Raw genomic sequence first — 143,677 nt, 5'->3', positions numbered from 1 at the left:
GAACGGGTATTTCAACTCGTTGTGGACTATTCTGAGTAGTGGTGGACACTTGATCCATAGGAAATTCAGCTGGAGAAATAGAAATTGCTTGTTACGTGCATTCGGGTAAGACCATTCCATTTGTTTGCTTATTTGTGGATTCTTGTTCCTAACTTTGTGTACTTGAGAAGTTGAATGTTTTATGTGATCGTAGTGGAGGAAGCTAGGAACTGCTCTTCTTCTGTCCACAACTTATACAAATGTGTGTAGGAAGGATAAACGATTGCTAATTTCTGAGAGAAATGGAAGAAATTCTCATCAAATACTACATGCCGACTAATGTAGACATGACTAGTAGTAGGGACAAGACATCGATATCCCTTATAGTGATCCTTTGTATCCTAGAAAGACACGAGGTTAGTGACTGTGGATCAAGCTTGTCTTTGTGCATATGGTCGAAGACGGGGATAGCAAGCACGGCCAAAGGTTACGAGATGGTCATATCTTGGCTTATCTTTGATATAATTTCTTGAAGGGAGATTGCATCTGTAATTTTTGAGTAGGAAGAATGTTAACAATGTAGTTGGCTGTTACAAATGCATCTACCCAAAACTTTAATGGAATTTTTGCATGGTATAGCATAGCCAAACCAAGTTCGACTATATGTCGATGTTTCCTTTCGGTATTCCATTCTCGCAGTCAGTGTATATGGACGGGAGATATCTTTGTTGAATGCCACGAGTTACGTAAGTGAGTTCTGAATTTTGACTAATAAACTCTCCTCCACCATCACACTTTGGAAAGTCTTGATTTTACAGCTATGCTGATTTTCTACTAATTTTGAAACATGAGAAAATACTATAGAAATCGACTTCGGCTTTAATGGATATATCCAACTGAACCGAGAGAAATTGTCAACAAAAATGACTACTTGAAACTCTGAAAAGATTTAACTGGAGAAGGTCCCCAAATATCACAGTGAATTTGTTCTAGAGGTTTTGTAGCTGTAGAATTTGATAATGGAAAAGGTAGAGCAAGTACTCTTAGCTATTTGGCAGCTTCTACATACGGTGTGGTTCTTTGTTGTCTTGAATCAGATTTTAATTCCTCAAATGCTTCAAGATATTCTTTTGTATGAGCCAATCGTTGATGCCGGATACTTTCTGCAACAATTCTTTGTCTTTGAGTGAAGTAGACTTACGTAGCATGAGAGTCTACTCGTACAGCCCTCTAACCTTCCTTCCTAGCCTCATGGTTGTGTTGGTGGTGCTGTCCTTGATATACACACCAATTTTGTTAAAGATAAAGGAACATGGGTAGTCATCAATTAACTTTGACACTGATAGAAGATTTTTCTTAATCTCAGGGACAATCAGCACATCATTTAGAGGCAAGGCATCAATTGTAGTATTAAGTATTGCATTACCAATGTATTTGATAGGTAAACACATACCATTGCCTATCATGACTGTATCAGCATTGTTATTTTTAGAAAGACTATGAAGTATACCAGCATTAGAGGTAATATGGGCTGTTGCTCCAATGTCTGGAAACCATTCTTGATCATTTGCCTCCTCAATATGTAGTGTTGCTAGTGTTGTTGGTATCTCCTCAGCTTGATAGGAGTTATCAAACCGATACCAACAATGTAAGGCATCATGACCCGGCCTCTTCTGATTTGACACTCAAGTCGAGTGTGTTATGCTTGCTTTCTCCATCTGCACCTTTTTGTGAAGAGTTGAATTTGATGCGGGATATGACCTGGTATCGAATACCTTTGTGCTAATACATTGTATGGTCTAAATCCTTGAACGGGACCCAAGCCGAGGAGGTATTGAGTTGTTTGAACTGCTGATTTTCTTGTTCATAGTTTGAGTTATTATTTCTATAACTCATGTTTCTTCCAGATAACCAAAGTTCCTGTATGCGGCATTATATGTTCTTCCTCTTCCATAATCTCTTCCTCCACGATTATTTGTTCTTGATCCTCTAAGAATAGTATTATGTTGTATATATTTCTGTCAGCCTCTTCTTTATGTATAGCTTGAGTTTTCCTTTGGCCATAGTAAGCTAGGTTAGGACTAAGGCGATTTAAAGAATAATTCTCAGTAACCCGGCTTTGAATCTTTCTAAGTGTGAGATTACTTCATTATATTCTGGTTGGGGCTTTAAGCAATAGATTGTAGTTTTAAAACTTTCATACTCAAATCCCAGGCCTTCCAGAATTCCAAATAGTTTTGTGATTTCATCAACTGGTTTTCCTATGGCATTCAATTGATCACATATTGACTTGTACTCCTTGAGGTATGCTGATAATGTTCGTTCACGTTTCGGCAAACTGCGGTTTTCCTCTTAACTCGAACTCCTTAGCTATTGACTTTTGTGTGAACCGATTTAGCGAGTTTGCCAAACTTCGTAGCAGTATTTAAGCCAATTATCAAGCTGAGTATATTTTCTGATACAGCACCACTAATCCAAGAAGATACAAGTTGATCTGTTTTTATCCAGTCATTATAATCAGGATTAGGAACCTCAGAAGTTTGACCTCATTCTTCAACCTGCAATGTCTTTGCAGGTGGTGAAATTTCCCCATTCACAAAACCAAACAAATCTTGGCTCCTTAAGAATTTATAGAATTGAGCTTGCCACAGAAGGAAATTATCCTCAGCTAATTTGATGGTAACAAAATTCGAGATATTAACATGAATAGGAAATGGATATCTCAAACTTCTTGCTGCCATTCTATTCTTCCTGATCTTTGATCAAGTCTAGTTGCAGACACAAATTCTACTGGTTTGCAATACGCTGCAACAAGTATATTGCTGATGAAGATTTAGATGTGGATGAAAAGTACCAACTCACAGATCTTGTTGGAAGATACAGATATCTTCAGAGATCAATGAAGCTTCAAATCTAACTTCGATCTAATGTAGATTTAACTATTTTGTGCAGCATCAAGATGATTTCTTTAGGATGTAGCAGCTCGATACCATGAAGAAGTTTATGCGCACGAAGAAATAGGAAATCTTGGGATGAAGGAACAGTAGAGAGATATTAAGATGGAAAACTTCTTTCTATTATTTTCTTGTATCTCTTTCAATCACGAGAGTTAGCCTTTTATATACAATGGCTATCTCTGGAAACTGATTTACAGGTATTGAACAGTTGAAGAAAGGATAAATAACTAACAAAAGCAAAAAACTAACTAACTTCCAAAACTAAAGTACACCAAACTAACTGACGAGACTTGCCAAGACTTGCAGCATTATACAGAGTGTTCGAAACAAGTTTTCTTCTCATTCTTCTCAGCGGCATTTATATTCTCTATTTCCTCTTCTTCATATGTTTTCTCTCCGTTGCTCTTGTATATATTACTCCCCCTGTTCTTACTGCCCCTGTTCTTACTGATATCAGTAATAGCATCAGTAGAGCTTTTGTTCTTGCTTGTTCTTAACATCTACCAAAGCACTTGATTCCAGTCCATAAGCAAGGGTGAGTTGGTTCTCCTTCATGGGCTTGGTCACTCGACTCGCCGCACCAACAAGGATTGTTTGCTAGCCAAGAAGACTCGAGCCGCCTGAAAGAGCTAATTTTGGGCGTAACCGTCGTAGTCTTCGACGACCATGGTCATTTTGTTGGAGAAGTGAGACAGGAAGCTGCGGATCTCGGAGAAGAGAAAATCTTGGAATTCGTAGGCACAAGCGATCGAACCACCGACTGCACCGCCATCACGGTGGCCGTCATGGAGGCTGTGGTAGACAGCACAGCCTTCACCACCGCGACGGTGTTCTTGAAGTCGTTCTGAGTTGGGGTCTCCATTCTCTTCAGGTCAATCTATGGGGGACAGGTGGTATTTGAGCTGGTTCCTGGACTGTTCCTAGTCCAAGTCTTTGTAGACTTTTGCTTCTTGCCCCGACGACACCCCGTCCTTTCCCCTTTTCTTTTGAGGGCAGTGGCAAATATTAAAAATCAGTTTGACCAACCCCCGCAATCGTTTTACTCGACGATCGCATCTCGGTGTAAATTAGTCCCATTTCAGAATGCGTACACTCTCTCCTTGATTCCCGCCGCACGATGCGAGATGCGACCGCGCTCGGGAACCTTTTCTAAGCTTGTTTTGCTTTTGCAGAGCTTGCCGAGCTCCTAGGAAAACGAACATCAACCTCATTTCTCCTTTTCCGTTGATCAATATGATTCGAATCGCCGTAAGTGCGCATTTTCTTTGGCCATCCTAGGAGCACGAACCCATGCGACTATAGTGATTAATCGGTTTGCGTGGGTGCAATGGAGGAGGACTTTAAGAATCCAAGCCCGGACAAATATTGTTTTCAGCCAACCCAAGCAAACACGAGACTCTGTGGAAGGTGCAAACCATGAGAAAACATTAGTGTCAGATTATGTGTCCTTGACGTGATATAACTACATAAAGCAAATTATGTTGCCGGGCATGGTATGAATATTGATCACGAGAAAAAGTGGCATGGTCGATAGCCCATGTAAATCAAGTTCATCTAGACCGTTGATCATTTGATTTTACCATTTGACCCACATAGTTAATGATTTAGATGATCATGCAGTAACTTCATACAATCACTTCATCCTCAATAATCACTATCTTTATGATAATCTAAATTAAAATCAATTGGAAAATACCATCACAGTTGATATTTATGGGTTATTCTTCAATTATTTCGCACTTTCTGCTTTCCTCTTCAGTCCCTCCATTTTCTTCAACCAAATGGCACCGGCAAACTTTCTCCTTTATGACTTCTTCATTTTCTTTCCTCTTGTGATTAACAAGGAAGGAAACCATGTCCCAGAGAGTGACCTCAACTGCTCCACTACTTTTGTCACTCCCCGATCCTTGGGCATGCACCCATCCCTCATCTTGGTCGATTAATAGCGACATCCTAGGACACATCGCCGACCCTTTCTTTTTAATAAGCATGCGGAAACATATAAATGATCCCCAAACAATAAAACAATGGGATAAGAAAGTATGACTAAATTCCGAACTTTCAAAAACAACCACACTTGTATACATTGCAAACCAGTGCACATGTATATATGGCGTACTACTACGCCGGATTCAACTTAAACAAGTTTAGAATCAAGGTCTACAAGCAGGGGTGGGGGTTTCACAAACTACGGGTACTCGTCCTCCTCTTCATTATCCTCCACACTCTAACTGGAGCCTTCAGCAGACTACACCAGAGTTTCGAGATCTTCAAAATCCAGGTCTGTTGCATCTAGGGACCTTAAATGTTGTCCCACAACTAGGATGAGACTACTACTAATATTGTCTTGAATTCCACAAAATTCAATCAGGAAATCTAGGAAGACTTGAAGATTGCAAGCTATTTGTTTCCTAATATCTTTCCTAGATTTGGGTTTTAAATTTGATAATATCTTTATGGTAGAATTCCTTTCCTACTAGGTTTAGGAAAGTGGGGAGATATATTTATTTTCAGCATTATACCTTGTACTCTTGTGATACGCTCAAATAAGAAATCGTCTCTCTCTCTCCCGTGGATGTAGGCGGATCTTTCGCCGAACCACGTAAATCTCCGTGTTCTTAATTATTCTTGTTTACTTTTCTTCTAGTTAGGGTGTTCTTCTGCACAACAATTGGTATCAGAGCAATCCAAGTTCTTTGTTCTTGTATTGCGACTTCTAACTAGATGGCTGGAAAAGGTTCAACCATTCGATTTGATATTTGAACGATTCACTGGGAAGAATAGTTTTACACTATGCCGGAGAAGGATGAAGGATCTGTTGATTCAACAAGGTTTATCAAAGGTTCTTCTAGGAAGATCAAACAAGCCAAACACCATCGCTGATGATGATTAGGCTGACATGGAGGAGAGGGTGTGTAGCGCAATCCGATTGAACCTATCGGATGAGGCCCTTCAATATGTAGTGGAAATCGAATCTGCTCCGGAGGTATGGCTCAAACTCGAAAACATTTATATGACAAAATCTCTTACGAACAAGTTGTTCTTGAAGAAGAGATTGTATTCACTTCAGATGAGTGAAGGAGGAGATCTGTTGGAACACCTTAACGTGTTCAATAAGATGATTAGTGAACTTACAAGCTTGGAGGTAAAGTTTGAGGATGAAGACATAGCGCTTCTACTACTGGCATCATTGTTGGATTCGTTTGACCACTTGGTGACTACGCTCCTTTATGGCAAGGAAACCCTGGAGATCGGAGAGGTGACTGCTGCCCTAATTTCAAACGACACTCGGAAAAGGGCAAGAAGTTCAAAATCTTCGGGAGATGGACTCTTTGCAAAGGAGAAAAACAATCAAGGAAGAGGAAGATCAACGGATCGAGGATCGAGCGGTAGGGGTTGATCAAAATCCAAGGGAAGGTTCAAAGGAAGATGCTATGGGTGTAATCAGGAAGGGCATACCAAGAGATTCTGTCCAAATAAGAACGAGAAAAAGAAGAAGAGCTCGGATGAGGCAAGTATAGCCGACATCATTGAGACCAATGATGGGGACGTCTTGTCCATATCGTCGGGGAAGGACACCTTTGAAGATTCGTGGATCATGGACTCTAGATGCACTTTTCACATGTGTCCTCATCGAGAAGCCTTCGATGAGTACAAGGTATATGATGGTGGTTTAGTTCTCATGGGTAATGATACTTCGTGCAAGACTGTGGGTGTTGGAACCGTGAAAATCAAGATGTTTGATGGCATGATTAGAACCTTGGCAGATGTACGTCATGTTCTGGGTCTAAGGAAGAATTTGATCTCATTGGGAGCACTTGAATCCAATGGATGCAAGTACACGGCTCAAGGTGGAGTCTTGAAGGTGATTAAGGGAGTTCTAGTTGTTCTTAAGGGACAGAGGCATGGGAACCTATATCGACTTATAGGAACCACAGTGCAAGGTGGAGCATCTATGTCCACGGATGCTAGCATGGAGATAGATAACACCTATCTATGGCATATGCATCTCGGGCATATGGGAGAAAGAGGATTGATGGAGCTTCACAAGAGGAATGCACTCAAAGGTATAAAAACATGCAAATTAGATTTCTGCAAATTTTGTGTGTTTGGAAAACAATGCAGAGTACGGTTCAATGCTGCAACTCATACAAGCAAGGGCATGCTCGAGTATGTACACATGGATGTATGGGGTGCTTCACCGGTAAAGTCAAAAGGAGGGAAGGAATATTTCGTGACATTCATTGACGATTTCTCTCACAAAGTTTGGGTCTACTTCATGCGACACAAAAGTGAAGTCTTTGAAAAGTTCAAAGAATGGAAAGCTGAAGTTGAGACTTCAATGGGGAAGAAGGTTAAGTGCTTGAGATCAGACAATGGAGGAGAGTACAAATTGACACCATTCATGGAGCTTTGCAAGAATGAAGGGATTAAACGTCACTTCACAGTTCCAGATACGCCCCAACAGAATGGCGTAGCAGAAAGGATGAACCGGACCTTATTAGAGAGAGCTCGAAGCATGAGGCTACATGCAGGACTGAGCAAGGAGTTTTGGGCATAAGCTATCTACATGGCATGTTATCTTGTGAATCAGTCTCCATCAACTGCAATTAAATGCAAAATTCCTAAAGAGGTATGGACTAGTAAAATTGTCGATTATTCTAATTTAAGAATATTCGGTTGTCCTGCTTTTGTACATGTGCAGAGCTTGAAGCGCTCGAAATTGGATCCAAAATCAAAACAATGCATATTTCTCGGTTACGAGAAAGGAGTGAAAGGCTACAAATTATGGGATCCAAGTTAGAAGAAAGTTCTGACGAGCAAGGATGTTATATTCGATGAATCTGCAATGTTGAAGTCAAGCTTCGTGCCACACGCAGCTGCTGAAGAGGAGTGATAAATCTATCGTTAAGGTGGAGCTTGAAACCAAAGAATCTGCAGAGAATGGCGAGTCATCCGATGAAGCTCTAGAAGTCAAAGAAACGATAGAAGTTCCTCGTACCATTGCAACGGGTCGAGGAAGGCGCACTCCCAAAGCACCGGAGAGGTATGATTTTGAGGATATGGTTGCTTATGCTCTTACCGTAGGCTCTGGCGATCCAGGCTTCTACCATGAAGCTTTGAAAAGTGATCACAAAGAAAAGTGGATGACCGCAATGATGGAGGAGATGGAATCGTTACAAAAGAAAGAGACATGGGAACTTGTAAAGAAGCCCAATGATCGGAATGTCATTGGTTGCAAATGAGTTCTTTGAAGAAAGGAAGCAGCAACGGAGAAAGAGCAAGAGAGATACAAGGTCCGACTTGTTGCTAAGGGTTATGCACATAAGGAGGGGATTGATTACGACGAGATATTTTCCCATTTTTTAAAATACACATCAATTCGTGTTTTACTAGCTATGGTAGCCATGTATGACTTGGAGCTTGAGCAGTTAGATGTGAAGACAGCATTCCTTCATGGTGACTTGGAGGAGAAAATCTATATGGAGCAGCCCGAAGGCTTCAAGGTGGAAGGAAAAGAGGATCATGTTTATTTGCTCAAGAGATCACTTTATGGTTTGAAGCAATCTCCAAGGCAATGGAATAAAAGGTTTGATTCTTTTATGCTTCGTATTGGCTACATGAGGAGTGTGCATGATTCTTGTATTGACTACAAAGTTTTGGATGATAAGTCGCTTATTCTGTTGATGCTCTATGTTGATGACATGTTGATTGCTACAAGAAAAATGAGAGACATTATTTCCCTAAAGTCTCGGTTAAGTAGTGAGTTTGATATGAAGGATCTTGGTGCTGCAAAGAGGATCCTTGGCATGGAAATCTTTTGAGATAGACATGCAAGTAAGTTTTGGGTAAATCAAAAAAAGTATGTTGAGAAGGTCTTGGAGCGGTTCAACATGGGTAAAGCTAAACCGATTAGTACACCCTTAGCAAATCACTTCAAATTATCTGAGAAACAATGCCCTGTTTCACATGAGGAAGTTGTAAAGATGTCTCGAGTACCCTATGCCAGCGCAGTAGGGAGCATCATGTATGCTATGGTTTGTAGCAGACCGGATTTGGCTCATGCGGTGAGTCTCGTCAGCCGATACATGAGCAATCCGAGTAAGGAGCATTAGGAAGCTGTTAAGTGGATCTTTTGTTACTTGGTTAGAACTGTTGGAATGGGTTTAATATGCAGTTCCAAGGGAGGATCGATCAATTTAGCAGGTTATGTTGATTCAGACTTCGCTGGTGGTTTGGACAAGCGAAGGTCCATCACAGGATATGTCTTTACTCTTGGTGGTGGAGCTATTTCATGGAAGGCAATGCTTCAACCTGTTGTAGCATTGTCTACAACTAAAGCTGAGTATATGGCAGTAGTTGAGGGTGCGAAGGAGGGAATATGGCTGACTGGTTTGGTCACAGAGTTGGGTATAAAGCAAGAAAGTACTACATTATATTGCGATAGCCAAAGTGCAATGTGTCTCACGAATAATCAAGTGTTCCATTCTAGAACGAAACACATCGAAGTTCGGTACCATAAAATTCGAGAATTTGTGGAGAATGGTAGCATTGCTTTAAAGAAAATCCATACTAAAGATAATCTCGCAGATATGCTCACGAAGACGGTTATTATAGAGAAGTTCAAGTCCTGCAGGGACTTGATTTCTCTCACTCATCATTGAAGTTGATGGAGATCGCACCGATCCAGGTGCGGGCATACCTTTGTGAAGGTACGGTGGAGGGAGAGATATATTCGTTGTCTTGGTTCAAGTGGAAGCTTGTGGTTTATTCAAGCCAAAGGTGGAGATTTGCTGATATTGTCTTGAATTCCACAAAATTCAATAAGGAAATCTAGGAAGACTTGAAGATTGCAAGCTATTTGTTTCCTAATATATTTCCTAGATTTGGGTTTTAAATTTGTTAATATCTTTGTGGTGGAATTCTTTTCCTACTAGGTTTAGGAAAGTAGGGAGATCTATTTATTTTCAGCATTATACCTTGTACTCTTGTGATACGCTCAAATAAGAAATCGTCTCTCTCTCTCTCCCGTGGACGTAGGCGGATCTTTCGCCGAACCACATAAATCTCCGTGTTCTTAATTATTCTTGTTTACTTTTCTCATCTAGTTAGGGTGTTCTTCCGCACAACAACTACGTCTCAGCAAGTTTTACCTCAAGACCCAATTAGGATGCCAATACACTTTAGAAGATGCCTAAGCACAACACGAGTCAGAGGACTTATCTTGGCCTCAGTTCCATCCTGCAAATTAACGTTATTTACATATGCCTTATATCACATCACTCAATCAATTCATAACATCAGATCAAATTATTGATCAATCAACCTAATCGATTATATGTCATCTCGACCTCTTTCTTGGTTGGTTCATCTCATACTATCTATAAGTCCGTTCATATCAGGACTGCAAAATGATAAATAGATAGTATAGCTCGCTTTTGAGATAATTGGGTATACTACTCTCTGCTAAATTGCCATATCGCCCTTAGGTTGATATAGTATACCAACGTGCGCAATCTAAGCTGATAAAGTATACTGCTCTCTATTAAGCTGTCATATCACCTGTAGGCTGATATAGTATATCGACATTGCTCTCTGCTAAACTGACAAGGTATACTGCTCTCTGCTAAGCTATCATATCAGAGCTCGTAGGTTGATATAATCATACAATTGATTCCTTCTTTTTATCATTCCCAATAAAAATAGTCGTGTGTTGGTACACGGTCGGCCTTAACCAAAATATCATAATTTCACCTTTTTAAACATTCCACCAGTTTCAACAGCCCATTACATATTTTTGGTGCTGTAAACCGACACCTAGTAATTTTTCCATTAATTACCAAAATTAATTAATTTATGAATAAAATCCTAAAATCATAATTAATTCAATTCAGCACAAATCAACGCTCAAATAAATAAATAGATTACACCACAACAATCGGCATAAAATTCCGGTTCGATCGTCCCGGCCTAATTTCTGGAAAATAATTAAATAATTAAATAATTACGAAAATTATTAAATAATTGCAATAAATCCAATTTAGGTTCAAAATAGCCTAATTGGAAGTAGGGATAAGCCCAAAAAATTACCGATACTCTTTCAATAAATAATATAATGTGTCTACTTGATAAATACACTAACCATTTGCCTAACATGCATTGATAAGTCTCTAATTTAATTACTCTAATCTAATCTATCCACCTAATTGCACTTGATTAAATCTTGTTGACACTTAAATTTTGGCTACCCATTTAATCATTTATTGCATTAAAAAATTAGGGGTTAATTTTATCCCTGAAAAAATAGTTAATTGTATAGCATATAGTTTTAGGTGCATTTATTTTTAATTTGCATTTACATTGGGCTGGTGACGGATGGGTTTGAATTAATGCTTCAGAAAATTTAATTTGATAAGTCGGGCTAAGCCCTCGAAGAGAACAAATTGGCCCAAGCCCGTATCATTGGGGAGATTTTACGGATTTATCTTTATGAGATTTCAATTCAAAAGCAAATATTGCGTTTGGAAAGGCAAATATTGCATTTGGAAAAGAAATTTTTGTGGATATGATTTTGGAAAAAAAAAAAAAAAACCCTAATCCGTGGCCTATAAATAGATTAATACTCGTAGGGTTTTCAAGGGGGCCAAACATTGACACATACGGCCATTGAGAGTAAAACGTGAGTGGGGCTTCACAATTGAGAGACGTGAGAGAGGAGGGAGTGAGTTTTCTTGGCCAATTCTTGACCAAGACCCATGTCGATGCTTTTGCCGCGGTGCTTTCGTCGTCCCCGATACATTGTCAACGAGCTGCCATCCTGTTGAGTTATTACTCGATCGCCGACGATGCCACCGCAGCCCCTTCATTGATGACGCCACTGAAGCTCGGCCCTCGTAGTTGCTGTTCCGACTATTACCCGATCGCCGCCATCGCTGCTGCCGCGAGACCACGCGTTGATCTGTTGTCCAGCCGTTGCCTTGTTGACGCCATCCCTGTCTTGCTGATCTGTTCCGAACCAAGAAGGCCCTGCACCGTTTACTAGCCCCGACCTTCCATGACAGAGCATCACCGTTCGATCCACTGTCCTTCAATCACGAGGAGCCACCGCCATGATCTCATGAATTGCTTCGGATTCATACCTCTAATTTGAGTTTTTATTTTATTTATTTATTTTCTCTTGACTACCCACTAACCAGGAAGAAAACTTCTAGGGGAGAAGCCGAAAACACACTGGGTACATTACGCTCGCAAATTCTTCAACAACTTTAGCATCTTCACGGAGATCCTCAACGCGAGTTCCAGTCTTGGTTTCCGGGTGAGTTTTAAGCAATAACTCTGCAGTTTTATTTGTCTCTGCTACAACGACACGTCAGCCTTCGACGACCTTTGCAGCCTCCAAGCAAGACGCCGTAGCAATTTCAACGATCTTTCAGTCCAGCGGTCATCGACGCTTCAAGAAATTCTGGGCTGAGTTCAAGACCACCTTCGTTTAACAAAGCGGCGGGGTCAAGTTCAGGGAGTCATGGCAAAATTCCAGTTAATGCATGGTCACACAAGAGAAGGGCACACGTCCTTTCAGCAAAGGAGGACGTGTACATTGAAAGGATGGACGATTTCGCACACTTATTTTATTGAAATTTGGAGCATCTCCCCATTGTGGTTCTCTAGATCTCTCGGCAAGCTTTGCTACTGCTGTGACAACAAAAGTTATCGTTTTGCAGATTGCTTCTCGAGGTTCACGCGCATATCGTTGAATCGAGCAATCATCAAGGAGCCGCACGCAAAGCCCCCTGGCGAGTAGTCATCCCGTGAACCCCGCTAAGAACCACCACATCGGGTCACGAGTAGCCGTTTGAGGATTGGAATTCGGAAGCCAATATTCGAATTAGGTAAAAATCTTATCTATTTTGATTTTCGAAAATTCCATTTCCTTATTTGATATATTCGTTGATGCCCATGATGGAAATTTCCGATATGCTAAGATATGTGAAATCTCGATTAGCCTTCTAAATTAGGAAATCTTCCTAATTTCACAATGTGCACATGATTGACGGTCCAATTTCATGCTCAAAATACGACTCGCAATCGCACGGAAAAATCACCAATCCGATCTTACGCTCGAGATACGATTCGTGATTTTGTCTAAAATTGGCCAATCCGATCTCATGTGCGAGATACGATTCGTCAATTTATTTCCAAAATTAAATGAACATGGATGATAATTTGCTGGATTTGTTGCCGTGTTGTCCTTTATTTGTTTGCTCCCATAAAAGGAAAAAAAAAAAACATTTGAGTTAGATTAGATGCATCTTAGGATATTACTTGTTTTAGGGTTATTTTGCATGTCTAGAATAGGAAATTTATTTATTTCGAATTTCTTAAATAAAAATACCAAAAACATAAATTTAGGATGTTAGATTTTCATTTCACTGATTTAAATTGTATGTTAATTATTTGCCAATCTTAATTTCGAATTTTGATCAAAAAAGAAAAAATGATCATGCATATGTCATGTAGAATTAATGCATTCTTTGCACGTCATTGCATATTAGAATAAAATTTCATGTTTCATTTTAAGTTTAGATATTAGATAGATTGCATTTTAGGATTATTTGGGTTAAGATAATATTTTAGTTTAAATTAGGATTTGGCTTAACCTAATTTCTAATGCAAATTAAATAGAATCTTAATCTAGTTAGATAATTTTCACATTTTTCCTAATTCCGAATTTCATGAAAAATACAAAAAATGTCTTAGAATAAATTAGTTCCATTCTTTAGGATAAATTGCATTTTTTAGGAAAAATGAAAAATGTCATGTAAATGTCATATAGGATTAGATTCATGAAATGCACGTCATTTAGAGATTGTTATTAGGTCCATTTAATTAGAAATTGCTTGATAATTAGATTATTTAGTTATATTGCATTGCATATTGCATGATTTTCATTAAATAAGTGAAAACAAAACAAAAAAAGAAAATTGTCTGTTAATGAGAAATCATACCTAGGACCGTTGATATGAATTCTGATCAAACAACGCAGATGCTTGCGTTGCTTGGAGGTAAGTTTTTTTGCAATTTATTTGTTATTTATTTGGGTGTTAAATTGGTGGATTGTGCACCCGCATGATCACCTCATATGTTAAGGAAATAAATTTAAAATTAATCCAAACTGCTTGCCAAACATTTTTCAAAATAAAAAGAAAGGTACCGAAAAGGCGTTAGAGAAATCTAGCGTAATCAAGTCCCCGTACCCTTGGTCTCTGGTTCATAAGAGTAAAGTAAAACTCCCGTACTTTATTTGGGTTTCTAATCGACCCACCAAAAATAGATTAGTGGCGACTCCTAGATAAAATCTATCTGCATGTTAAAAAACTTGAACCTAAGTCGCGAATTGGTATAGGCTTGGGAGAGCCCGAGTTAAGCCTAAGCTTAACAATCCATTAGCCAAAACCCTAAGTGATTCAAACCCGAAAATTTGGTCGCGACAAATCTAAACAACCTCTAAGAATCATTAGCCTTACTAAGTAAGGATTAGTGAGCAAAACTCACTCGTTTAACAATTAGCACGGATTGAAACGTTGGGAACGTCATGGGGGACGTTTTTCTCCAAAGCGGGCCTAAGGTTCAAGGCCCGAAAACACCTCAAAACAGCCTCCAAAGGCGGCTGGAAACCCACAACTTTTCTTGCTGTTCTTGGCTGGAAATGAGGGAAAATTAGCTTGGTTTAGGCGGGAATTGATCGGGAATGAGGAAATAGGCCAAACCGGGCCTAAATGTTGACTCACGGAGGTCGAACGGGGCCAGGACAGCTTCGGGTGAGCTGCAACAGATCCAAAACAGCAACTGAGAGGCGTGAGGGAGGCGGGCAAGGATGGTCGGGCACATACGGTGGCTCACGCAGGCGGTGGCTCATGGAAACAGTGACGGCGTGCGGTGGCGATGGCGTCCAGGTGTTCGGCGGCTGCTCCTTCCGCTGTCTTTTTGCCGGCTTAAGGGTTTTTGAAAATGGAGAGGAAATGGTGAGGGTTTGGTTGGCCAAGGAGAGAGAGAGTGAGAGGATAAGAGAGAAGGGATAAGGTTGGGGCCACCATGGCCAATTTTTCTACAACTTATCCCCCAAGATTCATCCTACACCACCCACCCTTCCTTGGCTCTCATTTAACCACACACACTCTCCTCACAACCCTTGAGATGGTCCAATTTAGCTAGGGCATGGGGGAGCTACGAATTTTGAAGGAAATGGCTTCAATTGGTCTTGATTTCCTCTTCCATTCAATCCCATATGGCCTTTACAAATTCAATTGGTACCCCAATTATCAAATTGATAATTTTCTTAACCGAAGAATCTATATTGTATCTCAATTTTGTGACCAAAAATAATCTCTAGCCTTAATTGAACAAAAACGATCATATGCCGACTTTTCTCAAAAAGTCTTGGTTGTCAAAAAATCTTGAGGCTGAGTTTACGTTCTTAAAATTTATTGTAACATGATAGGATCTTCCATTTCTGAAATCGGACTTGAATTCGCGGTTAATTTCCATTTGGCGCTTTTTTAGCGTGACCTAGGCTACCAAGTAGTTTTCAGAAATTTTTAGTGCAAATGACCCGTGATCGATTTTTTCTGAGCCACAATGAACCCACTTGAATCAATGGTGACTCTCAGTTATCGTGAAAATCTCGAGGATTCAATTACAGACACGTGGTACCAAAACGACAAAAGAATCAGTCTAGAGCCAGTCGACAAGAATTTTCCAATTTAGTGGTATCACTCACAATTAGCCACATATCTCAGTCGAACATACCTATCTCTTATCTCTAATCGATTTATATCTATGCCGTAATGATCTCGGCAGATAAGCACGGTCAAGTAACCGATCCCTGTTCGAATTCTCAAATCTATTGCATTAAAATTCTTTAATGGTTTCTCCAAATAATCTATTTATCTCAAGAGTGATCAGCTCTGATAATAGTCCTATAGGCGCGTCAATGAAATACCCGATTTATTCAGTTGAAAACAGGACTGAAAATCTGGGATGTCATAACTTTGGCCAGAGTAACTCTCGCCACCATGATTGAACTCTCGATCTAGTTGAAGAGCTCGTGGCGATCGATCCTAAGATAATTCCACACCACATTCCATTTCAGTTTTAATTTAATTAGGTAGTATAAACTTGTTTACCGACTAGCTAGATTATTTAAAGTTGAATTTATATTGACAAGAAAAATTATGAATACATCTTAAATATTTTATTTGACGATTCCTTCTTGACTTAAGCTGCACCGATGTGAATACGAGCAGCATTAGCTACGGACCCTTCCCTCTGCTTTTGCAAGAGCCTGTCGTGTCATAGGCAACCCCTAAATGATTACGTTAGATATAAATCTCATCTTTGATCCAGAGGTATGGAAATTGGAGGCAATTGCAACCGATTATATAAGATTAAAATAAATTTACAAAAGGACTCAAATGCGTTGATTAATTAATAAGGATTCCTTACAAGAGTACAACGTGGATATTTTTGTAGCTCATCATCGACGGTTTAAAACAACACTTTTTAAATTCAAATAAAGAAAACTTTTTAATTATATTAAAGAAGTTACTCTATGCAACGCTTAACTACAGGCAACGCTTATATGCAAGAAACAAAACTCCTAAGTTAGTGGCAATAGATATAATCAGCGAACAGTTATATTCTTATGTTGATTGCTCATTGCTTATGACTTTGTCAATCCATTTCTCAAGTCTTGATGAAAGCTCTAATCGATAACTTTCATGTTGTGTGTGATCAATGACTCCACAAGCAAGTTACCTATTCTTCAAGTTTGTTAAATTTTTTTTTATTAAAGTGTCTCCATCAACCAAGTTTGCCATTTGTCAATAATAACCAAAAGTGTGATCATTTTTTTTATGTCGACATATGCCCTTTTTTAAGAATTGAATAATTCATCGACCATCAGATTTTTTCAATTAAATTTTAAAGGTCACCAATCATTCGGCAAATTTGACTTTTTCCTACTAAATTGAACTCTTGAAAACAACACAATTAACAGTGTTATGGCTCCATAAATGGTGCCACTTGCAATATTTTTGTGTTTACTAAATCTTTATTTGGAATTACACGGTCTTCGGTTAATTTAATTAGGCCATCTTTCAAAAGGAAGTCAATTTATTAATGTTGAACGATTTAACTTGAGTGTGTTTAGCACTAGTCATTATTTTTTCTTTTATTTTGGCAGGGTTTAAAGACAGAGACTTGTCGAAAACCAATTTTGCTATATTTATTTCAATGTTTTTATCTGGGTCATACTCATATTCCAACCCATAATTTACATTAAAATCACGTTTTGTGTAAAGCAATCATATGGCTCTTTTATGTCTTTCTTCTAAAAGTTGCTCGAGTAATTAGTTCAATTCGGAAAGTCGATTTTTGCTGCTTGGTCTTCTATCATTGCGACGAAATGACTCTGCCGAATGAGTATATGGGTTCTTCTCCATTGGAAATATGCATGTCGTCGCCCACATGCTTGATGAGATGTCCATGTGAATTTCCCCTTCTGATTTTCCTATTAGTTGCGTAGGAATCTTCAGCAACCAACGGTGACTAGTATAATAGTTCGGCCAGTTGAATCACAGGTAGTATGTAAAGGGTTTATTCCGATTAGCTTACACTTGTCGTGAGCACGATAAAGATAAAAGTTTAAGCCGATCATCAGCTGTTGAGATATGTAATTCCTTCTTCATGACTTAGTGAAAATCTTTCTGGTCAGCTGCCGGGTGCGGGACTTTAATATGCCCATAAAGACGAGTTGCATTGGAGCAAGACATAAGGGTGTGAACTCATTTTTCAATTTACTTTCTATGGGCCAGGTTGCATACGGGTCATTTAAAATTCTACAAATAAGTGAAAATGAGTTTAGAGACCGATCAATTTATGGATGGCCCAGACTGGACTTTCACCACCACTTTAACGCTTCTGTCTATAACCGAACCCCAGGTTCCCTCACCAACTTGACGAGTCAATCCATGGAGCCGCCTATTCTTCAAAGACCACAAATTTTAAAAGAAAAAATTGCTAAAAGTAGATCTTGAATCATGTCAAACATGGGTTGCCAAATTTGCATTTTAAGGCCCGACTATTTTTTACCCGACCTGACCTATCCCGACCCGTCAGTATGACGGGGCTAGTTGTCATACATCATCATGCTTAATACAAAGAACTCTATAATAATCTAAATAACATCTATGGAAACATACCATTGCAGTCGACATGTATTATTTATTTTTCAATTAGCTTGCCCTTGCTGCTTTCTTCTTCACTCCCTCCAATTTCTACAATCAATTGAGAGCGACAAACGTTCTCCTAGATGACTTCTTCATTTTCTTTCCTCTTGTGATTAGTGAGGAAGGAAACCATGTTCCTGAGGACGATCTCTGATTCATCACACTTCATCAACTCCTCCGCTACTTCAGCCGGAGTGACTCTAGCCATCGTGATCGCGCTCTCAATTTGGTTGAAAAGCTCATGATGATCGATCCCGAGATAATTATAAGCTAGAAGCCTGAACCCACAAGGGGTGCAATAGGACATGGGAATATGCAAATCCATGCACCCTGGGCGCAATATGGCCGGGTCTAGTTTCTCAACATGGTTTGTCGTGAAGACTATGATTCGCTCATTGCCGCAGCTTGACCAAAGCCCATCGGTGAAGTTGAGAAATCCAGACAACGTCACCTATTTCATTAAGAAAAAAAAAATATTGTTGTAGGTACAAACATGAATTAAACAAGGACAAATCATATTCATAGTACGCAACAATTGAACTAGACCTCATATTAAAAAAGAAAGCAAAAAAGAAGAAATTGTACTTGATCTTGTTGTTGATAACACATCAACATCGGATTCATGCCGGCGGCTCGTGTTCCTGGATTCCTATCTTGCAACTGAATGGTGCAATCGATGTCCTCGACCACCAATATGGACTGATTCGTGGTGGCGACGAGCAATCTCCGAGGTTCGCATTGCCCGAAGCCCACTCGTTCTAGGTCGTATACGTCGAAGTTCAAGTAATTGGCCATTGCGGCGACCAAGCTCGATTTTCCTGTTCCGGGGGTCCGTACAATAGGTACCCTCTTTTCCACACCTTGCCGACTCTCCTGTAGTACTCCTTCCTCCTCACGAACCTGTCGAGGTCGTCGAGGATCTTCTTCTTGAGCTCTGGGTCCATGGCCAATGTCTGGAACGTCGCCGGGTGGTCGAGGTTCACCGAGGACCATGGGCCCGATAATGAACCTAAAGAGGAAACAAAGATGGAGATACAAAATTCAATTTTCTGTTGAAGAAATTGAGGGCAGAATCATATATAAGAAGGTGCAGGACTTGTTCTAGTTAATTTTACCTTAATGTTACTTTAGGATTTTACTTATGAACTTTTCTATAGCAAGTAGTTATTTTGGGCTGGACTTCTAACTAGTCTGATTGAGCTGAAAAGTTTTTTATGAATTTAGACTCCGCTTAAAAATATCACATTTTCGAAAAATATTTTTCAATAAGCATTTTACAAGAAAATAACGATATTTTCCGATGTTCAACAGAAATTTAAAAATGAGGTGAAAATTCCGATGTTCAACGAAATCTAAAAATGAAGTGAAAAATATTTTTCATCATTCAATATCGATTTGATTTTCTAGGAGAAATTACCAAAAAAATAAATTTTTATTTTTTAATTGACCAAAACAATTAATTTTCGTTTTTATATATTTTTAAAAATTGAATTTTTATTTATTTTTTATTTTTTAAAATCAAATTTTTTTGTTTTTTTTTCTTTATTTTCTTTTCCTTCCTCCACTGGTGCGTGCCTCAGCAATGGTTGGCTCCCCAACAGATCGACCAAGACGCGAGTCGGCCGAGCCAAAGCTAGGCTGATCCAAGTGCACTCGAGCTTGCCCGAGGCAAGTCGGGCTCAAGGCATCACTGGCCTTAACGGCTTGTGACAAGACTCAAGCTGGCTTGTGGCCAATGACTAATGTGGAGGAAAAAAAATGAAAAAAATGAAAAATATTAAAGATTCAATTTTTAAAAAAAAAAAAAAGAAAGCATAAAAATAAAAGGAAAATGTGTTTGGTGAAAGAAAGTACGGTGAAAAAGTTACAGGAAAGTAGAAAACTTTTTACCCACTTTTGAATTTTTTTTTTTACAATAGCAAAAAACGTTCTCCTTAAAAGTTTATTTTTCACCGAGAGTCGGAAATCACGAAAACATTTTCGTGGAAGTTAGGGAACCTTAATATCACTCCCTTTCCACTTCTAATGGTAGAATTGAACATATTTAAAGATAACCGATGATTCCAACAAAATGTTCTACAAAAATTACCGTTAGAGCTTGCAGTGTAAAGTTTCAACGTCTTCTTCTCCTGCTTTATGGACTTGGCCTGGTTCATGACGAAAGGCAGATAGGATTTGTCCACGATCTCCATATGTTTCTTGTCAAAAGTGAGCTCAAAGTACTGATCTCCGTGTTGAACCGTTGAGTTTGGGCCTTGATGAACTCGGTTGCCAACCGAGCCGACTTGTCTTGACACCAAAACCCACTTCAATTTGACCCCTGAAACGTGTCCACGAGCATTTGATTCTGGTCAATAATAGCCGCAGTGGAGTGGGTCTCCTTCGTGGACTTGGTCACTCGCACGCGCCGTACGGAACCGGATTGCTTGGCGGCCAGGAAAACCCGGGCCGCCCCCAAAGAGCTCGTTTTGGGCGTACCCATCGTGCCGTTCGATGACCATGGTCATCTCGTTGCAGAAGCGAGACGAGAAGCCGCGGATCCTGGAAAAGAGGAAGTCAAAGAGGAAGTCCTGGAATTCGCGGGGGATGAAGGGTCGAACCACCGACCGCACCACCATCACGGTGGCCGTCACGGAGGTCGCAGCAGACAGCACTGCCTTGGCCACCGCAATGGGGTTCCTGAACTCGTTCGGAGCTGGGGTGGTCGCCATTGTTTTCAGTTTACTCTGTTTGGTATTAAGATGGGATGTGAGAATTGGAGAATCGGAGATGATTATGTTACCGTCAACCAGAGTCGGTCCTGGATTTAAAAGGGAGAGCTGGCGACATCCCACCGGAAGTACCAGCTGGAAAGCACGAAGGGACAAAACCACCCCAATGCTTTTTCTGTTACCTTCTCGACTGAGCTGATTCGTGCACTGTTCTTAGTCCAGGTCTTCGTACCCTTTGCTTTTGCCGTTACCGATCAGATCGACCAAATCCCAACCAATTATCTGATTCAATGATTGCGTCTCGAGGTAAGGCAAAACCACGTTCGTTCCCCTTCGATTTAGTTTGATTAGATAGCATAAACTCGTTTATTGATTCGCGTGGACTATTTTAAGATCACATGTTTAATAAACCAGTTATATTTAGAATGATTTATCAGTAGGTACAATAAAAATCTTAAAACTTATCAAAAAATGTAATTAAATTTTAAAACTTTTAAAAAGTGTTATTAAGTCATAAAATTTATCAAATTAATACAATCAAGTTATTATATTAATTATGTTTAACTTGAGCAATGAAAACGATGGCGTGGTTTTTTTTTTGTTATTTTCTTTTTCCTACGTGGTACCATCATGACTAAAACAACTGTCATATTAGTCCAAATTCATTTTTTAATATTAATTTTATTTTAATTATATTAAAAATAAGAAAACTTTGGGGAAAAAACAACGGAGGAAGAGGGGTTTGCAACCCTTTTCGTCGCTGCCACCCTAAATCACCAGGATGGGGAACGGTCGGCAAGGGCACCAGCCCCAAGGGTTGCAAACAATCACCCGCCCTTTCTTCTCTTATTTTTCAAAATTTTCTTAATTTTTAATTTAATTTAAATATAATTTGTATTTAAATCAAATCTGAATCAAAATAACGTCATTTTAACTATGTTATCACCATGTAAGAGGGAAGTCAGCATTTTCCGTAGTGGAATGATTCAATCGCACTAATTCTACAAATTTTATGATTTAATTACATTTTTTAAAAGTTTCAAGATTCAATTATACTTTCGTAATAAGTTTTAAAACTTTTAGTATATTTTTCCCATCTCTCTCCTTAACTTGCCCTGCACTATACCTTTTGTCCCTCGTCTGTTTTTGCTAATCCCCTGCATGGATGATTATCATATCAAACAACAATTAGTCGAATGCTCCAATAATCCAAACCTTCTTTAATATTAACAGAAAAGGAGAAAAAATAAATTTTCTATCTTGCCCATAGGGAAGAAAAAAAAAAGACTGAGATGACCTTGACCCCAATGGTTGGTCTAAAAATCGGATAGGTAATGAATGTTTTCAGCCGACCCAAGCAAATTCAATATTTCATGGAAGGCCCAAAAGATGAGACTGTCATTAATGTCTAACTATGTGTCCTTGCCGCGGTAACTACAAGAAGCAAATTTTACGGTCGGCATGACTTGAATATCAATAATTTAAATATATCACATAGCTCATCGATCATATAAATCGAGTTCATTTAATCTATTTGATCACGTGATTTTATCATTTGACTCAAATTATTAATAATTTGGATAAGGATATAGTAGCTTTCCATCCGTCACTTTTGTGATTAAATCCATAATAATCGAGATTTTTATAATACTCTAAGTTAAAATCGATGGAATGTACCGACATAGTCGGTGTTTAAAGTTTATTCTTTAATTAGTTCGCACTCACCACTTTCTTCTTCACCCCTCCACTCTCTTCAACCAATTGGGACCGAAAAACTTTCTCCTCATTGACCTCTTCATTTTCTTTCTTGTGATTAGCAAGGAAGTATACCATGTTCCCAAGTCGCTCTTCATCAACTGCTCTATTACTTCGGCTGGAGTGACTCTAGCCATTGTGATTGCACTCTTGATCTGGCCAAAGAGCTCGTGGTGATCAATCTCAAAATAATTAGAAGCAAAAATCCTAAACCCACAAGCAGTGCAATAGTACATGGGAACATGCAAATCCATGCACCCTGGGCGCAACGGGGCTGGGTCTAATTTCTCAATATGGCTCGTCATGAAAACTATGATCCACTCATCGCCACAACTCGACTAAAGCCCATCGATGAAGTTGAGGAATCTAGATTATGTCACCTGTTCCATGAGAAAAAAATTAATGTAGTGACAAACATGAGTTAAATGTTGAGGACATATCATATTCATAGTATGCAACAAATGAACTAGACCTTTTACTCAAAAAGAAAGCAAAAAGAAAAAGTAGTACTCGATCTTTTCGCTGATAACCTGTCGATGTCGGATTCTTGCTGGCGGCTCATGTTTCCAACTTCCTATCTCGCAATTGAATGGTGCAATCGATGTCCTCAACCACCAATATGGACTGATTCATGGTGGCAACGAGTAGCCTCCTAAGCTCCGCATTGCTATGGAGCCCTCTCAGTTCTAGGCCGTATATGTCGAAGTTCAAGTAATTAGCCATTGCGGCGCCAGGCTCGGTTTCCCCATTCCAGGGGGTCCATAAAATAAGTACCCTCTTTTCCACGCCTTGCCAACTCTCCTGTAGTACTCCTTCCTCCTTACAAACCTGTCGAGATCGCCGATGATCTTCTTCTTGAGCTCTAGGTCCATGGCCAATGTTTGGAATGTCGCCGGGTGGTCAAGGTTCACCGGGGACCACGTGCCTGGGAAAGGGCCTGTAGAGGAAACAAATTGTGATGGAGACACAAAATTCAGTCTCCTGCTGAAGAAATTGAGCGCATAATCATAGAGAAGAAGGTGCAAGCTGGTTCGAGTGAATTTTGATCTTAATGTTCTTTAGGATTTTACTGATTAACTTTTATGTAGCAAGTACTTATTTTTGGCTGGACTTTATATGATACTTCCGACTTAGTCCGATTGAACGAAGTTTTTGTGAATTTAGCATCACAGCTTTTCACTCCTAAATTCTAATAGTAGAATTGAATATAGTTAAAGATAATTGCCGTTGGAGCCCGGAGTGCATAGCTTCAGCGTCTTCTTCCCCTGCTTTATGGACTTGGCCTTGTCGATGAGCAAAGGCACATAGGATTTGACCACGATCTCCCTCTGTTTCTTGTGAAAACTAGGCTCGAAGTACTAAACTTCGTGCTGAACCGTGGAGCCTTGATGGACTTGGTAGCCCAAGTCGACCTGTCTCGACACGAAAACCCACTTGAGTTTGACCCCGTGAAACGTATCCACCAGCATTTGATTACGGTCCATAGCCAAAGTGAAGTGGTTCTCCTTCGGGGACTTGGTCAGTCGCACGCGCTGCATCAAAAGGGATTGCCTGGGGGCCAGGAGACTCTGGACCGTCCCGAAGAGGTCGTTTTGTCTGTACCCATCGTACTGTTCGATGACCATGGTCATTTCGATGCAGAAGAGAGACAAGAAGCCATGGATCTTGGAGAAGAGGAGCCCTGGAACTCGGGAGAGACGAAGGTCGAACCACCGACTGCACCACCATCACGGAGGCCGCGGCAGACAGCACAGCCTTGGCCACCGCGATGTTGGAGTCGTTTGGAGCAGGGGTCGCCGCTCTTTTCAGTTCAATCTATGGGGGATAGACGGTATATGACCGGAGGAAATCAGGAGATGAAAGTGGCGATGAATAAGAGAATTGGAGATCGACCCGTTATTGTAGAATTTTTTTGGGATGTGAATGGGAGATCAACAATGAACTCTCTACAAATGCATGGATTCCTTGTTGACTGAGCTGGTTCAGAGGCCTGGAGTGTTCCTAGTCCAAGCCTTGGTAGGCTTTCGTTCTTGCCCCGACGGGGCGCCGGTCTTGGCCTTTTCCTTTTGCGGAGTGGCGGCAAATATTCAAATCAGATCGACCGATCCCGTGCATTTATCTTATTCAATGGTCGCATCTCGAAGTAAGTTAGCTCCGTTTTAGGATGATCTACTTAAAGCTCTCTCCTTAAATCCCACTGCACGATGCGAATACGACCGATGCTAGTAGGGAACCTTTCCTAGCTCGTTCTGCTTTTGCGAAACTTGTCATGTTCCTAGGAAAAGAAGCATGTACCCATGAGATGACTCTTGCAACGTATGACTAGGAACCCATCGAGAATTAGGTTGAGTCCAATTGAATTAGAATCCAAGCTCAGACAAATAATGCTTTCAGCCAACCCAAGCATATTCGAGATTCCGTGGAAGGTCCAAACCATGAGAAAACTAGTATGCCACATTATGTGTCCTTGACGTGATATAACTATATAAAGCAAATTATAATATTAGCATGATTTGAATATTCGATCATGAAAAGATCGCATGGTTGACAAGCCATGTAAATCGAGTTCGTCTAAACCATTGACCATCTAATTTTACCATTTGACTCACATAATTAATAATTTGAATGACCATGCAGTGACATCATACAATTACTTTATATTCAATGATCACTTTCTTTATGATGATCTAAATTAAAATCGATCAAAACATACCAACATAGTCGAAATTTATTGGTTATTCTTCAATTATTTTGCACTTATCGCTTTCCTCTTCAGTTCCTCCATTTTCTTCAACCAATTGGCACTGGCAAACTTTCTCCTTTATGACTTCTTCAGTTTCTTTCCTCTTGTGATCAGCGAGGAAGGAAACCAAGTCCTTGAGAGCGAGCTCTGGTTCATCACTCTTCATCAACTACTCTGCTACTTCGGCTGGAGTGACTCTCGCTGCCGTGATCAAACTCTCGATTTGATCGAAGAGCTCGTGGTGATCAATCCCGGTGATCGAACTCTCGATTTGATCGAAGAGCTCGTGGTGATCAATCCCGAGATAATTAGAAGCAAGAAGCCTGAATCCACAGGGGTGCAATAGGACGTGTGAACGTGCACGTCCATGCGCCCTGGGCGCAATAGGGCTGAGTCCAGTTTCTCCTTGTGGTTGGTAGTGAAGATTATGATCCGCTCATCGCCACAGCTCGACCAAAGCCCATCGATGAAGTTGAGGAATCCAGACAACGTCAACTGTTCCATGATACAAAAATTAATATCGAAGTGACAAACAAGATAAATATTAAGAACAAATCATAAGCATAGCATGCAACAAACCGAAGTAAACCTTGTACCAAAAATGAAAGCCAAAAAGAAAAAAATAAAATAAAATTGTACATCTTCTCGTGGATAATCGGTGGACATCATATTCATGCGCGCGGCTCGGGTTTCGGACTTCCTATCTTGCAACTCAATGGTGCAATCGATGTCCTCGACCACCAATATGGAGTGATTCGCGGTGGCAACAAGCAGTTTCCTGAGCTCCGCATTTCTCCGGAGCCCGCTTAGCTCTAGGTCGTATATGTCGAAGTTCAAGTAATTGGCCATCGCCGCAATCAGGCTCGATTTCCCTGTGCCGGGGGTCCGTACAATAAGTACCCTCTCTTCCACGCCTTGCCTACTCTCCTATTGTACTCTTTCCTCCTCACGAACCTCTCGAGATCGTCCATGATTGTCTTCTTGAGCTCTAGGTCCATGGCCAGTGTCCCGAATGTCGCCGGGTGGTCGAGGTTCACGAGAGGCCCACGCATTCGAGAGAGGACCTGTAGAAAAAAAAAATATGTGATGCAGATACAAAATTCAGTTTTCTGATGAAGAAATTGAGAGCAGAATAATAGTAGGTAAGAAGGGGCAAGACTGGTAAGGCTCGGCCTCACCCAACCATGGCAAGGTCGAGCCTCGCTAAATTTGGCGACGGCCGCCTTGCCGGCCACTAGCGAGGTCAACTACCTCACCAAACCTCACCAGCCCTCGCCTCTAGCCGATGTTGACCGGCCAAAGGAAGGAGATGAAGGGGAAAAAAAAAAAAAAAAATTCAAAATTTTAAAAAATATATATCAAAAAATTGCCACATCGGCGTCCATCGGCTGGTATCCACGTCAGTGTCGGTCGGCCAATTTTGGCCAAATGAACTTAATTGGCACAATTGTAAAAAGGTTTAGGACCAAATTGACCCCAAAAAAATTATGACTGAATTGGCATAATTATAATAGATTTATGACTTTTTTTATAATTCTCCCCCGTAACGATAGTGCCATGAAGAAAAGGGTATGAATATCAATAAATACGGGCTAAAACATCAGTTTATCTTACCGTAAGTTTCTCAGTTTTCCCTCGTCTTCACGTTCTTTTAATATTATAATGCAATTAAGTGTTAAAGAGAGGAAAAAAAGAAGAAGTGAAATTTGGCTAAAGAAAATAGATAAAATTGTAGAAAGCAAGAAGTTACCTACCCCACTCTCCACTAAAAAATGCACGACATTCCTTAATTATCTCTACTGTACAACAACCAATTTCATCTTCTTCCTTAAATCTGTGATTTTTTTTTCTTGTGTTATTGAAAGAATTGCAATAGGAACTTTAAGAATATGGCTCAACCTATTATGTACGTCAAGATTCAGCCTGTTGATAAGGGTATGACTGGTTCATTGTCCAGGTGAAATAGTCTCTCCGGAAGAGGTGTCTCCAGGTACAGATGGCTGTGAATCTGTTAGATTCAGTTAATCAAGAATTTGCAGAGGGAGCGGAGATTACATTCTCCACTGATGAATGATGGTTTCTCTCACTCTTCTGGGACTGCTTCTGCCTTCTCCTCTGGACCATAGTGATTGGTTCAGCGCATCCGAGTGCAGCTGATAGTCATCTGTGTCTTTGCCTTCATCCTTCCCCTTCCATAGTCATCTTTTTCTGATTATGTCATACGGTTGCAGTGAACTTTTCGTTCTGTTTGACAATCTAGAGGTGCTACAGGTCCCTCTTTGCCAATATTGATAATGATGGGCGTTCTAATGGGGATGCGCTGTACATACATTTGCACGTGAGATTAGGCATGCGCCAGGAGAATTCATCCACATATAGATGGTAGGCCTAGAATTATCTCTGGATGAACTAATGGATAATGCATGTGAATAGAAGGCATGTGCAAAAGCCGGAGAAATCTTGATGCAAAATTCATTCTGTCATTGGCTTTTCTTGTAGAAAACTATTTACAAAATCACCTCATCGGATATAAATTAGTGGGCATCTTGAATCTTCCATGTATGTTTTTGCTGATTTCTGTGCTGTGGATTAACGATGGCATCAGAATCAAGGCAAGAGTTTTAAGGCACGTTTCTACATGCTACAACAGTACTAATGAACGATAATATACCTTGATCGCCAGAGTGGATTGAGCGCTACGGATTATAACTTAGAAAGCAGTGGAAAGGAGCATATCTTAACTTCAGAAGCTGAGCTTAAAAGATTGAACATGATGTCAAGCATCGCTGCATGTGGTAAGTTCTCTCGATGGCCCTCGCTATCATCGCCGGTTGACTTGCCCCTTGAGCTGGGGAGGCCAGAAAAAGGATTTTCTAGGTACTGATTGAACAGCAGTAGATTCCATCCGAAGAAGAACTGGGAAAGGATTTGAGACTGTGCTGGCGGTGAGGCCAACCACGAGAAGAGATTGCGGTGAGGCCAACCACGAGAAGAGATTAACTCCTGGAACTGCTGCCAACTTCCTGGAGGAGAATGCTACTGTAGACTGGCTGAATGGATCTGAAAATGATTACCTGCATGGAAGGTTCATCCTTTTCGAAGGCGAAACCGTATCATGGGAAGCAGTTCATTCTAGCAGAGGAAATCCTGGGACGAGAAGAAGACATATTCTTCTTGACAATGACAGATTAAGGCATATGAGTTCTGTGCTGTCTCCGTCAGATGCTGCTCTGCTAGGATCCAAGGGGACTGGAAACGGTTGTTGCATAACAGAGGAAGAAAACGAAAGAGGTCCTGTGGGAGATGCAGGGGGAACAAGATACCGCAGTGACAGTGACAGGAAAGTCGACAAAGTGTACGCTGAGGATACAAAACACACTCTCATCCTAGAATACCTCTTAATTTTTTTGAGGAAAGACGAACAATGTAGAATACTTTCTCCCTGACACATTGGTATAAAGGAATCGAATCCTCTTGATTCAATTTCTTATGAAGCTATTGCATCAGAGAGATTCAATAAATTAGGCTAGATGAATTAAGAACTTTCATTTCAATACATTAGCATTCCATGGTTGATACTGAGTAAATTAATTACATTTCCACCAAAAAAAATAATAATTACTTTTTTCGGTGAAATGTCCACGCATCTTATCGTAAATTTTATTTCATGTTAGAATTGAAAAATTACTACATAAAAATCAGCGATTCTCTCAAGTATTGCCTATGTTTAAGATCTATTGGATCTTCAAAACAAGTTGCAATCTCACGGCCGGGGGAACAGCGTTGTCCTCAACCGGGATAACTGGGTCAACCTGTGGTTAAGGACAATGCCCTAAGGCATGTCAACCCAACTGTAGGCATTTAACCTACCCTCCCTCACTCCAGGCATCAGAAGCTACTTTACCTGCCTATCTGGTAGTAGCCAGAACCGAAATCCTGGCATGGTGTCTACTTTCACCAGCATGAGGCTCCATAATTCTCTATCTATTTGTGTCTTCCCGATAGAGAGAAAATAGGAGGACAGCGCGAGGTCTCTCACCCCAGGGCGGTTTTTCCGCTTGTTTCCTCCATGAGCCTTTTAAAGACCTACTTAGGTCCAATTGGCCAAGGTTGATAACAATCAAAGAAAGATATTAAGGCAAGTAAACCAAGTTAAATTGTAATTTCCAATGTTGTCACACATATCATCTTTCTTTATACAAAAAAAAAAAAAAAATCTATAATAATCTAATTAAAATCGATGGACGGCACAATCCTTATCTCTTATCTATTTTTCAGTTAGTTCGTAACCTCTGCTTTCCTTTTCACTCCATCCATTTTTTCGACCAATTGGCACTGACATACTTTCTCCTAAATGACTTCTTAATTATTTTCCCTATTGTGATTAACTAGGAAGGAAACCATGTCCCTGAGAGTGACCTCTTGTTCGTCGCTCTTCAACAACTGCTCCACTACTTCGGCAAGAGCAATTCTAGTTGTCTCGAACAAACTCTCAATATGGTCGAAGAGCTCACAGCTATCGATCCCAAGATAATTAAAAATAAGAAGCTTGAACCCGCACAAGGTGCAATAAGGCATAGGAATGTGCAGGTTCATGCAAACTGGGCGCAACAGGGTTGAGTTCAATTTCTCCATGTGGTTCATCATGAAGACTATGATCCGCTCATTGCCGCAATTTGACCAAAGCCATCGATGAAGTTGAGGAATCTCGACAATGTCACCTCTTCCATGTAAAAAGTTAAAGTTGTAATGACAAACTTAAGTTAAATGTCAAAGACAGATAATATGCACACTACGAAACAATTGAACTAAAGCTTATGCTAAATAAAAAGAAGATCGTACTTGATTTTCTTGCAAAAAAGACGCGTTGACGTAATATCCATGCGTGTCGCTTGGGTTTCTAACATCCTATCTTGCAACATCATGGTGCAACCGATGTCCTTCACCACCACTATGGACTGATTCCAGTGTTGATGCGCAGCCTCCTGAGGTCCGCATTGCTCCGGAGTCCGCTCAGCTCTAATGGTATATGTCGAGTTTCAAGTGATTGGCCATCCTCGCGACCAGGCTTGATTTCCCTGTGCCGAAGTCCGCACAATAAGACCCTCTTTTCCACACCTTGCCGACTCTCTTGTGGTGCTCCTTCCTTGTCATAAACCTCTCGAGATTGTCGATGAGCATCTTCCCCGAGCTCCAGTCCATGGCCGAGTCTCGAATGTCGCCAAGTGGTCGAGATTCACCGGGGCCCACACACCTAAGAAAGGACATGCGGAGGGAAAAATTTGTGATGGAGATTCAACATTCAGTTTTCTGTTGAAGAAAGTGAGAGCAGAATTTTAGGAGATAAGAAGGTCCAAGACCGGTTCTAGTGGATGTTGACCTTGATGTTTTCTGGGATACTGCGTATGAACATTACTGTAGCAAACCACCGGCTGTGGTGGCTCTGCTAGGTAGGCTCCTGCCTTTGAAGGGAAAGGTCAGGTGTTCGAAACCCCTGCAACGCAAGTTGTAGGGAGGCTGGCAGACCATTAGGTGTATTACGTGTGACGTCCTGGTGGTGGGTCATGGGCTAGCGTCACCTGGGGGTTTACGTGGCGGCTGTCGGCCAAAGCGGTTCCTCTGGCACAAAAAAAAAAAAAAACATTACTGTAGCAAGTACCTATTTTTCGACCTGAATAAAGATATCAGAACTGCCAAAACTTTCGTATAGTGTTCAATTAAGTATCAAAAACATTTCACTTACTTAAATGTCACAAATTTGAAAAAATTGATCACTTGAGTACTAATTCCAATTTGCCTCATGGACACCAGCCATCCAACGTGACGATAAAAGTTGTCTAACATGGCTTCACTGGTATGATGTGGACAATTTTTTTATATTTTCAATATTTTTAATTTTTAATTTTTAATTTTTGCTTCCTTTTTTTAGGGCCAATGAGGGTCACCTATGACCCTCACCAACAATGAACCCCTCACCCTCAGCCATGAAGTCCTTGCGCGAGGCCATTGAGGCCTCGCTGGCTACTGGCGAGGCCACAAGGGCCCTTGCTAGCTCTAGGCAGTCGCAAGCAACATCACCTTACCTAGGATCAATGAGATCACGATGTCCTCGCCTAGGGCCCTCACGACCAGATCTTGGAGAGGGCCACTTCACCCTCACCGCAAAGGCCCTAGGCAAGGGTGTCACAAACTCACTGACTATAGGTGACGCCACCCAAAGCTTGCGAGGGCATCGCGACCTTGCCGGCTACGAGTGAGGCCTTGATGACCTTGCCCAGGGCCTTTGCAACCGAGGGTGAGGGTTTTGCAGTTGACGAGAGTTATCGGTGACCCTCACCAACCCTAAAGGAAAAAAGCCAAAAAAAAAACAAAAAGCAAAATCAAAATAAAATCAAAAAAGTCCAAGTAGGATGATTTGTTGGAATTAGCATTTAAGTGTTCAATTTTACTCTGATGTGATACTCAATTGAGCGAAAAAAAAAAAAGTTTTGGTACTAAAGTGAGTATTGTACAAAAGTTCTAGTACTCCTAGTGTTCTTCTGTCTTTTTTGGCCAATCTGACTTAATTGAAAACTTTTGTAAATTTAGTATTTTACTCCTTTCCACACTTCTAATAGTAGAACTGAAAGTAGTTACTGATGGTTTCGTTGATTCCAACTTAATGTTCGACCATAATTACTGCCATAGCCGCGGTCGAAGATCGCAGTGTATAGCTTCAATGCCTTGTTCTCCTGCCTTATGGACTTGGCCTCACTGACGAGGAAAGGCAGGTAGGACTTGCGGACGACCTCCTCATGTTTCTTGTGAAAAGTGAGCTACTGAACTTCCTGCGGCGGCGGCGAGTTCAGGCCTCGGTTGCCCGTCTCAACGCAAAAACCCACTTGAGTTTGATCCCACAAAACGTATCCACCGGCATTTGATTTCGGTCCATAGCCAGAGTTAAGCCGTCCTCCTTCGCGGGCTTGGTCATTGGGACTCACCTCATCGGAAGGAATTGCTTGGCAGGCAAGAACACCCGGGCTGCCTGGAAGAGCTCGTTTGGGTTAATCACATCATACTCGTCGATGACGATCGTCATTTTGTTGGAGAAGCAAGAGAGCAAGCTGCGGATCCCGGAGAAGAGGAAGCCCTGAGTTCGCGGGGGAGGAATGGTTGAACCACCGACTGCACCATCATACATAATATAATTGAATTGTCAAAACAAAAATTTGATTCTTCTTACGAATTTGATATTGTAAATCCGCACCATCGCAGTGGCCGTGACGGACGCCACAGCAGATGGTGCTGCCTTGGCCACCGCAACAGGGCTACTGAAGTAGTCTGGAGCTGGGGTCGCCGTTCTTTTTCCAGTCCAATCTCTCCGGTATAGACGGCACTCGACCGGAGGGAATCGAGAGATGAAATTGGCGATGAATATGAGAACGGGAGATCGATATCTTGCTGTGCAGTTCTAGAGGGTGAAGGGGAGACCAGATGATAAGGCAAAGGCCACTTGTCCACGGCACATTCCGATTCAATTTTAGTTTAATTCGGCAGTATATAAACTTGTTTACTGATTGGCTAGAGCAATTAAAGTTGAGTTTAACTGACAAGAAAAGTTATGGGGTTCCAAACGCGGTATCGATTTTGTCAATCACGTACATCTTGAATATTTTTATTTATCGATTCCCCCATGACTCGCGCTGCACCGATGCGAATAGGACCGGCGTTAGTTGGACACTTTTCTCTGCTTTTGCAAAAGCCAGTTGTGTCATAGGGGCAATCCATAAGACTACGTTTGACAGTCACGATAAAATTTGGAATAGGATATGATTTATCCTGTCCTATATTTGGTGCTCACTCAGAATAGGATAAAGTCGAATATAAGGGGGATATAGGCATGATAAAATTATTTCATGGAAGAGGTGTGATAAATGTGGATATAATTTATAATATCCATAATAGAAAAGAAATTTTCTCGAATAACAAACCTATTAAATTAACAAAATTAAAATTATATTTCAATATAAATAATAATTTGAATTCTAATTTAAGAAATTAAAAATGAAAAAAATAGAAATTTATTTTAAATTAATCTTATTTAAATTTATGTATTCAACTTTAATTCTATCTTATAATAAACATTCAATCTATAAATTAAATATCTAAATTTATTATATATTTTAGGTATTTTTGTATTTTAGGTATGTTAGTATAGTTTACTATTTGATCAAATTTATTAAATAATGATGAAAGGGAAAAAAAGAAATAATAAAGAAAATAAATTAAAAAAGAGGAAAAATAAATTAAAAATAAATTAAAGAATAATGTTACAAGAGATTTTCACCATCTTTGTTTATGAACATTTAGATTCATTTATAATGATATGCCATTTACATAAATAAATAAATAAAATGTACATGATATGATGTGAATATATCCAACTTTAATACTACGATTTACCAAACAATGGACTGGATATAAAAATATCTTAGGATTTCATATCTTATCCAATCCATTCATATCCTAATAGAAATATGACCAACCAAACGCAGCCTAAATGATTACATCAGACATAAATCTCATCCGATTACCCAAGTGATGACCTCATATGTCCTTACCCCTTCTTAATTAGAATCCGGCTCATTGAAAGGTATCACTAAGTGAATCGACAAATATTGTGAAAGGTCTTTAGTTGATTTTGGTTAGAAAAGTAAAATGACAGTATCTAGAGTTATGGAAATTGGTGGCAATTTCTACCGATTATGTAAGATAAAGATTTATTTGCAAAAAAAAAACTTGAGTTCGTTGATTGACGGAGATCCCTTACAAGAGTATAATGTGGGTATTTATAGCTCATTGTTGACAATATAGAACAATACCTTTTCAATTCATAGAAATCCTATTAGCGATTATGAGAATTTACTCCATGCAACACTTATTTATAAGAATTTATTCGGCAATGCTTATATGCAAGAAACAAAAATCCTAAGTTAGTGGCAATAGATATAATTACCCAATAGTTATATTTATGTTGATTGATCATTGCTTATGACTTTGTCCATCCATTTCTCAAGTCTAGATGAGAGCTCCTATCGATAACTTTCATGTTGTGTGTGGTCAAAAAGTTCACTAGCGTGTTTTTTATTCTTCAAGTTTGTCGATCGTTTTGATATAGTGTCTCCATCAACTGAGTTTATCATTTGTCAATAATAATTAAAAGTTTGGTCATTTTTTGATGTCAACATTTATAAAGAATTGAATGATTCATCAACCATTCGATTTTTCAAATTAAATAATCAACGGTCATCAATTATTCATCAAATTTGATTTTTCCCTACTTAATTGAACTATTGAAAATAACAAAATCAATAGTGTTAATCAATAGTGTTATGGTATGGTGTCACTTGCAATATTTTTGTTTTTACTAAATCTTCTTTATTTGGAATTACACGGTTTTCGGTTAATTTCGTTAGGCCATCTTTCAAAAGGTAGTCAAAAATTTCGTTCAATTTATTAATGTTGGACGATTTAACTCAAGTGCGTTAAGCACTAGTCATTATTTTTTCTTTTATTTTGGCAGGGTTTAAAGATCGAGGCTTGTCGAAAACCATTTTTGCCATATTTATTTCAATGTTTCTATTTGGGTCATATTCATACTCCAACTCACAATTTACATTAAAATTATGTTTTGTGTAAAGCATTCATATGGCCCTTCTATGTGTTTCTTCTAAAAGTAGCTCAAGTGGTTAGTTCAATTCGGAAAGTTTATTTTTGCTGCTTGTTCTTCTATCATTGCGACCAAATTACTTTACCGAATGAGCAATGGGTTCTTCCATTGGAAATATGCATGTTGTCGCCCACATGCTCGATGAAATGTCCATCTGAATTCCCCCTTCTGATTTTCCCATTAGTTGTACAGGAATCTTCAGCGATGGTGACTTGAATAATTGGTTCGGCCAGTTAAATCACAGCTAGTTTGTAAAGGGTTTATTCGGTATTAGCTTACACTTGTCGTGAGCGTGAGGAAGAGAAAAGTTATAGCCAATCATCGGCTGTTGTGGCGTGTGCTCACCTATTAACGAAGGGTACAAGGTGAGCAGCCAGTCGATAGGCTTGAGCAGTGCTTTTGAAGCCACCCTACCTCACCTCAGGTTTAAGGAGCTGTTATACTCTCCTACTCAACGGTAGCTTGAACTGAGATATACGAACGTGGTGTCTATCTCCACCACCGATAGGTCCCTTGATTCCCAGTCAGGCTTTTCTTTTAGAATGAGTGAGAGTATGAGAGGTGACATTGTAGAGTCTCCTACTACAAAATGAATTTCCCACTTGTTTCTTTGTCCTTGAGACTTTTAAGGACCTACTCAAGTCCAATAATTCCTTCTTCGTGACTTGGAGAAAATCTTACTAATCAGCTACTGGGTTCAGGAGTTTAATATGCCCATAAAGACGAGTTGCATTAGAGCAAGATATAAGGATGTGAACCCCTTCTTCAATTCACTTTCTATGGGCCTAGTTGCGTATGGTCATTTAAAATTTTACAAATTACTAGAAATGACTTCAAAAGCCAAACCTGTTTCATGATTTATGGATGGCCTAGGCCAGACTTTCACCACCATTTTAACACTATCATCTATAACTGAACTCCGAGCTCCCTCACTAACTTAACGAGTCGGTCCATGAAGACACCTATTCTTTAAAGACCACAATTTAAGGGAAAAAAATTGCTAAAGTAGATCTCGACTCATATTGAACATGGGTTGCCAAATTTGCATTTTAGGGTCCGACTTTTTTCGATCCGATTCGAACCGACCTAACTCGTCAACATGACAAGTCTAGTTGTCATATATCATCATGTTGAAAACAAAGAACTTTTTAATAATCTGAATAAAATCAATGGAAACATATCATTACAGTCAATATGTATTATTTATTTTTCTATCGGCTCGTCCTTGCTGCTTTCTTCTTCGCTCCCTTCAATTTCTACAATCAATTGAGACCGGTGAACTTTCTCCTTGATGACTTCTTCATTTTCTTTCCTCTTGTGATTAGTGAGGAAGGAAATCATGTCCCTGAGAGCAACCTTCAATTTGTGGCATTTCATCAATTGCTTCGCTAGGGGTGATCGGTTCCCGGTTCGGTCCGATTCCACCTTGGAACCGGGAACCGGATTGGGAGCATCGGTTCCCAAAATTGCGAACCGTGGACCAGACCATTTGGTCCTAGGACCGGGAACCGGACTAGACCATCGGTTCCGGTCCGGTCCAACAAAATCGGCTCTATCTTTTGCACTAAAGAGTGACCACGCTCTGGACTGATCAATCCAATTTGGTTCTCGGGCAATTCAACAAAACTAATCACACATGTTCCCACGTGCAAAATATTCAAATGTGATTCACACTTCGTGTGTTTCACACTTAACTTTAACCATGAAAGCCGTGAATAATTTGGCTAAAAGTTATGCATGGCTTAGATTTTATAGACAATCTCTGCTCTTTAAATGTTTAGTCAATGTGGGACTGTTGGAGGCTTGAAGTGCCTTGTGGATCTCTTGGAACCTTAGTCCCACATCAAGTAGAAGATGAAACTGATAGAAAATGAGAAAGAAAATTGACAAAAACTGAGAAGGAATTGGAGGAATTTTCTGTATTGTGTATTGCTGTGTTTGTACATGTATTACACACCTATTAATAATACAAGAAAAGAGTACGATAGGAAAGAATATACAAAATATGTTGTTTCCTATACTACTGTCCTAATATCCAATCTCATGGATTCATAGAATCAATTAACCGTATTTAGATAATTGGAATAAAAAAAACAAATCATATTTCCAACAAAAACTAACAAGGATATTTTTCTATAAATAAAAGAGTAATAAAAATAGTTTTAATGGTCTCTTGGCCACATAAGATGATGCTACCTCAAATTGCAATTTTAGTTGCAATAAGTTATCATGTTTATATATTTTATTAATTCTATGTATATAAATTATATAAAAAAATTTGTTTCGGTCCGGTCGGTCGGTTCGGTCCGGTTCCCACCTTAGAACCGGGAACCGGACCGACCGGCCACCGGTTCCAAGATTAGGAACCGGGAACCGGACCGCCGACCGTGGGAACCGTCCGAAACCGGCCGGTTCGGTCCGTCCCAGCCGGTTCTCGGTTCGGGCAGTTCCGTTGCACACCCCTATGCTTCGCTACTTCAACCAGAGTGACTCTAGCCGTCACGATTGCACTCTTGATCTGGTCAAAGAGCTTGTGATGATCGATCTCGAGATAATTAGAAGCAAGAAGCTTGAACCCGCAAGGAGTGCAATAGGAAATGGGAACATGCAAATCCATGCGCCCCGGGTGCAATAGAGTTGGGTCTAGTTTCTCAATGTGGTTTGTCGTGAAGACTATGATTCGCCTATTGCCATAGCTTGACCAAAGCTCATCGATGAAGTTGAGAAATCCAGACAACATCACATATTCCATCAGTAAAAAAATCTATTGTCGTAGGTACAAACATGAGTTAAACGTCAAGTACAAATCGTATTCATAGTATGCAGCAATTGAACTACACCTCATACTTAAAAAGAAAGCAAAAAAGAAGAAATTGTACTTAATATTTTCGCTGATAACCGATTAACATCGAATTTATGCTGGCGGCGCGTGTTTCTGAATTCCTATCTTGCAACTGAATGGTGCAATCGTTGTCCTCGACCACCAATATGGATTGATTCGCAGTGGCGACGAGCAATCTCCTGAGGTCCGCATTGCCCCAGAGCTCACTCAGTTCTAGGTCGTATATGTCGAAGTTTAAGTAATTGGCCATCGCGGCGACCAAGCTCGATTTCCGCATTCCAGGGGGTCCGTACAATAAGTATCCTCTTTTCTACGCCTTGCCAACTCTCCTGTAGTACTCCTTCCTCCTCACGAACCTATCGAGATCGTCAAGGATCTTCTTCTTGAGCTCTAGGTCCATGGCCAATGTCTGGAATGTTGCTGGGTGGTCGAGGTTCACCGAGGACCACGCGCCCGGGCCCGAACCTTTAGAGGAAACAAATTGTGATGGAGATACAAAATTCGGTCTCCTGCTGAAGAAATTGAGCGCATAATCATAGATAAGAAGGTGCGAGCTGGTTCGAGTGAATTTTGATCTTAATGTGCTTTAGGATTTTACTGATTAACTTTTATGTAGCTAGTACTTATTTTTGGCCGGACTTTATATGATACTTCCGACTTAGTCCGATTGAACGAAGTTTTTGTGAATTTAGCATCACAGCTTTTCACTCCTAAATTCTAATAGTAGAATTGAACATAGTTAAAGATAATTGCCGTCGGAGCCCGGAGTGCATAGCTTCAGCGTCTTCTTCCCCTGCTTTATGGACTTGGCCTTGTCGATGAGGAAAGACACATAGGATTTGACCACGATCTCCCTGTGTTTCTTGTGAAATCTAAGCTCGAAGTACTGAACTTCGTGCTGAACCGTGGAGCCTTGATGGACTTGGTGGCCCAAGTCGACCTGTCTCGACACGAAAATCCACTTGAGTTTGACCCCGTGAAACGTATCCACCAGCATTTGATTCCGGTCCATAGCCAGAGTGAAGTGGTTCTCCTTCGGGGACTTGGTCAGTCGCACGCGCTGCATCGAAAGGGATTGCTTGGTGGCCAGGAGAATCTGGGCCGTCCCGAAGAGGTCGTTTTGTCCGTACCCATCGTACTGTTCGATGACCATGGTCATTTCGTTGCAGAAGCGAGACAAGAAGCCATGGATCTTAGAGAAGAGGAAGCCCTGGAACTCGGGAGGGACGAAGGTCGAACCACCGACTGCACCACCATCACGGAGGCCGCGGCAGACAGCACAGCCTTGGCCACCGCGATGTTGGAGTCGTTCGGAGCAGGGGTCGCCGCTCTTTTCAGTTCAATCTATGGGGGACAGACGGTATATGACCGGAGGAAATCAGGAGATGAAAGTGGCGATGAATAAGAGAATTGGAGATCGACCCGTTATTGTAGAATTTTTTGGGATGTGAATGGGAGATCAACAATGAACTCTCTACAAATGCATGGATTCCTTGTTGACTGAGCTGGTTCAGAGGCCTGGAGTGTTCCTAGTCCAAGCCTTGGTAGGCTTTCGTTCTTGCCCCGACGGGGCGCCGGTCTTGGCCTTTTCCTTTTGCGGAGTGGCGGCAAATATTCAAATCAGATCGACCGATCCCGTGCATTTATCTTATTCAATGGTCGCATCTCGAAGTAAGTTAGCTCCGTTTTAGGATGATCTACTTAAAGCTCTCTCCTTAAATCCCACTGCACGATGCGAATACGACCGATGCTAGTAGGGAACCTTTCCTAGCTCGTTCTGCTTTTGCGAAACTTGTCATGTTCCTAGGAAAAGAAGCATGTACCCATGAGATGACTCTTGCAACGGATGACTAGGAACCCATCGAGAATTAGGTTGAGTCCAATTGCATTAGAATCCAAGCTCAGACAAATAATGCTTTCAGCCAACCCAAGCATATTCGAGATTCCGTGGAAGGTCCAAACCATGAGAAAACTAGTATGCCACATTATGTGTCCTTGACGTGATATAACTATATAAAGCAAATTATAATATTAGCATGATTTGAATATTCGATCATGAAAAGATCGCATGGTTGACAAGCCATGTAAATCGAGTTCGTCTAAACCATTGACCATCTAATTTTACCATTTGACTCACATAATTAATCATTTGGATGACCATGCAGTGACTTCATACAATTACTTTATATTCAATGATCACTTTCTTTATGATAATCTAAATTAAAATCGATCAAAACATATCAACATAGTCGATATGTATTGGTTATTCTTCAATTATTTCGCACTTATCGCTTTCCTCTTCAGTTCCTCCATTTTCTTCAACCAACTGGCACTGGCAAACTTTCTCCTTTATGACTTCTTCAGTTTCTTTCCTCTTGTGATCAGCGAGGAAGGAAACCAAGTCCTTGAGAGCGACCTCTGGTTCATCGCTCTTCATCAACTGCTCTGCTACTTCGGCTGGAGTGACTCTTGCTGCCGTGATCGAACTCTCGATTTGATCAAAGAGCTCGTGGTGATCAATCCCGAGATAATTAGAAGCAAGAAGCTTGAATCCACAGGGGGTGCAATAGGACATGTGAACATGCACATCCATGTGCCCTGGGCGCAATAGGGCTGAGTCTAGTTTCTCCTTGTGGTTGGTAGTGAAGATTATGATCCGCTCATCACCACAGCTCGACCAAAGCCCATCAATGAAGTTGAGGAATCCAGACAGCGTCAGCTGTTCCATGATACAAAAATTAATATCGTAGCAAATCACATGCATAGCATGCAACTGGAGTTAACCTTGTACCAAAAATGAAAGCCAAAAAGAAAAAAAAAAATTGTACATCTTCTCGTGGATAGTCAGTGGACATCATATTCATGCGCGCGGCTCGGGTTTCGGATTTCCTCTCTTGCAACTCAATGGTGCAATCGATGTCCTCGACCACCAATATGGAGTGATTCGCGGTGGCAACAAGCAGTCTCCTGAGCTCCGCATTGCTCCGGAGCCCGCTCAGCTCTAGATCGTATATGTCGAAGTTCAAGTAATTGGCCATCGCCGCAATCAAGCTTGATTTCCCTGTGCCGGGGGGTCCATACAATAAGTACCCTCTCTTCCACGCCTTGCCTACTCTCCTATAGTACTCTTTCCTCCTCACGAACCTCTCGAGATCGTCCATGATTGTCTTCTTGAGCTCTAGGTCCATGGCCAGTGTCCCGAATGTCGCCGGGTGGTCGAGGTTCACCGAGGCCCACGCATCTGAGAGAGGACCTGTAGAGGAAAGAAAATATGTGATGCAGATGCAAAATTCAGTTTTCTGATGAAGAAATTGAGAGCAGAATAATAGTAGGTAAGAAGGGGCAAGACTGGTTCTGGTAAATTTTGACCTTAATGTTCTTTAGGCTGTCGCATATGAACTTTTCTGTAGCAAATGGTTATTTTTGGCAAGGCCATTTAATTGCATAATTACAATGTCTATGGTACTTCTGACTTGTCCATTTGAATAAAAACGTAATGTCAATTTGGTATATTTACTTCTTCCCACTTTTCTAACGGCAGAATTAAACATCTTTACGGATAATTTCGTCAATTCGAACTTTATGTTCAACGATACTTACCGCCGTAGACACGGTCGAAGCTCGGAGTGTGTAGCTTCAGCGTCTTCTTCCCCTGCTTCATGGACTTGGCCTCGCTGACGACGAAAGGCAGGTAGGAATTGAGCACGATCTCCTTGTGTTTCTTCTGAAAAGTGAGCTCGAAGTACTGAACTTCGTACTGAACCGTCGAGTTCCGGCCATGATGAACTCGGTGGCCCGAGTCGAGCTGTCTTGACGCGGACACCCACTTGAGTTCAACCCCTTGAAACGTATCCACCAGCGCTTGATTTCGGTCCATGGCCACGGTGAAGTGGTTCTCCTTGGTAGGCTTGGACACTCGGATGCGTGTCGTCGAAGGGGATTGCTTGGCAGCCAGGAAAACCTGAGCTGAATCAAAGAGCTCATTTTGGACGAACCCGTCGTACTCGTCGACAACCATGGTCATTTCATTGGAGAAACGGGAGAAGAAGCCGCGGATCCTGGAGAAGAGGAGGCCCTGGAGCTCATGGGGGACGATTGTGTGAACCATGGACTGCACCACCATGGCCGTGGCTGTCACGGAGGCCGCAGCAGACAGCACTGCCTTGGCCACCGCGACGGCGTTCTTGAAGTCGGACGGAGCAGGGGTCGTCATCTAAGCAGCTCGGCAGTAGACAGTAATCGGCCGGAGAAACCCGCGAGATGGAATCGCTGATTGTACGAAACCTTTTGGGGTGAATGAGAGAGCAAGGAAGCGAGGGTTGGATCTCTGGAGTTTATAGAGTGAGCTTAGTAACAGTTTTTCTTTTTGTGGAGTAAAAATCTCTATGTTTAAGTTTGACAAAGCGACGCCGAAGTACAAATTACTTGGAAATTGGGGCGTTGCCTTCTTGACCGAGCTGGTTCATGAACCCGTTCAAAGTCAAAGTCTTCGCAAAGACTTTGACTTTGCCCTTTCGAATGCCGTGATATTTCGTCCTTCTTGCACCTTCCTTTACACTTTCCTCGTCTCCTTTTTCTTTTCAGAGTGGTGACAAATGTCAAAGCAACATCAACGGGGCGCATTGAACATAGGTTTATCTCGATTGCATTTGTATAAAGAGCATATGCACCAATACCGTGAAATGTTTAATTTAATGGTTGTGTTTCGATGTAAGGCGAAACCACATGTATATCGCACGTTCTTGTTTTGACATATTTTGAATGTCTCAACGTTGGGGACGTTCATTTGCATATAACTTTTGAGTCGGAATATTTTTTAACTAGTGGGATCCTTATGAGGCATCGATTTCATAAATTTGGTAATATTTAGAATGACCTATCTCTAATGACGGTTTTGCCCTTAATTCTCGCGGTAATCTTTGAATATCCGTGGAGATCTGGGAGTAATCATCACGCTCTGCATTACGTGTAGAAGTTGGAGGAGTGTTTGACTTGTAGACCTTTTTTTTTTTTTTTTGGTCGAAGACTTCTAGATTTTGATCCGAGCTCTATTTATTTTAGAAATGATTCTTTTGTCTAGTTAGGAAGTGGGAACCTTTTCTTTAGTGCGTTTTGCTTTCGCAAAGATTGTTCGTGTTCTTTAAAAGAAACCCTAGAAAAATTTAAGCAAATAATAACCTCATCCGTCCTTATCGCTAGTCAACTGAATTAGGACCACTGTACGCGCTCGCTTTCTCAAGGCCATCCCGGAGCGCCGCATGTCTCGAGTAATTAATCGGTATATGTTTGAGGGGGTGGGACACAGATCATGCAAACCGAGTTCATGGTAGACCTGTTAAATGGGTGGGTCGGGTTAGGTTTGGGTCAAGTTATAAATGGTCTGACCCAAATCGACCAATTTAACCTATTTATGACTCATTTATTATAGTGCAAATTTTTTAACCCATACCTGACCCGAACCATACCCAACTCATATCCGACCCATTTAACAAAACCTAAAAAAACTTATATATATTTTAAAATGGTATTAATAACGTGATTTTATACAATACAAATTTAATGGATAATTTTTATAATTTTAAAATAATTATTTTTATTTTTATTTTTAAAAATTAAATTTTTAATTCTTTTTTTTTTTTATTTTTTATTTTTTTCTTCTTCCTCTTCTTTGGCCGACCGCCCGCCACGATCTTGTGGCGAGCTCGAGCTCGCCCCCGCCCAATGCGGCGAGTTCGCTTCTCGCCCGGATCGGCGAGGCTCGAGCCTCGCCGACACCCGACACCTCACCAATCCGGCGAGCTCGAGCTTGCCCGACGCTAGCGAGCTTGAGGCTTGCTTGGCCGGTCATCGTGCCGGCGACCGGAGGAAGAAGAAAGAAAAAATCAAAAATAATTATAATTTCGGTTTTTATAAATAAAAAAAAATTGTAAAGAGAAGAGAGAGAGATAGTGAGTTTTGAGTGAAAATAAATGGGTTGATAAATGGGTTATAAACGGGTCGGAGAGTTAACCCATTTAAAACCCATATATCTTAGTCTTGATCCATTAAAACCCATTACGGGTACTTTATGAAATAAAGCTTGACCCATTAATAACCCATTTAACCATAAATGGGTCCATAAATGGATTGCACAACCCATTTAACACCTCTAGTTCATGGTTGATCATGTGGAATTTATCACATGACCCATTTAATTAATGATGCGAGTGGCATTTATCGCGTGGTACATAGATTATGCAGGCTTATCATGAGAGACTTATTATATGACCCGCATAATTAATGATTCAAATCATATCATCCCACTTGATTTGTGGATCATATAATAATAATAATAATAATAATAATAATAATAATAATAATAAAAAGATCATATAGTAATTTCTCATCGATCATTTTTATGCTGAAATCCTCAATAATCACTATCTTAATAGTTGGTTCACTTCCCGATGTATCCTCGTCAAGTTGTATAATTACTGTACAAAATGAGATTTCATGTACAAGATAAGTACGAAAGAGATACTGCGGTAATTCCTTGTGTTGTGTCCAAAAACAATGTAATGGAAAAGAAGAGGTGAGGACACCTGGAGTGCCATAACTTGGCACGCCGGGACACTTAAGTGCCATAACTTTAAAATGGTACACTTAAGTGCCATCATCGGAGTAAAATGGGACACTTAAGTGCCACTGCGGCGAAAATCCGGCCAAATGGCTGACGTGGCAATTTTCCGGCGAGTTTAGTCCAAAACGGCGTTGTTTGCACGCCGACGTGGCGAGAAACGCAAAAACGACGCCGTTTCGTGCCTACGTGTAAATAATAATATAAAAATTAATTAAATTATAAAGTATTCAAAAAATTTAAAAAATTAAGAAAAATTTAAAATTTTTAAAAAATTAAGAAAATTAAAAATTAAAAAAAAAAAAGGGTGGGGGAGGTCGAACGAGCGGGCGAGGGCTGAGCCCTCGTTGCCACCGCCTCCCGCCGTCGCCGGAAGGGCCGGGGCGACGGAGGGGGGAGGGTCGGCGGGGTCGCGGTCCCGGCCGACCGACGGCGAGGGCCGCGAGCCCTCGCCGGCGCGGCGAGGGCTGCGAGCCCTCGCCGAAGCGCGGCGGGCCGTGACCCTCGCCCTAGATCCGGGCGCGGGCTCGCGGGCCCTCGCCGACCCTCCCCACTCCGTCGCCGGCCCTTCCCCGGCGGCGGGAGGTGGCAGGGCCCGCGAGCCCTCGCCGGATGCAGGCGAGGGCCGCGACCCTCGCCCTAGATCTGGGCGCGGGCCGCGACCCTTGCCCAAATCCGGCGAGGGTCGCGGGCCCTCGCCGCCTCCCCGCCGCCGCCGAGAAGGGCCGGCGACGGAGGGGGAGGGTCGGCCGGGGTCGCCGGGCCCGGCGGGGTCGGCCGGTCGGCCGGCGCGAGGGCCGCGAGCCCTCGCCCGGATGCAGGGCGAGGGTCGCGGCCCTCGCCGCGATTTGGCGAGGGCTCGCAGCCCTCGCCGCCGTCGGTCGGCCGGGCCGGCGACCCCGAGGCCCTCCCCCTCCGTCGCCGGCAAGGGCGGCGATGGCGGGAGGCGGCGACGGCGGGAGGCGGCGGCGGCGAGGGCTCAGCCCTCGGCCGCCCGTTCGACCTCCCCACTTTTTTTTTTTTTTAAATTCTTAAATTTTAAATTTTTTTAAATTTTCTTATTTTTTAAAAATTTTTTTTTGTTAATTTTTATGCGATTTGGAGCTCCGGCGAGCCACGTAGGCAAAAAAAATAATAATAAAATATTGCCACGTAGGATTTCCGGCAAGGGTCGCCGGAGGTGGCACTTAAGTGTCCCACTCGAAAAAAAGTGGCACTTAAGTGTACCGTTTGGAAGTTATGGCACTTAAGTGTCATTGGCGTGCGAAGATTAGCGACTTGTCTTTGTTCTTCTGCCTGGAAAAGAATTCGTTTTGGAATGTCGAAAACGTCCTCAAAAATAGATAACACCATAACGACAATGCCATGAAGAAAAAGGGTAGGAATATCAGTAAATACAGGCTAAAACACCAGTTTATCTTACCATAAGTTTCTCACTTTGCCATCATATTCACGTTCTTTTAATATTATAATGCAATTAAGTGTTAGAGAGAAAAAAAAAAAAAAAAAAAGTGAAATTTGGCCAAAGGAAAAAGGATAAAATTGTAGAAAGCAAGAAGCTACCTACCCACACTCTCCACTGAAAAATGCACGACATTCCTTGATTATCTCTGCCGTACAACCACCAATTTCATCTTCTTCGTTAAATCTGGTTTTTTTTTTTTTTTTATGTGTTATTGAAGGAATTGCAAAAGGTACTTTGAGAATATGGCTCAACCTATTATGTACGTCAAGATTCAGCCTGTTGATAAGGGTAGGACTGGTTCATTGTCCAGGTGAAATAGTCTCTCCGGAAGAGGTGTCTCCAGGTACGGATGGCTGTGAATCTGTTATAGATTCAGTTAATCAGTAATTTGCAGAGGAAGCGGAGATTACATTCTCCACTGATGATGATGGTTTCTCTCACTCTTCAGGGACTGCTTCTACCTTCTCCTCTGGACCATAGTGATTGGTTCAGCGCATCCGAGTGCAGCTGATAGTCATCTGTGTCTTGGCCTTCATCCTTCTCCTTCCACAGCCTTCTTTTTCTGATTATGTCATTTGGTTGCAGTGAACTTTTCGTTCTGTTTGACAATCTAGAGGTGCTACAGGTCCCTCTTTGCTAATACTGATTGTGATGGGCGTTCTAATGGGGATGCGCTGTACATATATTTGCACGTGAGATTAGGCTTGCGCCAGGAGAATTCATCCGCATGTAGATGGTAGGCCTAGAATTACCTCTGGATGAACTACTGGATAATGCATTTGAGTAGAAGGCATATGCAAAGACTGGAGAAATCTCGACGGAAAATTCATTCTGTCATTGGCTTTTCTTGTAGAAAACTACTCACATAACCACCTCATTGGATATAAATTAGTGGGCATCTTGAATCTTCCATGTATGTTTATGCTGATTTCTGTGCTGTGGATTAACGATGGCATCAGAATTAAGGCAAGAGTTTTAAGGTACGTTTCTTCATGCTACAACAGTACTAATGAACGATAATATACCTTGATCGCCAGAGTGGACTGAGCATTACGGATTATAACTTAGAAAGCACTGGAAAGGAGCATATCTTAGCTTCAGAAGCTGAGCTTAAAAGATTGAACCTGATGCCAAGCATCACTGCACGTGGTAGGTTCTCTCAATGGCCCTCGCTATCATCCTCGGTTGACTTGTCCCTTCAGCTGGGGAGGCCAGGCAAAAAAATTTCTAGGTACTGATAGAGCAGCAGTCGATTCCATCCGAAGAAGAACTGGGGAAGGATTTTAGACTCTGCTGGCAGCGAGGCCAACCACGAGAGGAAATTAACTTCTGGAACTGCTGTCGACTTCCTGGATGAGAATGCTACTGTAGACTGGCTGAATGGATCTGCAAATGATTACCTGCATGGAAGATTCATCCTTTTCAAAGGCGAAACCATATCATGGGAAGCAGTTTATTCTAGCGAAGGAAATCCTGGAACGAGAAGGAGACTCTTTACATTCTTGACAATGACAGATGAAGGCACGTGAGTTCTGTGCTGTCTCCTTCAGATGCTGCTCTGCTAGGATCCGAAGGTAACAGAAATGGTTGTTGCATTACAGAGGAAGAAAACGAAAGAGGTCCTGTGCGAGATGCAGGGGGAGCAAGATAACCGCAGTGACTCTTACAGGAAAGTCAACCAAGTATATTCTAAGGATACAAACCGCACACTCATCCTAAAATCCCTTTTAATTTTTTTAATGACAAACAATGTACCTTATTTTCTCCCTAACACATCGGTATAAAAGAAATCGAATCCTCTTGATCCAATTTATTGCAAAGCTATTGTATCGGAGAGATTCGATGATTCAGGGTAGATGAATTAAGTATTTGCTTTATGATACATTAGCATTCCAAGGTTGATACTGAGTAAATTAATTATTTTTTCTGTAAAACGTCGACACATCTTGTTGTAAATTTCATTAGTACGTGAAAAATCAAAAGTTCTCTTAAAATTTGCCAATGTTTAATATCTATTGGATCTTCAAAAGACGTCGCAACCTTTCAACAGGGTGAAATTGGCCAAGCTTGATTTCAATCAAAGAAAAATATTAAGGCAAGCAAAACAATTAGTTCACAACTTCTGCTTTCCTTTTCAATCCCCCCATTTTCTTTAGCCAAATGGCCATCTCGAAAAAACGCTCAATACGGTCAAAGAGCTCGGGACTATCAATCCCAAGATAATTGAAAGTGAGAAGCCTGAACCCACACGGGGTGCAATAAGACGTGAGAATGTGCAGGCCCATGTCCCCTGGGCGCAACAGGACCACCTAGTCCAATTTCTCCACATGGTTCCTTGTGAAGATTATGATCCGCTCATTACCGCAGCTTGACCAAAGCCCATTGATAAAGTTAAGGAATCCGAACAACGTTACCTGTTCCATGTAAAAAAGTAGTGTTGTAGTGACAAACTTAATGCATGGGTTTCAGACATCCTACCTTGCAACTTAATGGTGCAATCGATGTCCTCCACCACTGCTATGGACTAATTCTCGGTGATGACGAAAATCCTCCTGAGGTCTGCATTGCTCCGGAGCCCACTCGGCTCTAGGTCATGCATGTCGAATTTCAAATGATTGGCCATCGCTGCGACCAAGCTTGATTTCCCGGTGCCGGGGGTCTACACAATAGGTATCCTCTTTTCCACACCTTGCCGACTCTCTTGTAGTGCTCCTTCCTCGTCCCAAACCTCTTGAGATCATCAACGAGCTTCTTCGTGAGCTCTAGGTCCACGGCCAGTGTCTCGAATGTCGTCGGGTGGTCGTGATTCACGGAGGGCCACACGCCTGAGAAGGGACCTGTTAGTGGGAAAAATTTGTGATGTAGATGCAAAATTCAGTTTCCTGTCGAAGAAATTGAGAGCAGAATCATAGAAGGTAAGAAGTTACAAGACTGGTTCTAGTGAATGTTGACCTTAATGTTTTTGGGATAAATGAACTTTACTGTAGCAAGTACTTATTTTTCGACCAGTCCGATTGAATTGAAAAGTTCCGTGAATTTTGTATTATGCTTCTTTCCTCACTTCTGATAGTAGGACTAAAAGGAGTTGCTGATAGTTTCGTTGATGAAAAGTTAATGTTCGATGATAAGTACTGCCATAGCCGCCATTGAAGCCCGCAGTGTATAGCTTCAACATCTAGAGATCATATAAAAGGGATATTCTTATTTTAGACCTAACCAATTTGATCTAACCAATTAGATGAATTACCCCTAAAGACTTACATTCGAATGACATTAGTTGATGAGAGTTACTTCAGAAACAAAAAAAACGAAAGTCAAATTCATTTGGACTATTTTCTCAATTCCAATAAAATGCAACTGAATCTAGTATGAGTTGTCGATCAGAACATATATGGATAGAACTTATAATGGGGTCTTAAAAAATAAGTAATTTCTGCTAGGTCTTTATCCTTTTTTCAAGTTCACTAAGATTCGTAAGAATTTGATATCTTTAGTTCCGTCTCAACAAATCCTCCGAAGGTATAACATTGAAAACCCAATGCGGAAAAAATCACGGACCACCCAAAAATATTTACTAATTACGAAAAATAATATGATAGACAAAGTATTCTTCTCTAATCACACACTAGAAACTCAACAACAACATTACAATCATTTTTTTCTCATCACATAAGTAAATAAATAAATTTGGAATAAGGAAATCTTAACCGCAACTAGAAAATTTAAAGATAGTTCTCGAAGAACAAAAACCATTAACTTATAGCCCTCAGTCTCATGAACAATATACTGAAATTTGAGCCAATTCTGTTAATATTTAACCTTCGAATCATAGCCACAAAATTGCAGCGATCTTCCTTTCTTCTCTTTTCCTTTGCTCCTGCTTTTTTGTTTTTTCGTTTTCTCTCTCCTCTTCACTTTTGGACGCAGACACGCACGACCCCACTTCCACTTCTTTTTGTTCTTCTCTTTTCTTTTTCCTGTTTTTTTTTTATTTAATGCTAGCTGGGCCCACATGAAGGTGGACCCAGCCAACACCTTCTTTACCAAGCTGCTTCAGCGACTGTTCAGAGTCCAAGTCTCCGTAGATTTTGACTTTGCCCTTCCTAATGCCGTGATGCTTTCGGTCTCCCCGCACCGACCTTTACGCTTTTGTCGTTTCCTTGGGTGGTGGCAAATGTCAACACAACATTAAGACGAGGCGCATCGACCTTAGGTTTATCTTTCGAATCAGAAAAAAAAAAAAAAAAAACCTTAGGTTTACCTAGATCGCATTTGTGTAAAGAGCATATGCACCAATCTCGTGAAATTGTCTAATATGAGGATCGTGTTTCAATGTAAGACGAAACCACATGTACATGGCACATTATATTTCGGTAGGGCATTTATTTGCAAATAACTTTCGAGTTAGATTTATTTTTATTTTTTTTATCGGTAGCTTGTAACTATAGAGATTGTGGGATCCTTACAAGTCATCAATTTCATAAATTTTGTAATATTTAGAATGACCTATATCTCTAATTACGGTTTTGCCATTAATTCCCGTGGCGATCTTTGAAAATGATCCTGGGACATCTGGGAGTGATCGTCAAGCTTTGCATTTCGTTTAGAAGATGGAGTAGGAGGAGTGTCTGACTTCTAGACTTTGATCCGAGCTCTATCTTCAATTAGAGAAATGGTCCTTTTGTCTAGCTGGGAACCTTTTCTTTAGCTCGTTTTGCTTTTGCCAAGCTCATCCGTGTTCTTTAAAATAAACCCTAGCAAAGTTAAGCGAACGATGGCCTCATCCGTCCTTATCGCTCGTCAATTAAACTAAAACCACCGTATGTGCTCACTTTCTCGAGGCCATCCCCAAAGCGCCGCGTGTCTTGAGTAATTACCACAGGGGACATAAATTATGCAGACCAAGTTCATTTAGATTGTTGATAGTATGAAATTTATCACATGATCCATATAATTAATGATTCGAGTGACATTTATTGCATGGTACATAAACTATGTAGGCCGAATTCATTTAGATTGTTGATCATGCGAAATTTATCATATAATCCGTATAGTTAATTATTTGGATAATATCGTCTCGTATAGTGTGTAAACCATAATATCTTCCTGTCCATCATTTTTTGTGCTGGAATCCTCAATAATCATCATTGTCAAGTTGCATATTAATGCACAAAATGAGATTTCATAGGTAAGATAAGTGCAAAAGAAATAATGCGGTAATTTCTTCTGTCGTGCTAAAAAAAATGGAAATAGAAAGTTTAGAATGTCAAGAACGTCCTCAAAATAAATAATAGTATAATGGGTAAATATACCATTATAAGTGATATAACTTTTGTACAGCGTTTATTTTCATATCAAAAAAATTTCCAAATCAAACAAATAAAAAAATATAACATTTGGCTAAATAAAAAATATAATATTGTAAAAAGCAAGAAGTTAACTACTCAAACCTCCACTAGGAAAGGCAAGAAATTTCTTAACCATCTCTACAGTACAACAACCGATTCATTTTTTTCTTAAATTTGTGAACACACGTTTTTTTTTTTTTTTTTTTTTTTTTTGTTATTGAAAGAATATCAAAAGGTTCATTTGGTGTTTGCTTTCTTGAAAAGAATTCGTACGGGGTAAAAAAAAAAGAAAGAGAGAAAGAAAGAAAAAGGATGTCGAGTCGAGTATTATATTTCGTCGCCCAATTAAAATTATTAATTTAGTTGTTCAAAAAAAATTAAAATTATTAATTTTCTCATTAATTCTAACATGCACGAGCCTTGAACAGATGATATCATCAGAGAGGGCCAGCTGATTGACATTGCCATGATGTGAACTTGGCAGACGACGGCGCGTGTGGTTGTGGAGCCGCCGAGCGGAATTGCTGCTATAAACTGCAAAGGGAACTTCAGGAGTATAAATGCTGCCATTGATTCTGTTAATCGAGAATCTGCAGAGGAAGCAGAGATTACAAATCTCCACTTATGATGGTGGCTCCTCTCGCTCTCCTCCGCCTGCTTCTCTCCTCCTCCTCCTCCCTGAGCACAGCAACGGTTCAGCGTGTCGAAGACAGCGGGGAGTCATCTGCGTCTTCGCCTTCGTCCTTCCCCCTTCCATAGCCATCTTTTTTCCTGATTATCATACGGTGACGGTGAAACTTGTTGTTTGGTCGACATTCTAAAGATGCCACAGGTCCCCCTCTTTGTTCATATTGATTGCGATGTGCAAACCAATAGATGCAATATGCCCACTTTTCGCAAATGAAATGAGCCGTGGGTCGGGGGAATTCATCTAGACATAGATAGATGGTGGGCTTAAGTTTGCTCTGGATGAACTATTGAATAAAGCATGTGAATGGAGGACGCGTGCAAAGGGCGGACAAATCATTATGCTCGTAATTAGTTTTCTAAGAGAAAAGCCAATGACAGTCCTAAGCGACAATGATGTACCTTGATTGCCAGTACTGCCAAGAATGACTTAGAAAAGCTGTGGAAAACAGCATATCTGAGCTTCGGAAGCTGTGCTAAAAAGATTGATGACATGATGCCAAGCATCATCGCACATGTTGAGTTCTCTCCATGGCCCCCACTTTCATCGTCAGTTGACTTGTCACTTTCATCACTTTCATCGTGATTCAGCTTCTTGTGACTCCCATCAGACTGGTTTAATGCCCTTCCTGTGAACAATTTCCATCGTCCAAATTCGTTCTATTTATCCCTATATACCGACAGGCAACACAGTAGCGGTGGATCCAATCCGAAGAACCGGGCAGTAGGTTCTGTGTAGGAAGTTCCTCAGAAAGTTTCCTATGAAAGAATTGAAATTAGAAGCGATGACACAACGGATGCGGAAAATGGCGTGTTGCATCAGTATTTTCTGCCATTGAAGTATCATCCGACAAGATGCAGGGATTTGATGATCATGCTGGCTGTGAGGCCAACGACAAGAAGACATTAACTCCTGAAACTGCTGCAAACATCATGGAGGAGAACGCTACTGCAGACATATTCTTGCATGGAAGACTCATCCACTTCAATGGCGAAACCACATCATGGGAAGCATTCTATTCTAGCAAAAGCAAACCCTGGAACGAGAAGAAGACATATTCTTCTTGACAGTGACAGATTAATGCATGTGAGTTCTGTGCTGTCTCCCTCAGATGCTGCTAGGATCCAAAGGGAACGGGAATGATTGTTGCTATACCAGAGGAAGAAAATGAAAGAGGTCCCCTGCTATGCTATTTATGAAAAATCATCATTCGGTGGTTGATACTGAATAACTTAGTTACTGTCTCTGGGAAAGGTCGATGCATCTTGGAGTTCAAGCTCTAGCACGTCAAAAATCAATAATTCTAATAAATATTGCCTTATGTGTAAGATCTATTAAATCTTCAAAGCACGTTGCAACCTTTCAACCAGGTGGAATTGGCCAAACTTAGATAACAATCAAAAGAAATTATTAAGCAAATCAAATTAAAATATATACAAAGCTGGCGCATATCGTCTTTCTTAGTATATAAGTTTGAATAAAATCGACAGGAAAATACCAACACATTCGTTACTTACTATTTATTTTTCAATTAGTTCGCAACTTCCGTTCTCCTTTCCACTCCCTCCATTTTCTTGAACAAATTGACACTGACAAATTTTCACCTCAACGACTTCTTCATTTTCTTTTCTCTTGTGATTAACGAGGAAGGAAACCATGTCTCGAAGGGCAACCTCCGGTTCATCGCTCTTCATCAATTGCTCCGCTACTTCGGCCGGAGTGACTCTAGCCATAGCAATCAAACTCTGTTAGGGAAATCCCTTATGATGTTTTGAAGATGACAAAATAAATCAAAGGCTACTAACATGTTTAATGGTTGAGTAATAGACCATACGAGATAATAGAACATGTAAAGGATATTATCAAAGTCGAAGACTGAGGACTCGAGACTCAAAGTCGAAGATGTCAACTCGAGACTCAAAGTCGAAGACTTGGGGCTCAAGACTCAAAGTCCAAGACTGCAAAGCTTTAGTGTCAAAGTACATTCTACATCGAAGTCTGCTCTCTCGACTAATTCCCATCGAACGTGAAAGCGAACCGTAAGACGGACTCTATGCTGAAGCCGAACAGAAGATAGACTACATCTTTGAAGCCGAACCGGCACTCGGATTGTAAAGTCTGACTCAGTTGAAAAGTCTAAAGACCTGGGTTGTAAAGTCTCAAGACTCATATCGTAAAGTCTCAAGACTCGACTTTACATCCAGATTCGATGAATCGTAACTCAAGCCCAATCATACAACGGCTAGTGATCGGTTTGGATTCCACATCAAGATTGATTTGATTGAAGACAAGAACTTTCTATACGAAGAAGCTTTACTTATGGAAACCAAGATTTCGTTTGTATGGGCGATCGGAATCAATTTGGGATTCTACCTTTGTCACTCAACGGCTACCAAATCTTCTAAGATACGAGCTGTCCAATGGGTATATTGGAAGACGATTCTCAGGGATGCTGTCCAACGGTAGTTTGGAAGTGGAGGAGTATTTAAGGAGATCATGGACCGATGAGCAAGTAAGAGACAGAGCGTAGAATTTATAATTCCAAAGTCTAAGCGACTTTAGATCATATACTTGTCTCTTGAGAGCTTAAACGTTTGTAATCGTGAGAGAAATACCAAGAGAGTGACTTAGTGAGATAGTGTGATCTACTAAGTGTTTGCACTCGGAGTTGTAATCTCTTGTTGATTGCATAGTGGAATCCAGCCAAGAAGGCTGTTATCGTGGGAGAGTGGACGTAGGCTTGGATTAAGCCGAACCACTATAATTTCTGTGTTCTTATTCTCTTCCCTAACTCCTTTATTTTGTTCATACTAGCACTCTCAATTGGTATCAGAGCCAAGTGCTCGGTTTATAAAAGTGTTTTTACTTTTGAGCTAAAGATCTTTTATGACTAGTATGTTGGCACCAGGTCTTATGGAAGGGCAAAGCAACACAAGGCCACCATATTTCGATGGAAGAAAATACAAGCAGAATGGCCAGAAAAGAACAAAAAGAAGAAGATGATGAGCAAGAAAATTTATGCTTGATGGAACATTCGAATCTAAGTCTAACTCAGACAGAGACTCGAATCGAGTCTGATTCAGAACCAGACTCAGAATTCGATGAGGAAATCCAGAGGGAGAAATCAAATCCAAAAGAAAAGGAAAAGAATCGTGATCACCTCAAAAAGGCAACAAATTGAGGGGGAGCTTTGATCAATTATGGAAAAATCTTTTTGATTGATTATGATCTTATTATGGATGGAAGGAAAGGTAAATGTGTCAGAATTTATTCTACAAAATCCGGTTAGTGCATCTCTTATTACCTTTTGTCATTAACAAATCTCATATTGATATTATCATTTTATTATGACAAAAATGGTACGTGAATTTTATGATGCATCCGTGATTTTTATTGGATATTTACTGATATAATCAAAGTGAGCTATATTGCATATCTTTAATATTCGATTTACTTTATAAAAGCTGATTTGTGGAAATTGTGATTCATGCAAGATATTTGTTATCATTCTCTACGTGAATCCATTATCGCTTTTTGATTATGACAAAAAGGGGGAGAAGATATGAATATGCATATGTGCTAATTGGTTGATATTATTTATTGCATAATATTGAGCTGCGATTATTTTTCTATATATTGTCATGCTCAATCTATTTGCTATCTTATGATATCCTTTGATTTAAATTTTTAAAAGCATGTTTATAAATCTGCATATTCAGAGATTGTTTTGTCATCATCAAAAAGGGGAGATTGTTAGGGAAATCCCTTATGATGTTTTGAAGATGACAAAATAAATCAAAGGCTACTAACATGTTTAATGGTTGAGTAATAGACCATGCAGATAATAGAACATGTAAAGGATATTATCAAAGTCTCGAAGACGCCCGGACTCGAGACTCAAAGTCCGAAAGCGTCAACTCGAGACTCAAAGTCTGAAGATTGCCGGACTCAAGACTCAAAGTCTGGAAGACTGCAAGACTTTAGTGTCAAAGTCTGTTCTACATCGAAGTCTGCTCTCTCGACTAATTCCCGCATCGAACGTGAAAGCTGAACCGAAGAGGACTACTCTATGCCGAACCGAAGAAGATAGACTCTATCTTTGAAGCCGAACCGGGTGTACGGACTCAGATTGTAAAGTCTACGAGACTCAGATTGTAAAGTCTAAAGACCCAGGTTGTAAAGTCTCAAGACTCATATCGTAAAGTCTCAAGACTCGGACTTTACATCCAGATTCGATGAATCGTAACTCAAGCCCAATCATACAACGGCTAGTGATCTGGTTTGGATTCCACATCAAGATTGATTTGATTGAAGACAAGAACTTTCTATACGAAGAAGCTTTACTTATGGAAACCAAGATTTCGTTTGTATGGGCGATCGGAATCAATTTGGGATTCTACCTTTGTCACTCAACGGCTACCAAATCTTCTAAGATACAGAGCTGTCCAATGGGTATATTGGAAGACGATTCTCCGGGATGCTGTCCAACGGTAGTTTGGAAGTGGAGGAGTATTTAAGGAGATCATGGACCGATGAGCAAGTAAGAGACAGAGCGTAGAATTTATAATTCCAAAGTCTAAGCGACTTTAGATCATATACTTGTCTCTTGAGAGCTTAAACGTTTGTAATCGTGAGAGAAATACCAAGAGAGTGACTTAGTGAGATAGTGTGATCTACTAAGTGTTTGCACTCGGAGTTGTAATCTCTTGTTGATTGCATAGTGGAATCCAGCCAAGAAGGCTGTTATCGTGGGAGAGTGGACGTAGGCTTGGATTAAGCCGAACCACTATAATTTCTGTGTTCTTATTCTCTTCCCTAACTCCTTTATTTTGTTCATACTAGCACTCTCAATTGGTATCGAGCCAAGTGCTCGGTTTATAAAAGTGTTTTTACTTTTGAGCTAAAGATCTTTTATGACTAGTATGTTGGCACCAGGTCTTATGGAAGGGCAAAGCAACACAAGGCCACCATATTTCGATGGAAGAAAATACAAGCAGAATGGCCAGAAAAGAACAAAAAGAAGAAGATGATGAGCAAGAAAATTTATGCTTGATGGAACATTCAGAATCTAAGTCTAACTCAGACAGAGACTCGAGAATCGAGTCGATTCAGAACCAGACTCAGAATTCGATGAGGAAATCCAGAGGGAGAAATCAAATCCAAAAGAAAAGGAAAAGAATCGTGATCACCTCAAAAGGCAACAAATTGAGGGGGAGCTTTGATCAATTATGGAAAAATCTTTTTGATTGATTATGATCTTATTATGGATGGAAGGAAAGGTAAATGTGTCAGAATTTATTCTACAAAATCCGGTTAGTGCATCTCTTATTACCTTTTGTCATTAACAAATCTCATATTGATATTATCATTTTATTATGACAAAAATGGTACGTGAATTTTATGATGCATCCGTGATTTTTATTGGATATTTACTGATATAATCAAAGTGAGCTATATTGCATATCTTTAATATTCGATTTACTTTATAAAAGCTGATTTGTGGAAATTGTGATTCATGCAAGATATTTGTTATCATTCTCTACGTGAATCCATTATCGCTTTTTGATTATGACAAAAAGGGGGAGAAGATATGAATATGCATATGTGCTAATTGGTTGATATTATTTATTGCATAATATTGAGCTGCGATTATTTTTCTATATATTGTCATGCTCAATCTATTTGCTATCTTATGATATCCTTTGATTTAAATTTTTAAAAGCATGTTTATAAATCTGCATATTCAGAGATTGTTTTGTCATCATCAAAAAGGGGGAGATTGTTAGGGAAATCCCTTATGATGTTTTGAAGATGACAAAATAAATCAAAGGCTACTAACATGTTTAATGGTTGAGTAATAGACCATGCAGATAATAGAACATGTAAAGGATATTATCAAAGTCGAAGACCGAAGACTCGAGACTCAAAGTCCGAAGACTGTCAACTCGAGACTCAAAGTCGAAGATTGCCGGACTCAAGACTCAAAGTCTGAAGACGCAAGACTTTAGTGTCAAAGTCTGTTCTACATCAGAAGTCTGCTCTCTCTGACTAATTCCAGACTGAACGTGAAAGCTGAACCAGAAGACAGACTCTATGCTGAAGCTGAACCAGAAGATAGACTCTATGCTGAAGCTGAACTGGGTACAGACTCAGATTGTAAAGTCTACGAGACTCAGATTGTAAAGTCTAAAGACCCAGGTTGTAAAGTCTCAAGACTCATATCGTAAAGTCTCAAGACTCGAGACTTTACATCCAGATTCGATGAATCGTAACTCAAGCCCAATCATACAACGGCTAGTGATCCGGTTTGGATTCCACATCAAGATTGATTTGATTGAAGACAAGAACTTTCTATACGAAGAAGCTTTACTTATGGAAACCAAGATTTCGTTTGTATGGGCGATCGGAATCAATTTGGGATTCTACCTTTGTCACTCAACGGCTACCAAATCTTCTAAGATACGAGCTGTCCAATGGGTATATTGGAAGACGATTCTCCGGGATGCTGTCCAACGGTAGTTTGGAAGTGGAGGAGTATTTAAGGAGATCATGGACCGATGAGCAAGTAAGAGACGGAGCGTAGAATTTATAATTCCAAAGTCTAAGCGACTTTAGATCATATACTTGTCTCTTGAGAGCTTAAACGTTTGTAATCGTGAGAGAAATACCAAGAGAGTGACTTAGTGAGATAGTGTGATCTACTAAGTGTTTGCACTCGGAGTTGTAATCTCTTGTTGATTGCATAGTGGAATCCAGCCAAGAAGGCTGTTATCGTGGGAGAGTGGACGTAGGCTTGGATTAAGCCGAACCACTATAATTTCTGTGTTCTTATTCTCTTCCCTAACTCCTTTATTTTGTTCATACTAGCACTCTCAATTGGTATCGAGCCAAGTGCTCGGTTTATAAAAGTGTTTTTACTTTTGAGCTAAAGATCTTTTATGACTAGTATGTTGGCACCAGGTCTTATGGAAGGGCAAAGCAACACAAGGCCACCATATTTCGATGGAAGAAAATACAAGCAGAATGGCCAGAAAAGAACAAAAAGAAGAAGATGATGAGCAAGAAAATTTATGCTTGATGGAACATTCAGAATCTAAGTCTAACTCGGACAGAGACTCGGTAATCGAGTCCGATTGAACGGACTCGGAATTCGATGAGGAAATCCAGAGGGAGAAATCAAATCCAAAAGAAAAGGAAAAGAATCGTGATCACCTCAAAAGGCAACAAATTGAGGGGGAGCTTTGATCAATTATGGAAAAATCTTTTTGATTGATTATGATCTTATTATGGATGGAAGGAAAGGTAAATGTGTCAGAATTTATTCTACAAAATCCGGTTAGTGCATCTCTTATTACCTTTTGTCATTAACAAATCTCATATTGATATTATCATTTTATTATGACAAAAATGGTACGTGAATTTTATGATGCATCCGTGATTTTTATTGGATATTTACTGATATAATCAAAGTGAGCTATATTGCATATCTTTAATATTCGATTTACTTTATAAAAGCTGATTTGTGGAAATTGTGATTCATGCAAGATATTTGTTATCATTCTCTACGTGAATCCATTATCGCTTTTTGATTATGACAAAAAGGGGAGAAGATATGAATATGCATATGTGCTAATTGGTTGATATTATTTATTGCATAATATTGAGCTGCGATTATTTTCTATATATTGTCATGCTCAATCTATTTGCTATCTTATGATATCCTTTGATTTAAATTTTTAAAAGCATGTTTATAAATCTGCATATTCAGAGATTGTTTTGTCATCATCAAAAAGGGGGAGATTGTTAGGGAAATCCCTTATGATGTTTTGAAGATGACAAAATAAATCAAAGGCTACTAACATGTTTAATGGTTGAGTAATAGACCATGCAGATAATAGAACATGTAAAGGATATTATCAAAGTCTCGAAGACTTGCCGCGACTCGAGACTCAAAGTCTCGAAGATCCAACTCGAGACTCAAAGTCTCGAAGATTGCCGGACTCAAGACTCAAAGTCTGAAGACTGCAAGACTTTAGTGTCAAAGTCTGTTCTACATCGAAGTCCGCTCTCTCGACTAATTCATCGAACGTGAAAGCTGAACCGAAGACAGACTCTATGCTGAAGTTGAACCGAAGATAGACTCTATGCCGAAGCCGAACCGGGTACTGGACTCAGATTGTAAAGTCTACAGACTCATTGTAAAGTCTAAAGACCCGGGTTGTAAAGTCTCAAGACTCATATCGTAAAGTCTCAAGACTCGGACTTTACATCCAGATTCGATGAATCGTAACTCAAGCCCAATCATACAACGGCTAGTGATCTGGTTTGGATTCCACATCAAGATTGATTTGATTGAAGACAAGAACTTTCTATACGAAGAAGCTTTACTTATGGAAACCAAGATTTCGTTTGTATGGGCGATCGGAATCAATTTGGGATTCTACCTTTGTCACTCAACGGCTACCAAATCTTCTAAGATACAGAGCTGTCCAATGGGTATATTGGAAGACGATTCTCCGGGATGCTGTCCAACGGTAGTTTGGAAGTGGAGGAGTATTTAAGGAGATCATGGACCGATGAGCAAGTAAGAGACAGAGCGTAGAATTTATAATTCCAAAGTCTAAGCGACTTTAGATCATATACTTGTCTCTTGAGAGCTTAAACGTTTGTAATCGTGAGAGAAATACCAAGAGAGTGACTTAGTGAGATAGTGTGATCTACTAAGTGTTTGCACTCGGAGTTGTAATCTCTTGTTGATTGCATAGTGGAATCCAGCCAAGAAGGCTGTTATCGTGGGAGAGTGGACGTAGGCTTGGATTAAGCCGAACCACTATAATTTCTGTGTTCTTATTCTCTTCCCTAACTCCTTTATTTTGTTCATACTAGCACTCTCAATTGGTATCAGAGCCAAGTGCTCGGTTTATAAAAGTGTTTTTACTTTTGAGCTAAAGATCTTTTATGACTAGTATGTTGGCACCAGGTCTTATGGAAGGGCAAAGCAACACAAGGCCACCATATTTCGATGGAAGAAAATACAAGCAGAATGGCCAGAAAAGAACAAAAAAGAAGAAGATGATGAGCAAGAAAATTTATGCTTGATGGAACATTCAGAATCTAAGTCTAACTCGACAGAGACTCGAATCGTAGTCCGATTGAACTGACTCAGAATTCGATGAGGAAATCCAGAGGGAGAAATCAAATCCAAAAGAAAAGGAAAAGAATCGTGATCACCTCAAAAGGCAACAAATTGAGGGGGAGCTTTGATCAATTATGGAAAAATCTTTTTTGATTGATTATGATCTTATTATGGATGGAAGGAAAGGTAAATGTGTCAGAATTTATTCTACAAAATCCGGTTAGTGCATCTCTTATTACCTTTTGTCATTAACAAATCTCATATTGATATTATCATTTTATTATGACAAAAATGGTACGTGAATTTTATGATGCATCCGTGATTTTTATTGGATATTTACTGATATAATCAAAGTGAGCTATATTGCATATCTTTAATATTCGATTTACTTTATAAAAGCTGATTTGTGGAAATTGTGATTCATGCAAGATATTTGTTATCATTCTCTACGTGAATCCATTATCGCTTTTTGATTATGACAAAAAGGGGAGAAGATATGAATATGCATATGTGCTAATTGGTTGATATTATTTATTGCATAATATTGAGCTGCGATTATTTTTCTATATATTGTCATGCTCAATCTATTTGCTATCTTATGATATCCTTTGATTTAAATTTTTAAAAGCATGTTTATAAATCTGCATATTCAGAGATTGTTTTGTCATCATCAAAAAGGGGGAGATTGTTAGGGAAATCCCTTATGATGTTTTGAAGATGACAAAATAAATCAAAGGCTACTAACATGTTTAATGGTTGAGTAATAGACCATGCAGATAATAGAACATGTAAAGGATATTATCAAAGTCGAAGACGCCAGACTCGAGACTCAAAGTCCGAAGACTGTCAACTCGAGACTCAAAGTCGAAGATTGCCGACTCAAGACTCAAAGTCTGAAGACCGCAAGACTTTAGTGTCAAAGTCTGTTCTACATCGAAGTCCGCTCTCTCGACTAATTCCAGACATCGAACGTGAAAGCTGAACCAGAAGACAGACTCTATGCTGAAGCTGAACCAGAAGATAGACTCTATGCTGAAGCTGAACTGGGTACAGACTCAGATTGTAAAGTCTACAGACTCAGATTGTAAAGTCTAAAGACCCAGGTTGTAAAGTCTCAAGACTCATATCGTAAAGTCTCAAGACTCGAGACTTTACATCCAGATTCGATGAATCGTAACTCAAGCCCAATCATACAACGGCTAGTGATCTGGTTTGGATTCCACATCAAGATTGATTTGATTGAAGACAAGAACTTTCTATACGAAGAAGCTTTACTTATGGAAACCAAGATTTCGTTTGTATGGGCGATCGGAATCAATTTGGGATTCTACCTTTGTCACTCAACGGCTACCAAATCTTCTAAGATACGAGCTGTCCAATGGGTATATTGGAAGACGATTCTCCGGGATGCTGTCCAACGGTAGTTTGGAAGTGGAGGAGTATTTAAGGAGATCATGGACCGATGAGCAAGTAAGAGACAGAGCGTAGAATTTATAATTCCAAAGTCTAAGCGACTTTAGATCATATACTTGTCTCTTGAGAGCTTAAACGTTTGTAATCGTGAGAGAAATACCAAGAGAGTGACTTAGTGAGATAGTGTGATCTACTAAGTGTTTGCACTCGGAGTTGTAATCTCTTGTTGATTGCATAGTGGAATCCAGCCAAGAAGGCTGTTATCGTGGGAGAGTGGACGTAGGCTTGGATTAAGCCGAACCACTATAATTTCTGTGTTCTTATTCTCTTCCCTAACTCCTTTATTTTGTTCATACTAGCACTCTCAATTGGTATCAGAGCCAAGTGCTCGGTTTATAAAAGTGTTTTTACTTTTGAGCTAAAGATCTTTTATGACTAGTATGTTGGCACCAGGTCTTATGGAAGGGCAAAGCAACACAAGGCCACCATATTTCGATGGAAGAAAATACAAGCAGAATGGCCAGAAAAGAACAAAAAGAAGAAGATGATGAGCAAGAAAATTTATGCTTGATGGAACATTCAGAATCTAAGTCTAACTCGACAGAGACTCAGTAATCGTAGTCGATTCAGAACCAGACTCAGAATTCGATGAGGAAATCCAGAGGGAGAAATCAAATCCAAAAGAAAAGGAAAAGAATCGTGATCACCTCAAAAAGGCAACAAATTGAGGGGGAGCTTTGATCAATTATGGAAAAATCTTTTTGATTGATTATGATCTTATTATGGATGGAAGGAAAGGTAAATGTGTCAGAATTTATTCTACAAAATCCGGTTAGTGCATCTCTTATTACCTTTTGTCATTAACAAATCTCATATTGATATTATCATTTTATTATGACAAAAATGGTACGTGAATTTTATGATGCATCCGTGATTTTTATTGGATATTTACTGATATAATCAAAGTGAGCTATATTGCATATCTTTAATATTCGATTTACTTTATAAAAGCTGATTTGTGGAAATTGTGATTCATGCAAGATATTTGTTATCATTCTCTACGTGAATCCATTATCGCTTTTTGATTATGACAAAAAGGGGGAGAAGATATGAATATGCATATGTGCTAATTGGTTGATATTATTTATTGCATAATATTGAGCTGCGATTATTTTTCTATATATTGTCATGCTCAATCTATTTGCTATCTTATGATATCCTTTGATTTAAATTTTTAAAAGCATGTTTATAAATCTGCATATTCAGAGATTGTTTTGTCATCATCAAAAAGGGGGAGATTGTTAGGGAAATCCCTTATGATGTTTTGAAGATGACAAAATAAATCAAAGGCTACTAACATGTTTAATGGTTGAGTAATAGACCATGCAGATAATAGAACATGTAAAGGATATTATCAAAGTCGAAGACCGCGTAAGACTCGAGACTCAAAGTCGAAGACGGCCAACTCGAGACTCAAAGTCTGAAGATTGCCGACTCAAGACTCAAAGTCTGAAGACTGCAAGACTTTAGTGTCAAAGTCTGTTCTACATCGAAGTCTGCTCTCTCGACTAATTCCAGCATCGAACGTGAAAGCTGAACCAGAAGACAGACTCTATGCTGAAGCTGAACCAGAAGATAGACTCTATGCTGAAGCTGAACTGGGTACAGACTCAGATTGTAAAGTCTACAGACTCAGATTGTAAAGTCTAAAGACCCAGGTTGTAAAGTCTCAAGACTCATATCGTAAAGTCTCAAGACTCAGACTTTACATCCCATTCGATGAATCGTAACTCAAGCCCAATCATACAACGGCTAGTGATCTGGTTTGGATTCCACATCAAGATTGATTTGATTGAAGACAAGAACTTTCTATACGAAGAAGCTTTACTTATGGAAACCAAGATTTCGTTTGTATGGGCGATCGGAATCAATTTGGGATTCTACCTTTGTCACTCAACGGCTACCAAATCTTCTAAGATACAGAGCTGTCCAATGGGTATATTGGAAGACGATTCTCCGGGATGCTGTCCAACGGTAGTTTGGAAGTGGAGGAGTATTTAAGGAGATCATGGACCGATGAGCAAGTAAGAGACAGAGCGTAGAATTTATAATTCCAAAGTCTAAGCGACTTTAGATCATATACTTGTCTCTTGAGAGCTTAAACGTTTGTAATCGTGAGAGAAATACCAAGAGAGTGACTTAGTGAGATAGTGTGATCTACTAAGTGTTTGCACTCGGAGTTGTAATCTCTTGTTGATTGCATAGTGGAATCCAGCCAAGAAGGCTGTTATCGTGGGAGAGTGGACGTAGGCTTGGATTAAGCCGAACCACTATAATTTCTGTGTTCTTATTCTCTTCCCTAACTCCTTTATTTTGTTCATACTAGCACTCTCAATTGGTATCAGAGCCAAGTGCTCGGTTTATAAAAGTGTTTTTACTTTTGAGCTAAAGATCTTTTATGACTAGTATGTTGGCACCAGGTCTTATGGAAGGGCAAAGCAACACAAGGCCACCATATTTCGATGGAAGAAAATACAAGCAGAATGGCCAGAAAAGAACAAAAAGAAGAAGATGATGAGCAAGAAAATTTATGCTTGATGGAACATTCAGAATCTAAGTCTAACTCAGACAGAGACTCGGAATCGAGTCGATTGAACCAGCACTCAGAATTCGATGAGGAAATCCAGAGGGAGAAATCAAATCCAAAAGAAAAGGAAAAGAATCGTGATCACCTCAAAAGGCAACAAATTGAGGGGGAGCTTTGATCAATTATGGAAAAATCTTTTTGATTGATTATGATCTTATTATGGATGGAAGGAAAGGTAAATGTGTCAGAATTTATTCTACAAAATCCGGTTAGTGCATCTCTTATTACCTTTTGTCATTAACAAATCTCATATTGATATTATCATTTTATTATGACAAAAATGGTACGTGAATTTTATGATGCATCCGTGATTTTTATTGGATATTTACTGATATAATCAAAGTGAGCTATATTGCATATCTTTAATATTCGATTTACTTTATAAAAGCTGATTTGTGGAAATTGTGATTCATGCAAGATATTTGTTATCATTCTCTACGTGAATCCATTATCGCTTTTGATTATGACAAAAAGGGGGAGAAGATATGAATATGCATATGTGCTAATTGGTTGATATTATTTATTGCATAATATTGAGCTGCGATTATTTTTCTATATATTGTCATGCTCAATCTATTTGCTATCTTATGATATCCTTTGATTTAAATTTTTAAAAGCATGTTTATAAATCTGCATATTCAGAGATTGTTTTGTCATCATCAAAAAGGGGGAGATTGTTAGGGAAATCCCTTATGATGTTTTGAAGATGACAAAATAAATCAAAGGCTACTAACATGTTTAATGGTTGAGTAATAGACCATGCAGATAATAGAACATGTAAAGGATATTATCAAAGTCGAAGACTGCGAAGACTCGAGACTCAAAGTCCAAAAGACCGTCAACTCGAGACTCAAAGTCCGAAGATTGCCGACTCAAGACTCAAAGTCTGAAGACTGCAAGACTTTAGTGTCAAAGTCTGTTCTACATCGAAGTCTGCTCTCTCTGACTAATTCCAGACTGAACGTGAAAGCTGAACCAGAAGACAGACTCTATGCTGAAGCTGAACCAGAAGATAGACTCTATGCTGAAGCTGAACTGGGTACAGACTCAGATTGTAAAGTCTACAGACTCAGATTGTAAAGTCTAAAGACCCAGGTTGTAAAGTCTCAAGACTCATATCGTAAAGTCTCAAGACTCGACTTTACATCCAGATTCGATGAATCGTAACTCAAGCCCAATCATACAACGGCTAGTGATCTGGTTTGGATTCCACATCAAGATTGATTTGATTGAAGACAAGAACTTTCTATACGAAGAAGCTTTACTTATGGAAACCAAGATTTCGTTTGTATGGGCGATCGGAATCAATTTGGGATTCTACCTTTGTCACTCAACGGCTACCAAATCTTCTAAGATACAGAGCTGTCCAATGGGTATATTGGAAGACGATTCTCCGGGATGCTGTCCAACGGTAGTTTGGAAGTGGAGGAGTATTTAAGGAGATCATGGACCGATGAGCAAGTAAGAGACAGAGCGTAGAATTTATAATTCCAAAGTCTAAGCGACTTTAGATCATATACTTGTCTCTTGAGAGCTTAAACGTTTGTAATCGTGAGAGAAATACCAAGAGAGTGACTTAGTGAGATAGTGTGATCTACTAAGTGTTTGCACTCGGAGTTGTAATCTCTTGTTGATTGCATAGTGGAATCCAGCCAAGAAGGCTGTTATCGTGGGAGAGTGGACGTAGGCTTGGATTAAGCCGAACCACTATAATTTCTGTGTTCTTATTCTCTTCCCTAACTCCTTTATTTTGTTCATACTAGCACTCTCAATTGGTATCAGAGCCAAGTGCTCGGTTTATAAAAGTGTTTTTACTTTTGAGCTAAAGATCTTTTATGACTAGTATGTTGGCACCAGGTCTTATGGAAGGGCAAAGCAACACAAGGCCACCATATTTCGATGGAAGAAAATACAAGCAGAATGGCCAGAAAAGAACAAAAAAGAAGAAGATGATGAGCAAGAAAATTTATGCTTGATGGAACATTCAGAATCTAAGTCTAACTCGACAGAGACTCGGAATCGAGTCCGATTCGGAACTGCACTCAGAATTCGATGAGGAAATCCAGAGGGAGAAATCAAATCCAAAAGAAAAGGAAAAGAATCGTGATCACCTCAAAAAGGCAACAAATTGAGGGGGAGCTTTGATCAATTATGGAAAAATCTTTTTGATTGATTATGATCTTATTATGGATGGAAGGAAAGGTAAATGTGTCAGAATTTATTCTACAAAATCCGGTTAGTGCATCTCTTATTACCTTTTGTCATTAACAAATCTCATATTGATATTATCATTTTATTATGACAAAAATGGTACGTGAATTTTATGATGCATCCGTGATTTTTATTGGATATTTACTGATATAATCAAAGTGAGCTATATTGCATATCTTTAATATTCGATTTACTTTATAAAAGCTGATTTGTGGAAATTGTGATTCATGCAAGATATTTGTTATCATTCTCTACGTGAATCCATTATCGCTTTTTGATTATGACAAAAAGGGGGAGAAGATATGAATATGCATATGTGCTAATTGGTTGATATTATTTATTGCATAATATTGAGCTGCGATTATTTTTCTATATATTGTCATGCTCAATCTATTTGCTATCTTATGATATCCTTTGATTTAAATTTTTAAAAGCATGTTTATAAATCTGCATATTCAGAGATTGTTTTGTCATCATCAAAAGGGGGAGATTGTTAGGGAAATCCCTTATGATGTTTTGAAGATGACAAAATAAATCAAAGGCTACTAACATGTTTAATGGTTGAGTAATAGACCATGCAGATAATAGAACATGTAAAGGATATTATCAAAGTCGAAGACTGCCGACTCGAGACTCAAAGTCCGAAGACTCCAACTCGAGACTCAAAGTCTGAAGATTGCCAGACTCAAGACTCAAAGTCTGAAGACTGCAAGACTTTAGTGTCAAAGTCTGTTCTACATCAGAAGTCTGCTCTCTCTGACTAATTCCAGACTGAACGTGAAAGCTGAACCAGAAGACAGACTCTATGCTGAAGCTGAACCAGAAGATAGACTCTATCTGAAGCCGAACGGGTACGACTCGGATTGTAAAGTCTGAGACTCAGATTGTAAAGTCTAAAGACCCAGGTTGTAAAGTCTCAAGACTCATATCGTAAAGTCTCAAGACTCGAGACTTTACATCCAGATTCGATGAATCGTAACTCAAGCCCAATCATACAACGGCTAGTGATCTGGTTTGGATTCCACATCAAGATTGATTTGATTGAAGACAAGAACTTTCTATACGAAGAAGCTTTACTTATGGAAACCAAGATTTCGTTTGTATGGGCGATCGGAATCAATTTGGGATTCTACCTTTGTCACTCAACGGCTACCAAATCTTCTAAGATACGAGCTGTCCAATGGGTATATTGGAAGACGATTCTCCGGGATGCTGTCCAACGGTAGTTTGGAAGTGGAGGAGTATTTAAGGAGATCATGGACCGATGAGCAAGTAAGAGACAGAGCGTAGAATTTATAATTCCAAAGTCTAAGCGACTTTAGATCATATACTTGTCTCTTGAGAGCTTAAACGTTTGTAATCGTGAGAGAAATACCAAGAGAGTGACTTAGTGAGATAGTGTGATCTACTAAGTGTTTGCACTCGGAGTTGTAATCTCTTGTTGATTGCATAGTGGAATCCAGCCAAGAAGGCTGTTATCGTGGGAGAGTGGACGTAGGCTTGGATTAAGCCGAACCACTATAATTTCTGTGTTCTTATTCTCTTCCCTAACTCCTTTATTTTGTTCATACTAGCACTCTCAATTGGTATCAGAGCCAAGTGCTCGGTTTATAAAAGTGTTTTTACTTTTGAGCTAAAGATCTTTTATGACTAGTATGTTGGCACCAGGTCTTATGGAAGGGCAAAGCAACACAAGGCCACCATATTTCGATGGAAGAAAATACAAGCAGAATGGCCAGAAAAGAACAAAAAAGAAGAAGATGATGAGCAAGAAAATTTATGCTTGATGGAACATTCAGAATCTAAGTCTAACTCAGACAGAGACTCAGAATCAGAGTCTGATTCAGAACCAGACTCAGAATTCGATGAGGAAATCCAGAGGGAGAAATCAAATCCAAAAGAAAAGGAAAAGAATCGTGATCACCTCAAAAAGGCAACAAATTGAGGGGGAGCTTTGATCAATTATGGAAAAATCTTTTTGATTGATTATGATCTTATTATGGATGGAAGGAAAGGTAAATGTGTCAGAATTTATTCTACAAAATCCGGTTAGTGCATCTCTTATTACCTTTTGTCATTAACAAATCTCATATTGATATTATCATTTTATTATGACAAAAATGGTACGTGAATTTTATGATGCATCCGTGATTTTTATTGGATATTTACTGATATAATCAAAGTGAGCTATATTGCATATCTTTAATATTCGATTTACTTTATAAAAGCTGATTTGTGGAAATTGTGATTCATGCAAGATATTTGTTATCATTCTCTACGTGAATCCATTATCGCTTTTTGATTATGACAAAAAGGGGGAGAAGATATGAATATGCATATGTGCTAATTGGTTGATATTATTTATTGCATAATATTGAGCTGCGATTATTTTTCTATATATTGTCATGCTCAATCTATTTGCTATCTTATGATATCCTTTGATTTAAATTTTTAAAAGCATGTTTATAAATCTGCATATTCAGAGATTGTTTTGTCATCATCAAAAGGGGGAGATTGTTAGGGAAATCCCTTATGATGTTTTGAAGATGACAAAATAAATCAAAGGCTACTAACATGTTTAATGGTTGAGTAATAGACCATGCAGATAATAGAACATGTAAAGGATATTATCAAAGTCTGAAGACTGCCAGACTCGAGACTCAAAGTCTGAAGACTGTCAACTCGAGACTCAAAGTCTGAAGATTGCCAGACTCAAGACTCAAAGTCTGAAGACTGCAAGACTTTAGTGTCAAAGTCTGTTCTACATCGAAGTCTGCTCTCTCGACTAATTCCAGGCATCGAACGTGAAAGCTGAACCGAAAGATTTAGACTCTATGCTGAAGCTGAACCGAGAAGATAGACTCTATGCTGAAGCCGGCGGGTACGGACTCAGATTGTAAAGTCTGAGACTCAGATTGTAAAGTCTAAAGACCCAGGTTGTAAAGTCTCAAGACTCATATCGTAAAGTCTCAAGACTCGGACTTTACATCCAGATTCGATGAATCGTAACTCAAGCCCAATCATACAACGGCTAGTGATCTGGTTTGGATTCCACATCAAGATTGATTTGATTGAAGACAAGAACTTTCTATACGAAGAAGCTTTACTTATGGAAACCAAGATTTCGTTTGTATGGGCGATCGGAATCAATTTGGGATTCTACCTTTGTCACTCAACGGCTACCAAATCTTCTAAGATACGAGCTGTCCAATGGGTATATTGGAAGACGATTCTCCGGGATGCTGTCCAACGGTAGTTTGGAAGTGGAGGAGTATTTAAGGAGATCATGGACCGATGAGCAAGTAAGAGACAGAGCGTAGAATTTATAATTCCAAAGTCTAAGCGACTTTAGATCATATACTTGTCTCTTGAGAGCTTAAACGTTTGTAATCGTGAGAGAAATACCAAGAGAGTGACTTAGTGAGATAGTGTGATCTACTAAGTGTTTGCACTCGGAGTTGTAATCTCTTGTTGATTGCATAGTGGAATCCAGCCAAGAAGGCTGTTATCGTGGGAGAGTGGACGTAGGCTTGGATTAAGCCGAACCACTATAATTTCTGTGTTCTTATTCTCTTCCCTAACTCCTTTATTTTGTTCATACTAGCACTCTCAATTGGTATCGAGCCAAGTGCTCGGTTTATAAAAGTGTTTTTACTTTTGAGCTAAAGATCTTTTATGACTAGTATGTTGGCACCAGTCTTATGGAAGGGCAAAGCAACACAAGGCCACCATATTTCGATGGAAGAAAATACAAGCAGAATGGCCAGAAAAGAACAAAAAAGAAGAAGATGATGAGCAAGAAAATTTATGCTTGATGGAACATTCAGAATCTAAGTCTAACTCAGACAGAGACTCGGGGGAATCGAGTCGATTGGAACCAGACTCGAATTCGATGAGGAAATCCAGAGGGAGAAATCAAATCCAAAAGAAAAGGAAAAGAATCGTGATCACCTCAAAAAGGCAACAAATTGAGGGGGAGCTTTGATCAATTATGGAAAAATCTTTTTGATTGATTATGATCTTATTATGGATGGAAGGAAAGGTAAATGTGTCAGAATTTATTCTACAAAATCCGGTTAGTGCATCTCTTATTACCTTTTGTCATTAACAAATCTCATATTGATATTATCATTTTATTATGACAAAAATGGTACGTGAATTTTATGATGCATCCGTGATTTTTATTGGATATTTACTGATATAATCAAAGTGAGCTATATTGCATATCTTTAATATTCGATTTACTTTATAAAAGCTGATTTGTGGAAATTGTGATTCATGCAAGATATTTGTTATCATTCTCTACGTGAATCCATTATCGCTTTTTGATTATGACAAAAAGGGGGAGAAGATATGAATATGCATATGTGCTAATTGGTTGATATTATTTATTGCATAATATTGAGCTGCGATTATTTTTCTATATATTGTCATGCTCAATCTATTTGCTATCTTATGATATCCTTTGATTTAAATTTTTAAAAGCATGTTTATAAATCTGCATATTCAGAGATTGTTTTGTCATCATCAAAAAGGGGGAGATTGTTAGGGAAATCCCTTATGATGTTTTGAAGATGACAAAATAAATCAAAGGCTACTAACATGTTTAATGGTTGAGTAATAGACCATGCAGATAATAGAACATGTAAAGGATATTATCAAGTCGAAGACTGCGCGGACTCGAGACTCAAAGTCCGAAGATCGTCAACTCGAGACTCAAAGTCGAAGATTGCGAGACTCAAGACTCAAAGTCTGAAGACTGCAAGACTTTAGTGTCAAAGTCTGTTCTACATCGAAGTCTGCTCTCTCGACTAATTCCAGACGAACGTGAAAGCCGAACCGAAGACGGACTCTATGCTGAAGCTGAACCAGAAGATAGACTCTATCTTTGAAGCCGAACCGGGGACTCAGATTGTAAAGTCTGACTCGATTGTAAAGTCTAAAGACCCAGGTTGTAAAGTCTCAAGACTCATATCGTAAAGTCTCAAGACTCAGACTTTACATCCAGATTCGATGAATCGTAACTCAAGCCCAATCATACAACGGCTAGTGATCTGGTTTGGATTCCACATCAAGATTGATTTGATTGAAGACAAGAACTTTCTATACGAAGAAGCTTTACTTATGGAAACCAAGATTTCGTTTGTATGGGCGATCGGAATCAATTTGGGATTCTACCTTTGTCACTCAACGGCTACCAAATCTTCTAAGATACAGAGCTGTCCAATGGGTATATTGGAAGACGATTCTCCGGGATGCTGTCCAACGGTAGTTTGGAAGTGGAGGAGTATTTAAGGAGATCATGGACCGATGAGCAAGTAAGAGACAGAGCGTAGAATTTATAATTCCAAAGTCTAAGCGACTTTAGATCATATACTTGTCTCTTGAGAGCTTAAACGTTTGTAATCGTGAGAGAAATACCAAGAGAGTGACTTAGTGAGATAGTGTGATCTACTAAGTGTTTGCACTCGGAGTTGTAATCTCTTGTTGATTGCATAGTGGAATCCAGCCAAGAAGGCTGTTATCGTGGGAGAGTGGACGTAGGCTTGGATTAAGCCGAACCACTATAATTTCTGTGTTCTTATTCTCTTCCCTAACTCCTTTATTTTGTTCATACTAGCACTCTCAATTGGTATCAGAGCCAAGTGCTCGGTTTATAAAAGTGTTTTTACTTTTGAGCTAAAGATCTTTTATGACTAGTATGTTGGCACCAGGTCTTATGGAAGGGCAAAGCAACACAAGGCCACCATATTTCGATGGAAGAAAATACAAGCAGAATGGCCAGAAAAGAACAAAAAAGAAGAAGATGATGAGCAAGAAAATTTATGCTTGATGGAACATTCAGAATCTAAGTCTAACTCGACGAGACTCGTAATCGAGTCGATTCAGAACCAGACTCAGAATTCGATGAGGAAATCCAGAGGAGAAATCAAATCCAAAAGAAAAGGAAAAGAATCGTGATCACCTCAAAAAGGCAACAAATTGAGGGGGAGCTTTGATCAATTATGGAAAAATCTTTTTGATTGATTATGATCTTATTATGGATGGAAGGAAAGGTAAATGTGTCAGAATTTATTCTACAAAATCCGGTTAGTGCATCTCTTATTACCTTTTGTCATTAACAAATCTCATATTGATATTATCATTTTATTATGACAAAAATGGTACGTGAATTTTATGATGCATCCGTGATTTTTATTGGATATTTACTGATATAATCAAAGTGAGCTATATTGCATATCTTTAATATTCGATTTACTTTATAAAAGCTGATTTGTGGAAATTGTGATTCATGCAAGATATTTGTTATCATTCTCTACGTGAATCCATTATCGCTTTTTGATTATGACAAAAAGGGGAGAAGATATGAATATGCATATGTGCTAATTGGTTGATATTATTTATTGCATAATATTGAGCTGCGATTATTTTTCTATATATTGTCATGCTCAATCTATTTGCTATCTTATGATATCCTTTGATTTAAATTTTTAAAAGCATGTTTATAAATCTGCATATTCAGAGATTGTTTTGTCATCATCAAAAAGGGGAGATTGTTAGGGAAATCCCTTATGATGTTTTGAAGATGACAAAATAAATCAAAGGCTACTAACATGTTTAATGGTTGAGTAATAGACCATGCAGATAATAGAACATGTAAAGGATATTATCAAAGTCTGAAGACTGCCAGACTCGAGACTCAAAGTCTGAAGACTGTCAACTCGAGACTCAAAGTCTGAAGATTGCCAGACTCAAGACTCAAAGTCTGAAGACTGCAAGACTTTAGTGTCAAAGTCTGTTCTACATCAGAAGTCTGCTCTCTCTGACTAATTCCAGACCGAACGTGAAAGCTGAACCGAGAAGACAGACTCTATCGAAGCCGAACCAGAAGATAGACTCTATCTTGAAGCTGAAACTGGGCGAGACTCAGATTGTAAAGTCTACAGACTCAGATTGTAAAGTCTAAAGACCCAGGTTGTAAAGTCTCAAGACTCATATCGTAAAGTCTCAAGACTCGACTTTACATCCAGATTCGATGAATCGTAACTCAAGCCCAATCATACAACGGCTAGTGATCTGGTTTGGATTCCACATCAAGATTGATTTGATTGAAGACAAGAACTTTCTATACGAAGAAGCTTTACTTATGGAAACCAAGATTTCGTTTGTATGGGCGATCGGAATCAATTTGGGATTCTACCTTTGTCACTCAACGGCTACCAAATCTTCTAAGATACGTGAGCTGTCCAATGGGTATATTGGAAGACGATTCTCAGGATGCTGTCCAACGGTAGTTTGGAAGTGGAGGAGTATTTAAGGAGATCATGGACCGATGAGCAAGTAAGAGACAGAGCGTAGAATTTATAATTCCAAAGTCTAAGCGACTTTAGATCATATACTTGTCTCTTGAGAGCTTAAACGTTTGTAATCGTGAGAGAAATACCAAGAGAGTGACTTAGTGAGATAGTGTGATCTACTAAGTGTTTGCACTCGGAGTTGTAATCTCTTGTTGATTGCATAGTGGAATCCAGCCAAGAAGGCTGTTATCGTGGGAGAGTGGACGTAGGCTTGGATTAAGCCGAACCACTATAATTTCTGTGTTCTTATTCTCTTCCCTAACTCCTTTATTTTGTTCATACTAGCACTCTCAATTGGTATCAGAGCCAAGTGCTCGGTTTATAAAAGTGTTTTTACTTTTGAGCTAAAGATCTTTTATGACTAGTATGTTGGCACCAGGTCTTATGGAAGGGCAAAGCAACACAAGGCCACCATATTTCGATGGAAGAAAATACAAGCAGAATGGCCAGAAAAGAACAAAAAAGAAGAAGATGATGAGCAAGAAAATTTATGCTTGATGGAACATTCAGAATCTAAGTCTAACTCAGACAGAGACTCGGGGAATCGAGTCGATTCGGTAACCAGACTCAGAATTCGATGAGGAAATCCAGAGGGAGAAATCAAATCCAAAAGAAAAGGAAAAGAATCGTGATCACCTCAAAAGGCAACAAATTGAGGGGGAGCTTTGATCAATTATGGAAAAATCTTTTTTGATTGATTATGATCTTATTATGGATGGAAGGAAAGGTAAATGTGTCAGAATTTATTCTACAAAATCCGGTTAGTGCATCTCTTATTACCTTTTGTCATTAACAAATCTCATATTGATATTATCATTTTATTATGACAAAAATGGTACGTGAATTTTATGATGCATCCGTGATTTTTATTGGATATTTACTGATATAATCAAAGTGAGCTATATTGCATATCTTTAATATTCGATTTACTTTATAAAAGCTGATTTGTGGAAATTGTGATTCATGCAAGATATTTGTTATCATTCTCTACGTGAATCCATTATCGCTTTTTGATTATGACAAAAAGGGGAGAAGATATGAATATGCATATGTGCTAATTGGTTGATATTATTTATTGCATAATATTGAGCTGCGATTATTTTTCTATATATTGTCATGCTCAATCTATTTGCTATCTTATGATATCCTTTGATTTAAATTTTTAAAAGCATGTTTATAAATCTGCATATTCAGAGATTGTTTTGTCATCATCAAAAAGGGGGAGATTGTTAGGGAAATCCCTTATGATGTTTTGAAGATGACAAAATAAATCAAAGGCTACTAACATGTTTAATGGTTGAGTAATAGACCATGCAGATAATAGAACATGTAAAGGATATTATCAAAGTCTCAAGACCGCGGACTCGAGACTCAAAGTCGAAGACTGTCAACTCGAGACTCAAAGTCCGAAGATTGCCGACTCAAGACTCAAAGTCTGAAGACTGCAAGACTTTAGTGTCAAAGTCTGTTCTACATCGAAGTCCGCTCTCTCGACTAATTCCGACATCGAACGTGAAAGCTGAACCAGTAAGACGGACTCTATCTTTGAAGCCGAACCGAAGATAGACTCTATGCTGAAGCGAACCGGGTACGAGACTCAGATTGTAAAGTCTCAGACTCAGATTGTAAAGTCTAAAGACCCAGGTTGTAAAGTCTCAAGACTCATATCGTAAAGTCTCAAGACTCGAGACTTTACATCCAGATTCGATGAATCGTAACTCAAGCCCAATCATACAACGGCTAGTGATCCGGTTTGGATTCCACATCAAGATTGATTTGATTGAAGACAAGAACTTTCTATACGAAGAAGCTTTACTTATGGAAACCAAGATTTCGTTTGTATGGGCGATCGGAATCAATTTGGGATTCTACCTTTGTCACTCAACGGCTACCAAATCTTCTAAGATACAGAGCTGTCCAATGGGTATATTGGAAGACGATTCTCCGGGATGCTGTCCAACGGTAGTTTGGAAGTGGAGGAGTATTTAAGGAGATCATGGACCGATGAGCAAGTAAGAGACAGAGCGTAGAATTTATAATTCCAAAGTCTAAGCGACTTTAGATCATATACTTGTCTCTTGAGAGCTTAAACGTTTGTAATCGTGAGAGAAATACCAAGAGAGTGACTTAGTGAGATAGTGTGATCTACTAAGTGTTTGCACTCGGAGTTGTAATCTCTTGTTGATTGCATAGTGGAATCCAGCCAAGAAGGCTGTTATCGTGGGAGAGTGGACGTAGGCTTGGATTAAGCCGAACCACTATAATTTCTGTGTTCTTATTCTCTTCCCTAACTCCTTTATTTTGTTCATACTAGCACTCTCAATTGGTATCAGAGCCAAGTGCTCGGTTTATAAAAGTGTTTTTACTTTTGAGCTAAAGATCTTTTATGACTAGTATGTTGGCACCAGGTCTTATGGAAGGGCAAAGCAACACAAGGCCACCATATTTCGATGGAAGAAAATACAAGCAGAATGGCCAGAAAAGAACAAAAAAAGAAGAAGATGATGAGCAAGAAAATTTATGCTTGATGGCACATTCAGAATCTGAGTCTAACTCAGACAGAGACTCAGAATCGAGTCGATTCGAACCAGACTCAGAATTCGATGAGGAAATCCAGAGGAGAAATCAAATCCAAAAGAAAAGGAAAAGAATCGTGATCACCTCAAAAGGCAACAAATTGAGGGGGAGCTTTGATCAATTATGGAAAATCTTTTTGATTGATTATGATCTTATTATGGATGGAAGGAAAGGTAAATGTGTCAGAATTTATTCTACAAAATCCGGTTAGTGCATCTCTTATTACCTTTTGTCATTAACAAATCTCATATTGATATTATCATTTTATTATGACAAAAATGGTACGTGAATTTTATGATGCATCCGTGATTTTTATTGGATATTTACTGATATAATCAAAGTGAGCTATATTGCATATCTTTAATATTCGATTTACTTTATAAAAGCTGATTTGTGGAAATTGTGATTCATGCAAGATATTTGTTATCATTCTCTACGTGAATCCATTATCGCTTTTTGATTATGACAAAAAGGGGAGAAGATATGAATATGCATATGTGCTAATTGGTTGATATTATTTATTGCATAATATTGAGCTGCGATTATTTTTCTATATATTGTCATGCTCAATCTATTTGCTATCTTATGATATCCTTTGATTTAAATTTTTAAAAGCATGTTTATAAATCTGCATATTCAGAGATTGTTTTGTCATCATCAAAAAGGGGGAGATTGTTAGGGAAATCCCTTATGATGTTTTGAAGATGACAAAATAAATCAAAGGCTACTAACATGTTTAATGGTTGAGTAATAGACCATGCAGATAATAGAACATGTAAAGGATATTATCAAAGTCGAAGGCGCCGGACTCGAGACTCAAAGTCGAAGATTGTCAACTCGAGACTCAAAGTCTGAAGATTGCCGACTCAAGACTCAAAGTCTGAAGACTGCAAGACTTTAGTGTCAAAGTCTGTTCTACATCGAAGTCTGCTCTCTCGACTAATTCCAGATCGAACGTGAAAGCTGAACCAGAAGACGAGACTCTATCTTTGAAGCTGAACCGAAGATAGACTCTATGCTGAAGCCGAACCGGGGGTACGGACTCGGGTGTAAAGTCTACAGACTCGAGATTGTAAAGTCTAAAGACCCAGGTTGTAAAGTCTCAAGACTCATATCGTAAAGTCTCAAGACTCGACTTTACATCCAGATTCGATGAATCGTAACTCAAGCCCAATCATACAACGGCTAGTGATCTGGTTTGGATTCCACATCAAGATTGATTTGATTGAAGACAAGAACTTTCTATACGAAGAAGCTTTACTTATGGAAACCAAGATTTCGTTTGTATGGGCGATCGGAATCAATTTGGGATTCTACCTTTGTCACTCAACGGCTACCAAATCTTCTAAGATACAGAGCTGTCCAATGGGTATATTGGAAGACGATTCTCCGGGATGCTGTCCAACGGTAGTTTGGAAGTGGAGGAGTATTTAAGGAGATCATGGACCGATGAGCAAGTAAGAGACAGAGCGTAGAATTTATAATTCCAAAGTCTAAGCGACTTTAGATCATATACTTGTCTCTTGAGAGCTTAAACGTTTGTAATCGTGAGAGAAATACCAAGAGAGTGACTTAGTGAGATAGTGTGATCTACTAAGTGTTTGCACTCGGAGTTGTAATCTCTTGTTGATTGCATAGTGGAATCCAGCCAAGAAGGCTGTTATCGTGGGAGAGTGGACGTAGGCTTGGATTAAGCCGAACCACTATAATTTCTATGTTCTTATTCTCTTCCCTAACTCCTTTATTTTGTTCATACTAGCACTCTCAAACTCTCAATTTGGTCAAATAGCTCATGGCTGTTGATCCCAATATAATTAGAAGCAAGAAGCTTGAATCCGCAAGGGGTGCAATAGGACATGTGAACATGCACGTCCATTCGCCCCGGGCGCAATAAGGCTGAGTCTAACTTCTCCTTGTGGTTCGTCGTGAAAATTATGATCCGCTCATCACCATAGTTCGACCAAAGCCCGTCGATGAAGTTGAGGAATCCAGACAATGTCAGCTATTCCAAGAGACAAAAATTAATGTCGTTGCAACCAAACATAAGTTAGATGTCAAGGACAGATCATACGCATAGTATGCAACAAACCGAAGTTAACCTTCTACCAAAAAAAGAAAGCCATAAAGAAAAGAAATCGTACATCTTCTCGCGGATAATCGGTTGACATCGTATTCTTGCGTGCAGCTCGCGATTTGGACTTCCTCTCTTGCAACTCAATGGTGCAATCGATGTCCTCGACCACCAATATGGACTGATTCGTGGTGGCAACAAGCAGCCTTCTGAGCTCGGCGTTACTCCGGAGCCCGCTGAGCTCTAGGTCATATATGTCAAAGTTCAAGTAATTGGCCATCGCCGCGATCAGGCTCGATTTCCCTGTGCCAGGGGGTCCGTACAATAAGTACCCTCTTTTCCACGCCTTACCAACTCTCCTGTAGTACTCCTTCCTCCTCACAATTCTCTCGAGATCGTCCATGATCACCTTCTTGAGCTCTAGGTCCATGGCCAGCGTCTCGAATGTCGCCGGGTGGTCGAGGTTCACCGAGGCCCACGCATCCGAGAGAGGACCTGTGGAGGAAAAAACTTGTGATGCAGATGCCAAATTCAGTTTTCTGATGAAGAAATTGAGAGCAGAATAATAGTAGGTAAGAAAATGCAAGACTGGTTCTAGTGAATTTTGACCTTAATGTTCCTTAGGATATCGCATATGAACTTTTCTATGGAAAGTGCTTATCTTTGGAAATGACAATGTCCATGGTACCTTCTGACTTGGCCGGCTGAACTAAAAGGTTTTGTCAATTTAGTATCTTTACTCCTTTTCACACTTTTAATAGCACAATTAAACATCTTTACAGATAATTTCTTTGATTCGAACTTGACGTTCAACGATACTTACCGCCATAGACACGGTCGAAGCTCGGAGTGTGTAGCTTCAGCATCTTCTTCCCCTGCTTCATGGACTTGGCCTCGCTGACGACAAAAGGCAGGTAGGAACCGAGCACGATCTCCTTGTGTTTCTTGTGAAAAGTGAGCTCGAAGTACTGAACTTCGTACTGAACTCTCGAGCTATGGCCGTGATGAACTTGGTAGCCCGACTTGACCTGTCTCTATTAATATAACAGTTATTTCCTTTTTCACATGTTGTTGATTTGGTTTTTTAGTTATTAGAATTAGTGGAGTCATGTGTGTTGGTTATCCTAGTTTTTAGGTGTTAGTGGGGCAAGTGCTTTATGGAGAACATGGGTAGTTATGATGTGTTTTACGTATGTATTTTGTCTTTTGTAAAAGACTTGGTTGTTCTGTACGTAAGATGAAGTTTCAGTCTCATCTCTCCTCCCTTTAGCAATTTAACAGTGGTATCAGAGCCTGAGAGAAACGTGAGAGAGTTTTTTTTTATAAAAAAAACTTTTGTGAGAAAATTGCAGCAGCAATATTTCCAATGGCCACCGACAATTTTGTTAAACTAGCAATTCCACGCTTTGATGGTCACTATGACCATTGGAGTATGCTGATGGAGAATTTTTACGATCAAAGGAGTATTGGTTGGTTGTCGAATCTGAATTCAAGAGCCACCAGCAGGCATGGCTTTGACAGATCCCCGAAAGCAGAATTGGAAGCTCGAAAGTTGAAGGACCTGAAGGCAAAATATTATTTTTTCAGGCTATCGATCGTTCCATCTTGGAGACTATTCTTTGCAAAGAAACTTCCAAGGATATTTGGGATTCTATGAAGAAGAAATATCAAGGCTCTGTTAGAGTGAAGCGTGCACAGCTTCAAGCCTTGAGAAAAGATTTTGAGATACTAGCGATGAAAGATGGAGAATCTGTCACTGGTTATTGTGCCAGAACAATGGAGATCAGCAACAAGATGCGATTCCATGGCGAGAAGATGGACGACGTCACCATTGTGGAGAAGATTTTGCATTCCTTGACACCAAAGTTTAATTATGTTGTCTGCTCAATTGAAGAGTCGAAAGACATAGATGCGCTCTCTCTTGATGAATTGCAAAGCTCCTTATTGGTCCATGAATAGAAGATGAACAGAAGTTCAACAGTAGAGGAGCAAGCGTTGAAGGCTTCTACCAATACTCATTCCAACAATTTCAGAGGAAGGGGTAGAGGTAGAGGTAGAGGAAGGGGAGATCGAGGAAATAGAGATGTTGGCAGGAATTTCAAAGCCAATAATGACCAATTTCAAGGCAAAGGCAGAGGATGGGATCCTAACAAATTCAAGGTAGAGTGTTTTAGATGTCATAAATTTGGTCATTATGCATCCGAATGTTATACTAGGCTGCCTAATAATAAAGAAAAGGCAGAGAGTTCAAACTTTGTTGAAGAAAAGGAAGCAGAAACGTTGTTGATGGCTGTTCAAGATGAAAATGAGCGCGAGTCAGATATTTGGTATGTAGATACAGGCAAAGTAACCACATGAGTGGAAGTAAGTCTTCTTTTTCTCATCTAAATGAAGATTTTCATTCCACTTTGTGAGTTTTGGGGATCATTCTACTGTGAAAGTGATGGGAAAAGGAGATATTAAGATAAAAACCAAGAATGGTTTTGTGGAAACGATCTCTAATGTGTTGTATGTTCCTGACTTGAAAAGTAATCTGTTGAGTGCTGGCCAATTACAAGAAAAGGGTTATGTAATCACCATTCAGAGGGGTGTCTGTGAAATTTATGATTCCGTTAGAGGTGCTATTGCAGTTGTTCCTATGAATTCAAATAAATTGTTTCCATTAAAGATTGAAAATATTAAGTCTTGTTTGATGGCTGAAAAGAAAGATCCGTCATGGCTTTGGCACTTTCGCTATGGTCACTTGAGTTTTGGTGGATTGAAGACCCTCCAATAGAAAAACATGGTGACGGGTCTTCCTCAAATTACCGTTCCTTCCCAAGTCTGTGAAGAATGTGTTGTTAGCAAACAACATCGTTCTCAATTTTCAAAAGAAAAGTCATGGAGAGCAAAGGATGTTTTGCAGCTGGTGCATTCGGACATTTGCGGTCCCATAAATCCATCTTCTAATGGAGGTAAAAGATACTTAATTACCTTCATTGATGATTTTTCCAGAAAAACTTGGGTTTATTTTTTACGGGAAAAATCATAAGCTTTCTCCACATTTAAAAGCTTCAAAACTCGTGTTGAAAATGAAGCAAGAAAGACCATTAAGACTCTTCGAATAGATCGTGGCGGTGAATATTGCTCAAAAGAATTTGAAGTTTTTTGTGCAGAGTATGGCATTCGAAAAGAGCTTACTGCTACATATACACCACAGCAGAATGGTGTATCTGAGAGGAAAAATAGAACAATTCTCAACATGGTGAGAAGTTTATTGGCAAGAGGAAGAGTTCCAAAGACTTTCCGGCCGAAGCGAGTAAATTGGAGTATTCATGTTTTGAACAAGTCCAACTTTTGCTGTTCGAGAATATGACACTGAAGAGGCTTGGAGTGGGAGAAGACCGGCTGTAGATCACTTCAGAATTTTTGCATGCATCGCATATGCCCATGTCCCGGATGTGAAAAGGAAGAAACTTGATGACAAGGCTGAAAAATGTGTTTTCTTGGTGTAAGTGAAGCATCCAAAGCATATAAATTATTCAATCCACTAACAAAGAAGATTGTGACTAGGGGATGTTGTTTTCGATGAAGAGAACACTTGGGATTGGAATAGGCAGCAGCCTACCCAAGTTCTTTATGACAATGATGCTGAACATGAGCAAATTTCAGCACCTTATATCCCCCAAAATTCATCAAATACAACTTCTACAGTTGCTGGAATTTCACCAACAGGCACTGAAGTCAATGAAGAAGAAGCCCAATCTCTTCGCCGCGTTAGAAGAAAGCCTGCTTGGATGGAAGATTATGAGGTAACTGGAATTGGAGATTCAATAACTCACTTTGCCTTATTTTCAGACTATAACCCTACAACTTTTGAGAGTGCTTCAAAGAAGAAAAATGGCGAAAGGCGATGGATGATGAAATTAATTCCATTGAAAGAAATGATACTTGGGAGTTATCCGATCTTCCGGATGGACATAAAACCATTGGTGTGAAGTGGGTCTTTAAAACAAAACTGAAAGAAAATGGTGAAGTTGACAAATACAAAGCACGTTTGGTAACCAAGGGATACAAGCAGCAATATGGGATCGACTATACGGAGGTTTTTTCTCCAGTTGCGAGACATGACACGATCAGATTGGTGGTTGCATTGGCGGCACAAAATTCTTGGCCTATTTTCCAGCTAGATGTCAAATCGGCATTCTTGCATGGGTACTTGGAGGAACAGGTATTTGTCGAGCAACCCCCTGGTTATGTCAAGATTGGAAATGAGCATAAAGTTTATAGATTGAAGAAAGCTCTTTATGGGCTAAAACAAGCCCCTCGGGCTTGGTATAGTCGCATTGAAACTTATTTTCTTAAAGTTGGTTTTTCAAAATGTCCTTATGAGCATACGCTTTTTGTCAAGATTGGAGATAAAGGGAAAATGCTTATTGTCTGCTTGTATGTTGACGATCTTATATTTACCGAAAGTTGTGATGGCATGTTTGAAGAATTCAAGAAATCTATAATGGATGAGTTTGAAATGTCTGATCTTGGTATGATGCATTACTTCCTTGGCATAGAAGTGGTACAATCGGATGATGGGATCTTTATTTTTCAAAAGAAATATGTGGGAGAAATTTTGGACAGGTTTCGATGAAGGATTGTAATCCCGTAAACACCCCGATTGAGTTTGGCTTAAAGTTATACAAAGATCATGAAGGGAGGAAGGTTGACAGCACACTTTATAAACAAATTGTGGGCAGTTTGATGTATTTAACTGCAACAAGACCAGACATAATGTATTCTGTGAGTTTAATCAGTAGATATATGGAGAATCCTACACAAATGCATTTGTTAGCTGCCAAGAGAATCCTTCGTTACTTGCAAGGAACTAGAGACTTTGGGCTATTTTACAAGAAGGGTGAAAAGTCTGATTTGTTGAGATTTACTGTAGTGACTATGCAGGAGATCAAGATGATAGGAGGAACTTTAGGTTATGCTTTTATGTTTGGAACAAGTGCTATTTCGTGGTCATCCAAGAAGCAACCAATTGTCACATTGTCAAGTACAGAAGCTGAATTTGTTGCTGCAACAGCTAGTGCTTGTCAAGCTATTTGGCTAAGGAGAATTTTTGAGGAGTTACAATTCAAGCAACAAGGATCTACTAAAAAAATTTGTGACAATAACTCAGCAATAAGACTCTCCAAGAATCCGGTGTTACATGGAAGAAGCAAGCACATTGATGTGAAGTTTTACTTCTTGAGAGATCTTAGCAATGATGGAACAATTGATCTAATCTCTGCAGGAGTGAAGATCAAGTTGCTGATATATTCACCAAGGCCCTCAAGATGGAGTCATTTGTGAAGCTTAGAAGGTTACTAGGTATTTGCACGGTGAAAAAGTCAAGGCTTTAAACTGAATGTTAGCAAACATCGGTTTAAGGGAGGGATTGTTAATATAACAGTTATTTCCTTTTTCACATGTTGCTGATTTGGTTTTTTAGTTATTAGAATTAGTGGAGTCATGTATGTTGGTTATCCTAGTTTTTAGGTGTTAGTGGGGCAAGTACTTTATGGAGAACATGGGTAGTTATGATGTGTTTTACGTTATGTATTTTGTCTTTTGTAAAAGACTTGGTTGTTCTGTACGTAAGATGAAGTTTCAGTCTCATCTCTCCTCCCTTTAGCAATTTAACAGTCTCGACGCGCAAACCCACTTGAGTTCGACCCCACGAAATGTATCCACCAGCGTTTGATTTCGGTCCATAGCCAGAGTGAAGTGGTTCTCCTTGGCGGGCTTGGACACTCGAATGCGCCTGATCAAAGGGGATTGCTTGGCAGCCAAGAACACCTGAGCCGCCTTGAAGAACTCGTTTTGGACAAACCCATCATACTCGTCGACGACCATGGTCATTTCATTGGAGAAGCGAGAGAAGAAGCTGCGGATCCTGGAGAAGAGGAAGTACTGGAGTTCACGGGGGACGATCGTGTGAACCATGGACTGCACCACCACGGCCGTGGCCGTCACGGAGGCCGCGGCGGACAGTACCACCTTGGCCACTGCGATGGCATTCTTGAAGTCGATCGGAGCCGGGGTCGTCATCGAAGCAGTTTGGTGATAGGACGGTAATCGGCCAGAGAAAACCGCAAGATGGAATCGTTGATTGTATGGATTTCTGGGTAGAAGATGGAGAAGGAGTGTTTGACTTCTAGACTTTGATCCGAGCTCGCTGTATTTATTAGAGAAAAGTTCCTTTTGCCTAGCTGGGAACCTTCTCTTTAGCTTGTTTCGCTTTCCCAAAGCTCGTCCGTGATCTTTAAAAAAACCCTAGCAAAGTCAAGCAAATAATAACCTCATCTGCCCTCATCGCTAGTCAATTCAATTAGAACCGCCAGCTGTGCTCGCTTTCTTGAGGCCATCCCCAGAGCGCCGCGTGTCTCGAGTAATTAATCGGTATACGTCCAACGGGGACATAGATTATGCAGACCGAGTTCATTTAAATTGTTGATCATGTGAAGTAGTTTATGATTCGAGTGGCATTTATCAAAGAGTACATAGATTAGGTAGGCTGAATTCATATAAAATTCATCATATGACCTAATGATTCGGATGATACAATCTCGCATAACTGGCAGATCATGTGAGAACTTCTCATCGATCATTTTTGTGCTGGAATCTTCAATAATCGCTATCTAGATAGTTGGCTCACTTCCCCATGCATCATGGTCAAGTCGTAAAATTAATGCACGAAATGAGATTCCAGTGCAAGCTAAGTGCAAAAGAAATAATGCGGTAATTCCCTTTGTTATGTTCAGAAAACAGGGTAACGAAAAACAATCGGTTTAGATTGTCCAAAACATTCTCAAAAATAAGTGACAGCATAACGGTAATGTTATGAGAACAGGGGTAAGAAAATCTATTAAGTACAGGCTAAAACACCATTTTATCTTACCGCAAGTTTCTCATTTTGCCATAACCTTCGCCTTTTTTTAATACTATAATGCAATTAAGCGTTAAAGAGAGGGGAAAAAATTGTGAAATTGGCTAAAGAAAAAAAGATAAAATTCTAAATAGCAAGAACTTAACTGCCCTCTCTCCACTAATAAAAAAATGCACGTAATTCCTTAATTATCTCTACAGTACAACAACCGATTTCATCTTCTTCCTTAATTTGTGAATTTGTTTTGTGGGTGTGTGTTATTGAAAGAATAGCAAAAGGAACCTCAAGAATATGGCTCAACCTATTTTGTATGTCAAGATTAACCCGGACGAAAGGGGTAGGATTAGTTCGTTGTCCAAGGGAATAGTCTCTCGGTAGAGGTGTCCCTAGGTACAAATGGCTGTGAATCTGCCGTAGATTCTGTCAGTTAAGAATCTGCAGAAGGAAGCAGAGATTACATTCTCCACTGATGATGATGGTTCCTAATCCTGTCACTCTTCTGTGACCTCTTGTTCCTTCCCCTCTGGAACAGAGTGATCAGTTCAGCGCGTCGAGTGCAGCTGATAGTCATCTGTGTCTTCGCCTTCCTCCTTCTCCTTCCGTAGCCATCCTTTTCTGATTATGTCATACGGTTACAGTGGACTTCTCGATTTGTTTGACATTCTAGAGGTGCTACAGGTCCCTCTTTTCTAATACTGATCGTGATGGGCCTTCTGATGGGGATGCGCTATGCGTAACTTTGCGCATGAAATTAGGCATGCGCCAGGGGAATTCATATATATAATATAGATGGTGGGCCTAGATTGTCTCTGGACGAACTAACGGATGATGCATGCGAATAGAAGGCACGTGCAAAGGCCGGAGAAATCATGATGGAAAATTGATTCTATCATTGGCTTTTCTCATAGAAAACTACTTTATGCAATCACCTCATCAGATACAAGTCAACGGGTATCTTGAATCTTCCATGTATGTTTTCGCTGATTTCTGTACTGTGGATTTATGATGGCATCAGAATTAAGGCAAGAGTTTACCTTATGTTTCTACATGCTGCGACAGCACCAAGCGATGATGATTTACCTCGATCGCCAGAGCGGATTGAGCGCTATGGATTATAACTTAGGAAGCAGTGGGCGGGAGCGCATCTTGGCTTCGGAAGCTGAGCTTAAAAGATTGAACATGATGCCAAGCATCACTGCCCATGATAAGAGAAAGGAGTTTGTTTATCCCTAGGAAATGACAGAGCAGCAGTAAATTCCATCTGAAGAACTGGGAAAGAATTAGAGACCGTGCCGGCAGCGAGGTCAACGACGAGAGGAGATTAACTCCCGAAACTGCTGCCGACATCCTGTAGGAGGATGCTGCTGTGGACTGGCTGAATGGATCCGAAAATTATTACTTGCATGGAAGATTCGTCCTTGTAGAAGGCAAAACAATATCATGCTTCTAGCAAAGGAAATCCTGGAACGAGAGGACATAATCTTGACAATGACAGATTAAGGCATGTGAGTTCTCCTGGGCTGTCTCCCTCAGATGCTGCTAGGATCCAAAGGGAACGGAAACTATTGTTGCAAACCAGAGGAAGAAAACGAAAGAGGTCCCCTGCTATTTATGAAAACATCATCATTCGATGGAATGGTTGATACTGAATTACTGACTCACTTTACCTGTGAAACGTCGACACATCTCATCGTAAATCTTTCATGTCGGAATTCAAGCTCTAGCACGTCAAAACTCGATAATTCTCTTAAATATTGCCTTAGGTGTAAGATCCGTTGGATCTTCAAAACATGTTGCGACCTTTCAACCAGGTGGAACTGGCTAAACATGATAAAAATCAGAAGAAACATAGTAAGGCAAGTAAATCAAATTGAAATATTTACAGTGTCAGCGCATATCGTCTTTCTTAGTATATAGTCTGAATAAAATCAACCGGAAAAATACCAACAGAGTCTATATTTATTATTTATTTGTCAACTAGTTCGCAATTTCCGTTCTCCTTTCCACTCCCTCCATTTTCTCTAATCAATTGGCAGTAACAAACTTCCTCCTCAACGACTTCTTCATTTTCTTTCCTCTTGTGATTAACGAGGAAAGAAACCATGTCCCGGAGAGCGACCTCTGGTTCGTCGCTCTTCATTAACTGCTCGGCTACTTCGGCTGGAGTGACTCTAGCTGTCGTGATCGAACTCTCGATCTGATCAAAGAGCTCATGACTATCGATCCTGAGATAATTAGAAGCAAGAAGCCTGAACCCACATGGGGTGCAATAGGACATGTGAATGTGCACATCCATGCGCCCTGGGCGTAGCAACGCTGGGTCTAATTTCTCCTTGTGATTCGTAGTGAAGACTATGATCCGTTCATCGCCGCAGCTCGACCAAAGTCCGTCAGTGAAATTGAGGAATCCAGACAATGTTCCCTGTTCCATGAGAAAAGATTAATTCTGCAGTGAAAAACGTAAGTTAAATATCAAGGACAGATCACATGCATAGAATGCAACAATTGAAGTAAAACCTTATACTAAAAAAAGAAAAAAAAAAATGGTACTCGATCTTCTTGCGGATAACCGATTGGCATAGTATTCACGCTCGCCGCTCGGATTTGGGACGTCCTATCTTGCAACATAATGGTGCAATCGATGTCCTCGACCACCAATATGGACTGATTCCCGGTGGCAACGAGCAGCCTCCTGAGCTCCGAGTCGCTCCGGAGCCCGCTCAGCTCTAAGTCGTAAATGTCGAAGTTCAGGTAATTGGCCATCGCCGCGACCAGGCTGGATTTCCCCGTGCCAGGGGGTCCGTACAGCAAGTACCCTCTTTTCCACGCCTTGCCGACTCTCCTGTAGTACTCCTTCCTCCTCACGAACCTCTCGAGATCGTCTACTATCGTCTTCTTGAGCTCTAGGTCCATCGCCAGCGTCTCGAACGTCGCTGGGTGGTCGAGGTTCACCGAGGCCCACGCATCTGAGAGAGGACCTGTAGAGGAAAAAATCTGTGATGCAGATACAAAATTCCGTTTCCTGTTGAAGAAATCGAGAGCAGAGTCGTAGTAGACAAGAAGGTGGGGGACTGGTTCCGGTAGATTTTTTTTACCTCAAATGTGATTGAATTGAAAAGTTTTGTGAATTTTAGTATTTTTACTCCTTTCCACACATCAAATTGCAGAAGCAAATATCTTTAGAGATTATGCAGTCGATTCCAACTGAATATTCGAGGATAATTACCGCCGTAGACGCGGCCGAAGCTCGGCGTGTGTAGCTTCAGCGTCTTCTTCCCCTGCTTAATGGATTTGGCCTCGCCGATGACCAAGGGCAGATAGGATTCGAGCACCATCTCCTTGTGCTTCTTGCAAAAGGTGAGCTCGAAGTACTGAACTTCGTGTTGAGCGGTCGAGCTCCGGCCCTGATGAACCCGGTGGCCCGAGTCGACCTGCCTCGACGCAAACACCCACTTGAGCTCGACCCCCCGGAACGTATCCACCACCGCTTGATTCCGGTCGATAGCCAGGGTGAAGTGGGTCTCCTTCCTGGGCTTGGTGACCCGGATGCGCCGCGTCGAGGGGGATTGCTTGGCGGCCAAGAAGACCTGGGCCGCCTCGAAGAGCTCGTTCTGGACGAACCCGTCGTACTCCTTGATGACCATGGTCATCTCGTCGGAGACGCGACCCAGGAAGCCCCGGATCCTGGAGAGAAGGAAGCCCCGGAACCTGCGGGGGACGATCGTGTGGACCGCCGACTGCACCACCACCACGGCGGCCGTCACGGAGGCCGCGGCGGACATAACCGCCCTGGCCGCCGCGACGGCGTTCTTGAAGTCGGGCGGGGAAGGGGTCGCGGCCATCTTTCCTTCAGTTTATGGGAGGGATGGAGAGATTGGATTTGCTGTGTTGGGCGATTCTTGATGGGGACGCTGAGGACGATGGAGTCTCGTTGGGGTTTTTGTGGAGTGAGCTTGGCGAGACTGATCTTCTTCTTTCTTCTTCGGATCGAAGCTTGGCTCTGCTGCGTTCATGGAAGGTTTGTCGTCGGAGGTCTCCGTAGACTTTTTGACTTTTTGCGCCCCTTCTTCTCTGGTGATGCCGTGATGAAACGCTTCGGCCTTCTTGCGCAGACCGTACGCTCTTCTTTGATTTCTTTTTCTTTTCTTTTTTTTTTTCAAGAGTAGGCAGGTGTTAAAAATACAACGTTGAAAGCAGGGCCAGTGGGCTCAACTTTGAGGGTTTGAGTTTGATCGTATATAACAACAGTCTAGAGTTTTACTCTCCGTTTATTTGAGATATAAGTTTATGATTTTTCATAATATTAATTCAATTTGATTGAAACTAATGAAAAGTAAACATATCACAAATGTACTCTTTAGGATTTTTGATAGCTAAATAATTAGTTTAAAATAAATTTGTATATCGGTTTGAGATTTTCTATAATTAAAATATGAGTTTGAGATAAATTTGTCATGGATATATCAATTTGGGATTTTTCGTGATATTAAATCTAGGTTAAAAACGTGATGGTGTTGGATTGTTTATTGATGGTTCGGTTGGCTAGACTATTTAAATATTGAAGTTTCTTATTTTGTCTGTAGCAGCGTTTTTTTTTTTTTTTTTCATAAATTAGTTGTACATATGAATGCAATCCGTGGACATAATATTATCGCCCCTAACTTGGAGCAATCATCACGCTGGGCATTTCGTCGGAAGAAGATGGGGGAGTGGGAAGGTTGACTTCTAGACTTCTGGCTTATTTTGTCTTTGCAAAGCTCGTCTCCGATTGATTAAATTCGAATCGGGAAAATAAAATAGAAATTCTATCTCACCCCTGGGGAAGCAAAGGGACCGTAATGACTTTGAGCCCAATGGGTGGACTAAATCCAAGTTCGCTCGAGTAGTGTTTACGGCCTACCCAAGCAAATTAAAAATTCCATGTAAGGCCCAAAACCATTGGGAAATCATCCGGGTTAATTATACTGCCGGCATGATATGAATATCGATCACGAACAAAATATCACCCGACCCTTAAATCATGCAGATCAACGGCACTCAAACGGCTAATCATATTTCAATCAAATAAAAAAAAAAACTGCTAATCATATGAATTTCAATGTATGATCTACTTAATTAATGATTCGAATGATAGTAACTTGCATTATATATAAACCATGCAATAACTTCTCATTGCTTTTGTGTTTTGACTCCCCGAGAACCACTCATCTTTATAGTTGGCACACTTCCCGGCGCATCATGTATCATCGTCACGTCCTATAGTTAATGCATCAAATGCCTCATGAAATATGAGATTTCATGTACCTTATATCTTCATCTTGGTGGAAAAAAAAATAATGTGATAATTTCTTTTGTCATGTTCAGAAACAATGATAACAAAAAAGAATTGTTTAGAATGTATAAAAAAAAAGAATCCTTGAAATAAATAGCGCTAAAACAATGATGTCACAGGAAAACGGGGAAGGATGTCCATATATTTAAGCCATAATATCATCTTATCTTACGCTCAAGTTTCTCATTGTACAAAACCAAAATCGGTCAAAGAAAAAGATAGAATGGTAAAAGGCAAGAAGAAAACTAGCCACATCCCCCTAAAAAATGCACTCGGTGAAATTACTTAATTTTTGTTATGGTATGACGATTGATTTCTACTTCTCAATTTACTTTTAAATTTTTTAATAAATGTTTCTTATGCTACTGAAAGAATACCAAAAGGTGCCTTTAACATAATAATTTGAGAGAAAACTAGGCAAAAATTGAATAAATAAAAAGCGCAGATGAACGAAGGGAGGAGGAGGAAAAAGCGTCGACAGCAGGGTTCGAACCTGCGCGGGCGAAGCCCAACAGATTTCAAGTCTGTCTCCTTAACCACTCGGACATATCGACTATTCATGCTGATGATCGACCTATAATTATATAAATAAACTAACAAAAAGGTTTTTCCATTCTCTTCCACCCAAGCCTGATCGCCGCATTTATCTGCTTCTCAGGCTGTAATGTGTACCCGCGGACAAGACGACCGGTTCGGATTCAAATGAAGCACTTATAAAGAGTCTCGAGTACTCCTTTATCAAAAAAAGAGAAAGGCTAGATAATACAAGTGTTCAAAGATCACGTTCCACATTTGATTAAAGTTCAAAAATCATTTTGTGCAAATATCTCAAAAGAAAAGTATTAAGAAACTTCTAAAACAAAAGTGATTGGTTTGTCCCCTCGATCAAGAGTGCCGTGACAGACAAGAAGAAATTTATAGAAAATGCTTTTTTTTTTCCCTTTCACCCTTTTTGAACCAGATATAAAGAGGAAGCACGATTTAGCCCCGCGATTGGAGATATCGTCTCCTGCGTTCTCGTGGGTAGGCAAAAAGCAATTAAGACGGTAGAAAAAGTATTCAAAAAGGTTATTCATGACTCGTTGAGGGCTTTTATTTTTGGTCCCATCGCTTGTGGGAACTTTCCACGAAGTGAACGACTCATGCTTCCATTGATCGACACCAAAGAGATCGAGCATCTCTCAAATGAGAACTATTAGTGGGTGGTGATTTTCCAAACAAAGAAATCTTTTCAAATGTCAACGAATTTTGACCCACAGTTCATATAATCTCATGATAACATTTCCTTCGAGATTCTTTGGGCCGAAACATTAGCCCAATAACAACAATCGTCTCCAATTTCGCTATACAAATGAACTCTTAATCGAAGTCCGGGACCCTCAATTATTCGCCATATGGATTTGAAACGTGATTAAAAAGAAAATGTGGTTTCCAAGCGTTCATGAGAAAAACACCAACGCACAACTTTTGGGAATTAATGATGTACAAAGACTAACCAGCGGTCCCGTTTAAATGGAGAGCATGCCCATTTTAGATCTCCATCGATTTCCATCTTTAAACCCACGTGCACCGACAAATTAGTGGTCATCCTATAACTTGACATTCATCAAGACGGATAAATAAATTAGAAAACACCCCCACGTGACTCAACCTTTGGCCCAACTATTATGTCGCGTGTTCTGGCTTGGCTGGCGACCATTCGCTTCTCCAAGAGCCACATTTGCAACATGATTCCATTGAATTCAATTGATATAGACAGGACAAAAGAGAGCTACGACACGGCATTTGAAAGTGTCAATATGATCTTTGAAATATATTGCCAACATATATATATCAATGGAGAAAATCTTCATGGAGTTTGATGTTACATTGAATCTAATTTGTGACGCAACAATAGTTGTTGAGTCCATAAGTCGTACTTTGCTTTGCTATGCTTTGCGAGCACGAGCAAAAAGTCATGAACCAAAAAAAAAAAAAAGCGAAAGGGATGAGCATGCATATCATATGCTACATCAATTCATTACGTGTATATTTGTTTCTTCTCAGATTTTTCCTTTCCTTTTGAGAGTCTTGCACGTTTCAGTGTACATCAAGTGAAAAATGTTAATATATTTGCACTTCAAATTCAATACACCTTCATTTATTGCGATTCTTTATCAAGCATAAATCAAAACCAGAATAATTAGGGGGCAAGTCCATAGGCTCGAGCTCATGAGCATTAAAAGTGATTGGTATTGGCAAAATCGGGATCGCCGTATCGATCAAGCTAAAAGTAGGCAATACCATATAACTCCGATAAGATTTTTTTATAATGGGCAGGGAAACTTTTTTCCTTTTTTTTTTCTCGAGATGAAAAAAATTGAGTAAATGAATTTGTCCCTTCCTAATTCTCCCCTTCTTCATCTTTTTTGCCCTAAACGTCCTTTTCTGTTGCATGAGTCACTATACCACTCCCAGTGTAATAACAATTAATTATCATTTGGGATATTATTTCATTATATAAAGGCTGATTATGACGTCCCCCGTCACTAAAATTATTGGAGCTAAAAAACAATTTTTCTTTTACCAACTGAGCTTAAGAAAATGATGGGAAGATGATGCTGATTATGACATTTCTATTTAGTAAAAGTAAATTAAATTTTGATTTGCTTAAAGGAGATCAGAACTTGTTCCCTTTGGGATTTGGGGAAGCTCCTAGAACGGATACATTGCCTCACTTTTCCACTATCGATCCCCCAATATATATATATATAAAGAATTGGACATTTGAGTCTTAAATGAAAGTTAATTGGCCCGTAGAAAATTGATTGTCGGGCCCGAAAAATCATGAATAAATTTCAAAAACACGTGCATAGAGATAATAAGAGGATATCGATGGTGTCGGCCAGCGTCCCTAAAATATCTCAATTTTCCGAATATTCGTTTTATTTGACAAAAAAAAAAAAAAATAGTGCATCGACAATTGTAATTATTTTTTATTTGAGTCCTTGAATTTTCAGAGGAATTTCCATTTCAGATTTAGTCAAGATCGTGAAGACAATCTTCGTGGTCCGTTCAAAATCTGAAGAATTGTGTTAGGGAGAGAAGATCTTCGACCAAACATAGTAATATGTAGGCTTGTTTGTTTTGTTAAAAATGAATGATTTGAAAATATTCTCTTAAAAATGACCACTTGTGTTATTTAAAATAACTAGTTAATGAAAATTATTTTCATTGTTGTCAATAATTTTTATGTCTGTAATTTTCATATATGATGATGATATTTTTCATTCATTTTTTTTATAAGAGATATAAGCAATTAGTTTTAGGAGAATATTTTTTAAATCATTCGATCTTTGCGAAATAAATGGAGCTATAGATGCTGATTCAAGATCATGGACGAGCTTCGAGATTTTAGGATGGAAAAATACCGATGTATTCAAAAAGGTTACTCATGACTCGTTGAGAGCTTTCAATTTTGGGGTCCATCACTTGTAAAAAATTTACAAGAAGTGAACGAGTCATGCCTGCATCGATCGATGCAAGAAATGAACGGATGTCTCCCAAATTGGGAAATTTTAGTTCATGGGCAATAATTTTCTATACCACAAACTTATCGAAAAATTGCCTCTACATAGAAATTTCAATGAAAATCTTGATCTATGGTTCATTTCACCTCGCAGTAACTTCTCCTTCGAGAATAGACATATTAACCTAATAACAACCATCTTAACCCCGCGTGCACTAACCAATTAGTGATCGTTTTATAAGTTGAGATTAGACTTGTCAAAATGAGCCAAAAACTCATTTATTTACTCATATTTGATAGGTTAGGTTATATGCTATAAATATGACATAAATAGATTTAGAATGGTAAAATCAAGAATAAAATGAGTATTAAATAGATTCACAATTTATTTAGATACAACCTACCTCTATAACTCTCTTTTTACTTTATCTATCATAAATTAATCTTATGCTCGCTCATTTTGCATTATCTCATCAGCTTGGATATAAAGTAATATGGATTGAGTCGGGTATATGCTGGATATTGATTGAGTCAAACTAATTGATTTCCTTTTGATAGGTCAACTTGACATCCACCAATAAGGGAAAAAACCTAGGAGATTAAAGAAAAAAAGTCAAAAAAGAAAAAAGAAACACGCTTTAGCGAGCCCCATGACTCGACATCTGGCCCAAGTATATGTCGCGTGCGAGCTGGGAATCCGACCATTTGCTTTCTCCAAGACCCAATTGCGACACGACTGCATGCCCGATTCAATTAATGTAGAGGGGCCAGAAGAGAGCTATGACACGGCATTGAAATGTCAATGCGACCTTTAAGATATATGTCAATATATCTTATTTAGTTGATATAGACAAGAAAAGTTGTCATGGGACAGCTGTCAATTCAATAAATAATACTTTATTTTTGCCTTGCATGCATGAGCAAAGGCCATAAACGTGAAATAAAAGGAAAAGGGCAAAAAGGGGAGGGTGTGCTCACAAAACGAAGCAATTACGTCAATCCATCACGTGCGTATTTGTTCCGTCCAACCTTTTCTTTCCATTATACGGAGTCTCACATGTCTGAGTACATACGATAAGCGGATTGCCAATATACTCGCGCTCCGAAATTAATCATCTCATTTATCGTGATCCTTCAGTAAATATTAAGTCGAAATAAAAATATCGGGAGGGCAAGTCTAGATAGGTGTTGGTTTGCGAAATAAAATAAGAATTATCACAACCACCAAGCTATCACAAAGATATACGGTATAACTCTCGTAAGAGTTTTACCCACCCTGCTATGGACGCATTGGTTCAGCGTTCCCCCATTTTCTGTTAAGGGAGAGGTTCGAGTTATTGCGATTGCATTTGCGCAACTTAAGTGCGGCACCGTAAGAGGTGGGTCCCCGCGCTAGCGTCGCCTCGAGTTTATATCGCCAATTACCGGCTGTACGACGGTTCTTAAGTCATTAAAAAAAAAAACTCTTGTAAGATTTTTAGTAAGACAATTAATAGTAAGCATAGAAACTCTTATGATTGGTCGCCCTTCTCGGCCCTTTTTTTTTTTTTTTTTTATCTCGCGAGGACAAGAAGTAGGAACTTAAAAAAGAAGAAGAAGAATCTGTCCTTTTCTAGTTCACTCTCTCTAATTATTTCTCAACGTCCTTTTCCGTCGTACTGCATGCGTGGTTAATGGTTATTCCACTCCTGGCGTGATGGCAAATGAATTTGACGTCCCCATCACCGAAATTATTGGAGCTAGAAATTGATTTTCTACTCCCCCAGTTGAGCTTGCAAATGATGGGGCGGTGCCGAATATGGCATTTTCCATCCAGTAAAATTATAATTGGATTTGGATTTTGCTAAAAGGAGACGAGGCCTTTTCCTCTTGGATTTGGCGAAGATCCAAGAATACATACATAGCCATCACTTTTTGGGCATCGGTCCCCCGTAGCATCCACGAGGAAAACATGCCATATATAAAATCCAATGCTTGATATGCACGTATATGCGTGTGTATACCACACATATTTTACGAGAGGACATTTCAGTCTTTAAAAAAATCTCACATAGAAATTTGATTGTCGGGCCCCAATTTTTTTTTTTTTTTGAAAAATATGGGCAAAAAGACAATAAGAGGATGGCAATGGTGTCTGCTGGTGACCCCGAAATATCTCGATTTCGAAATATTAATTAAAATATAATGTGGAAAAAAATTGCGCATTAAAATTGCAATTTATTAAATTTGTTTTTTGTAGAGGTGATGACGGCTTTCGAATTTTTTTTCGCTTTTCGTCTCCATCTATTGATCATAAAATTGGGACAACACTTAAAGTTGGGGGGTTTTTTAATAGGTCAAAAAAAGCTTATAGTAGAATTGTAATATGCCCTAAAGTCGAGAGTTTTATATGAGACAAAAAAAAAGTTCATTATACAATTGGGACTGGATCTAAAGTTGGAAATTTTTATATGAGATAAAAGATAAGATCGGGATAAAAGTTAAAATTGAAGGTTTTTTTAGGGTATTAGGCCTATTCTATGTCGTGATTAAAGTTACTACGAATTTATGGAAATCGTGATCAATCTCCCTCACAGGGGCTAGCTTTCCGTTAACGAATTTCAAATTCGAAGAAATTTTTGGCAAATATCGTCCCAAAAAGGGAAAAAGAAAAGGATTAAAAAGGGAAAAATTTCGTTTCACGCAAGCGAAACCGCTAACGAGAAGCAAAGCACCACTCTGTCGCTCGGATGGCGAGGGAGTCCGGGATGACGCTTCCACGTCGATCGCCTGCACCGCTCGCTCGTCGACATCCGCGCGAAGAAGAACGCTTCGGGTCTTATCGCATGATGATCACTCCTCCTCGTCGGCGTCGTCGTCGTCGCCCGTGCGCGACAGCGAAACGCGCGAATTTTTTTTATACGTGGGAGGGATCCCCACGCGACAGGACGACAGCAAGTTCAGCTTCGAGATCGGCGATCCAAGATCGCCACGCCGGCGCGGGAGGGACAAGGGGAATCTAAATTTAGGCCTACAGCAAGAGAACAAAAAAAGGTAATTGAAAAGCCGACAATGCCCCCCTCGTCGTCGTCGTCATCATCATCCTTGTCCGTTCCCCCTGGCTCCGCATTCCCCCATAATAAAATGTGACCCCCCCGCACCAACTCACCCACGAGCTCGCCCGGGTGAAAAGGCGAGGCTTTTCTCCTCTCCCGCAGAAGATCTCGCGAACCCATCTCGAGAATCGGAATTGACATCGAGGGTCGTCCTCGACGCTCGCGGCGGCGGCGGTTGGTGATGGGTCGATTGGGGGAGAGGTTCGGGGCGCTGGTCAACAACAGATGGCTGGTGTTCGTGGCCGCAATGTGGATACAGTCGTGCGCGGGGATTGGGTACCTGTTCGGGAGCATATCGCCGGTGATCAAGAGCTCGCTGAGCTACAATCAGCGGCAAATCGCGAGGCTTGGCGTGGCCAAGGATCTTGGGGACAGTGTTGGGTTCTTGGCTGGGAGCTTGTGTGAGGTCTTGCCCATGTGGGGTGCTCTGCTCGTGGGTGCTCTGCAGAACTTTGTTGGGTATGGTTGGGTTTGGCTCATCGTCACCGGCCGAGCTCCAGTTCTTCCTTTGTGGGCCGTGAGTATCGTCGATGCAACAGAAGCTATAAGATTAATGTTATGTGTGTGTGTTTGGTGATGCATATGTATAGGACTTGGCGAAATCTGTTCTTTCGCATCCCTGTTATTTATTATGCTGATCGACATTTGAGATGTTAATTGGGGAAGTAGAAGTTCATGTTGGATTTAGGAAATGTAGACCAGAACTTCTCTTAACTATTTCTGTGATAATGATTTAATTTTCTGAGGAGATGGATTTAGTCAGGATGATGGTGGAGCTGCATCATAATCTGATGAGAGCGATGATTTTCTGCTGAAATTTGGCAGTCTGAGTCCATGGCTTGGGTGGCAGTATTTGGAGCTCCAGATCTCAAATTTCTCTGTTTTTATCTGTGATTAGTTAGAATATTTCAGCATATGCATCTCGTCAAATTAATTTAGTCCTCTGGCAGTTGCTGGTTGTTTTTTGATGATAGTACCGATTAATTGTCCATTAAGCAGATTAACTGTGTTTGACTGCACAAAAAGATTTTTTGTACCAATCCTACATGATCATATGCGTTTGTTCTTTTAGTGTTGTTCCCCTTCATTTTGTGATCATGAGAAGAAACAAGACATTTGGCTAGTATTCCTTCACAATTATTGTAGATGTGCATTCATTCATGCGAGGGAACAAACAATTTAGATTCCCCAAACTAAGAGAGCTCTTAAGTTCTTTCTTTCTTATGCATCATTATAAGGTTGGGGTTCTAGGAGTTGCTTGTTTGGAGTTCAACTCTCAAGACCATTTAGTATTCTGCTGATCCCTTTGCACTTATTACCCTATATTTCCTGTATCCCTGCATCTCGGCATGCTTGCAAGACAAAGCCAAGAGTTCTTATTGACAGAGCTCCTTTCCTTTCGGTTTATGTAGATGTGCCTTCTTATCTTCATTGGAACCAATGGTGAGACCTACTTCAATACGGTAGCTCTGGTTTCCTGCGTGCAAAATTTCCCAAAAGCCGGGGTCCTGTCGTGGGCATCCTGAAAGGCTTTGCCGGGCTTGGTGGTGCTATTTTGACACAAATTTATGCAATGATCCATTCCCCCGATCATGCAAATCTCATATTCATGATTGCTGTTGGTCCAGCAATGGTCATAATTGCCCTGATGTTCATCATCCGACCAGTTGGAGGTCATAGGCAAGTACGGCCATCTGATGGACTCAGTTTTACATTTATCTATAGCATATGCCTTCTATTGGCAGCATACTTGATGGGGGTCATGGTCGTGGAAGATCTAGTTGATTTGAATCAGACAGTGATCACGATTTTTACGGCAATTCTATTTGTGCTGCTTCTGCTACCGATAGTGGTACCAGTTTCATTGAGTTTCTTCTTAGACTCAAGGGCACCAATTCAAGAACCTCTTCTGCCTGAACCACAGAAACAAGAAACAAGCAAATCTGAGCAGGATGGACATGAGGTCATATTCAGTGAAGTCGAAGATGAAAAGCCAAAGGAGGTGGACCTGCTTCCAGCACAAGAGAGGCAAAAGCGAATAGCGCAGTTGCAGTCAAAACTGTTCCAAGCCGCCGCCGAAGGTGCGGTGAGAGTAAAGAGGAGGAAGGGCCCACATCGAGGAGAGGACTTCACTCTGACACAGGCTTTAATTAAGGCAGACTTTTGGCTTATCTTTTTCTCACTTCTACTGGGTTCTGGTTCTGGACTGACAGTTATCGATAATCTGGGCCAGCTGAGCCAATCTCTGGGGTACGATAATACGCATATATTTGTGTCCATGATCAGCATTTGGAACTTCCTGGGCCGTGTTGGCGGAGGCTACTTTTCTGAAATCATTGTAAAGTAAGGAGTTTATTTGCTTTCCTCTGCAATGGTGATTTTCTTACCCAAGAACCTCTGTTTTAGCATCACTATTGATCACAATGTTTTCTTTTGCCCCAACAGGAATCATGCTTATCCAAGGCCAGCAGCAATGGCTGCGGCGCAATTCATTATGGCTATTGGGCATGTTTTCTTTGCCATGGGATGGCCCGGGGCAATGCACATTGGCACCCTCTTGATCGGGCTTGGTTATGGGGCTCATTGGGCGATTATGCCTGCTGTGGCCTCAGAGTTGTTCGGGTTGAAGAAATTTGGTGCTTTATACAACTTCCTTACTTTGGCTAACCCTGCGGGTTCGCTAGTCCTCTCTGGTGTAATTGCAAGTAGTATATATGATTATGAAGCAGAGAAGCAAGCGCATCATCACATTCACCATCATCATCCGCAAAGCTGGGGGTCGATATTTTCAGCCGTGCTTGCTGTGGATGAACCGCTGAAATGCGAAGGTTCTATATGCTTTTTCCTGACGTCAATGATTATGTCAGGACTCTGCATCATCGCGGTGATCTTGAGCATGATCCTTGTCTACCGTACTAAAATTGTTTATGCCCATCTCTATGGAAAATCTCGCACTTGAAATTATATGATGGGGTCAGAGCTGTGTCCATCCCTTAAGAAGCGATGTTAAGAGACTGAATTTTTCAGATAGTAATGCCATCAGACCGTGCTTTTCTTGAAGTGCTGCTGCATTATGAGAAATGTGGGTGAACTCTCCCTCGCTCTTGCGCCGTGAGCCTAATTAGAAAGAGGTTTTGGTAGTGACATGCGCCGTAGAAGGTTGATATATACGTACGATTCTCGGGTTGCGAGTTGCGAGAAGTGTGCTATATCCCTGCTCTTTACTTTGTCATCTGTTCAGCATGGATTTAGAAATGGTTCTGTGTGTTGTCATCGTGGTGCATATGACCTTTTTACTTCTTCATCTGCTTCCATGAAAGGTTTTAAGTATCAGTTCCCTGATGGCTTCTATTGTTGTAAAATGACGATTATTACATCGAAAAAAATTCTGAGAGTTGGTTTGCTCGAACAGTCCAGTGCAAAACAAATGGGGTGGTACTTTTTATTTCATAATTCAGAACTGCACAGTGCACACTGCTTATTGATTCCATGTCTAAATCTTCAAGCAATGACTGTAATTCATGAATTGAAAGCTGTACAATCTCTTCGTATCTCTCCTTGGCTTCCGGTCTTGACACCCACCCTCCCGAGCTTCCTCATCGCGGTGGCGAAGGCCTGGTTGAAGCTGCCTGGGCTGTTAGCGAAGTTCAGCACGGTAGGCTTGGACGCTGAATCGGTGAAGAGCGACTCGTCCGAAGTGAACAGGCCCTTGCCTTGGACCAGATTCGTGTAGTACATGTTGTCGAACGTCTGCGGAGTCACGGGGTCCATGTTGATTGCTATTTGCGGGTCCACATTCTGGGGGCATTCTTGCATCAGCTGCGCTGCGTAGGTCGAGTTGAGAGTCGGGTCCACCGGAGATGATGAGGAGAACGAGTAGAGACGGTTGGCGAAGCGGTCGCAGTGGGAGAAGCCGAGGGTGTGAGCGCCCGAGAGGGCGATCATGTCAGATTGCGTGAGGTTGTGTTGGGAGAAAATCGCGTTGAGCTGGTCGAGATCAAAGTTCGGTTCCGGTAACTTCCCGGCTACTAGAGATGCTTTGGAGATGAGACCGTCGCGACGGCCGAGCTCGACGTCGAACGATGGACCTCCGGCCTGAGATTTTTCATGCACATTGAACGAGTGAGAAAACGTTAAGACTTGGAGCATGACAGTCATTTGACTCGACATTGAGCTGCGAGGGTGAACTGTCCACGGAGGTTCTTGCTTACCAGGACAACTACGTCTCGAGCAGCTATGGCTAAGATGTCCGCGCATGACACGACGCCAGGGCAACTCGCTTCAACAGCTTGCTTCGCTTTGATAACAGTGTCGAACCCGTCTCCGGCTAGAGACTGATTATCCGGAGCGTCTTTCTCAGCATCCCCGTTAGGCGACGAGATCAAAATCGAAGCATCACATCCCTTAAAAACAACATCGAAATTAACTAGCCGAAACCGTGATTGAATGAAAATTCATATCAGGCGTTTCTTATCTAAAGTAATCCTGAACTAATTCATACCTCCCGGGACATATCTTACGAACAAGGTCGGACCCTGAAAAGCGAGTTCGCTGAATAGATTTAAGGTTTCTAATCTTTTTACATATCTCCTAGTTTAATGCGTGACCAAGCCCGACGAATCATCACAAAATTAAGTCCAAGATAAGGAAAATCAACACGATGATGCCCGTTTAAGGGTCAGTTCTAACTTGAATATATGAGAGTTTTGTTCATACGCGAAGACTTAATAACGAGTGAATGTGAACGTGATTGTTGATCCATGTGATTCAATTTCATTTTCTTTCAATTGTTCTCGTATTGTCTTGTGCAACTAGTTATGCACTTATCTGCCCCCTGGAAAAATATCTCTCTCTGGCAATTTCATTTGGAATGCTTTTGATTCCCTTAATTAAATTGTTGTCAAATTGATTTCGACAAATTGCGATTAATTAATTCAAAAGGCGTGGTTGGGGCTTTGTGAGAAAGCTCGTTAAAATATTGGGGCAGTTTTTTTTTTGGTCGGGAAAATATTGGGCTAGATGGAAACGTCTCATTTTGTCCATGAAATGATTGAAAACGTATAACATGTGTTCCAAAGTCAACTTCTTGTTACTTATGATTCCTCTATGTAATTGACATAATTTGTACGATGTTAGGATAGAACCTCGCCAGATGTTCAAACTCCGGCTCAGCTCCGGCAAAGAACGAGCGGCAATTTTGACCGTCTAAAAAACTTGGGTAACATTGTGGAAGAAGTAACGATAATCCATGTACATTCTAATTCCCTTTTTACTTAAAGAAAAATATTCATGAAGATATACCGAAAAAGAAAATATTACGGTGTAAGACTGGACGAATATCCGAAAGATTGTGGAAATGAGAGTTCATCGAATGGATTAGCAATTGATTGAGGGCTTTTGGAATTGCGATCGAAAGGCTATTACTTGCCAGGGTTATGTATGTGTGATTAATCAGATGAAACTGAAAGAGGAGGAGGAGGCAGCATGATCGGAAATGCATGCATGGAGGAAAAGGGATTCACCTCGATGAAGCAATCGTGGAAGAAGAGGCGGAGCGTGCCGGGGACGGTGATGAAGGTCTGGCCGAACTTGGTCGTTACCACCTGCTCCACGATGCTCTTGACGTTTGGGCAGGTCTGGGCATAGAAACCCTCCTTCAGTTGAGCTCTTCCCACCTCCGCTGCGGCCGCCGCAAAAACCACCACCAACCAAAGTCCTAATTTCCTCGCCATTGGCCTCTCCATGTCCTTCCCCTCTAGTTTGCAAAATTCTTCCCTCACCAACCACCCAAAGAAGCAAGAAGCTCCTGTCTTCTTTCCCTACAACGTTTTCTTCTGGACCCAACAACACGACTTCTTCGCACGCATTTATAACGAGTCTCAGGATGTGGCGTGTCTGTATGTGCATGCATGGACAAGTTGCCCTCTTGGTCTAAGCATCCGAAAGAGATATATAAAAAGCTCCACTTAGCCATTTAATTATACTCATTTAATTACTTGGCATGTGGTTTGAATAGTCAAGTGCCTTCCTCAGTCCCTTGCTTGAAGCACTTGTCTTCTTTCTGGGCTTCTTGTTCACTCGGATTTGGTCTAAGTATTGTTTTTTTTTCCCTCTCGTTTGAATTAGAAAAATTCGTTTCTGATTTTTAATTTATATGCCAATGGCATCAGCCTCTATCTCGTCGGTTTTATATGCTGATTCGGTCATCGGAAGAGAGATGGAAATGAAAACTATAGAAGGTTTTATATTGTTATGGCCTATGGACAGCTAAGGGCATCATGGCCGGTTTGCCATCATGTGCACCTAGTCGAGGTCAACTAATCAAAATTTTACGAAGACTAAATAAGTATTATTAGAGACATTCTTGGTTTACAATCATTGTTTCGCTTCGCTCGCCCATCTAAAGTGTTTTGAGATAGACCTACCTGATAGACGTGAACATAACTTGCGAATGCTAGGGTATCCACGTTATAAGGTGTAATTTTAGCTTTCAGCAATGATGAGATGGCAAATTTTGGTTAAATTTTCCAGGCTTTTAACTCATGGAACGTTTGATGGACAGTATAGTTGAAGTCAGAATATATTTTTTTGAACTTTCAAAAATAAATATGAATTATGAATTCCCATAGAAAGTTCTAGCCACCTAAATTTTTCTCATCTATTAACGCCGCCCAAGTAGCTCTTTTCTATCTAGTACAATTAAAACTTTAAATACTAAAAAGCAACTTGGAACTTCAACAAATGACCTCGAAAATCAACCTAACATGGCCGTCTTCTTTTGAACCGAGCGCTTGGTCTCCACTGAACCTCAAGTCCAGCCAGGAAGCATCGTGGTAACGGCGCTCCTAAGAATATTCTTGCGCCATCATCATTTATGAAGCTTTTGAATAAAGAGCAACGGCAGGGAGACTGGAACTGGTCCGACAAATTTTGGCGACACGCGGGTAAGAACGAATCAACCACGTTCGAGCACTCTATAGACTTAGCAAGACAATTTTATAAACATCGTTTTGCTCCCCGCTCATGAGCCAATTTTAATAATTCCATTTATTTTAAATGTGACCCCTAATGCGATCATCCCCAGCATCAAATTAAGTTAATATTGCAAGACAACTCCTCTTTTTTTTCCGGTTAAATTCTGGGATCATGAAACTTCATAGCTAAGTCAACCACGCAAACGGTCCCACTCCCTAATTTCGCCGAACAATATGCGGAACATCGTGATGGGGAGTGATCACCTGCCCTTTGATCCATTAAATTAATTTTCGAGTGATTTTTCAAGTAGTTAGTTAGGGCAAGGGTTTACCATGATGTGACATTCAGCCAATGAAGCAGGCCGTGGAGAATCGATTGCTGATTGTGTTATCGAAGGGTTATATTATCCACCGAAGTACTCGGCTCATCATGATTGATGCCGCGTGCCCATGCCTTGAGCTTCTTTCATTTGTGCACGTAAGCTTAACCAGCTCAGCTCCATTCATTCATTGTCTTGTGGATTAGGTAGAGAAGAGTAGTGTGAGGGGGTCTTCAATGGCGAACGAATATAACTACTGCTGACTGAAGGGATGACGCGAGTGACAAGAACCCGCGGTGGTCGGCAGGGGAGAGAGAGAGAAGGAAATAAAATATAATCATAGAAATTTCTTCTTTGTTCGCGCATGATTCTCTGCCTCCTTCTCGCTTTCCATGAATGGCCGGAACACCGGCGAAGATGCATGCTTTGGACAAAAAGTCAAAGGATCGAAATACCCTTTTAAGGACAGCTGTTTGTGGTTAAACAATATTTACAATCGCGGTCGTTCTTCTCGCTTACACCAGCAATCATAGATTTGTTGCTTCGGTCTCCCTATACAATAGAGGCCTCCTCTCTACACATGATCAGGACTCCTGATGGCCCCGGTGTGCATTAGGACCTATACAGACCGTCGGTCAAGTTGCACAGATCAAGTAGCGCCAGCAATGAGATCCTCATCATCTTCAGCCACCATCCAGGGTAATTTAGGTCCCTAAAATTATTTCACAACACCCAATCATCAGAGAATTGGTCTATACCCAGAAAGCGGCGACAGCTGACAGTCACTTTCTTCTTAGCTAGCTCGACTAAAGCTTTGTTGTCAATTGTGATGTCACTATGAACAGGAACACGCTTACTATTATTTACCCATTTTTACTAAGTCATCTGTGCAGAACATTTAACCTACAGCATACGGTTAAAGAGAAGGTAAGTCACCTGATGTCTCGGGCTGTAAATCATTACATATTACACAAGCAATCGCTTAAGAGATAGTTCCTTCCAAACTCTTATATGATGCTACTATTTATGCACATACGGACCCAAAATGATGCTGATAGCAGCCTACCTTCCCTTGCCGTAGGATTTTCGGGTAATGTCCTGTCATATCAACCACAGTAGATGGGTCAGCCACCCTGATGCCTCCATCAACCACAAAGTCAAGGCCCTGATCACGCATGCAATAAGGAACAAAAGAAAAAGAACACAGAAAACATCATTTTTGTCTCTATTGATCCCACAGATAGATGACTAACGCATGTACCAAAATTTGAGATTAGTCTCTTTCTCTACAATCTGAGCAAATACGACCACAATAATGCATCCAAATGCAGATTTTCAAGGATTTCCGTGTAAAAGGAGTTAAATAGCTGGATTTTAGGACAAACATGTAAAAGGGGGATGCATGAAAAATTAATTCAGAACCTATTCATTTTCTGTCAAACTGTTCAAATCCTTTAGTTCATAACTCACAAGCTGGACAAGGGATCAAAGATTAAGAAGAAGCACCTCATCCAAGTAATTGTTCTGAAAACAGTCAATATTCTCCAGCAGAAATTCATACATTTGTTTAATGCACAGGCATGGCTAAAGTTCAGTTCAGAGTGCCAGTTTTGTGATGAACAAGAAAAATGAATCTCAACTAGTCAGCAAATCCAACTTACTAGAAAAAAGACATACCTCTGGTCCATAACTATCCGCTATGACAACTGGATCTATCATCCACTCGTCATCTTTTGGCCCTTTGACACTAGAAAGCAGGATAACCAGTAAGGGATATTTCTTAATTTGTATAGATATGCTTGCCATCCATAGCATGATACACAACATGAACATACACAAAAATTTCAACCTGGTGGAAATTAAGGGTGAATCCATCCTCTCTAATATAGCTTGACATATGGCATCATCAGGAATTCGGACGCCAACACTTTTCCTGTGAGCATATTTGGCAGCTGTAGTCCCATACCTAGTGCATTGCTTTGGCAACTCTTTGCTTGCAGTTAAAATGAAAGTATACTGCAAAATGAAAAATTTCTTAACAGAGTTGGGCACCAAAAAATTCATATAACAATGTCTGACAGATCTGTTGTCCCCAGGGTTAAAAAGCCACAGTAACAAGCAGCCATCCAGAATACAAAAGAAATGTTACATTTCATAGTGATATTCCTATACCATGTACAAAACAAAGAAACTCAATGATCGGTAGTCAATTCATTTTTGCTGTTTAACTTATTACCAAGGGTTAAAAAGCTGAATAAAACAATGCTACTTCCTCCTTCACATAAGTAGGAGATCCACAGGCAAAAGCAAACTAAATGATAATGTACAATCAATTTTTCAGGTTCCCCTGTCTTTTCTGCATCGTGTCAAATACATTGATTTAACATGCCAACAGCATGAACCTTGGCTTCCTCAAAGAGAAAGAACATTATAAAGTGAGAAACTTACAGGACCAGGTAAGCAATGTTTCACAGCTCGAAATATATTCATATGTCCTGAATCATCACCACGCGGGAATCCCATTGTGTATGTATCTATGTCGTGGAAGGAGTGACACAATATACTAAGAGGCTGCACAATCACATGTGATAGCAAGAAGCATTAATCACACAAAAGATGACATGATCGAAGGATCTTGCTGCAGAGGTGTTCTAGATGGAAGACTGATTCTGAACTGCATGACTTTCTTAGATTATCACTTTTCTACTTCAAGGATGTGACATGATATTCTCAGGCCTACGGTATTATTCAGCAATACTGAACTGACAAAACAGAACCACAAATATTCCGTACCTTGGAAGGAGCTATGTCTTTGATTCTGCAATCATAATGATCATAAAAAAAAAAAATTATAATGACTAGGAAATGAATTACATTAAAACGATCTTCAACTAATTTACAAGAATATGCCAATACCTCCTAAGTCTTTCAATTGCTGAATGGCTCTTCAAGTCGCAAACTATGGCGTATCTAGTAATACAAGAAATATTCAGAAAGCTTTTCATAGTTAATTATCTCATGCATACAGGATCCTCATGCTCATGCAAACGGTAAATGGACAAGTAATCACTACTTGAAAGCTCAGTTATTAAGGATGGGTTGAAAGAGTCATTGTACACCATTTCACGTTCATCTTAATTGCAGAGGCAATACAAGAACTCCAATTTATAGGCGGAAAACAAGAGGACTTGAAAGCTTTCCATTATGAAGATTGCGGAAAACAACCTCTAACCAACAAAAGTTCTAAAAGAACAAGAGGACTTAGCCAGTTGCATTGTCATAGAACAAGTCGAGGAACCACTTCAAGGTGGGCAAGAATATTCAAATGCAAAAAAAGAATATTTCTTTTTTTTTAGTTTAAATCTAAAATAACAACATAATACTGAAAGAGCCTCATGCAGAAGGAAATAGCATGTCTGTCTACATATTATCAACAGGAATCCTTTGGGACCTACACTAGTAAACAGAAATCATCATAATTTGGAGGACCACACTAGAGAAATTAATTGGAAATCAGAATATTATAGAAGATATACAGCGCTGATTCTAAAATCGAGAGAAAAGCTCGACTGAGGGTAACTAAGAGTCATTTCCCAAATAGCAGCCATCATTAAGAGACTACTCAATAAGATTTAGCATTCCAATTCTTTACAGAGATGAAAGACAAGGACAGTGAAATAAAATGAGGACGTAATTTTGAGCACGAAACCAAAAGGATAATTGGGTAACTGTCCACCATAGTTGAAATTCTGCTGACAAAGTCAATTCGCAAAGAGGGTTCTCCCTTTATGATTCTATGCAATGAAAGTGTCGAACATTATCCAACAAAAAATTCGCTTGATTAATGCGAGACCCATCAATGACTAAAGGAAACGCGTCGACACATCAATGACTAAAGGAAAAACAACAGTCTTTACCAGTGCCAAAAAGAAACCAAGTTCCTACCAGAAAATTGCGAAAAGGAAGAACACAACATCGAGTGGATTAAAAGTAGAGAGAGGCCGAACATACGTTGTATCTGTAGGAATCACCCCAACAGCTCCTTCCCTCAGAAGATCAACCACAGGATCCAATTTCCAACTGTCTCCCCCCAAGGGATCAACTTCAACATACAGCAGCCCGCCCTCCTGCAAAAATTACAACCACACGATAAAACCATGCGGTGCAAACGCAGTGTCATAGACATTCTGAATAGAATCCATTCTAAACCAGCCTTTCATTCTCAAGTAATACCCAGGAAAGAAAACAAAAAGAGCTGAGACCCACGTCAATTGATAAGACAAATTCACACCTTGGCGAAGCGAGGAGTGGCGTACTTGAGGCGCTTGGGGCTTCTCTTCGCTGCGAGAGCCACGACTGCGAAGCGTCTCGCCGGCGCGAGAGAGACGACGGAGCGGAAGCGGCTCCGATTAGGAGCGCCGGCATGTTGCGTCGCCGAGCGCGAGCTCAGGAAAGACAGAGCTCCGCATCGCTCGCCGTGGAAATTCTTCACCGGCGGTTGGACTGCCATTCTCTCTCTCTCTCTCGACTCTCTCTCTGTAGAACAGAGGGCGCGAGGGAGATGAAAGATTGTCGCTTTGCAGCAGGCCGTCAAGCGACGAGAGCGATGTCGTTTTGGGAGTCGATGTTGTCTCCGTTCCTCGGCGGGGACGTTTCTGGGAATTCCTGGCTGGCTTGTGTCTGATACCAGAAGTTTCTGTTGATAACATAGACTTCACTTAAAAAATATTAATATCATAAATAAAAAACTCAAATTCGTACACTTATAACAAATTTACTTAAAATAAAATTTTTTAAACTAATACACTTATGATAAATTTATCATCTATTAGTTTATATCAAATTACCGATTCTGATGACATGTGTATTTAGCCTTGGTTTGTATTAATTCAATTTAATGGAAATTGATAAATGATGGATTTGTTAGAAATGTATCGGTTCAAGGTTTATTAGTTTGGAGTAAATTTATTAGAAGTATATAGTTTGGGGTTTTTGTTGATAAAAATATGTTTTTGAGTAAAATTATCATTAGAATTTTTCGTGGTATTAATCCCTTAAAAATATTATTAATGGAAAAATATATTCAAACGTGAGAGTAACAAATTTATATTTGTCATAGCTATGGACCTTTTGACACAAAACTCTTAATGCAAAATTCTCTCGATGAAGTGGGTAAATATTATAAAATCTTCATGAGAGAATATAAATAAAACTACATCTTTACACAATTGACTTAACTTTATAATTATTAAAAGATGATATTTATACTGAAAATTATGCATAAGAAATAAAATTAGTTATCTCAGAGAATAACAAAATTTAAAATATTATTCATAGTATCTAATGATATCTTTAACAATATTCTTTAATAAGAAAATTTCTGTGACAATATTTCATGTGATTCTTCCTTCATCTGTGCATGGGATGTATCCATGACAATCTAGAAGATAAAGGGTGCGTTTGGGAGTAACATTTGAAAAAGACTTTGGACACCAAAGTCCTTTGGGCTAAATATTGGATGTTTCACAAAAAATTGGCAAAATTGGAGAAAAGTGGCCATTTATAAGGTTGAAAGACCAAGGGAGGTCCTACGCTACCTTGGACTTTCAGCTTTCTCAAAAAGCCCATGTTGGTACTGTGCAATCTTTTTTTTTCCAAAAATTGTCCTCATGAACTGTTTTTTCATTTTTACCCTTATCATGTGACACTATTCATCTTCTTAGTTGAAGGTGGTCAACTTGTTTGTACCTGACTACAAGAGGTTGGCAACAGCTAGAGAGATGTTGGTGTGGTCGCAACAACCTAGGTGATTGTTGCCAAAGGATCAAGTGATCTCCGCGAGTTGTAGCGACTCAGATCTGATTCATTGCGTGACCATGGTGAGGGGCCGCCGACCCCCTACAAGTCGCGGGGCCCAAATCTAGGTCACAATGACTTAGATCTGGGTTGTGGCGACTTAGGTGACCCAAGTTTGGGTTCACAATGACCAGATTTAGGTTTGTTGTGACTTAGATCAGTCTAGTAGTAGTGAAGAATTGGTGACGTGGAGGATAAGGGAGCGGAGGGCATCCTCATGAGTGGCGAGGAGGAGGAGGAGGGAGGCATTGGTGATGCAAGGGTAGAGGGAGATGTTGAGGGCGGCAGCACTAGGGTAGCGAGCAAGGGCAGTGGGGAGGTGCTTGATGCGGAGAGGGTGGAGGAACTTGTAGTGGCGGGACTTGTCAATGTGGAAGGAGTCGCAGACGAGGGAGGACTTGTAGTTAAGTAGGTCCGATCGAGGAAGTCAAGGATTAAAGCACGATCATCTCGAATAGGAGGTCAAAGAGGTGAAGCCCTCCGGTGTCGGAATTGTTGAGCTTCTACTTCTTCATGGTCCTCAAGAAGAGAAATTGAGATGGTGGAGAAGAAAATTGAGGAGAAGATGTTGGGTGCGTTTGATTCAGCATTCCCTATGGGCTTTCAGCCTCCAAAACCCTTTTGGGAAAGTGCTAAACTGTTTGGCAATAATTTTAAAATAGCTTTTAAGTGAAAGTCAACATTGGAAATATTGAAAATCTAATGCTAATAAGGACTAGTTTGAGCTTTCAGCATTTGACTAAATGTTGAAACTTATTTTTTTCTTTCAAAATTATCCTTACTCATTCTTCAAATTTTTTATTTTTCCCTCATTATTACTTTTTTTAAATGCCAAAATAATGCTAAAAAAATTAAATATATATAAATACTAAAAATTTAAATATATTTTGGTCTTTTTTTTAAAATTATTTATATATTTGATTTTCTTAGCATATATATTTGATTTTTAGTTTTATTGTCAAAATTTATATTTAAAAAGTTGCATACATTATTTTTTTCAATTTTAAACAAATAAAAGTTAAAAAAACTCCGACAAAGGGTTTGATCCTTTTAAAATTTATATATATATATATATATATATATGTATGTATGTATGTATGTATGTATGTATGTATGTATGTATTTGATTTCTTAGCATTATTTTCAAATTTTTTTAAAAAGTCACATGCATTATTTTTTTCAAATCTTAAAAAATAAAAATTAAAAAATTTCAATGAAGGATTTTGTCTTTTTTTTTTTTAAATATATATGTATTGATTTTTAGTATTTGTCGAAGTCGAAGCAAGGGATGAAGCAAGATTCGAAGAGGAGGAAAGAGACGACAAAGGAACAGATTTGGGGAGAATTTCTTTCTGTGTATTTTTCTATATCTCGACAATGTACATCGATGAATAATTATAATACAAAGTGTACACAAAAAAAGGCAATGTAATATCATACATATCAACCTAAATCAATCTAGCTTTTAGATTGATTCTATAAAATCAAGATTGGATCAATTAGTATCCGAAGATCTTCTGCATATCTTCCAACACTCCCCCTCAAGCTGGTGGCTTGTAAATGTCAAAGACATCTAGCTTGCTTAATAGATATGCATGTTGTCTTTGACACAACGCCTTGGTAAACACATCCGCAGCTGTTCATGCAGCCCAATCCCTCTCATCTCAATTGTTCCTTCTTGAATCTTCTCTCGAGTGAAATGACAATCCACTTCTATGTGCTTAGTTCTCTCGTGCATTACAGGATTCGCTGCAAGCTTTAGGGCCGATTCGTTGTCACAGTATAACCTTGTCGGACCTTTCAATCGTACTCCAAGGTCACCGAGCAATCCTCGTATCCACACAACTTCACATGTGGTTTTTGCTATGGCCCGATATTCTGCCTCTGCTGGTGATAGAGAAACTGTTGCTTGCTTCTTGGTTTTCCATGAGAGGAGGGAATCTCCAAGCTTGATACAGAAGCCAGTTATGGACCTTCGACTCATAGGACATGTCGCATAGTCTGCATCGCAATATGCTGTCATTTCCATATTGCATTTTCTGGATAAAAGTATTTCGAGTCCTGGACATCCCTTCAAATACTTGACCACCTTCAGAGCGGCATTCATGTGAGATTCTTTCGGTTTGTGCATGAATTGACTCAGATTCTGCATCGCATATGATATATCAGGCCTGGTCATAGTCAGGTATATGAGTTTTCCAACGAGCTTCTGGTAACTCGTTGGATCTTGTAGTATAGGATCATCCTGAAATGTTCCCCCCAGCATGATCTGCTGTAGTTAGCCTGACGTTCTGTTCGATTGGAATGACAGCTGGTCTGCACCCTGATAATCCGGCCTTTGATACGATCTCCAATACAAACTTCCTCTGACTGAGAGAAATCACTTGGTGAGATCACGCGATCTCAATCCCAAGAAAATATTTTGGTGCTCCCAGATCCTTTATATGAAAAGCAGTATGCAAGTATTTTTTAAGACTCTCTACTGCAGCTTCATCGTTTCCCATGATAAGGATGTCATCTACATAAATCATCAAGTAGATAGATGACGTACTTTTGGTCCATGTAAACAAGGCATAATTGTACTTTGATTGTTTGAAGTTGGCATTGGTGAGAGCATTGGCGAATTTAGCATACCATTGTCTGGATGCCTGTTTCAGCCCATAGAGGGATTTACGGAGACGACATACTTTATCCTCCCCCTGTCTCCGTAAGCCCTGAGGAATGTCCATGTAAATTTCTTCATCCAGATCACCATGAAGAAAAGCGTTGTGGACATCCATTTGGTGTAATGACCAATCATGGATTGCTGCAACGGATAAGAATGATTGAACAAAGTGACATCCTTGGCCCGGAGAAAAAGTTTCGTTATAGTCGAAACCTTCACGTTGTGTATACCCTTTCGCCACCAATCGAGCTTTGTATCGTTCAATGGATCCATCAGCTCTATATTTTATTTTGTAGACCCACTTGCATCCTATGGACTTCCTATCTCGAGGAAGATTAACTATCTCCCATGTTTGATTATTGGCCAACGCTTGTAATTCTGCTGCCATTGCCTTTTGCCACCATGGGTCTTTGGATGCCTCATCATAACTAGATGGTTCTTTTTCATCGGATATACGATTAATGCAACATTTATGTTCCGACGAAAGTCTTTCAAATGAAACATAAGAAGACGTCGGATAGTTAATACCTGGTCCATTAAGTGAGGCACAGACATAATCTTTAGTCCATGTTGGTGGTTTCGTGGCTCTCTTCGAACGTCGTGGATGGTCCGTTGGTGGTGGAGGAGGAGATATTTCTGCAGCATTGTTTTCTGCATGATTAGCAGAATCATTCTCAATGTTGGATGAAGCACTGGGTATGCTGTCCAACGTCTTTGTCTGTGGTGACTGATCAAATGGTGGGATGACTTGCCCCGGTGATGGAGCGAGAAAGTATTCAGGAGATAGATTATCTTCAATTGGAAATTGATGTGAGCTATTGGAGATATTCGAATCCCCTGTAGTCTCCTGGAATGGAAAGACAGTTTCGTGAAATATGATGTCCCTGCTCACGAAAAATTCCCCTGTCGATGGATCCAAAATGTAATACCCTTTCTGTAGGTTAGGGTAACCCATAAAAATGCCTTTCCTTGCTCGTGGACCCATTTTATCTCGAGGTCCCACAGTTGTAGCATAACATAAACAACCGAAGACTCGTAGATGATCTATTGTTGGTTTGTTTTTTCATAAAGTAACTCAAAAGGTGACTTACTAGCTAAGATCCAAGTAGGCATACGGTTGATGAAATAGGCTGCAGTAAGGACACAATCTCCCCAATATGTTGCTGGTATGGATCCCTGAAATTCCCCAATATGTTGCTGGTATGGATCCCTGAAATTTTAAAGCGCATGCGACTTCTAGCAAGTGACGATGCTTACGTTCCACTACTCCATTCTGTTGTGGAGTATAAACACAAGAGCTTTCATGTAGAATTCCATTAACCAGGAAGAGTGATATGCATTCATGACTAAGAAACTCTTTTCCATTGTCAGTCCTTATTCGCTGGATTGACTTCCCAAACCGATTTTTAGTCAGGATAATGAATGTCTTCAAATGAGATGGAACCTGTGCTTTTGACTGCATCAAGAATATCCATGTGGCTCGAGAGTGATCATCAACAATAGTGAGTAAATATCGTGAACCGTCACGATGTGCTGTGTGATATGGCCCCCAAACATCCACATGAATTAAGGAAAGGACATTATTGGAACGTTTTGCATTGGAAGGGAAAGCTGCATGAGATTGTTTTGCTAAAGGGAAAACGTGACAGTTAGGGTATGGAAAGAAGGTACTATGTCCCATACGTGAATGCAAAAGAAAATCTTTATCATTGGCAATGATGTTACACAATGGCATTTTATTGAAAGGAATTGAACCATGATGACTTGAAGTGCTGGTCCAGAAATATAGACCTTCAGAAATATAGACCTTCAGAAATATTACCAAAGCCCATAAATTTCCCAGTCGAAAGGGCCTGAAAAAGACACGTGTCAGCATCAAAGAGTATTTGACAAGAGTTTTCTTTGCAAACTTTGGACACGGAAATGAGGTTGAATCGGAATTATGGGACATAAAGGACATTTTGCAGGATAATTTGGGGGCTTAATTGAACAGTTCCTGTCAATGTGACATGAGTAATATTTCCATTTGGAATTTCTACAGAAATGGGTTCCTCCAATTCCTTATTCCTTTTTGAAAAAAAGCTCACATCGCAAATAATATAATCACTTTCTCCTGAGTCAATTATCCATGCCCTTTTTGAAATTGAGTTTATCAGGCAGTGAGATATACCTGAGAAGCTTCCCCCTGTTTTTCCAATGTTTGCTTTCTGTAATGCCTGCATCAATTGCTGATATTGCCCATGGGTAATGGGCCGGTCATTATTTATCCCAGTAGGTCCAGTCACCTGGTAAGCTCCGTAGATATTCTCTCATTTTTCCTTTTTTTCCTGGCTTTCCATTTAATTTCCAGTAATTATCTATAGTATGATGCGGACGTTTATAGTGCTCACAGTACAATTTACCTTTCCCTTTCGAATTTTGGCTGAAATTTCGTATGGAAAAAATCTTGCCGTTGGATCCCTTGATTCCCGAATTATCTCCACCATTCGATCCAGCGAACAGATTAGCTCTTTGCGGATCGTCAGATCTTTGAGATAAATCGGAGCCGCAGATCTCCTCGAGAAATTTGTGCCGTCGGATCGCTTGATTAAATCCTGGCCGTAGTTTCCATCCCTTTTAAGGGATCGTTCAGCCATTTCGAACCCTAGCCCTTCGCGATTCTCCCGAGCTAGGGTTTTTGCCCCCAATTCTCTCCCGCGGCGTTCTCCGCGGAGGGCGAGGGCTACGGCGTCACCTCCTCGTGTCTGTTCCGGAGCCGTGAGTCGCTGGCTCTCCTCTTGGACGGCCAGCTGGAAAATCCGGCCGAGGGGTGGCACGGGGTCCATCGCTAGAATCTCGCGATCTAAAGGTCGTGTAAGATTCATTCAAAATCAAGAGAAATCGAGTGGATTTCTCCCTCTCCTTCATCGACCACCGCCCGAGTGTCTTTGGGGTCCCTCGAGCTTTTCCTTCGCGGCCTCGAGCCTGTTCCGCAGCGATGAGAGTTTGTTGTACACCGCCGTTATTGACATGTTTCCTTGTTTGAGATCCGTGAGTTCCGTGTGAGACAGAAAATTTTTGCTCGATCTAACTTTCCGTACATCTCTTTGATGTTGTCCCACATGGTTTTCGAATCTTCGGTCGGTGGGAGGCTTGCTGCGACATCTGGGGAGACACAGTTGCCGATCCAGGTGCGGATCAGGCGATTGCACTTTCTCCAGTGCCTTGCTAGCCTCTCGTCCGACGGGATTGGCACGGTTCTGTCGAGGAAACCGTCCTTATCCTTTGTCGCAAGAGCCCTCCGAAAGTCTTGTGACCACTTGCTGTAATTTTCTGGCCCGGTCAGTTGTAGACTGATGAGTCGCACTTTTGGACCGTCGGCGGTAGATACATGCAAGGGGTCCCCTGGTTCCGGTCGGCCGGTGATAGCTGCAATCGGATATGGAAAGAAATTGGGTGGAAAATTTGGGTTCGGGTAGGGATTCGTCCCTGTACCCGACCCATCGAATCCAGATCCATGCCCCATTGAAGAGACCCGGGTGAAGGTTTGTTCCCGATCCCGCTTCTCCAGACTCGCTTCTTGGTTCTGTCTTGGTGGCTGAGTTTGCCCCGCTTGCGGTTGGTAGACCTCCATCGAGCTGAACAGTGCTCTGGTAATTCATTACCCCTGGCAATGATGGATTCGGGCCTTGCCCGACGTACCATGGATAGGGTACCCATTGGTAAGGTTGGCCCGGAATGGGCTGCCCCACATTCACCTGAGCCGGGAACATCTACCATTGTTGTTGTGTCGTGGTATTTGCAGGTACCACATCGGTGTTGCGGCCTTGTGTCTCTACCGTTGGTGTGACATTGCCCGTGGGAAGGAATTCAGTCTTGACGGGAGGTAGGTTTTCCGGATTCATGGTAAGTAGATCCTCTCCGCTTCTTCTCCCTTCTTACAATAATCGATTCTCTCGTAACAAGACGTAGATCCGTCTTGCATTCAAACGAAAGCAACTGGGTGCGTGTTGGAGCTTAGAGCCGTAGCTCCGATACCATGTTAGAAGTCGAAGCAAGGGATGAAGCAAGGTTCTAAGAGGAGGAAAGAGACGACAAAGGAACAGATTTGGGGAGAATTTCTTTTCTGTGTATTTTTCTATATCTCGACAATGTACATCGATGAATAATTATAATACAAAGTGTACACAAAAAAAGGCAATGTAATATCATACATATCAACCTAAATCAATCTAGCTTTTAGATTGATTCTATAAAATCAAGATTGATCAATTAGTATCCGAAGATCTTCTCGCATATCTTCCAAAAAAAGATTATTGTCAAAATTTATTTTTAAAAAGTTGCATACATTATTTTCTTCAATTCTAAACAATTAAAAATTTAAAAATTTTGATGAAGAGTTTGGTCTTTTTTTTTTTAAGTATATATATGTATTTGATTTTTAGCATTATTTTCAAATTTATATTTAAAAAGTTGCATGCATTATTTTTTCAATTTTAAACAAATAAAATTAAAAAATTCGACGAAGGATTTGGTCTTTTTTAAAATTATATTTATGTATTTGATTTTTTTTGCATTATTGTGAAATTTATATTTAAAAAGTTGCATATATCATTTTTTTTTTCAATTTTAAGAAAGTAAAAATTAAAAAATTTCAATGAAGGGTTTGGTCTTTTTCCAAAAAAATTATATATGTATTCGATTTTTTTAGTATTATTGTCAAAATTTATATATAAAAAGTTGCATACATTATTATTTTCAATTCTAAACAAATACAATTAAAAAATAATATTAATCACCAAAAGAGCTTTTTAAATGTATTTTCTATCAAATGGCATTTCTCTCAAAGTTGCTTCTCAAATTATAGTTTACCAAACGACCTTTGCATTTACCTTAAAGTCCTTTAGGTTAAATTGTTTTGTATTTTTCTAATGGGTTTTAAAATACTGAATCAAACGCATCCGTTGTCCTTGGCGGCTGCCTAAGATCTTGCAACTTGATATGTTGGCCGCTAACCATTAATTATGAGTAACAATGGTCGCCTACCCTTCGTTAGCCAACTATTTTTTTTTTTCTTTTTTAATCACATATATATATTTTTTAAATGTAAATTTTCTAAACACTATTTTATTCAAAGGTACTTTCCAATAGACTTTCAAATTATAATTTATCAAACACAATTTACATTTTAAAAGATTTCTTTAACTTAAAGTTTTTTTGCATTTTTCCAAAACCTTTCCTCTAACCAAATGCATCCAAAGTACCCTCCATCAAAACCATCAGAAAGCTGGCGACTCTTGAAGTCCTCGGGTTAGTTTTAGAGTTTTCTAAATTAGCAAAAAGAGGGAAGAAAAAAATTAGGACGTAAAGGGGCACGCGGCACTTTTCCATTCAATCGTAATAAATAATTTTCTTCCATGGAATTAAATGGATTAGATTAGAGGGATACACCCAATTGAATGAACAACCATCTTTTTGTAAAAGTTCGATGGGAGGAGTTGGTGGATCTCTCTTGCATTCTATTGATGAAAAATTCTTCTACCTCTTCGATCATCATCCTTTTTAATTTGCCCTAATGCGGCCATTAGTTCATGATTAATGTCATGAATTTTATGTTGAATATATGTGGTTGGACCATGATGACCCAGAGGAAAAAATTGCATATTTTCACCGTTAAAACCTGAAAAGAAAGTGGATACTTCCTTTTGTTTCTAAAAAAAAAATAAACGATTTGAAAAATATTTTTCTATAAGTAATTACTTGTATATTTTATTAAAATAAATAATTAGAAGATATTTCCATCGTTCGGGAAAATAATTAAAAATAAATTGATATCGATAATAAAAATATTTTTATTGATTAATAGTTTGAGTAGTAGGAATTGGTGGATCTCTCTTGTGGTCTATTGATAAAATTTTCTTCCACTCTTTGATCATCATCCTTTTTAATTTGCCCTATTGCGGCCATTAGTTCATGATTAGTGTGATGAATTTTATGTCAAATATTACATGGTTGGATTATAATGACCTAGAGGAAAAATTGCTTATTTTCATCGTTAAAACTCAAAAAGAAAATGGATACTTGCTTTTGTTTCTCGAAATAATAAATTATTTGAAAAATATTTTTCTAAAAATGATTACTTGTATAATTTATAAAAATAAATGAAACAAATAATGTTTTCATTGATTAAATATTCGAGCAGTATAAAAAATTATTTTGAGAAGATATTTTTTAAATCATTATTTTTTTCACAAAATAAGTAATTTTTGAAATTTCGTATTTCATGCCCCTTTATTTTTTAGGTGAGGAATCTTCCCCAGGAATCTACCAGTCGGGGTGACTGTAGTTAAAGTTGTCGGTGGAGGTGCGGTCTCGGGACTGGGGACCAAAACGACATGTCGACGTCGTCGTTTTTCGCTTGCCCTTAGAAAGACTCAACGGGAATGAACCGACTTTTTGCCAACCAACTCGGGAAATAATAATTATCGCCCGTTCAAATATTTCGAAACGACAAAAAAAAAAAAGAAAAAAGAGAGAGCCTGTTTGACTAGATCGAGAAACACCTGATCCAATGTGGGACTGGAGCGGAAGGTGAATGCCGGCTGTGAGGCAGACACCACGTGAAAATGATTAATGGGGTAAATTGGTAAATAAATATATATTTTGGAAAAAATATATCATATTCCAGACGAATTATATATATCTTGTTCTATTCACATTTTTACTGATGGTTGAATCGGTGCATATGGGCATTATCAATGTAAAGATAAGTTTTGACAAATTATCAACTTCACCAATAAAAGAAGAATCAAAGGTTAATTATCATCAAATTAAAGAAAGGTTTTTCTTGTATTGCCACAACAAAGACCGCCCCAAGTCCCAAATAATAGAGACCTTGCGTTTGAATTTAATTAGACGTGCTTGATAATTTTTGAAAAAACTAATTATGCATCTCTTAACTAAATCAATTTTTCAGTGTCAAAAATTTACTTTTTGCCGTAACCGAAAGTTGGTGGCATAAATCGCCACTAATCAATAAATATGCCATAATTTGCTTTAACGCGCCACTAGCACTCAATCTATGCTTCTATTGATTGAATTTGTGCGCGTTTGAATTTGAAAAACTGGAAGTAGTTGTGCTCCAATAATTATTATTATCATCATCATCAGTAAAGCTTAAAAAAAAGAAGAAAAAAGAGAGGATAGGTGAACGCCAAACAAAACGAAACAAAAAAAAAAAAAAAAAAAAAGAATTCAAATTAATAGTAAAATAACAACAGTGGCATTTTGGGGAATACGGAGCCATAAATAACAACACACACTGAGAGAGAGAGAAGAAACCCAACCCACCTTCACTCCTCCACTCTTCTCTTCTGCCTGTCGTGTCTTTCGGGGCTCGCAAGGCACGCCCAGCCAAAAGCAGATTTCAAAGCTCTCTCTCTCTCTCCCTCCTCTCTCTCTCTCTCGCTGAGATCACCAAAATCTAGGGTTCTCTTCTCACTCCTCAAGCTCCGCCAGAGCTTGAGTGGGGGCAGCTCGAGCTCAGGTACTCGCCCCCCGCCACTTCATTCCCCCTTCCCCGGCCCCTCCCTTTTGTTTTCCTCCGTTTGGAAGGCCCGCTAAGGTCCGCGTCGGGGAGTGGGGGTCTCGCGCATTTCGCTGCTCGAGAGATTCGCGGTCGCCTCGGTCGTTCGTTTTGGGGGTCTCCGTTTCGAGCAATTTGGGGGCGTGGATCTGTGGAAAATGCTGTTCGATTGTGAGGCTTGCGCCGCGAGAAATGGGGAATTTTTTTTTTTTTTTGGTTTGGTTGCGACTGAATTGGGCAATGCTTTTGGGGAATGTGGAATGTTGAAACTTTTTTTTTTTTTTTGGGGTCGACGGGAATGCGCTAGGCGGTTTCGGTACCGATGCGAATTCGAGAGCGTTGCTGCGTTCTCTGACTTTTGCATTCTTGATGTGTTGTGCGAATTGCTTGTTCCTGCTGATTCTAAGAGCTACCACTGGTCATATTGTCGATTGTCGCTGCTGCGTCGATGACAAGCTGGGAAAAATTCGGCTTTTATTTCGGGCTTTGCCGAACCCTTAAGCATTAGTTTTCGAGCGTACAGTCGATTTACTAAAGCATATAGGTTTAGGGAGTGCTTATGTATAGGTAGCTAGAGGGAAAAATAGCTGTTTTTATTACATCTAACCTGGAAAAAAAGATATCTAGGCATTTTCTGAAGTTGTTCCGATTCAGGTTGGCAGTCTGACGAGGATTCCTAGTATTGTATAGTTATAAAGACTTCCTTTGAGATCTGGGGGGAAGTTTTAAAAGATGCTCAGAGAACTTTAAACACGGAGATAGTTTTCAAAGAATCGGTGTGGCAGTTACAAAACATTGTCCCACTGACGAAAGAAATGAAAAACCTTTTCCTGTAATATGGGTCACAAGGTGGAGCTCTTGCGCCATTGTGCTATGAAGCATCTTTAGTTTCATTATGATACTCAAGACCCTTCTATGAAAATTTGTGTCGGTGCCTTTGTAAGCTATCCCCTGCTAGTGGGATGTGTGCCTCAAATAATGCCATCTGCTCTCATTTGAGCATGGAAGATTGTATTTTATGTCTCTAAACCGCCTTACATGAGTTTCTTTTATCTCATCATTGATGTTTTTACAGAATATTTTCCTCAGACATGTTCATTTTCTTTTTGTGGGAATATGTATTGTGAGTTGCAACAATTTTTAAAGATCAACAGACAGCGCAGGCTAGAGCAATCATGCCATTATTTACTGCTTGTTAATTCCTCCAATGATTCTCATTTCTATTGCACTTATTTTGTGTGAATCTTGGTACTGAAGGCCTTTTATGTTGGTGGCATAAGGTCAAGAGCAGAGTCGGCTTTGCAGCTTTATGGACCTTCCTCTTAGATTAAATATTATCCTGCGGTAGCAGATGGCACTAGTGCAGTTTTACCTTACATCCTTTTCTATTGGGTTTCATCTCCATGTAGCCCCTCATATTTAGTGAGATGCACTGGATTGGATATATACTAAAATTGCTTGCATTTTTGGTGTTCGTCGGCCTTCATCTGACTGTACTTGACTTTGCTTCTGAGCAAGGATGTCAAAGCACAAATCGAATTTGTTTTGCAATAAGTTACTGATGTGTCAAGTGATATGTCAATTGAAGCGGTACTTTCTTTAAGAATGACGATGATGATGTTGCCATATTTGTTGATGTATTAACTTTTATATTTAAAGAATTTGATTGTAAATAACCTAAGTAGGTGGATGGTACAACGCCCTTTAACATGCCCAAAGACATATTAGAGTTAGTAAGCAGGACAATTGAAATTTTGACATAAGGTCCTTGGCATATCAAAATTTGTCTGGGCATATCATTTTTAGTATTAAGTCTGAAACCAACAGTAGACATACCATGTGTACGATGCCGCAAAGCTAGGAATAAAATCAGTATCATGAAGCTTGGAGTTCCTTGTTTTCCAAACATGATGTAAAAGTGCATTCTAGGCTAACATATATGTAAAAGAAGGAAGAGTTTTGCCATTACAATGCTGAATTCCCTAGATAAGTAGAAACGCCAATCTTCAACAACCCTATCAATCATGCACAATCAAGGACCTACTTTCAGACTTCAACAGCAAAAGGGCACTCAAAGAAGATATAATTTGGATTAGCTCAGAATAGACAAACAGTAGAGGGTGGCATCCATTTCACCAATTTCTCCTTGATAGCAAGTCTATTTGTTATCCCGAGCCAAGTAATAAAGCAATGTTTAGGCAAGGTCTGAAGGATATTATTGCTATAGCAAGTCTGTTTGTTGTACCAAGCCTCATAATAAAGCAACGTTTAGGCAAGCTATGAAGGATATAATTGCTTTTGCAAATTTTTTGCTTTTCCTAAATTGGGAATTCAGTTGGAAACATGATAACTGAAAATTCATTGATGAAGATGTAAGCAGGTTCTTTCTTCAAATTAGCGGGATGATTCTCAAGTTCTGCTCATTGTTGAATATAGAAGTATTAACTGTTCAACAAGTCAGCTTATTTGTTGAAGAATAATTTTTCATGGTTGATGGGCTTTGGATATGATTCAAAATCTTAGTCTTATAAAATGTACTTTGCCCTTAAACTCGCTTGTTGCTTCCAGTTCTTTAAGGGAAAGCTGAGTGATGTGATTGGCCAGCATTGTTTTGCAGAATGTGATTCCTTAAAGTACAAAAGCCTTTTCGGAATTATTAAACTTGTCCTCATACAATCTGCGATTAAAATTAGAAAGGAACTAATTATCCGTTGTCTTGAATATTTATAAATCTCTAGTCATACAAGTTCTTTTGTTTGATAAATAACCTTGCTTGATTTTCTGTTTTTGCATGTTAAAATTTGACATTTGGTCTTCATGGTTATTTGTGTGATTCTCCTTAATGCTTGGTTGTTGTAGCATAATGATTTTGTTTTGCTATCCGCACCATGCTTTTACCAAGTAGGAGTCACCCCTTCATCCCTTTACTTTAACCGTCTAAATAAAGTAGCATATCTTTTCCTTATTTTCCTGATACTGCATTAATCTAAAGTGTAACGCATGTTATCTCTTTACGTTTGCAAGATGGAAAACATGCATAGCTTTTGGCAGTTGGGTGATGAGCTACGTGGACAATCAAGAGTCTCGGAAGATCACAAGTGGCTAATGGTTGCTTCCAAATTGGCTGAGCAGACGATGTGTAAGAGTGAACGCATGAATAACGCCGACATTTTGAAGGGTCCAGCAGAAATTAGGCCGAGGGATAAGATCAGTTACCAGGAAGACAACAAATTTGAGAGCTTCAACTTTAATATGTTGAACATGGAGTCAAAGATGACAGAAAATGTGAGCAAAAGTTGCTTCAGGAACAGTATTTATGAGACAAATGCAGTGTGCCAGAAAAGCAATCTGAACAGTATTGGAAGCATGGCTTCGAACAAGTATAGCAGTAATCACTTTAACAAGGACGCTTCTGCCTCTGCTGCCAACAGTGAGAATTGCAGTGCAAACAATGCAGTAGACAAAAGGTTCAAGACTCTTCCTGCATCAGAAACTCTCCCTCGAAATGAAGTGCTTGGAGGATACATCTTTGTGTGTAACAATGACACTATGCAGGAGGACCTCAAGCGTCAGCTTTTTGGTACAAATTTTTCTTCTCTCCTGATTATTCTCTAAAGCTTGGAATTTGCATTAGCTGAGGTGGTGGAAAGCCTTTTTTCTCTTGCTTTCAATTGTTAGTTTTGTACCGAGCGTAATACAGCAATTCAAATGACTTATTTTTTTGAACAAGTAACTCTATTTTGGGGGCAGTTTGTGTGAAGTAAAGTAGGAAGGAAAGGAAATTAAATTTGGAGGCTGGCTAGTTGGGTGGTGAATTTAGTGCTTGTCTAGACCCTAAAGATCTTGAATTGAGAAATGCCTGGCAATATGGGACTCACCAGACCTTACTGTTGCAAGTAACAATGTTTATTTTGGGGAATTGTAGTCAAATGTCCTCACGTGACTTGGAAGCCCTAGCTGACAGGTACTAGTTGCACACCGCAGTTTCTGAATCAGTTAGGATTGGCATTTGGGTGTCTTGGACTCTAGGCTCTTTGAAGGCTCGATGTGTCTTCTGAGAGTTACAATTTCTTATGGGACATTATAATTACGTGCATGAAGTTTGAACTCGATTATCTGTTACACCAATTGACCTTTTACTTGAGAAAACAAGTTTAACTGCCGGTTATGTTTTCATCTTGCAGGTTTACCACCAAGATACAGAGATTCTGTGCGGGCAATTACGCCAGGCCTACCTCTGTTTCTCTATAATTATACTACTCATCAGTTGCATGGTATTTTTGAGGTTCGTGGGATGGCCTTCTGTGCAAATTTATTCTTGTTTTATGAATGTCACTGTCTCTGCTTTCTTGGATGGCCAATAATTTGAATCCTGAATGATCTTGGTTGTTTTGTTGAGCTGCACCTTTCCAGTTAAAATAGTAGAAGATAAATATTAGTGTTGGAGGTGAATGTCACTGGTTTTGCAGTGCCTGGGATGTTTATTTTTCTGTTGTACATGGGACACTTGCTGGTTTTGTGGGCATTACCGTTGTCTCTAATATTAATGAGAAGTCTTATTCTTCAAAATTGCAGTCTTTGGTGGGGTAAAGGTTGATAATATAGATCATCCTCACCGTTGCATTTTTAATGCTTGTTCCCTTCTAATCGACAGGCATCAAGCTTTGGAGGTTCTAATATCGACCCCACTGCATGGGAGGATAAGAAATGTAAAGGTGAATCGAGGTTTCCTGCTCAGGTCGGACTTACACTACCCATTTGCATACTCATTTGCTTCTCATCTTAGGAAGATAGCTGCTTTCGCTGCAGCATCTCATTCTCTCTTTTCTTGCTGCTCGAATTCAACAGGTGAGGATTCGCATTAGGAAACTCTGCAAAGCATTGGAGGAAGATTCATTTAGGCCAGTCCTGCATCACTATGATGGTCCCAAGTTTCGTCTTGAGCTCTCAGTTCCGGAGGTATGCATTGTTTCTGTGATCTCGAATGTCCTTTTGCACATACTAGTAGTCATTAATTAGCTAGTTCTTGGCTATGGTTCTGTATGCAAGCAAACTGATAATTTATCATCATTGGATGGTTTTTTCTGCAGACCCTCAACTTACTAGACCTGTGCGAACAGGCGGGATCTGCATCATGAGCATGGTAAACAAAAAGGGAAAAAAAAAAAAAAATGGAAGCGTGGGCGTTTCTATGGTGCGTGAAAGCTGTGTGTGGGTGTGTGCGAGCGTGTGTGGGCTTTTGACCAAATTTTCCAAAGAGCGTAAGCTTGGAAAGTGAGAGTGTATGGATGGTGTCAAGTACTAGGTAATGGCGCGTGCGCCAACCTAATAAGGAACCTCCGTCGCTTGAAGACTACTCCGTGAGAGTGTTATGCTTATCTTTGTTCTGTTGTAAGACAATATACCCTTCGAGATGTAAAAACCCATGATGGTGGCTTTCTAATATCCCTTGAAAGCCTTACATATCTATCTATATGTTTCTGAATTTGGGGTTCTGAAGCAATTCGTCTGACAGATGTCCTGTTGCCAATTCCTCAATTCTGTGCTTGTACTTGTGGAAGATTTTTGGTATTTGGTGCGGAAAAAGGATATAAGAAACGAAAGAGAAAGAAACAGAGATTACCGGGGTACTTGATTTTAACTCAATATCTGTCATAGACTCCAGTGGCTATCCTTCTTTCCCCTAAATGGTTGCCAAATAATTATTCGCTTTAAGAGCGACACAGAACAGATAATTTTACCGCATCCACCGTTGCTACCGCTCGAGTATTTTGGACGCATGAAGAATTCTGGTGCGACGAGGAAGACATCGAATGCTGTTTCTTAAAAATGAATAAATAAATAAGGTTTAGTGATTTTTCAATAAAGCACGACTTCCTCAAATCCTGGCGCGGATTCTTGTGGTCAAACGGCAAATAGGGAAATTTGATTTTTTGTTTTTTGTTTCTTTTCCCATCTTTTTGGAAGTAAGACCGATCCTAAAAGAAATGACAGCACTACTTGCCCATCTGATCAAATTTAATCTTTGAAAGAACTATTAGAGTAACTGTGCACCACTAGTCACTGTTAAGTTATTCTGGCCTCCGCTAATCCGACCACTAATAGTAACAACCTTAGCGATCGACACATCAACACATAGAAATCCAACCGTCTAGTAGAAGAAAGTTAAAATCACGCAATAATGCTTAAAAAAACTGACTCCCTATGCTCTTCTTCCTTAAAGGATCAGCGATATTCATGAAACTGCGTGGAAGCCTGCTTCATCTGGGTCGGGATTGGATCGCCCCGCATCACTGAGAGGGGCACGGGTGGCGGGGCTGGCTGGACCAACTGCGTGTTGTTGTAGCACGCCGCAGAGCTCGAGGCAGTGCCTCCCAGCGACGTGTTCCCTTTGATGGGGCCGTATGCCGACATCTCGGAGAGCATCATCCCTTCCAGGGTGGCAAACTGGTAGTTCTGCATTGTGGGAAAGCTGACCGAGTGGTGGAAGTTGTTGACGAGTGTAGTACCGCTGCAGCCGCTCGGCACGGGCGGGATGTGGTTCAGATATTGGTTCTTCTGCGCCCACCACTCACTCGGCATCGGGATTGAAGAATTGAGACAGTCTGGTTCGAACAGGGGTTGTTGCTGCTGCTGCTGCATCATATGATATGGCAAGTCAAGATGTGGTTTTACATCAGTTGGTGACTGCTTCATTGGGACAGGCATAATATGGTCCTGAAACATGCCCTGCATGTGATGAGGATGATAGACATGATCGTTCGCATGTATGTGATGATCGTACACATGGCTGGATGATCTCCTCATTGCGTCCTCCTTCATCACGGCCAGCCTCGCCTTGGCCACCTCCAGCTTGTGCCCTAGAGAGCCCAAGAGCCTCCTCAGGTCCTCCTCGGAGAAGCCCTCGATCAGCGCCTCCGAGACCGGGTACTTGGCCTCCCAGTTCGCTAGCCGTGCCTTGGCGAGCTCGGCATCGACCTTCCTCTTCCGGTTAGCAAAAAACTCAGGGAGCCCAATCGTCCTCTTGGCACGGCGGTCGGCGCCTTCACTCCTGTACCGCTCAATGACAAGCTTGACCTTCTCCGGACTCGCAGGCCATACCTCAGGCTCGGTGGTGGCGGTGGACCCCGCCGGGCCGTAGATGACCATGCACGTGTCGACGCCGCACAAGGTGGTGAACTCTTGGGCCTTCTTCATCAAGCCCTTCTTTCTCTTCTCGTAGGTGATCCTTCGCGCTTTCTCTTTGGGGATCAGCTCTAAAGCCAATTTGCCACGACCCATGTCGGAGAATCTTCGATTTTTCTTGAATTCTACCTTCTTTCCGTGTGTAAATTTTACAACAAAATAGAAACAAACAGCATTAACCAAAATTGGAAAAAAAAAAAAAAAGTGCATGCCCACAACTAAAGACGCAAGAAACTATTATATTTGGGGCAAGAGTTCTTGCTATCATAGAGAGAAAAAAAAAGTTGATATTCACAACTAATCATCATGTCAAATTTATCAATGAAAAACAGACAACGATGGTGAGAAGGAAACTCAGCGGCACATTAATGGACAGTCGACCTCTCTTTTATGGAGAAGAGAAAGAGGGAAAAAGGGAATGATTAAGAAGAGTATAATTACCGTTTACAAATCCTAACCAAGACACACAACAATCATTTAATTAAGTGCCATAAACGGATTAAGAAGCAAAGGAAGCACTAAAGAAACAGCTGCTGCTGTCGCTATAGAATTCACCGAAGAAGGAACTTACCTTCTTTTTCGATGGCTTCGTCAACGTTCTTGAGAGTTATTTCCAGAATTTCTCTATATCCTAATTAACTTTTATAGAGTAGAGAGAGGGGTGACGAAGTAACCAGTCCACACTTTTTAGGAAATTAAAGATTTAATTGTTTATTGGTATCATCTTGGATCTCATAGGATGCCAAGTTATTACATATCTTGATAAGGTAATAACGGATCTTGACTTTTTTAGATATTCTTGATATTGGAAATAATCGCTAGGTTGCTCGCCGAGGGCTTATTTTTTTCCGTTGATCCTAAATTTTCTCCATTTCAATGTAACATATAACCACTGGGATTCGCCCTAGTGGCTACCCTTCCAACATGAAAGGGGGAGGTGAGGGGTTCAAATCCTCACCTTCTCAGGGGGGATGGGGGTGGGGACGCGTAAGTTTCAAGAGTGGGTTTCGACTCCCACGCCATACAAGAGGTAGGGCAAAAGCAAAAGTCTGAGAGTGAGTGTAAAGTAGGAATAGAGTAGGACTGATAAAAAAAAAAGAGTAACATATGATTTGATTGTGGTAATTCGTGCCCTAATTATGATGAAACGAGTCTTAATGCCTTCAAGAAGTGCTTGACTTTGGTAATTGATGAGGCCTATTAATTGAGAACTTTAGTTAATGAGTCTTGAGCCATTCTTGTTTATGCATTGACTATTCTTATCTATTCTTTCTTTTTGCCATATTTATCTTGGCTATTCATAGTCAGTGGCTATGTATGTATATGCATTAAGATAGAGAAAATTCTTTGAAGAGCCGAGGGTAACTTTTTAGGGACATGCAATTTCGTTATTTGATTTTTCATGCCGAGTAAGAGATAATAACAAATATAAATGATGAACGTATTTCTAAACTAATTAATTAGGTAAAATTTTCAAGGTAGTTAATAATATAGCTAAACGTAGTGCTTAATCAAAAATCCTTCGCGTTGCATGGGTTATACGACTAATTAAAATAAATATGTTGAGAACATAAAAAATCTTTATGAAATAGAAAATTCTCTCAAACCCGTATCTTTACAAATAATCGTCTGCTTTAGATTTTTCCTTAGAACATTTAAATTCACCGTGATGTTGGGAAATCGAACTGAATTCTACACTAACACAGTTTCAATATAAAGACGCTAATCAATCAAATCATCGACGGGTAATGGACCAGATTGGCCCACCATAAAGCAACTAAGACAAATCACAAATAATTCTGCACCGTGATTATTATAAGCATTTATATGCTGGTATGATTATAACTTATCAAGAATATGTATTTGTAGATGGACGTCAATGGAAAAAGTACGACATTACAAATCGACCCAGGACTGCGAGGCAGAGAGAGTTCAAATTTCTTTCCAAGAAAAAAGAGATTGCAAATTTGTCAAAAATACATCTATTATTAATTTCAACAGATTATTCGCTACTTGATTTTTTGTGCAGTGAGATTATGAATAAAGTATTGAGCGAGAAAGGATAAACAGATAAATTGGTGGTGGCGTGGACTATTCTAACCCGTGTGGAAAGTCCTTTTTTATCATGGATTTTTCAGGGAGTTTTCATTTCGTATCCAAACCACGTGTTATTATTGTTTTCATTCCCATCATTCATCTTAATGTAAAAATTTACAATATGGATTCAAAAATCTTATTCAATGCCAAAAGGGGAAATTGTCCAATCAATCCTAATCTTATTATAGGGATGCCAATTTAGTTTCAAACTCTCCAATTTTGTCAATTTAGCGCTAACCTTTTGCATGGAATTCCGATGTAGTCCATCGACCAATTTTTGCTGGAAACAGTTGACTTGGTGATAGCATATATGCTATACATGACCTCATTATCCTTGGTTCAAAGTATAGATCCCAACATTGGTTTCAGAGCCATGGTTTCATTTGTAACTTGGTTAGCTCTACATGCTTAGATGGTGAATCCAATGTTGAGAAGACCTTCTCATCATCATGACTGATCTTGAAACACTCAACGCACTGGTTACTCTTACCCCATCTCCATCCTCCTCATCTCTTTCAGATTTTTGTGTTTCAAATGCTTTTAAAATTGATTATCTTTATGATGTCTCTCTCTGCAATAACATAAAGATTTCTAAAACTAAGCTTCCTCTTAGAAATCCATATTCTACTTTTGTTAAACCCTCTTCATCATTTTCTCCTATTTGTTCTATTTGACATCTTATCCGCCAAACTCCCAAAGAAGTGAAAGAATACGTGTAGTCCTCTAAGTTTGATTAGCATCTTATTTTAGCCACTGAAAATGAGTACTTTGTTACTCTCTAGATCCCTCTGGGATTTCCTAAACAGTGGATCTAATAGGGATACTCTCATATTCACTATGGAGTTGTATGACTCGCACTCGCTTTCCATGGCCGAAAATGTTTGTCAGTTGTGTCCAGGATGGTCCTATTGGACACTCAGTCCCTAGAATACTAGCATGCTTTATTGGCACTGTCCAGAATATTTAGAATGCTGGGACAATCTTTGTAACCCCGTATCCAAACTTCAATATTGCTCTTTCATATCCTTAGTTGCTTTCCTTCTTGAAGGTTCAAATTCAGCTTACCGGAGCACCCTTGACTACCGATTCCATTGACGCAACTCTACATTACCAAATGGTCTATTGAGTGCGGAACCATGTCCTTGATCTTAATTTCTAGAACGAAAATGAAGATGCCTTATTTGTCTCTATGCAAAATGATTAGGCTTCATGCATCCATGTTCCTAGGCAGATCCCCAAAGAAAAGTTGGCCAAGCTTCTCCCAGAGACTTAGATCACTAACTATGAAAAGCTACATCAAAACAATAAGCCTCTTCAATCTTCAGATTCTAAATTTGTAAGGAAAAAGGATGGCACTGTTGCCATCAAATTTGGCAAAGAAAAGGAAGAAAGTCCCTCCATCGTCCAAACCTTGTTTATGATCAAGCCTTGCATTCCAGAATCGATCCCTGAGCCAGATCCAAAAAAGCTTGTCAAATACTTCCAGAGTAATGGAAATCCTGTCCATTATTACAAAGATCGTTATGGCCATTATTTTTGGGATGCTTTCTAAGTGTTTCTATTGTATAAATTCTCCTAATGAAGTGGACCCAACTGCAAAGCCCAAAAAAGGCTAAAGATGGTTTACACCATAAGTATTTGAATGGAGATTTCTTTATTGATACTCTCGATGAATGTTATAAATTCCAATTCATGATTTCCTATGCCCCACATCCATCACTTGTACATGCATAATCACCACAATTATCTCTAGCCTCACTGCCCACACCTCCTTCTTCACCTCCTTATAAAAAACCTGTTGTTTCCCCTTTTTATAAGCCAATCCTTAAATGGGCAAAAAATAATTTATATCCACTTGAAACTCCAGGTGAACCATTACCCAATCAAGAAAAAAGCATAGACCGTCAATGGTTTCTTAAAGTTAAAGTATGTGTGGATAAATTTTGTTGAGAAGATTTCTTGTGTTGAGATGTCTCAATTCAAGTTTATCTAGTGCTATTTACTTCGCCGTGGAATGTCCTAGCAATTCATTGTAATATGGTGATACTGACAACAAATTTAAATGAACTCATTAGTCCAACGGGAAAAATGAAAATATAAAACAGCAGCAAAAAAAAAAAAAAAAAAAAAAAAAAAAACAATGAACACAACAGTCCAACAACACACCAAGTTAAAATGCACTGTAATATAGGCCAAAGAAAAAAGCATAGAATGTCAATGGTTTCTGTCAAAGCTTGAGCTCTGTACACAACAAAATATAGAATATCCGACTTAAATGAAACCAAATATAGCTTATAGTACCAAAAAGCATCATCATTAATTCATCATTGAACTCTTGAGTTAATTGAACATCAATATTTCCATTACAGAAAGAGATAAGAAAATATGAGTTTATAACTTTAATATGTGTGCATATAATGCGCACAACATTACAAGAAAGAGAAGAAACAATTGAATTTACAAAACAACCTCCCATTATCATATGCAGTTATCACATCCCATCCTCTACTTCGACCAATCTAAAGCACCCAATAAAAGTTGAAAGACTTCACTACTGAGCTAATGAATTGATGCGATTATAGTTCTTTTGATTCCATCTCTTTGGTCAAAGATGGCTATTCTACTCATGACATAATAGGATGTTGCGCCATTGAGTCAACTGTTGGTTTTGTCGAGGAAGAGAAGCTCCAAGCAAGTGACAAGTTTCAGGCAAATACTAACTCTTCTCTTTTGACCATCACTTTGTCCTTTGGTCCCTTAGCCTCCAACTCTTGTGTCCATGGCATTTGCAATCCCATTGCCCTTATTGCTGTTTTTGCCCTTTGGCAATTGTAGCTGAGTTGTGCAGTAAATAGCTTCTCTCACAATAGCATTGAGATCGACACGTCGTCTTGCGTCACATTAGCCTAAATTCATAAAAATAGAGAACCCCGATGAGTGATGAGAAGATAGTTGCTGATCATTCATCAATGAATATTATATCACCTAAAAAAATAGGATAGTTGAATTAGGCTCATTTTTTTTTATGTGAAGTCACAAATTATTTCTTAAAGACCAGAGAAATGAAGGATTTGAGGGAGAAATTGATTACAGAGGTCTTCTCGATCAGAGTAACATCATTCCTTGGATTTTTTGGTTCATTAGTATCATAAGTTTCGACTTCAGCGTAAGAACTCTTTTTGATAGTATCGAGCGGCACTTTAGAGTTAACCAATACGAAATTTTGGAAAGCAAGCCGCATCATGTAACCATCTCAAAATAGGACAATGCGTTATCCACAGAACAAACTCAAAATAGATATAAATCTATCAAAGGAATATTAAATTTCTTGTGCACAAGAGTTAGTCCTTCAGTAGTTTGCTTCAAACTTGGATGAACGTGAATCTCCACCCAACCCTCTGGAGATGGAGCATGCCTCACCATATTTAACAAGAAATCAGCCAATACTTGTTGAATTCTCAAGTAATCACCACAGACAGCCAGAGTTTTGATTTCATTTATAATATCACGAATCAATTGCAGACCCCGTTCTCTCAGCAATATCATTACTTGGTAACAACAACATTTATAGCTCGGCCTTCTCAAGCTCCAATGAACTAGCAATGTTTGTATTGCTAACAGAAGTCAAATTTACCAAAATACAAGGCAGAATGTCCCTCCCGACCACGCATTAAAGCATTGAATGCTCTCAAGAACTCCAAAGTTCCAAGAACAAAAAAGCGCACCATCTGATTAAATAAAGCATTCACAACACAGATTGACGAGCAAGATGTGACTATACCTGGTCGCCGACCATTGCTACCATCGGAGGCACCTCCCAAAGAGACAACCCCTTGCCGCCGTGGTCACCCAAGCGGTGCACTTGAATGACAAATTTGAAGCTTGCTGACACCGAAACCCTAGAAAGAAGAGACAACGGTGAACAATAGATCGATGCTAGCAAGGAGCAGGTGAGAAACGATGAGAATTGAGTGAGGCGAGGAGTGACTAGAATCGAGTCGCAGCGCTGACCAAGCAGCGGTCTGGTTGAGGAGCAATAGAGGAGAAGAAAGTGTTGGAAAATAATCCAAAAGAAAACACAAACCATTTGTTGCAATCAGAACATGAAATTGGAGGTGAGGTACGGATATCCGAATCTCCTTAAGGCAAATAGTTGGCAAATAGTTCTCGCCAATGGTGCTCCGCAGATTCACGAACTATGCCTCCCAAGATACAACACCTCGAACCTGTTTGGATTAGCACTATGCAAACAGGACTCAGTCGAACCATTAAATTGAACCAGCACACTCAGAAAATTCAGAAGAGTAGAAAAGTGTATCAGAGCCTTTTTGGAATCGAGTCGGAAAAACCAAAAACCATAATGAAGCTCTATGCTCCCATCTATTTATAGAGATTTTTAGTTCATGTACAGAAGAGATACATGAATTAAATAGACACATGTATCCACGAAATTCATGAATCAAGAGATACATAAATTCAAGAGATTCACGAATCCAGAGATACGTGAATTCAAGAGATTCATGAACTCAATAAATACATAAACTAAAAGATACATGGATCTAGGAAATTCATGAATTCAATAGATACGTGAACGGAAAAGTTTAAGAAATTTATGAATCCAAAAAGAGATATGTGAATAGAAAAGACGTATCTTAATTTATTGGCATTCGTTGATCCATTAACCATAATTATAACAATCCCCACATTAATGGATCAACAAAGCATTTTTTACTTGAAGGAATCTGAGCATACCTGTTGAAATACACCGCATCAAGATAGGTAGCTTTCGCCTTGAACCTTCTTTAGTGAAAGCCTATCGGACTTACTTAACTAGTCGATGGACTAAGCCTTGAATCGCCAGTTGTTTGTGTAAGCCTAGACAATAAATCTCACACAGAGTATTTCCAATTCAAGATTGGTTCTCGGTTGTGTTCGTTCTTTCGGCCCTGAACCTCTCGGGATTCATGCGTGCTTTAGAAAATCTAGCCTTTAAAGATTTTCATAGAGTCGGCCAGCTCCACACATATAGGTGCATTCCTATTAAAGATATCCTACCTTATCATTCCAAGTTATAGGAATCATTAAACGCATAGCGTACCCTTAATAATGCTGTAGGAAAGCACTGTTGCATCATAGGAATGGGAGATAGTGCTTACATTAGAGTTTCCAAAATTTGCGTTGTCCTATTGAACCTAGACCATGGGATCTCCAATCGCATAGGTTAGGTTTCCACCCTGGAATCTCTTTATTGGGTTAAGGCTCTTAAACCCATTCCCCTCGATGCGCAGTTTATATGCTCTTTTGACAAACCTTTTGTCGCAGATCCATAATATTTTCCTTTGACTTTACAAAGTCTAAAGAAATTATTCCATTTGAGAGCAACTGCCTTACGGTGTTATGTCTACGACGAATATGTCTAGACTTACCATTATAAATCACATTATGTGCCATTGCAATTGCCGCTTGATTGTCACAGTGTATGCAAATTGCATAGGTTTTGGCCACATTGGAACATCTTCTAAAAAATGTCGAAGCCATTCTGCTTCTTCAGCAGCTTTATCCAAAGCAACAAACTCTGATTCCATTGTAGAGCGTGTTATTAGAGTTTGTTTAGAGGATTTCCATGACACTGCAGCACCTTCTAGCGTGAACACATATCCGCTAGTCGATTTCGATTCATCATAATCTGAAATCCAGTTTGCATCGCAATAACCTTCCAAAACAGCTGGATATTTGCCATATTGTAGAACATAGTCTTTTGTCCTTTTCAAATATCCTAATACTCTCATCAAAGCATTCCAATGCTCGTGACCTGGGTTACTGGTATATCTACTCAGTTTGCTTACTGAGTACGCAATATCAGGTCTAGTGCAATTCATGATATACATGGTGCTGCCGATTACTTGAGAGTATTCTAGCTGTCTAACACTATTTCCAGTGTTCTTTCTTAAAGTTAAGTGTGGAAGAAAAGGATTGTTTGCATCTTTAATGCCGAATCCTTTAAATCTCTCAAATACCTTTTCAATGTAATGTGATTGTGTTAAACCTAAGCCATCGAATTCCTTAGAATTTTGATGCCGAGTATAACATCCGCAACACCTAAATCTTTCATCTCAAAGTTCTTCTTGAGAATGTTCTTGGTGATTTTGATGACCTCAATGTTATCTCCAAAAATTAATAAGTCATCAACATATAGACAAATAAGTACATATCCAAGCGTAGTGGATTTAGTGTACACACATTTGTCACACTCATTGATTCTATACCCATTTTGAATCATTACCCGGTCAAATTTCTCATGCCATTGCTTAGGAGCTTGTTTAAGTCTATACAATGATTTGACAAGTCTACACACTTTGTGTTCTTGTCCTTTGACCTTGAACCCTTCAGGTTGTTCCATATAAATCTCCTCGTCGAGATCACCATTTAAGAATGCAGTTTTCACATCCATTTGATGTATCTGCAAATTGTATAGCGAAGCTATAGCAATCAACATCCTTACCGATGTTATTCTTGTGACAGTGAATAAGTATCAAAGTAGTCAAGACCCTCTTTTGTCTAAACCCTTTGGCTACAAGCCGAGCTTTGTACTTATCAATGGAACCATCGGCTTTAGTTTTTCTTGAAAATCCATTTACATCCAATTGGTTTATTTCCAGGTGGAAGATCAACCAATTCCCAAGTATGGTTACTTAGGATAGAATGGATTTCATTGTCAACAGCTTTTTTCCAGAAAGGAGCATCTGGAGATGACATTGCCTCTTTATATGTTTGGGGCTCACTTTCTAACATGTATGTTAGAAAGTCAGGTCCGAAAGATTTTTCGATTCGAGACATTTTACTCCTTCGAAGTTCGGTTTCTTTGGCCACAACTTCATCATTCTCAGATTCTGATTCTCTAAGCCTTTTATGAGAAAGTTCTCCTTGATTTCTTTTTGCAGGATATATATCCTCAAAAAATTCAGCATCCATTGATTCTAGGATTGTATTGACATGAATTTCCGCATTTTCAGATTTATGAACCAAAAATCTATATGCGCTACTATTTTGAGCATAATCGATGAATATGCAATCCACCGTTTTAGGTCCCAACCGAGTTTGTTTCGGAGGAGCCACCTTGGCCAAGCACCCCCACACTTTTAGAAAATTGTAGGATGGCAACTTTCCATTCCATAACTCGTATGGAGTTTTACTTGTCTTTTTGTGGGGTATTTTATTAAGAATATAATTTGCAGTTAAAACTGCCTCCCCCCACAAGTTCTGAGGTAAACTTGAACTCAAAAGCATGGCATTAGCCATCTCCTTTAGTGTCCTGTTCAATCGTTCAGCAACTCCATTTTGTTGTGGAGTATAAGGTGCAGTCGTTTGGAGAATTATTCCAAAACTAGCACAAAACTCTTTCAAATTGATTGAACTATATTCTCCTCCTCTATCTGACCTAAGCACTTTGATTCGTTTATCAAGTTGGTTTTCAACTTCAGTTTTATACTTGACAAACATGCTCATAGTCTCATCTTTGCTAGTTAGTAAATAAACATAGCAAAATCTAGTACAATCATCCACAAATGTGATGAAGTACTTCTTTCCACCTCTACTTTCTACAAACTTTAAATCACATAGATCACTATGGATTAATTGTAGAGGTTCACTTGTTCTTTCAATGGATTTGAAAGGTTTCTTGGCAAACTTGGCCTCAACACAAGTCTCACACTTGTAACGGGCATCCAACTCAAATCTTGGAATTAACCCTAAGTTTGCTAATCTCTTCATTGTACCATAGTTTACATGTCCTAATCTACCATGCCATAGATAAGGAGACACAACAGTGTAATTTGAAGACTTTTCTTTAATAATAGTCTTTGGGTACACATACTTTGAGTTTACATCAATGACAGCCACATTGGCCTTAAACAGGTCATTACACAAGTACCCTTTCCCCACATACATCCCTCCTCTTGAAAGTACAAACTTGTCAAATTCAAATACAACTTTGAAACTCTTCTTGACAAGTATAGGGCCAGAAATTAGATTTTTCCGAATCTTTGGTACATGCAGCACATTCAGCAGGGCGACCTCCTTGCCAGATGTAAACTTCAGGATCACCTTTCCTCTTCCGGAAATTTTTGCTGATGCAGAGTTAGCCATATAAAGCTTCTCATATTCTTCAGCCTTCTCATAAGATGAGAACATGTGTTTATATGCACAGATGTGATTTGTGGCACCCGTGTCTAGCCACCAGCCATTAGTGTTTGACACCAGAGATGCTTCAGACATTACCACAACAGACAGTCTCTCAATATTGTTATGCTCTGTCAAATTCAGTTGTTGGGCTGCACTTTCGTTCTTGCCTTTTTTCGGGCGCTTCTTGCAATCCTTAGCACGATGGCTAGGCTTGTTGCATATAAAACACGTCCCTTGGAATTTCTGGAACTGCTCCTTTTGCTTGCCTTTTCCTTGAAAAGACATCTTCCTTTTTCTATCTTGCTTGGATTTGGAAGATTCCACAATGTTAGCCTTTGTTTCAGAAGAAGGGTTTGCACTCCTTCTATTGTCCTCCTCGATTCTGAGGCGCAAAATGAGATCTTCAAGGCTCATCTTCTTCCGTTTGTGCTTCAAATAATTTTTGAAGTCTGACCAGCCCAGAGGTAGTTTCTCAATCATGGCTGCCACTTGGAATGATTCACTAAGTATCATTCCCTCAGCCGAGATGTCACTCAGAATTAATTGCAATTCTTGAACCTGACTTATGACAGATTTAGAATCCACCATCTTGTAGTCCAAGAATTTGGCAACCACAAATTTCTTGGTGCCAGCATCCTCGGTTTTGTATTTTTCTCTAAGGACTCCCATAATTGTTTAGCAGATTCAATATTACAATAAACATTATAAAGAGAATTCACTAAACAGTTAAGGATATAATTTCGGCATAAGAAGTCCCCATGCTTCCAAGCCTCCAATGCACCGAGCGTCATGACATCTTGCTTGTTTGGACTAATTATCGGGCACACCTCCGATAAATATTTCGTCAGATTGAGCATGGTCAGATAGAAGTACATCTTCTGCTGCCACTGTTTAAAGCCCACTCCGGCGAATTACTCCGGTTTCTCATTAGTTGTAATTGGAGGTGTTGCCATCACGGTAGGCAAGGTTCGTTGAATCATCCCTCCAGAAACAGAGCCAAAAGCCATTTGGCCTACACTGTTCTGAAAAACAGTCCCGGGTATAGCAGTCATATGACTTGTACCCGCACCACCAAAATTGGTGTTGGCCCAAGGGCTCGTAGCATTGGCTGCTACAAATTCAGACCCTGAGGGTTGAACATCTTCCATAGCATCGGTCGAATCGACCATAGGAACGTCTCTAGAAACATTCGGGACATTGAAGGGCACTTGGTTGTTTCCAACCATCTCAATAATCTGACAAGAACAACAAACAGTGAGTGAATAATTGCCTTAAGATTGTTGGAAAATAATCCAAAAGAAAACAGAAACTGTTTGTTGCAATCAGAACATGAAATTGGAGGTGAGGTACGGATATCCGAATCTCCTTAAGGCAAATAGTTCCCGCCAATGGTGCTTCGCAGATTCACGAACTATGCCTCCCAAGATACAACACCTCGAACCTGTTTGGATTAGCATTATGCAAACAGGACTCAGTCGAACCGTTCAATTGAACCAGCACACTCAGAAAATTCAGAAGAGTAGAAAAGTGTATCAGAGCCTTTTTGGAATCGAGTCGGAAAAACCAAAAACCATAATGAAGCTCTATGCTCCCATCTATTTATAGAGATTTTTAGTTCATGTATAGAAGAGATACATGAATTAAATAGACGCATGTATCCACGAAATTCATGAATCAAGAGATACATGAATTCAAGAGATTCATGAATCTAGAGATACGTGAATTCAAGAGATTCGTGAACTCAATAAATACATAAACTAAAAGATACATGGATCTAGGAAATTCATGAATTCAATAGATACGTGAACAGAAAAGTTTAAGAAATTTATGAATCCAAAAAGAGATACGTGAATATAAAAGACGTATCTTAATTTATTGGCATTCGTTGATCCATTAACCATAATTATAACAGAAAGAAGAAAATGTAAACGTCTAAGTGAATAACCTAAACTTAATTCATTTGGAATTTTATTTTTCCAATCATAAATTTCGGGCAAAATTGTCCCCATTTTAATTGCCAAAAAATGTTTGGTAGTGAGTTGAGGTCCTTAATAGAGATCAACTTGATCACTTCGGTTCTTATCTGACACAAAGTTCACTTCCAGTCCTTATTTGAGACAATGGATGCACTTTGGATCATTATTTAAAGCAAAATCTACTTCAGGTTCTTATTTGAGGAAATGAGTCAATTTCGGATTCTTATTTGGAATTTTCCCCTAATCCAAAGTTCCAAACACAATGTAAGTTTACTTCTCGTTCTAGTGTGTTATATCTTATTGTATAATAGCAAAAATACACATGTTGTGCCTGCGCACAAAAATTGACATTCAAAAGATTTTGTGAATTCACCTTTACCATAAACGATGTGAATTAGAAACTAATGAAAAGAAGTTATTGACAAAGTATGCAAGAATTGTACACACACATGTGTGTCTATGGAAAATGCAAAATGTGTATAGATTTGATTTTTTTTTTTTATATAGTAGGGCTGTTTATAAGATACAAAATGTTTGAATGTTAAAAATAATATTAAAAAAAAAAACGTGAGAGATAAAGTAGTATTGTTGATTCACGCATCTGTCCATCTGTAAAATATTTACAAAATAACTTATTGAGGATAATTTAGGTGAAATGATCCCTTTCGGAGATTTTTTTTTTTTTTTTTGCTTTACATAATAGTATAGATCAGCAAAAACCAAACGGTCATTTTATGACAGTTGTTTCGCCAATTCATTTATAATTGCGATTTCTTGGCAAAAAGCCATAAAAAAAAAAAGAAAAAGAAAAGAAAGAGTGTCGGTTCCTAATTTATCTTCTCGAAGAGATTCCGTCACGATTAACATTAAAAAAACAATGCCACGTAATTAAAAATGTCTACTCTCCGATTAACATTTAATTCTCTGACAAGGAGGCCTTCCAATTCCTTTGTGTTTCGCCGTATCTCTATATTGATTATAATAGCGTTGCCTCATATCTCGAGAACTCTACTGGTGTAAAGTCAAATAATTGGTTTTTCGATTAAAGTCCATGTTGTTTTATGATGATAACACAATGTTACGTTTCGTAGTGATGATAAAATTCATGATATAATAAAATTTATTCTTTCTTGTGTTTGATGTCTACTCAAGACTAGATAAAGTTGGATATAAATATATATTGGTTGGATAAAATTATCTTAAGGAGAGGTGTGATAAACGTGTACATGATTTATAATATCCATAAAAAGACAATTATTTTTATCGGATAACAAAATCTTTAAATTAACAAAATTAAAATTAAATTTGAATGTAAAAATATTTGAATTCTAATATAATAAATTCAAATAACAAAAAGTAACAATTTATTTTTTTAATTTAATCTTATTTTTAATTATATATTCGAATTTAATGCAATCTTATAATATAAATCAATAGAATGTTTACTTATGTTTATTACATATTTTATGTATTTTAGTATTTTAAGTATATTAGTACAGTTTACTATTTAATAAAATTTTATTAGAGAACGATGGAAGGGGAAAAAATAAATTAATTAAAAATAGAGAGGACAACAAAATAAAAAGAAAATTAAAATAAAGTAGGCAAAAAGTGTCGTAAGAGATTTTTACCATCTTTATTTATAAAATTTTGGTTCATTTATACTGATTTGTCGTTTATACCAAATAACGTACATGATATGATATGAATATATTTGACTTTATTACTGCAATCACCAAATAATATATAGAATATAACAAAATTCTTGAATTTCATATCCTATTCTATCTAGTCACATCTTAATTAGAAATCTAGACGATCAAATGTAGCCTTTGTGAAAGTATTTTGAGAGAATGTTTGTTCCATGATTTTGCTTTTTTGAGTCTAATGAGACAAAGGAAAGTACTGGCAAATTTAGAATATTTGCTTTGTGATTTTGCCTTGTGGCTCACAATACCGTTTTGTTGAAGTTTCGAATTTCAAAAAATTTCATAGCACTAATTTGATAAAGGATCAATATACTGTCGACATGATCACTTCAGTGCTAAAGCTTGTTTTAGAAGCATCTGTTTAAGCGGATTTGGTTTCTCGCATCAAATTTTCTAACAAACTAAGTCACTAGAGTTGCTTAATTTTTTTTTTATACTTTAATAATTTTTGAAAGGTGTTAGCACTAAAGTTAGCATCATACAAAAGTTATGACGTCGATACATTTCTTTTCCTTGATAGGGAAAAGATTATTTAGTTTGAGGTTATGCATTCTTAGACTTCAAGGCTTCTGTAGGTTCTTAGTTGCATATTTCAAGCCTTGATAGGCAATGCTTAGGGCTTAATTGAGTTAAGCTAGAGGTTGGCCGCTAGTTGCATGTCCTTTGTGGTGTGTGGAAGATCAAAATGTCCACCCATCGTTATTAGGGGTGAGCATGGTCCGGGTTGGACCGGCTCACCCCTTAACTCTAAAACCAACCCACACAGTGCCGGTCTTTAATTTTTGGGACCGAGGA

The 143,677-nt window shown here is 39.6% G+C and overlaps 10 protein-coding genes, 1 non-coding gene and 1 pseudogene across 13 annotated transcripts; 2 read left to right on the top strand and 10 right to left on the bottom strand.

Annotated features, from left to right (window-relative positions):
* Positions 1-18,302: 18,302 nt before the first annotated feature.
* LOC104423956 (AAA-ATPase At3g50940) lies at positions 18,303-20,934 on the bottom strand. The gene is given in 5 exon segments (XM_039302971.1): positions 18,303-18,674; positions 18,809-19,047; positions 19,050-19,232; positions 20,322-20,543; positions 20,637-20,934. Coding segments are annotated over 5 exon segments (1,314 nt in total).
* Positions 20,935-25,424: 4,490 nt separating this feature from the next.
* Positions 25,425-38,260, bottom strand: LOC104423947 (annotated as a pseudogene).
* Positions 38,261-38,293: 33 nt separating this feature from the next.
* LOC104423946 (protein HYPER-SENSITIVITY-RELATED 4-like) lies at positions 38,294-39,142 on the bottom strand. Its single transcript, XM_018863636.2, has 2 exons — positions 38,737-39,142; positions 38,294-38,448 (listed from the first exon to the last, which is right to left on the bottom strand). Exons 1-2 carry the CDS (start codon positions 39,140-39,142, stop codon positions 38,294-38,296), a joined length of 561 nt encoding a protein of 186 aa, XP_018719181.2.
* An 851-nt stretch (positions 39,143-39,993) lies between these two features.
* On the bottom strand, positions 39,994-42,351 carry LOC104422717 (AAA-ATPase At3g50940). Its single transcript, XM_010035126.3, has 3 exons — positions 41,584-42,351; positions 40,812-41,236; positions 39,994-40,702 (listed from the first exon to the last, which is right to left on the bottom strand). The coding sequence occupies exons 1-3, from the start codon at positions 42,194-42,196 to the stop codon at positions 40,247-40,249; spliced, it is 1,494 nt and encodes a 497-aa protein (XP_010033428.2). The 5' UTR covers positions 42,197-42,351; the 3' UTR covers positions 39,994-40,246.
* An 11,195-nt stretch (positions 42,352-53,546) lies between these two features.
* LOC104422716 (AAA-ATPase At3g50940) lies at positions 53,547-85,776 on the bottom strand. Of its 2 annotated transcripts, none has more exons than XM_039303377.1 (5): positions 85,182-85,776; positions 80,337-80,548; positions 79,584-80,023; positions 79,212-79,444; positions 53,547-53,843 (listed from the first exon to the last, which is right to left on the bottom strand). In XM_039303377.1, the coding sequence occupies exons 1-5, from the start codon at positions 85,580-85,582 to the stop codon at positions 53,621-53,623; spliced, it is 1,509 nt and encodes a 502-aa protein (XP_039159311.1). In that variant the 5' UTR covers positions 85,583-85,776; the 3' UTR covers positions 53,547-53,620. The 2 variants fall into 2 exon arrangements, with proteins under 2 accessions (XP_039159311.1, XP_039159312.1); XM_039303378.1 differs by having other exon boundaries at positions 79,584-80,008.
* A 2,466-nt stretch (positions 85,777-88,242) lies between these two features.
* LOC104422715 (AAA-ATPase At3g50940) lies at positions 88,243-90,550 on the bottom strand. Its single transcript, XM_010035123.3, has 3 exons — positions 89,647-90,550; positions 88,971-89,398; positions 88,243-88,842 (listed from the first exon to the last, which is right to left on the bottom strand). The coding sequence occupies exons 1-3, from the start codon at positions 90,260-90,262 to the stop codon at positions 88,387-88,389; spliced, it is 1,500 nt and encodes a 499-aa protein (XP_010033425.2). The 5' UTR covers positions 90,263-90,550; the 3' UTR covers positions 88,243-88,386.
* Positions 90,551-92,224: 1,674 nt separating this feature from the next.
* Positions 92,225-92,306, bottom strand: TRNAS-UGA. The gene has a single exon. It is a non-coding gene; the product is annotated as a tRNA-Ser (tRNA).
* Positions 92,307-99,767: 7,461 nt separating this feature from the next.
* Positions 99,768-101,766, top strand: LOC104422714 (protein NUCLEAR FUSION DEFECTIVE 4). The gene is given in 3 exon segments (XM_010035122.3): positions 99,768-99,852; positions 99,855-100,698; positions 100,801-101,766. Coding segments are annotated over 3 exon segments (1,443 nt in total). The 3' UTR covers positions 101,315-101,766.
* Positions 101,655-104,244, bottom strand: LOC104422713 (peroxidase 55). The gene is made up of 3 exons (XM_010035120.3): positions 103,878-104,244; positions 102,567-102,758; positions 101,655-102,450 (listed from the first exon to the last, which is right to left on the bottom strand). The coding sequence occupies exons 1-3, from the start codon at positions 104,097-104,099 to the stop codon at positions 101,875-101,877; spliced, it is 990 nt and encodes a 329-aa protein (XP_010033422.2). The 5' UTR covers positions 104,100-104,244; the 3' UTR covers positions 101,655-101,874.
* A 1,830-nt stretch (positions 104,245-106,074) lies between these two features.
* Positions 106,075-110,270, bottom strand: LOC104422712 (uncharacterized protein YciO). 2 transcript variants are annotated; one of them, XM_010035119.2, is made up of 9 exons: positions 109,941-110,259; positions 109,661-109,776; positions 108,566-108,619; positions 108,443-108,467; positions 108,098-108,220; positions 107,499-107,665; positions 107,327-107,396; positions 106,716-106,814; positions 106,075-106,361 (listed from the first exon to the last, which is right to left on the bottom strand). In XM_010035119.2, exons 1-9 carry the CDS (start codon positions 110,157-110,159, stop codon positions 106,299-106,301), a joined length of 936 nt encoding a protein of 311 aa, XP_010033421.2. In that variant the 5' UTR covers positions 110,160-110,259; the 3' UTR covers positions 106,075-106,298. The 2 variants fall into 2 exon arrangements, with proteins under 2 accessions (XP_010033421.2, XP_039158697.1); XM_039302763.1 differs by lacking the exon at positions 108,098-108,220 and having other exon boundaries at positions 109,941-110,270.
* An 11,214-nt stretch (positions 110,271-121,484) lies between these two features.
* Positions 121,485-127,248, top strand: LOC104422711 (B2 protein). Its single transcript, XM_010035118.3, has 6 exons — positions 121,485-121,695; positions 124,759-125,314; positions 125,919-126,019; positions 126,389-126,472; positions 126,583-126,693; positions 126,825-127,248. Exons 2-6 carry the CDS (start codon positions 124,759-124,761, stop codon positions 126,870-126,872), a joined length of 900 nt encoding a protein of 299 aa, XP_010033420.1. The 5' UTR covers positions 121,485-121,695; the 3' UTR covers positions 126,873-127,248.
* A 711-nt stretch (positions 127,249-127,959) lies between these two features.
* On the bottom strand, positions 127,960-129,015 carry LOC104423945 (MADS-box transcription factor 56). Its single transcript, XM_010036373.2, has one exon. It carries the CDS (start codon positions 129,013-129,015, stop codon positions 127,960-127,962), a length of 1,056 nt encoding a protein of 351 aa, XP_010034675.2.
* Between the last annotated feature and the right edge of the window lie 14,662 nt (positions 129,016-143,677).

Source organism: Eucalyptus grandis, chromosome 10, assembly GCF_016545825.1.
Source record: "Eucalyptus grandis isolate ANBG69807.140 chromosome 10, ASM1654582v1, whole genome shotgun sequence".
Taxonomy (NCBI): Eukaryota; Viridiplantae; Streptophyta; class Magnoliopsida; order Myrtales; family Myrtaceae; genus Eucalyptus; species Eucalyptus grandis.
This window is presented reverse-complemented; position numbering and strand designations above follow the sequence as displayed.

Bases quoted from the DNA above. Each gene is read 5' to 3' on its own strand.
- LOC104423946 (XM_018863636.2), bottom strand. From the start codon at position 39,142: ATGACCATGGTCATCGAACAGTACGATGGGTACGGACAAAACGACCTC. The intron at 38,449-38,736 runs GCAATTATCTTT...TTTCCTCTAAAG, and splicing joins ATGCACTCCGGGCTCCGACG to GTTCGGGCCCGGGCGCGTGG.
- LOC104422717 (XM_010035126.3), bottom strand. From the start codon at position 42,196: ATGACGACCCCTGCTCCGTCCGACTTCAAGAACGCCGTCGCGGTGGCC. The intron at 41,237-41,583 runs GTAAGTATCGTT...TTTCCTCTACAG, and splicing joins CTTCGACCGTGTCTACGGCG to GTCCTCTCTCAGATGCGTGG. The intron at 40,703-40,811 runs GTACAATTTTTT...ATCATGGAACAG, and splicing joins CTGACTATCCACGAGAAGAT to CTGACGCTGTCTGGATTCCT.
- LOC104422716 (XM_039303377.1), bottom strand. From the start codon at position 85,582: ATGACGACCCCGGCTCCGATCGACTTCAAGAATGCCATCGCAGTGGCC. The intron at 80,549-85,181 runs GAGACTGTTAAA...GTTATATTAATA, and splicing joins CTCAAGTGGGTTTGCGCGTC to GAGACAGGTCAAGTCGGGCT. The intron at 79,445-79,583 runs GTACGATTTCTT...CTCTTGGAATAG, and splicing joins CCGATTATCCGCGAGAAGAT to CTGACATTGTCTGGATTCCT.
- LOC104422715 (XM_010035123.3), bottom strand. From the start codon at position 90,262: ATGGCCGCGACCCCTTCCCCGCCCGACTTCAAGAACGCCGTCGCGGCG. The intron at 89,399-89,646 runs GTAATTATCCTC...TTTCCTCTACAG, and splicing joins CTTCGGCCGCGTCTACGGCG to GTCCTCTCTCAGATGCGTGG. The intron at 88,843-88,970 runs GTACCATTTTTT...CTCATGGAACAG, and splicing joins GTTATCCGCAAGAAGATCGA to GGAACATTGTCTGGATTCCT.
- LOC104422713 (XM_010035120.3), bottom strand. From the start codon at position 104,099: ATGGAGAGGCCAATGGCGAGGAAATTAGGACTTTGGTTGGTGGTGGTT. The intron at 102,759-103,877 runs GTGAATCCCTTT...GTTGTTTTTAAG, and splicing joins TCCACGATTGCTTCATCGAG to GGATGTGATGCTTCGATTTT. The intron at 102,451-102,566 runs GTAAGCAAGAAC...GAAAAATCTCAG, and splicing joins CTCGAGACGTAGTTGTCCTG to GCCGGAGGTCCATCGTTCGA.
- LOC104422712 (XM_010035119.2), bottom strand. From the start codon at position 110,159: ATGGCAGTCCAACCGCCGGTGAAGAATTTCCACGGCGAGCGATGCGGA. The intron at 108,620-109,660 runs GTATGTTCGGCC...TTGTATTACTAG, and splicing joins GTGATTCCTACAGATACAAC to ATACGCCATAGTTTGCGACT. The intron at 108,468-108,565 runs GTATTGGCATAT...TTATGATTGCAG, and splicing joins GCAATTGAAAGACTTAGGAG to AATCAAAGACATAGCTCCTT.
- LOC104422711 (XM_010035118.3), top strand. From the start codon at position 124,759: ATGGAAAACATGCATAGCTTTTGGCAGTTGGGTGATGAGCTACGTGGA. The intron at 126,020-126,388 runs GTTCGTGGGATG...TCTAATCGACAG, and splicing joins AGTTGCATGGTATTTTTGAG to GCATCAAGCTTTGGAGGTTC. The intron at 126,473-126,582 runs GTCGGACTTACA...CGAATTCAACAG, and splicing joins AATCGAGGTTTCCTGCTCAG to GTGAGGATTCGCATTAGGAA.
- LOC104423945 (XM_010036373.2), bottom strand. From the start codon at position 129,015: ATGGGTCGTGGCAAATTGGCTTTAGAGCTGATCCCCAAAGAGAAAGCG.